Source organism: Coturnix japonica, chromosome 16, assembly GCF_054131305.1.
Source record: "Coturnix japonica strain WE chromosome 16, WE-NBRP24, whole genome shotgun sequence".
NCBI lineage: Eukaryota > Metazoa > Chordata > Aves > Galliformes > Phasianidae > Coturnix > Coturnix japonica.
The window spans coordinates 12,127,003-12,271,181 of NC_140678.1; positions in this window are offsets into that span (position 1 = coordinate 12,127,003).

Below are 144,179 nucleotides of genomic sequence, written 5' to 3' on the forward strand. Positions count from 1 at the left end.
GAGTTAGATTCCGAGTTATGATGTAGGCGCAGTAGATTCCGAGTTATGATGTAGGCGCAGTAGATTCCGAGTTAAATTCCGAGTTATGATGTAGGCGCAGTAGATTCCGAGTTATGATGTAGGCGCAGTAGATTCCGAGTTAGATTCCGAGTTATGATGTCGGCGCAGTAGATTCCGAGTTATGATGTAGGCGCAGTAGATTCCGAGTTAGATTCCGAGTTATGATGTAGGCACAGTAGATTCCGAGTTATGATGTAGGCGCAGTAGATTCCGAGTTAGATTCCGAGTTATGATGTAGGCGCAGTAGATTCCGAGTTATGATGTAGGCGCAGTAGATTCCGAGTTAGATTCCGAGTTATGATGTAGGCGCAGGAGATTCCGAGTTATGATGTAGGCGCAGTAGATTCCGAGTTAGATTCCAAGTTATGATGTAGGCGCAGTAGATTCCGAGTTATGATGTAGGCGCTGTAGATTCCGAGTTATGATGTAGGCGCAGTAGATTCCGAGTTAGATTCCGTGTTATGATGTCGGCGCAGTAGATTCCGAGTTATGATGTAGGCGCAGTAGATTCCGAGTTAGATTCCGAGTTATGATGTAGGTGCAGTAGATTCCGAGTTATGATGTAGGCGCAGTAGATTCCGAGTTAGATTCCGAGTTATGATGTAGGCGCAGTAGATTCCGAGTTAGATTCCAAGTTATGATGTAGGCGCAGTAGATTCCGAGTTATGATGTAGGCGCAGTAGATTCCGAGTTAGATTCCGAGTTATGATGTAGGCGCAGTAGATTCCGAGTTATGATGTAGGCGCAGTAGATTCCGAGTTAGATTCCGAGTTATGATGTAGGCGCAGTAGATTCCGAGTTAAATTCCGAGTTATGATGTAGGCGCAGTAGATTCCAAGTTATGATGTAGGCGCAGTAGATTCCGAGTTAGATTCCGAGTTATGATGTAGGCGCAGTAGATTCCGAGTTATGATGTAGGCGCAGTAGATTCCGAGTTAGATTCCGAGTTATGATGTCGGCGCAGTAGATTCCGAGTTATGATGTAGGCGCAGTAGATTCCGAGTTAGATTCCGAGTTATGATGTAGGCGCAGTAGATTCCGAGTTATGATGTAGGCGCAGTAGATTCCGAGTTAGATTCCAAGTTATGATGTAGGCGCAGTAGATTCCGAGTTATGATGTAGGCGCAGTAGATTCCGAGTTAGATACCGAGTTATGATGTAGGCGCAGTAGATTCCGAGTTATGATGTAGGCGCAGTAGATTCCGAGTTAGATTCCGAGTTATGATGTAGGCGCAGTAGATTCCGAGTTATGATGTAGGCGCAGTAGATTCCGAGTTAGATTCCAAGTTATGATGTAGGCGCAGTAGATTCCGAGTTAGATACCGAGTTATGATGTAGGCGCAGTAGATTCCGAGTTATGATGTAGGCGCAGTAGATTCCGAGTTATGATTCAGGCGCAGTATATTCCGAGTTAGATTCCGTGTTATGATGTAGGCGCAGTAGATTCCGAGTTATGATGTAGGCGCAGTAGATTCCGAGTTAGATTCCGAGTTATGATGTAGGCGCAGTAGATTCCGAGTTATGATGTAGGCGCAGTAGATTCCGAGTTAGATTCCGAGTTATGATGTAGGCGCAGTAGATTCCGAGTTATGATGTAGGCGCAGTAGATTCCGAGTTAGATTCCAAGTTATGATGTAGGCGCAGTAGATTCCGAGTTATGATGTAGGCGCAGGAGATTCCGAGTTATGATGTAGGCGCAGTAGATTCCGGGTTATGACGTAGGCGCAGTAGATTCCGAGTTAGATTCCGAGTTATGATGTAGGCGCAGTAGATTCCGAGTTATGATGTAGGCGCAGTAGATTCCAAGTTAAATTCCGAGTTATGATGTAGGCGCAGTAGATTCCGAGTTAGATTCCGAGTTATGATGTAGGCGCAGTAGATTCCGAGTTAGATTCCGAGATATGATGTAGGCGCAGTATATTCCGAGTTATGATGTAGGCGCAGTAGATTCCGAGTTAGATTCCGAGTTATGATGTAGGCGCAGTAGATTCCGAGTTATGATGTAGGCGCAGTAGATTCCGAGTTAGATTCCGAGTTATGATGTAGGCGCAGTAGATTCCGAGTTATGATGTAGGCGCAGTAGATTCCGAGTTATATTCCGAGTTATGATGTAGGCGCAGTAGATTCCGAGTTATGATGTAGGCGCACTAGATTCCGAGTTAGATTCCGAGTTATGATGTAGGCGCAGTAGATTCCGAGTTAGATTTCGAGTTATGATGTAGGCGCAGTAGATTCCGAGTTATGATGTAGGCGCAGTAGATTCCAAGTTAGATTTCGAGTTATGATGTAGGCGCAGTAGATTCCGAGTTATGATGTAGGCGCAGTAGATTCCGAGTTAGATTCCGAGTTATGATGTCGGCGCAGTAGATTCCGAGTTATGATGTAGGCGCAGTAGATTCCGAGTTAGATTCCGAGTTACGATGTAGGCGCAGTAGATTCCGAGTTATGATGTAGGCGCAGTAGATTCCGAGTTAGATTCCGAGTTATGATGTAGGCACAGTAGATTCCGAGTTATGATGTAGGCGCAGTAGATTCCGAGTTAGATTCCAAGTTATGATGTAGGCACAGTAGATTCCGAGTTATGATGTAGGCGCAGTAGATTCCGAGTTAGATTCCGAGTTATGATGTAGGCGCAGTAGATTCCGAGTTATGATGTAGGCGCAGTAGATTCCGAGTTAGATTCCGAGTTATGATGTAGGCGCAGTAGATTCCGAGTTATGATGTAGGCGCAGTAGATTCCGAGTTTGATTCCGAGTTATGATGTCGGCGCAGTAGATTCCGAGTTATGATGTAGGCGCAGTAGATTCCGAGTTATGATGTAGGCGCAGTAGATTCCGAGTTATGATGTAGGCGCAGTAGATTCCGAGTTAGATTCCGAGTTATGATGTAGGCGCAGTAGATTCTGAGTTACGATGTAGGCGCAGTAGATTCCGAGTTAGATTCCAAGTTATGATGTAGGCGCAGTAGATTCTGAGTTATGATGTAGGCGCAGGAGATTCCGAGTTATGATGTAGGCGCAGTAGATTCCGAGTTATGACGTAGGCGCAGTAGATTCCGAGTTAGATTCCGAGTTATTATGTAGGCGCAGTAGATTCCGAGTTATGATGTAGGCGCAGTAGATTCCTAGTTAAATTCCGAGTTATGATGTAGGCGCAGTAGATTCCGAGTTAGATTCCGAGTTATGATGTAGGCGCAGTAGATTCCGAGTTAGATTCCGAGATATGATGTAGGCGCAGTATATTCCGAGTTATGATGTAGGCGCAGTAGATTCCGAGTTAGATTCCGAGTTATGATGTAGGCGCAGTAGATTCCGAGTTATGATGTAGGCGCAGTAGATTCCGAGTTAGATTCCGAGTTATGATGTAGGCGCAGTAGATTCCGAGTTATGATGTAGGCGCAGTAGATTCCGAGTTAGATTCCGAGTTATGATGTAGGCGCAGTAGATTCCGAGTTATGATGTAGGCGCAGTAGATTCCGAGTTAGATTCCGAGTTATGATGTAGGCGCAGTAGATTCCGAGTTAGATTCCGAGTTATGATGTAGGCGCAGTAGATTCCGAGTTATGATGTAGGCGCAGTAGATTCCAAGTTAGATTCCGAGTTATGATGTAGGCGCAGTAGATTCCGAGTTATGATGTAGGCGCAGTAGATTCCGAGTTAGATTCCGAGTTATGATGTAGGCGCAGTAGATTCCGAGTTATGATGTAGGCGCAGTAGATTCCGAGTTAGATTCCGAGTTACGATGTAGGCGCAGTAGATTCCGAGTTATGATGTAGGCGCAGTAGATTGCGAGTTAGATTCCAAGTTATGATGTAGGCGCAGTAGTTTCCGAGTTATGATGTAGTCGCAGTAGATTCCGAGTTAGATACCGAGTTATGATGTAGGCGCAGTAGATTCCGAGTTATGATGTAGGCGTAGTAGATTCCGAGTTATGATGTAGGCGCAGTAGATTCCGAGTTAGATTCCGTGTTATGATGTAGGCGCAGTAGATTCCGAGTTATGATGTAGGCGCAGTAGATTCCGAGTTAGATTCCGAGTTATGATGTAGGCGCAGTAGATTCCGAGTTATGATGTAGGCGCAGTAGATTCCGAGTTAGATTCCGAGTTATGATGTAGGCACAGTAGATTCCGAGTTAGATTCCGAGTTATGATGTAGGCGCAGTAGATTCCGAGTTATGATGTAGGCGCAGTAGATTCCGAGTTATGATGTAGGCGCAGTAGATTCCGAGTTAGATTCCGAGTTATGATGTAGGCGCAGTAGATTCCGAGTTAGATTCCGAGTTATGATGTAGGCGCAGTAGATTCCGAGTTATGATGTAGGCGCAGTAGATTCCGAGTTAGATTCCGAGTTATGATGTAGGCGCAGTAGATTCCGAGTTATGATGTAGGCGCAGTAGATTCCGAGTTAAATTCCGAGTTATGATGTAGGCGCAGTAGATTCCGAGTTAGATTCCGAGTTATGATGTAGGCGCAGTAGATTCCGAGTTAGATTCCGAGTTATGATGTAGGCGCAGTAGATTCCGAGTTATGATGTAGGTGCAGTAGATTCCGAGTTAGATTCCGAGTTATGATGTAGGCGCAGTAGATTCCGAGTTATGATGTAGGCGCAGTAAATTCCCAGTTAGATTCCGAGTTATGATGTAGGTGCAGTAGATTCCGAGTTAGATTCCGAGTTATGATGTAGGCGCAGTAGATTCCGAGTTATGATGTAGGCGCAGTAGATTCCGAGTTAGATTCCGAGTTATGATGTAGGCGCAGTAGATTCCGAGTTATGATGTAGGCGCAGTAGATTCCGAGTTAGATTCCGAGTTATGATGTAGGCGCAGTAGATTCCGAGTTATGATGTAGGCGCAGTAGATTCCGAGTTAGATTCCAAGTTATGATGTAGGCACAGTAGATTCCGAGTTATGATGTAGGCGCAGTAGATTCCGAGTTAGATTCCGAGTTATGATGTAGGCGCAGTAGATTCCGAGTTATGATGTAGGCGCAGTAGATTCCGAGTTAGATTCCGAGTTATGATGTAGGCGCAGTAGATTCCGAGTTATGATGTAGGCGCAGTAGATTCCGAGTTAGATTCCGAGTTATGATGTAGGCGCAGTAGATTCCGAGTTATGATGTAGGCGCAGTAGATTCCGAGTTAGATTCCGAGTTATGATGTCGGCGCAGTAGATTCCGAGTTATGATGTAGGCGCAGTAGATTCCGAGTTATGATGTAGGCGCAGTAGATTCCGAGTTAGATTCCAAGTTATGATGTAGGCGCAGTAGATTCCGAGTTATGATGTAGGCGCAGTAGATTCCAAGTTAGATTCCAAGTTATGATGTAGGCGCAGTAGATTCCGAGTTATGATGTAGGCGCAGGAGATTCCGAGTTATGATGTAGGCGCAGTAGATTCCGAGTTATGACGTAGGCGCAGTAGATTCCGAGTTAGATTCCGAGTTATGATGTAGGCGCAGTAGATTCCGAGTTATGATGTAGGCGCTGTAGATTCCGAGTTAAATTCCGAGTTATGATGTAGGCGCAGTAGATTCCGAGTTAGATTCCGAGTTATGATGTAGGCGCAGTAGATTCCGAGTTAGATTCCGAGATATGGTGTAGGCGCAGTAGATTCCGAGTTATGATGTAGGCGCAGTAGATTCCGAGTTAGATTCCGAGTTATGATGTAGGCGCAGTAGATTCCGAGTTATGATGTAGGCGCAGTAGATTCCGAGTTAGATTCCGAGTTATGATGTAGGCGCAGTAGATTCCGAGTTATGATGTAGGCGCAGTAGATTCCGAGTTATATTCCGAGTTATGATGTAGGCGCAGTAGATTCCGAGTTATGATGTAGGCGCAGTAGATTCCGAGTTAGATTCCGAGTTATGATGTAGGCGCAGTAGATTCCGAGTTAGATTTCGAGTTATGATGTAGGCGCAGTAGATTCCGAGTTATGATATAGGCGCAGTAGATTCCAAGTTAGATTCCGAGTTATGATGTAGGCGCAGTAGATTCCGAGTTATGATGTAGGCGCAGTAGATTCCGAGTTAGATTCCGAGTTATGATGTCGGCGCAGTAGATTCCGAGTTATGATGTAGGCGCAGTAGATTCCGAGTTAGATTCCTAGTTACGATGTAGGCGCAGTAGATTCCGAGTTATGATGTAGGCGCAGTAGATTCCGAGTTAGATTCCAAGTTATGATGTAGGCGCAGTAGATTCCGAGTTATAATGTAGGCGCAGTAGATTCCGAGTTAGATACCGAGTTATGATGTAGGCGCAGTAGATTCCGAGTTATGATGTAGGCGCAGTAGATTCCGAGTTAGATTCCGTGTTATGATGTAGGCGCAGTAGATTCCGAGTTATGATGTAGGCGCAGTAGATTCCGAGTTAGATTCCGAGTTATGATGTAGGCGCAGTAGATTCCGAGTTATGATGTAGGCGCAGTAGATTCCGAGTTAGATTCCGAGTTATGATGTAGGCACAGTAGATTCCGAGTTAGATTCCGAGTTATGATGTAGGCGCAGTAGATTCCGAGTTATGATGTAGGCGCAGTAGATTCCGAGTTATGATGTAGGCGCAGTAGATTCCGAGTTAGATTCCGAGTTATGATGTAGGCGCAGTAGATTCCGAGTTAGATTCCGAGTTATGATGTAGGCGCAGTAGATTCCGAGTTATGATGTAGGCGCAGTAGATTCCGAGTTAGATTCCGAGTTATGATGTAGGCGCAGTAGATTCCGAGTTATGATGTAGGCGCAGTAGATTCCGAGTTAGATTCCGAGTTATGATGTAGGCGCAGTAGATTCCGAGTTATGATGTAGGCGCTGTAGATTCCGAGTTAGATTCCGAGTTATGATGTAGGCGCACTAGATTCCGAGTTAGATTCCGAGTTATGATGTAGGCGCAGTAGATTCCGAGTTAGATTTCGAGTTATGATGTAGGCGCAGTAGATTCCGAGTTATGATGTAGGCGCAGTAGATTCCAAGTTAGATTTCGAGTTATGATGTAGGCGCAGTAGATTCCGAGTTATGATGTAGGCGCAGTAGATTCCGAGTTAGATTCCGAGTTATGATGTCGGCGCAGTAGATTCCGAGTTATGATGTAGGCGCAGTAGATTCCGAGTTAGATTCCGAGTTACGATGTAGGCGCAGTAGATTCCGAGTTATGATGTAGGCGCAGTAGATTCCGAGTTAGATTCCGAGTTATGATGTAGGCACAGTAGATTCCGAGTTATGATGTAGGCGCAGTAGATTCCGAGTTAGATTCCAAGTTATGATGTAGGCACAGTAGATTCCGAGTTATGATGTAGGCGCAGTAGATTCCGAGTTAGATTCCGAGTTATGATGTAGGCGCAGTAGATTCCGAGTTATGATGTAGGCGCAGTAGATTCCGAGTTAGATTCCGAGTTATGATGTAGGCGCAGTAGATTCCGAGTTATGATGTAGGCGCAGTAGATTCCGAGTTTGATTCCGAGTTATGATGTCGGCGCAGTAGATACCGAGTTATGATGTAGGCGCAGTAGATTCCGAGTTAGATTCCGAGTTATGATGTAGGCGCAGTAGATTCCGAGTTATGATGTAGGCGCAGTAGATTCCGAGTTAGATTCCAAGTTATGATGTAGGCGCAGTAGATTCTGAGTTACGATGTAGGCGCAGTAGATTCCGAGTTAGATTACAAGTTATGATGTAGGCGCAGTAGATTCTGAGTTATGATGTAGGCGCAGGAGATTCCGAGTTATGATGTAGGCGCAGTAGATTCCGAGTTATGACGTAGGCGCAGTAGATTCCGAGTTAGATTCCGAGTTATTATGTAGGCGCAGTAGATTCCGAGTTATGATGTAGGCGCAGTAGATTCCAAGTTAAATTCCGAGTTATGATGTAGGCGCAGTAGAATCCGAGGTAGATTCCGAGTTATGATGTAGGCGCAGTAGATTCCGAGTTAGATTCCGAGATATGATGTAGGCGCAGTATATTCCGAGTTATGATGTAGGCGCAGTAGATTCCGAGTTATATTCCGAGTTATGATGTAGGCGCAGTAGATTCCGAGTTATGATGTAGGCGCAGTAGATTCCGAGTTAGATTCCGAGTTATGATGTAGGCGCAGTAGATTCCGAGTTATGATGTAGGCGCAGTAGATTCCGAGTTAGATTCCGAGTTATGATGTAGGCGCAGTAGATTCCGAGTTATGATGTAGGCGCAGTAGATTCCGAGTTAGATTCCGAGTTATGATGTAGGCGCAGTAGATTCCGAGTTAGATTTCGAGTTATGATGTAGGCGCAGTAGATTCCGAGTTATGATGTAGGCGCAGTAGATTCCAAGTTAGATTCCCGGTTATGATGTAGGCGCAGGAGATTCCGAGTTATGATGTAGGCGCAGTAGATTCCGAGTTAGATTCCGAGTTATGATGTCGGCGCAGTAGATTCCGAGTTATGATGTAGGCGCAGTAGATTCCGAGTTAGATTCCGAGTTACGATGTAGGCGCAGTAGATTCCGAGTTATGATGTAGGCGCAGTAGATTCCGAGTTAGATTCCAAGTTATGATGTAGGCGCAGTAGTTTCCGAGTTATGATGTAGTCGCAGTAGATTCCGAGTTAGATACCGAGTTATGATGTAGGCGCAGTAGATTCCAAGTTATGATGTAGGCGTAGTAGATTCCGAGTTATGATGTAGGCGCAGTAGATTCCGAGTTAGATTCCGTGTTATGATGTAGGCGCAGTAGATTCCGAGTTATGATGTAGGCGCAGTAGATTCCGAGTTAGATTCCGAGTTATGATGTAGGCGCAGTAGATTCCGAGTTATGATGTAGGCGCAGTAGATTCCGAGTTAGATTCCGAGTTATGATGTAGGCACAGTAGATTCCGAGTTAGATTCCGAGTTATGATGTAGGCGCAGTAGATTCCGAGTTATGATGTAGGCGCAGTAGATTCCGAGTTAGATTCCGAGTTATGATGTAGGCGCAGTAGATTCCGAGTTATGATGTAGGTGCAGTAGATTCCGAGTTAGATTCCGAGTTATGATGTAGGCGCAGTAGATTCCGAGTTATGATGTAGGCGCAGTAGATTACGAGTTAGATTCCGTGTTATGATGTAGGCGCAGTAGATTCCGAGTTAGATTCCGAGTTATGATGTAGGCGCAGTAGATTCCGAGTTAGATTCCGAGTTATGATGTAGGCGCAGTAGATTCCGAGTTATGATGTAGGTGCAGTAGATTCCGAGTTAGATTCCGAGTTATGATGTAGGCGCAGTAGATTCCGAGTTATGATGTAGGCGCAGTAAATTCCGAGTTAGATTCCGAGTTATGATGTAGGTGCAGTAGATTCCGAGTTAGATTCCGAGTTATGATGTAGGCGCAGTAGATTCCGAGTTATGATGTAGGCGCAGTAGATTCCGAGTTAGATTCCGAGTTATGATGTAGGCGCAGTAGATTCCGAGTTATGATGTAGGCGCAGTAGATTCCGAGTTAGATTCCGAGTTATGATGTAGGCGCAGTAGATTCCGAGTTATGATGTAGGCGCAGTAGATTCCGAGTTAGATTCCAAGTTATGATGTAGGCACAGTAGATTCCGAGTTATGATGTAGGCGCAGTAGATTCCGAGTTAGATTCCGAGTTATGATGTAGGCGCAGTAGATTCCGAGTTATGATGTAGGCGCAGTAGATTCCGAGTTAGATTCCGAGTTATGATGTAGGCGCAGTAGATTCCGAGTTATGATGTAGGCGCAGTAGATTCCGAGTTAGATTCCGAGTTATGATGTAGGCGCAGTAGATTCCGAGTTATGATGTAGGCGCAGTAGATTCCGAGTTAGATTCCGAGTTATGATGTCGGCGCAGTAGATTCCGAGTTATGATGTAGGCGCAGTAGATTCCGAGTTATGATGTAGGCGCAGTAGATTCCGAGTTAGATTCCAAGTTATGATGTAGGCGCAGTAGATTCCGAGTTATGATGTAGGCGCAGTAGATTCCAAGTTAGATTCCAAGTTATGATGTAGGCGCAGTAGATTCCGAGTTATGATGTAGGCGCAGGAGATTCCGAGTTATGATGTAGGCGCAGTAGATTCCGAGTTATGACGTAGGCGCAGTAGATTCCGAGTTAGATTCCGAGTTATGATGTAGGCGCAGTAGATTCCGAGTTATGATGTAGGCGCTGTAGATTCCGAGTTAAATTCCGAGTTATGATGTAGGCGCAGTAGATTCCGAGTTAGATTCCGAGTTATGATGTAGGCGCAGTAGATTCCGAGTTAGATTCCGAGATATGATGTAGGCGCAGTAGATTCCGAGTTATGATGTAGGCGCAGTAGATTCCGAGTTAGATTCCGAGTTATGATGTAGGCGCAGTAGATTCCGAGTTATGATGTAGGCGCAGTAGATTCCGAGTTAGATTCCGAGTTATGATGTAGGCGCAGTAGATTCCGAGTTATGATGTAGGCGCAGTAGATTCCGAGTTATATTCCGAGTTATGATGTAGGCGCAGTAGATTCCGAGTTATGATGTAGGCGCAGTAGATTCCGAGTTAGATTCCGAGTTATGATGTAGGCGCAGTAGATTCCGAGTTAGATTTCGAGTTATGATGTAGGCGCAGTAGATTCCGAGTTATGATATAGGCGCAGTAGATTCCAAGTTAGATTCCGAGTTATGATGTAGGCGCAGTAGATTCCGAGTTATGATGTAGGCGCAGTAGATTCCGAGTTAGATTCCGAGTTATGATGTCGGCGCAGTAGATTCCGAGTTATGATGTAGGCGCAGTAGATTCCGAGTTAGATTCCTAGTTACGATGTAGGCGCAGTAGATTTCGAGTTATGATGTAGGCGCAGTAGATTCCGAGTTAGATTCCAAGTTATGATGTAGGCGCAGTAGATTCCGAGTTATGATGTAGGCGCAGTAGATTCCGAGTTAGATACCGAGTTATGATGTAGGCGCAGTAGATTCCGAGTTATGATGTAGGCGCAGTAGATTCCGAGTTAGATTCCGAGTTATGATGTCGGCGCAGTAGATTCCGAGTTATGATGTAGGCGCAGTAGATTCCGAGTTAGATTCCGAGTTACGATGTAGGCGCAGTAGATTCCGAGTTATGATGTAGGCGCAGTAGATTCCGAGTTAGATTCCAAGTTATGATGTAGGCGCAGTAGTTTCCGAGTTATGATGTAGTCGCAGTAGATTCCGAGTTAGATACCGAGTTATGATGTAGGCGCAGTAGATTCCAAGTTATGATGTAGGCGTAGTAGATTCCGAGTTATGATGTAGGCGCAGTAGATTCCAAGTTAGATTCCCGGTTATGATGTAGGCGCAGGAGATTCCGAGTTATGATGTAGGCGCAGTAGATTCCGAGTTAGATTCCGAGTTATGATGTCGGCGCAGTAGATTCCGAGTTATGATGTAGGCGCAGTAGATTCCGAGTTAGATTCCGAGTTACGATGTAGGCGCAGTAGATTCCGAGTTATGATGTAGGCGCAGTAGATTCCGAGTTAGATTCCAAGTTATGATGTAGGCGCAGTAGTTTCCGAGTTATGATGTAGTCGCAGTAGATTCCGAGTTAGATACCGAGTTATGATGTAGGCGCAGTAGATTCCAAGTTATGATGTAGGCGTAGTAGATTCCGAGTTATGATGTAGGCGCAGTAGATTCCGAGTTAGATTCCGTGTTATGATGTAGGCGCAGTAGATTCCGAGTTATGATGTAGGCGCAGTAGATTCCGAGTTAGATTCCGAGTTATGATGTAGGCGCAGTAGATTCCGAGTTATGATGTAGGCGCAGTAGATTCCGAGTTAGATTCCGAGTTATGATGTAGGCACAGTAGATTCCGAGTTAGATTCCGAGTTATGATGTAGGCGCAGTAGATTCCGAGTTATGATGTAGGCGCAGTAGATTCCGAGTTAGATTCCGAGTTATGATGTAGGCGCAGTAGATTCCGAGTTATGATGTAGGTGCAGTAGATTCCGAGTTAGATTCCGAGTTATGATGTAGGCGCAGTAGATTCCGAGTTATGATGTAGGCGCAGTAGATTACGAGTTAGATTCCGTGTTATGATGTAGGCGCAGTAGATTCCGAGTTAGATTCCGAGTTATGATGTAGGCGCAGTAGATTCCGAGTTAGATTCCGAGTTATGATGTAGGCGCAGTAGATTCCGAGTTATGATGTAGGTGCAGTAGATTCCGAGTTAGATTCCGAGTTATGATGTAGGCGCAGTAGATTCCGAGTTATGATGTAGGCGCAGTAAATTCCGAGTTAGATTCCGAGTTATGATGTAGGTGCAGTAGATTCCGAGTTAGATTCCGAGTTATGATGTAGGCGCAGTAGATTCCGAGTTATGATGTAGGCGCAGTAGATTCCGAGTTAGATTCCGAGTTATGATGTAGGCGCAGTAGATTCCGAGTTATGATGTAGGCGCAGTAGATTCCGAGTTAGATTCCGAGTTATGATGTAGGCGCAGTAGATTCCGAGTTATGATGTAGGCGCAGTAGATTCCGAGTTAGATTCCAAGTTATGATGTAGGCACAGTAGATTCCGAGTTATGATGTAGGCGCAGTAGATTCCGAGTTAGATTCCGAGTTATGATGTAGGCGCAGTAGATTCCGAGTTATGATGTAGGCGCAGTAGATTCCGAGTTAGATTCCGAGTTATGATGTAGGCGCAGTAGATTCCGAGTTATGATGTAGGCGCAGTAGATTCCGAGTTAGATTCCGAGTTATGATGTAGGCGCAGTAGATTCCGAGTTATGATGTAGGCGCAGTAGATTCCGAGTTAGATTCCGAGTTATGATGTCGGCGCAGTAGATTCCGAGTTATGATGTAGGCGCAGTAGATTCCGAGTTATGATGTAGGCGCAGTAGATTCCGAGTTAGATTCCAAGTTATGATGTAGGCGCAGTAGATTCCGAGTTATGATGTAGGCGCAGTAGATTCCAAGTTAGATTCCAAGTTATGATGTAGGCGCAGTAGATTCCGAGTTATGATGTAGGCGCAGGAGATTCCGAGTTATGATGTAGGCGCAGTAGATTCCGAGTTATGACGTAGGCGCAGTAGATTCCGAGTTAGATTCCGAGTTATGATGTAGGCGCAGTAGATTCCGAGTTATGATGTAGGCGCTGTAGATTCCGAGTTAAATTCCGAGTTATGATGTAGGCGCAGTAGATTCCGAGTTAGATTCCGAGTTATGATGTAGGCGCAGTAGATTCCGAGTTAGATTCCGAGATATGATGTAGGCGCAGTAGATTCCGAGTTATGATGTAGGCGCAGTAGATTCCGAGTTAGATTCCGAGTTATGATGTAGGCGCAGTAGATTCCGAGTTATGATGTAGGCGCAGTAGATTCCGAGTTAGATTCCGAGTTATGATGTAGGCGCAGTAGATTCCGAGTTATGATGTAGGCGCAGTAGATTCCGAGTTATATTCCGAGTTATGATGTAGGCGCAGTAGATTCCGAGTTATGATGTAGGCGCAGTAGATTCCGAGTTAGATTCCGAGTTATGATGTAGGCGCAGTAGATTCCGAGTTAGATTTCGAGTTATGATGTAGGCGCAGTAGATTCCGAGTTATGATATAGGCGCAGTAGATTCCAAGTTAGATTCCGAGTTATGATGTAGGCGCAGTAGATTCCGAGTTATGATGTAGGCGCAGTAGATTCCGAGTTAGATTCCGAGTTATGATGTCGGCGCAGTAGATTCCGAGTTATGATGTAGGCGCAGTAGATTCCGAGTTAGATTCCTAGTTACGATGTAGGCGCAGTAGATTTCGAGTTATGATGTAGGCGCAGTAGATTCCGAGTTAGATTCCAAGTTATGATGTAGGCGCAGTAGATTCCGAGTTATGATGTAGGCGCAGTAGATTCCGAGTTAGATACCGAGTTATGATGTAGGCGCAGTAGATTCCGAGTTATGATGTAGGCGCAGTAGATTCCGAGTTATGATGTAGGCGCAGTAGATTCCAAGTTAGATTCCGTGTTATGATGTAGGCGCAGTAGATTCCGAGTTATGATGTAGGCGCAGTAGATTCCGAGTTAGATTCCGAGTTATGATGTAGGCGCAGTAGATTCCGAGTTATGATGTAGGCGCAGTAGATTCCGAGTTAGATTCCGAGTTATGATGTAGGCACAGTAGATTCCGAGTTAGATTCCGAGTTATGATGTAGGCGCAGTAGATTCCGAGTTATGATGTAGGCGCAGTAGATTCCGAGTTATGATGTAGGCGCAGTAGATTCCGAGTTAGATTCCGAGTTATGATGTAGGCGCAGTAGATTCCGAGTTAGATTCCGAGTTATGATGTAGGCGCAGTAGATTCCGAGTTATGATGTAGGCGCAGTAGATTCCGAGTTAGATTCCGAGTTATGATGTAGGCGCAGTAGATTCCGAGTTATGATGTAGGCGCAGTAGATTCCGAGTTAGATTCCGAGTTATGATGTAGGCGCAGTAGATTCCGAGTTATGATGTAGGCGCAGTAGATTCCGAGTTAGATTCCGAGTTATGATGTAGGCGCAGTAGATTCCGAGTTATGATGTAGGCGCAGTAGATTCCGAGTTAGATTCCGAGTTATGATGTAGGCGCAGTAGATTCCGAGTTATGATGTAGGCGCAGTAGATTCCGAGTTAGATTCCGAGTTATGATGTAGGCGCAGTAGATTCCGAGTTATGATGTAGGCGCAGTAGATTCCGAGTTAGATTCCGAGTTATGATGTAGGCGCAGTAGATTCCGAGTTAGATTCCGAGTTATGATGTAGGCGCAGTAGATTCCGAGTTATGATGTAGGCGCAGTAGATTCCGAGTTAGATTCCGAGTTATGATGTAGGCGCAGTAGATTCCGAGTTATGATGTAGGCGCAGTAGATTCCGAGTTAGATTCCGAGTTATGATGTAGGCGCAGTAGATTCCGAGTTAGATTCCGAGTTATGATGTAGGCGCAGTAGATTCCGAGTTATGATGTAGGCGCAGTAGATTCCGAGTTAAATTCCGAGTTATGATGTAGGCGCAGTAGATTCCGTGTTAGATTCCGAGTTATGATGTAGGCGCAGTAGATTCCGAGTTAGATTTCGAGATATGATGTAGGCGCAGTAGATTCCGAGTTATGATGTAGGCGCAGTAGATTCCGAGTTAGATTCCGAGTTATGATGTAGGCGCAGTAGATTCCGAGTTATGATGTAGGCGCAGTAGATTCCGAGTTAGATTCCGAGTTATGATGTAGGCGCAGTAGATTCCGAGTTATGATGTAGGCGCAGTAGATTCCGAGTTAGATTCCGAGTTATGATGTAGGCGCTGTAGATTCCGAGTTATGATGTAGGCGCAGTAGATTCCGAGTTAGATTCCAAGTTATGATGTAGGCGCAGTAGATTCCGAGTTATGATGTAGGCGCAGTAGATTCCGAGTTAGATTCCGAGTTATGATGTAGGCGCAGTAGATTCCGAGTTATGATGTAGGCGCAGTAGATTCCGAGTTAAATTCCGAGTTATGATGTAGGCGCAGTAGATTCCGAGTCAGATTCCGAGTTATGATGTAGGCGCAGTAGATTCCGAGTTAGATTCCGAGATATGGTGTAGGCGCAGTAGATTCCGAGTTATGATGTAGGCGCAGTAGATTCCGAGTTAGATTCCGAGTTATGATGTAGGCGCAGTACATTCCGAGTTATGATGTAGGCGCAGTAGATTCCGAGTTAGATTCCGAGTTATGATGTAGGCGCAGTAGATTCCGAGTTATGATGTAGGCGCAGTAGATTCCGAGTTATATTCCGAGTTATGATGTAGGCGCAGTAGATTCCGAGTTATGATGTAGGCGCAGTAGATTCCGAGTTAGATTCCGAGTTATGATGTAGGCGCAGTAGATTCCGAGTTAGATTCCGAGTTATGATGTAGGCGCAGTAGATTCCGAGTTATGATGTAGGCGCAGTAGATTCCGAGTTATGATGTAGGCGCAGTAGATTCCGAGTTAGATTCCGAGTTATGATGTAGGCGCAGTAGATTCCGAGTTAGATTCCGAGTTATGATGTAGGTGCAGTAGATTCCGAGTTATGATGTAGGCGCAGTAGATTCCGAGTTAGATTCCGAGTTATGATGTAGGCGCAGTAGATTCCGAGTTATGATGTAGGCGCAGTAGATTCCGAGTTAGATTCCGAGTTATGATGTAGGCGCAGTAGATTCCGAGTTATGATGTAGGCGCAGTAGATTCCGAGTTAGATTCCGAGTTATGATGTAGGCGCAGTAGATTCCGAGTTATGATGTAGGCGCAGTAGATTCCGAGTTAGATTCCAAGTTATGATGTAGGCGCAGTAGATTCCGAGTTATGATGTAGGCGCAGTAGATTCCGAGTTAGATTCCGAGTTATGATGTAGGCGCAGTAGATTCCGAGTTATGATGTAGGCGCAGTAGATTCCGAGTTAGATTCCGAGTTATGATGTAGGCGCAGTAGATTCCGAGTTAGATTCCGAGTTATGATGTAGGCGCAGTAGATTCCGAGTTATGATGTAGGCGCAGTAGATTCCGAGTTAGATTCCGAGTTATGATGTAGGCGCAGTAGATTCCGAGTTATGATGTAGGCGCAATAGATTCCGAGTTAGATTCCAAGTTATGATGTAGGCACAGTAGATTCCGAGTTATGATGTAGGCGCAGTAGATTCCGAGTTAGATTCCGAGTTTTGATGTAGGCGCAGTAGATTCCGAGTTAGATTCCGAGTTATGATGTAGGCGCAGTAGATTCCGAGTTAGATTCCGAGTTATGATGTAGGCGCAGTAGATTCCGAGTTATGATGTAGGCGCAGTAGATTCCGAGTTAGATTCCGAGTTATGATGTAGGCGCAGTAGATTCCGAGTTATGATGTAGGCGCAGTAGATTCCGAGTTAGATTCCGAGTTATGATGTAGGCGCAGTAGATTCCGAGTTATGATGTAGGCGCAGGAGATTCCGAGTTATGATGTAGGCTCAGTAGATTCCGAGTTATGATGTAGGCGCAGTAGATTCCGAGTTAGATTCCGAGTTATGATGTAGGCGCAGTAGATTCCGAGTTAGATTCCGAGTTATGATGTAGGCGCAGTAGATTCCGAGTTAGATTCCGAGTTATGATGTAGGCGCAGTAGATTCCGAGTTATGATGTAGGCGCAGTAGATTCCGAGTTATGATGTAGGCGCAGTAGATTCCGAGTTAGATTCCGAGTTATGATGTAGGCGCAGTAGATTCCGAGTTAGATTCCGAGTTATGATGTAGGCGCAGTAGATTCCGAGTTATGATGTAGGCGCAGAAGATTCCGAGTTAGATTCCGAGTTATGATGTAGGCGCAGTAGATTCCGAGTTATGATGTAGGCGCAGTAGATTCCGAGTTAGATTCCGAGTTATGATGTAGGCGCAGTAGATTCCGAGTTATGATGTAGGCGCAGTAGATTCCGAGTTAGATTCCGAGTTATGATGTAGGCGCAGTAGATTCCGAGTTATGATGTAGGCGCAGTAGATTCCGAGTTAGATTCCAAGTTATGATGTAGGCGCAGTAGATTCCGAGTTATGATGTAGGCGCAGTAGATTCCGAGTTAGATTCCGAGTTATGATGTAGGCGCAGTAGATTCCGAGTTATGATGTAGGCGCAGTAGATTCCGAGTTAGATTCCGAGTTATGATGTAGGCGCAGTAGATTCCGAGTTAGATTCCGAGTTATGATGTAGGCGCAGTAGATTCCGAGTTATGATGTAGGCGCAGTAGATTCCGAGTTAGATTCCGAGTTATGATGTAGGCGCAGTAGATTCCGAGTTATGATGTAGGCGCAATAGATTCCGAGTTAGATTCCAAGTTATGATGTAGGCACAGTAGATTCCGAGTTATGATGTAGGCGCAGTAGATTCCGAGTTAGATTCCGAGTTTTGATGTAGGCGCAGTAGATTCCGAGTTAGATTCCGAGTTATGATGTAGGCGCAGTAGATTCCGAGTTAGATTCCGAGTTATGATGTAGGCGCAGTAGATTCCGAGTTATGATGTAGGCGCAGTAGATTCCGAGTTAGATTCCGAGTTATGATGTAGGCGCAGTAGATTCCGAGTTATGATGTAGGCGCAGTAGATTCCGAGTTAGATTCCGAGTTATGATGACGGCGCAGTAGATTCCGAGTTATGATGTAGGCGCAGTAGATTCCGAGTTAGATTTCGAGTTATGATGTCGGCGCAGTAGATTCCGAGTTATGATGTAGGCGCAGTAGATTCCGATTTAGATTCCGAGTTATGATGTAGGCGCAGTAGATTCCGAGTTATGATGTAGGCGCAGTAGATTCCGAGTTAGATTCCAAGTTATGATGTAGGCGCAGTAGATTCCGAGTTATGATGTAGGCGCAGGAGATTCCGAGTTATGATGTAGGCTCAGTAGATTCCGAGTTATGATGTAGGCGCAGTAGATTCCGAGTTAGATTCCGAGTTATGATGTAGGCGCAGTAGATTCCGAGTTATGATGTAGGCGCAGTAGATTCCGAGTTAAATTCCGAGTTATGATGTAGGCGCAGTAGATTCCGTGTTAGATTCCGAGTTATGATGTAGGCGCAGTAGATTCCGAGTTAGATTTCGAGATATGATGTAGGCGCAGTAGATTCCGAGTTATGATGTAGGCGCAGTAGATTCCGAGTTAGATTCCGAGTTATGATGTAGGCGCAGTAGATTCCGAGTTATGATGTAGGCGCAGTAGATTCCGAGTTAGATTCCGAGTTATGATGTAGGCGCAGTAGATTCCGAGTTATGATGTAGGCGCAGTAGATTCCGAGTTAGATTCCGAGTTATGATGTAGGCGCTGTAGATTCCGAGTTATGATGTAGGCGCAGTAGATTCCGAGTTAGATTCCAAGTTATGATGTAGGCGCAGTAGATTCCGAGTTATGATGTAGGCGCAGTAGATTCCGAGTTAGATTCCGAGTTATGATGTAGGCGCAGTAGATTCCGAGTTATGATGTAGGCGCAGTAGATTCCGAGTTAAATTCCGAGTTATGATGTAGGCGCAGTAGATTCCGAGTTAGATTCCGAGTTATGATGTAGGCGCAGTAGATTCCGAGTTAGATTCCGAGATATGGTGTAGGCGCAGTAGATTCCGAGTTATGATGTAGGCGCAGTAGATTCCGAGTTAGATTCCGAGTTATGATGTAGGCGCAGTAGATTCCGAGTTATGATGTAGGCGCAGTAGATTCCGAGTTAGATTCCGAGTTATGATGTAGGCGCAGTAGATTCCGAGTTATGATGTAGGCGCAGTAGATTCCGAGTTATATTCCGAGTTATGATGTAGGCGCAGTAGATTCCGAGTTATGATGTAGGCGCAGTAGATTCCGAGTTAGATTCCGAGTTATGATGTAGGCGCAGTAGATTCCGAGTTAGATTTCGAGTTATGATGTAGGCGCAGTAGATTCCGAGTTATGATATAGGCGCAGTAGATTCCAAGTTAGATTCCGAGTTATGATGTAGGCGCAGTAGATTCCGAGTTATGATGTAGGCGCAGTAGATTCCGAGTTAGATTCCGAGTTATGATGTAGGCGCAGTAGATTCCGAGTTATGATGTAGGCGCAGTAGATTCCGAGTTAGATTCCAAGTTATGATGTAGGCGCAGTAGATTCCAAGTTAGATTCCGAGTTATGATGTAGGCGCAGTAGATTCCGAGTTATGATATAGGCGCAGTAGATTCCAAGTTAGATTCCGAGTTATGATGTAGGCGCAGTAGATTCCGAGTTATTATGTAGGCGCAGTAGATTCCGAGTTAGATTCCGAGTTATGATGTAGGCGCAGTAGATTCCGAGTTATGATGTAGGCGCAGTAGATTCCGAGTTAGATTCCTAGTTACGATGTAGGCGCAGTAGATTCCGAGTTATGATGTAGGCGCAGTAGATTCCGAGTTAGATTCCAAGTTATGATGTAGGCGCAGTAGATTCCGAGTTATGATGTAGGCGCAGTAGATTCCGAGTTAGATACCGAGTTATGATGTAGGCGCAGTAGATTCCGAGTTATGATGTAGGCGCAGTAGATTCCGAGTTAGATTCCGTGTTATGATGCAGGCGCAGTAGATTCCGAGTTATGATGTAGGCGCAGTAGATTCCGAGTTAGATTCCGAGTTATGATGTAGGCGCAGTAGATTCCGAGTTATTATGTAGGCGCAGTAGATTCCGAGTTAGATTCCGAGTTATGATGTAGGCACAGTAGATTCCGAGTTAGATTCCGAGTTATGATGTAGGCGCAGTAGATTCCGAGTTATGATGTAGGCGCAGTAGATTCCGAGTTATGATGTAGGCGCAGTAGATTCCGAGTTAGATTCCGAGTTATGATGTAGGCGCAGTAGATTCCGCGTTAGATTCCGAGTTATGATGTAGGCGCAGTAGATTCCGAGTTATGATGTAGGCGCAGTAGATTCCGAGTTAGATTCCGAGTTATGATGTAGGCGCAGTAGATTCCGAGTTATGATGTAGGCGCAGTAGATTCCGAGTTAGATTCCGACTTATGATGTAGGCGCAGTAGATTCCGAGTTAGATTCCGAGTTATGATGTAGGCGCAGTAGATTCCGAGTTAGATTCCGAGTTATGATGTAGGCGCAGTAGATTCCGAGTTATGATGTAGGCGCAGTAGATTCCGAGTTAGATTCCGAGTTATGATGTAGGCACAGTAGATTCCGAGTTATGATGTAGGCGCAGTAGATTCCGAGTTAGATTCCGAGTTATGATGTCGGCGCAGTAGATTCCGAGTTATGATGTAGGCGCAGTAGATTCCGAGTTAGATTCCGAGTTATGATGTAGGCGCAGTAGATTCCGAGTTATGATGTAGGCGCAGTAGATTCCGAGTTAGATTTCGAGTTATGATGTAGGCGCAGTAGATTCCGAGTTATGATGTAGGCGCAGTAGATTCCGAGTTAGATTCCGAGTTATGATGTAGGCGCAGTAGATTCCGAGTTATGATGTAGGCGCAGTAGATTCCGAGTTAGATTCCAAGTTATGATGTAGGCACAGTAGATTCCGAGTTATGATGTAGGCGCAGTAGATTCCGAGTTAGATTCCGAGTTTTGATGTAGGCGCAGTAGATTCCGAGTTATGATGTAGGCGCAGTAGTTTCCGAGTTAGATTCCGAGTTATGATGTAGGCGCAGTAGATTCCGAGTTAGATTCCGAGTTATGATGTAGGCGCAGTAGATTCCGAGTTATGATGTAGGCGCAGTAGATTCCGAGTTAGATTCCGAGTTATGATGTAGGCGCAGTAGATTCCGAGTTATGATGTAGGCGCAGTAGATTCCGAGTTAGATTCCGAGTTATGATGTAGGCGCAGTAGATTCCGAGTTATGATGTAGGCGCAGTAGATTCCGAGTTAGATTTCGAGTTATGATGTCGGCGCAGTAGATTCCGAGTTATGATGTAGGCGCAGGAGATTCCGAGTTAGATTCCGAGTTATGATGTAGGCGCAGTAGATTCCGAGTTAGATTCCGAGTTATGATGTAGGCGCAGTAGATTCCGAGTTATGATGTAGGCGCAGGAGATTCCGAGTTATGATGTAGGCGCAGTAGATTCCGAGTTAGATTCCGAGTTATAATGTAGGCGCAGAAGATTCCGAGTTATGATGTAGGCGCAGTAGATTCCGAGTTAAATTCCGAGTTATGATGTAGGCGCAGTAGATTCCGAGTTAGATTCCGAGTTATGATGTAGGCGCAGTAGATTCCGAGTTAGATTCCGAGTTATGATGTAGGCGCAGTAGATTCCGAGTTAGATTCCGAGTTATGATGTAGGCGCAGTAGATTCCGAGTTAGATTCCGAGTTATGATGTCGGCGCAGTAGATTCCGAGTTATGATGTAGGCGCAGTAGATTCCGAGTTAGATTCCGAGTTATGATGTAGGCGCAGTAGATTCCGAGTTATGATGTAGGCGCAGTAGATTCCGAGTTAGATTCCGAGTTATGATGTAGGCGCAGTAGATTCCGAGTTATGATGTAGGCGCAGTAGATTCCGAGTTAGATTCCGAGTTATGATGTAGGCGCAGTAGATTCCGAGTTATGATGTAGGCGCAGTAGATTCCGAGTTAGATTCCAAGTTATGATGTAGGCACAGTAGATTCCGAGTTATGATGTAGGCGCAGTAGATTCCGAGTTAGATTCTGAGTTTTGATGTAGGCGCAGTAGAGTCCGAGTTATGATGTAGGCGCAGTAGTTTCCGAGTTAGATTCCGAGTTATGATGTAGGCGCAGTAGATTCCGAGTTAGATTCCGAGTTATGATGTAGGCACAGTAGATTCCGAGTTATGATGTAGGCGCAGTAGATTCCGAGTTAGATTCCGAGTTATGATGTAGGCGCAGTAGATTCCGAGTTATGATGTAGGCGCAGTAGATTCCGAGTTAGATTCCGAGTTATGATGTAGGCGCAGTAGATTCCGAGTTATGATGTAGGCGCAGTAGATTCCGAGTTAGATTTCGAGTTATGATGTCGGCGCAGTAGATTCCGAGTTATGATGTAGGCGCAGTAGATTCCGAGTTAGATTCCGAGTTATGATGTAGGCGCAGTAGATTCCGAGTTAGATTCCGAGTTATGATGTAGGCGCAGTAGATTCCGAGTTATGATGTAGGCGCAGTAGATTCCGAGTTAGATTCCGAGTTATAATGTAGGCGCAGAAGATTCCGAGTTATGATGTAGGCGCAGTAGATTCCGAGTTAAATTCCGAGTTATGATGTAGGCGCAGTAGATTCCGAGTTAGATTCCGAGTTATAATGTAGGCGCAGAAGATTCCGAGTTATGATGTAGGCGCAGTAGATTCCGAGTTAAATTTTGAGTTATGATGTAGGCGCAGTAGATTCCGAGTTAGATTCCGAGTTATGATGTAGGCGCAGTAGATTCCGAGTTAGATTCCGAGTTATGATGTAGGCGCAGTAGATTCCGAGTTAGATTCCGAGTTATGATGTAGGCGCAGTAGATTCCGAGTTAGATTCCGAGTTATGATGTCGGCGCAGTAGATTCCGAGTTATGATGTAGGCGCAGTAGATTCCGAGTTAGATTCCGAGTTATGGTGTCGGCGCAGTAGATTCCGAGTTATGATGTAGGCGCAGTAGATTCCGAGTTAGATTCCGAGTTATGATGTAGGCGCAGTAGATTCCGAGTTATGATGTAGGCGCAGTAGATTCCGAGTTAGATTCCGAGTTATGATGTAGGCGCAGTAGATTCCGAGTTATGATGTAGGCGCAGTAGATTCCGAGTTAGATTCCGAGTTATGATGTAGGCGCAGTAGATTCCGAGTTATGATGTAGGCGCAGTAGATTCCGAGTTAGATTCCGAGTTATGATGTAGGTGCACTAGATTCCGAGTTAGATTTCGAGTTATGATGTAGGCGCAGTAGATTCCGAGTTATGATGTAGGCGCAGTAGATTCCGAGTTAGATTCCGAGTTATGATGTAGGCGCAGTAGATTCCGAGTTATGATGTAGGCGCAGTAGATTCCGAGTTAGATTTCGAGTTATGATGTCGGCGCAGTAGATTCCGAGTTATGATGTAGGCGCAGGAGATTCCGAGTTAGATTCCGAGTTATGATGTAGGCGCAGTAGATTCCGAGTTAGATTCCGAGTTATGATGTAGGCGCAGTAGATTCCGAGTTATGATGTAGGCGCAGGAGATTCCGAGTTATGATGTAGGCGCAGTAGATTCCGAGTTAGATTCCGAGTTATAATGTAGGCGCAGAAGATTCCGAGTTATGATGTAGGCGCAGTAGATTCCGAGTTAAATTCCGAGTTATGATGTAGGCGCAGTAGATTCCGAGTTAGATTCCGAGTTATGATGTAGGCGCAGTAGATTCCGAGTTAGATTCCGAGTTATGATGTAGGCGCAGTAGATTCCGAGTTAGATTCCGAGTTATGATGTAGGCGCAGTAGATTCCGAGTTAGATTCCGAGTTATGATGTCGGCGCAGTAGATTCCGAGTTATGATGTAGGCGCAGTAGATTCCGAGTTAGATTCCGAGTTATGATGTAGGCGCAGTAGATTCCGAGTTATGATGTAGGCGCAGTAGATTCCGAGTTAGATTCCGAGTTATGATGTAGGCGCAGTAGATTCCGAGTTATGATGTAGGCGCAGTAGATTCCGAGTTAGATTCCGAGTTATGATGTAGGCGCAGTAGATTCCGAGTTATGATGTAGGCGCAGTAGATTCCGAGTTAGATTCCAAGTTATGATGTAGGCACAGTAGATTCCGAGTTATGATGTAGGCGCAGTAGATTCCGAGTTAGATTCCGAGTTTTGATGTAGGCGCAGTAGAGTCCGAGTTATGATGTAGGCGCAGTAGTTTCCGAGTTAGATTCCGAGTTATGATGTAGGCGCAGTAGATTCCGAGTTAGATTCCGAGTTATGATGTAGGCACAGTAGATTCCGAGTTATGATGTAGGCGCAGTAGATTCCGAGTTAGATTCCGAGTTATGATGTAGGCGCAGTAGATTCCGAGTTATGATGTAGGCGCAGTAGATTCCGAGTTAGATTCCGAGTTATGATGTAGGCGCAGTAGATTCCGAGTTATGATGTAGGCGCAGTAGATTCCGAGTTAGATTTCGAGTTATGATGTCGGCGCAGTAGATTCCGAGTTATGATGTAGGCGCAGTAGATTCCGAGTTAGATTCCGAGTTATGATGTAGGCGCAGTAGATTCCGAGTTAGATTCCGAGTTATGATGTAGGCGCAGTAGATTCCGAGTTATGATGTAGGCGCAGTAGATTCCGAGTTAGATTCCGAGTTATAATGTAGGCGCAGAAGATTCCGAGTTATGATGTAGGCGCAGTAGATTCCGAGTTAAATTCCGAGTTATGATGTAGGCGCAGTAGATTCCGAGTTAGATTCCGAGTTATAATGTAGGCGCAGAAGATTCCGAGTTATGATGTAGGCGCAGTAGATTCCGAGTTAAATTCCGAGTTATGATGTAGGCGCAGTAGATTCCGAGTTAGATTCCGAGTTATGATGTAGGCGCAGTAGATTCCGAGTTAGATTCCGAGTTATGATGTAGGCGCAGTAGATTCCGAGTTAGATTCCGAGTTATGATGTAGGCGCAGTAGATTCCGAGTTAGATTCCGAGTTATGATGTCGGCGCAGTAGATTCCGAGTTATGATGTAGGCGCAGTAGATTCCGAGTTAGATTCCGAGTTATGATGTAGGCGCAGTAGATTCCGAGTTATGATGTAGGCGCAGTAGATTCCGAGTTAGATTCCGAGTTATGATGTAGGCGCAGTAGATTCCGAGTTATGATGTAGGCGCAGTAGATTCCGAGTTAGATTCCGAGTTATGATGTAGGCGCAGTAGATTCCGAGTTATGATGTAGGCGCAGTAGATTCCGAGTTAGATTTCGAGTTATGATGTCGGCGCAGTAGATTCCGAGTTATGATGTAGGCGCAGGAGATTCCGAGTTAGATTCCGAGTTATGATGTAGGCGCAGTAGATTCCGAGTTAGATTCCGAGTTATGATGTAGGCGCAGTAGATTCCGAGTTATGATGTAGGCGCAGGAGATTCCGAGTTATGATGTAGGCGCAGTAGATTCCGAGTTAGATTCCGAGTTATAATGTAGGCGCAGAAGATTCCGAGTTATGATGTAGGCGCAGTAGATTCCGAGTTAAATTCCGAGTTATGATGTAGGCGCAGTAGATTCCGAGTTAGATTCCGAGTTATGATGTAGGCGCAGTAGATTCCGAGTTAGATTCCGAGTTATGATGTAGGCGCAGTAGATTCCGAGTTAGATTCCGAGTTATGATGTAGGCGCAGTAGATTCCGAGTTAGATTCCGAGTTATGATGTCGGCGCAGTAGATTCCGAGTTATGATGTAGGCGCAGTAGATTCCGAGTTAGATTCCGAGTTATGATGTAGGCGCAGTAGATTCCGAGTTATGATGTAGGCGCAGTAGATTCCGAGTTAGATTCCGAGTTATGATGTAGGCGCAGTAGATTCCGAGTTATGATGTAGGCGCAGTAGATTCCGAGTTAGATTCCGAGTTATGATGTAGGCGCAGTAGATTCCGAGTTATGATGTAGGCGCAGTAGATTCCGAGTTAGATTCCAAGTTATGATGTAGGCACAGTAGATTCCGAGTTATGATGTAGGCGCAGTAGATTCCGAGTTAGATTCCGAGTTTTGATGTAGGCGCAGTAGAGTCCGAGTTATGATGTAGGCGCAGTAGTTTCCGAGTTAGATTCCGAGTTATGATGTAGGCGCAGTAGATTCCGAGTTAGATTCCGAGTTATGATGTAGGCACAGTAGATTCCGAGTTATGATGTAGGCGCAGTAGATTCCGAGTTAGATTCCGAGTTATGATGTAGGCGCAGTAGATTCCGAGTTATGATGTAGGCGCAGTAGATTCCGAGTTAGATTCCGAGTTATGATGTAGGCGCAGTAGATTCCGAGTTATGATGTAGGCGCAGTAGATTCCGAGTTAGATTTCGAGTTATGATGTCGGCGCAGTAGATTCCGAGTTATGATGTAGGCGCAGTAGATTCCGAGTTAGATTCCGAGTTATGATGTAGGCGCAGTAGATTCCGAGTTAGATTCCGAGTTATGATGTAGGCGCAGTAGATTCCGAGTTATGATGTAGGCGCAGTAGATTCCGAGTTAGATTCCGAGTTATAATGTAGGCGCAGAAGATTCCGAGTTATGATGTAGGCGCAGTAGATTCCGAGTTAAATTCCGAGTTATGATGTAGGCGCAGTAGATTCCGAGTTAGATTCCGAGTTATAATGTAGGCGCAGAAGATTCCGAGTTATGATGTAGGCGCAGTAGATTCCGAGTTAAATTCCGAGTTATGATGTAGGCGCAGTAGATTCCGAGTTAGATTCCGAGTTATGATGTAGGCGCAGTAGATTCCGAGTTAGATTCCGAGTTATGATGTAGGCGCAGTAGATTCCGAGTTAGATTCCGAGTTATGATGTAGGCGCAGTAGATTCCGAGTTAGATTCCGAGTTATGATGTCGGCGCAGTAGATTCCGAGTTATGATGTAGGCGCAGTAGATTCCGAGTTAGATTCCGAGTTATGATGTAGGCGCAGTAGATTCCGAGTTATGATGTAGGCGCAGTAGATTCCGAGTTAGATTCCGAGTTATGATGTAGGCGCAGTAGATTCCGAGTTATGATGTAGGCGCAGTAGATTCCGAGTTAGATTCCGAGTTATGATGTAGGCGCAGTAGATTCCGAGTTATGATGTAGGCACAGTAGATTCCGAGTTAGATTCCGAGTTATGATGTAGGCGCAGTAGATTCCGAGTTATGATGTAGGCGCAGTAGATTCCGAGTTAGATTCCAAGTTATGATGTAGGTGCAGTAGATTCCGAGTTAGATTTCGAGTTATGATGTAGGCGCAGTAGATTCCGAGTTATGATGTAGGCGCAGTAGATTCCGAGTTAGATTCCGAGTTATGATGTAGGCGCAGTAGATTCCGAGTTATGATGTAGGCGCTGTAGATTCCGAGTTATGATGTAGGCGCAGTAGATTCCGAGTTAGATTCCGAGTTATGATGTAGGCGCAGTAGATTCCGAGTTAGATTCCGAGTTGTGATCTAGGCGCAGTAGATTCCGAGTTAGATTCCGAGTTATGATGTAGGCGCAGGAGATTCCGAGTTATGATGTAGGCGCAGTAGATTCCGAGTTAGATTCCGAGTTATGATGTAGGCGCAGTAGATTCCGAGTTAGATTCCGAGTTATGATGTAGGCGCAGTAGATTCCGAGTTAGATTCCGAGTTATGATGTAGGCGCAGTAGATTCCGAGTTATGATGTAGGCGCAGTAGATTCCGAGTTAGATTCCGAGTTATGTTGTCGGCGCAGTAGATTCCGAGTTATGATGTAGGCGCAGTAGATTCCGAGTTAGATTCCGAGTTATTATGTAGGCGCAGTAGATTCCGAGTTATGATGTAGGCGCAGTAGATTCCGAGTTAGATTCCAAGTTATGATGTAGGCGCAGTAGATTCCGAGTTATGATGTAGGCGCAGTAGATTCCGAGTTAGATACCGAGTTATGATGTAGGCACAGTAGATTCCGAGTTATGATGTAGGCGCAGTAGATTCCGAGTTATGATTCAGGCGCAGTAGATTCCGAGTTAGATTCCGTGTTATGATGTAGGCGCAGTAGATTCCGAGTTATGATGTAGGCGCAGTAGATTCCGAGTTAGATTCCGAGTTATGATGTAGGCGCAGTAGATTCCGAGTTATGATGTAGGCGCAGTAGATTCCGAGTTAGTTTCCGAGTTATGATGTAGGCGCAGTAGATTCCGAGTTAGATTCCGAGTTATGATGTAGGCGCAGTAGATTCCGAGTTATGATGTAGGCGCAGTAGATTCCGAGTTAGATTCCGAGTTATGATGTAGGCGCAGTAGATTCCGAGTTATGATGTAGGCGCAGTAAATTCCGAGTTAGATTCCGAGTTATGATGTAGGCGCAGTAGATTCCGAGTTAGATTCCGAGTTATGATGTAGGCGCAGTAGATTCCGAGTTATGATGTAGGCGCAGTAGATTCCGAGTTAGATACCGAGTTATGATGTAGGCGCAGTAGATTCCGAGTTATGATGTAGGCGCAGTAGATTCCGAGTTAGATTCCAAGTTATGATGTAGGCGCAGTAGATTCCGAGTTATGATGTAGGCGCAGTAGATTCCGAGTTAGATTCCAAGTTATGATGTAGGCACAGTAGATTCAGAGTTATGATGTAGGCGCAGTAGATTCCGAGTTAGATTCCGAGTTATGATGTAGGCGCAGTAGATTCCGATTTATGATGTAGGCGCAGTAGATTCCGAGTTAGATTCCGAGTTATGATGTAGGAGCAGTAAATTCCGAGTTATGATGTAGGCGCAGTAGATTCCGAGTTAGATTTCGAGTTATGATGTAGGCGCAGTAGATTCCGAGTTATGATGTAGGCGCAGTAGATTCCGAGTTAGATTCCGAGTTATGATGTCGGCGCAGTAGATTCCGAGTTATGATGTAGGCGCAGTAGATTCCGAGTTAGATTCCGAGTTATGATGTAGGCGCAGTAGATTCCGAGTTATGATGTAGGCGCAGTAGATTCCGAGTTAGATTCCAAGTTATGATGTAGGCGCAGTAGATTCCGAGTTATGATGTAGGCGCAATAGATTCCGAGTTAGATTCCAAGTTATGATGTAGGCGCAGTAGATTCCGAGTTATGATGTAGGCGCAGGAGATTCCGAATTATGATGTAGGCGCAGTAGATTCCGAGTTATGATGTAGGCGCTGTAGATTCCGAGTTATGATGTAGGCGCAGTAGATTCCGAGTTAGATTCCGAGTTATGATGTAGGCGCAGTAGATTCCGAGTTAGATTCCGAGTTGTGATCTAGGCGCAGTAGATTCCGAGTTAGATTCCGAGTTATGATGTAGGCGCAGGAGATTCCGAGTTATGATGTAGGCGCAGTAGATTCCGAGTTAGATTCCGAGTTATGATGTAGGCGCAGTAGATTCCGAGTTAGATTCCGAGTTATGATGTAGGCGCAGTAGATTCCGAGTTATGATGTAGGCGCAGTAGATTCCGAGTTAGATTCCGAGTTATGATGTAGGCGCAGTAGATTCCGAGTTATGATGTAGGCGCAGTAGATTCCGAGTTAGATTCCGAGTTATGATGTAGGCGCAGTAGATTCCGAGTTAGATTCCGAGTTATGATGTAGGCGCAGTAGATTCCGAGTTATGATGTAGGCGCAGTAGATTCCGAGTTAGATTCCGAGTTATGATGTCGGCGCAGTAGATTCCGAGTTATGATGTAGGCGCAGTAGATTCCGAGTTAGATTCCGAGTTATGATGTAGGCGCAGTAGATTCCGAGTTATGATGTAGGCGCAGTAGATTCCGAGTTAGATTCCGAGTTATGATGTAGGCGCAGTAGATTCCGAGTTATGATGTAGGCGCAGTAGATTCCGAGTTAGATACCGAGTTATGATGTAGGCGCAGTAGATTCCGAGTTATGATGTAGGCGCAGTAGATTCCGAGTTATGATTCAGGCGCAGTAGATTCTGAGTTAGATTCCGAGTTGTGATCTAGGCGCAGTAGATTCCGAGTTAGATTCCGAGTTATGATGTAGGCACAGGAGATTCCGAGTTATGATGTAGGCGCAGTAGATTCCGAGTTAGATTCCGAGTTATGATGTAGGCGCAGTAGATTCCGAGTTAGATTCCGAGTTATGATGTAGGCGCAGTAGATTCCGAGTTATGATGTAGGCGCAGTAGATTCCGAGTTAGATTCCGAGTTATGATGTAGGCGCAGTAGATTCCGAGTTAGATTCCGAGTTATGATGTAGGCGCAGTAGATTCCGAGTTATGATGTAGGCGCAGTAGATTCCGAGTTAGATTCCGAGTTATGATGTCGGCGCAGTAGATTCCGAGTTATGATGTAGGCGCAGTAGATTCCGAGTTAGATTCCGAGTTATGATGTAGGCGCAGTAGATTCCGAGTTATGATGTAGGCGCAGTAGATTCCGAGTTAGATTCCAAGTTATGATGTAGGCGCAGTAGATTCCGAGTTATGATGTAGGCGCAGTAGATTCCGAGTTAGATACCGAGTTATGATGTAGGCGCAGTAGATTCCGAGTTATGATGTAGGCGCAGTAGATTCCGAGTTAGATTCCGAGTTATGATGTAGGCGCAGTAGATTCCGAGTTAGATTCCGAGTTATGATGTAGGCGCAGTAGATTCCGAGTTATGATGTAGGCGCAGTAGATTCCGAGTTAGATTCCGAGTTATGATGTAGGCGCAGTAGATTCCGAGTTATGATGTAGGCGCAGTAAATTCCGAGTTAGATTCCGAGTTATGATGTAGGCGCAGTAGATTCCGAGTTAGATTCCGAGTTATGATGTAGGCGCAGTAGATTCCGAGTTATGATGTAGGCGCAGTAGATTCCGAGTTAGATTCCGAGTTATGATGTAGGCGCAGTAGATTCCGAGTTATGATGTAGGCGCAGTAGATTCCGAGTTAGATTCCGAGTTATGATGTAGGCGCAGTAGATTCCGAGTTATGATGTAGGCGCAGTAGATTCCGAGTTAGATTTCGAGTTATGATGTCGGCGCAGTAGATTCCGAGTTATGATGTAGGCGCAGTAGATTCCGAGTTAGATTCCGAGTTATGATGTAGGCGCAGTAGATTCCGAGTTAGATTCCGAGTTATGATGTAGGCGCAGTAGATTCCGAGTTATGATGTAGGCGCAGTAGATTCCGAGTTAGATTCCGAGTTATAATGTAGGCGCAGAAGATTCCGAGTTATGATGTAGGCGCAGTAGATTCCGAGTTAAATTCCGAGTTATGATGTAGGCACAGTAGATTCCGAGTTAGATTCCGAGTTATAATGTAGGCGCAGAAGATTCCGAGTTATGATGTAGGCGCAGTAGATTCCGAGTTAAATTCCGAGTTATGATGTAGGCGCAGTAGATTCCGAGTTAGATTCCGAGTTATGATGTAGGCGCAGTAGATTCCGAGTTAGATTCCGAGTTATGATGTAGGCGCAGTAGATTCCGAGTTAGATTCCGAGTTATGATGTAGGCGCAGTAGATTCCGAGTTAGATTCCGAGTTATGATGTCGGCGCAGTAGATTCCGAGTTATGATGTAGGCGCAGTAGATTCCGAGTTAGATTCCGAGTTATGATGTAGGCGCAGTAGATTCCGAGTTATGATGTAGGCGCAGTAGATTCCGAGTTATGATGTAGGCGCAGTAGATTCCGAGTTAGATTCCGAGTTATGATGTAGGCGCAGTAGATTCCGAGTTATGATGTAGGCGCAGTAGATTCCGAGTTAGATTCCGAGTTATGATGTAGGCGCAGTAGATTCCGAGTTATGATGTAGGCACAGTAGATTCCGAGTTAGATTCCGAGTTATGATGTAGGCGCAGTAGATTCCGAGTAATGATGTAGGCGCAGTAGATTCCGAGTTAGATTCCGAGTTATGATGTAGGTGCAGTAGATTCCGAGTTAGATTTCGAGTTATGATGTAGGCGCAGTAGATTCCGAGTTATGATGTAGGCGCAGTAGATTCCGAGTTAGATTCCGAGTTATGATGTAGGCGCAGTAGATTCCGAGTTATGATGTAGGCGCTGTAGATTCCGAGTTATGATGTAGGCGCAGTAGATTCCGAGTTAGATTCCGAGTTATGATGTAGGCGCAGTAGATTCCGAGTTAGATTCCGAGTTGTGATCTAGGCGCAGTAGATTCCGAGTTAGATTCCGAGTTATGATGTAGGCGCAGGAGATTCCGAGTTATGATGTAGGCGCAGTAGATTCCGAGTTAGATTCCGAGTTATGATGTAGGCGCAGTAGATTCCGAGTTAGATTCCGAGGTATGATGTAGGCGCAGTAGATTCCGAGTTAGATTCCGAGTTATGATGTAGGCGCAGTAGATTCCGAGTTATGATGTAGGCGCAGTAGATTCCGAGTTAGATTCCGAGTTATGTTGTCGGCGCAGTAGATTCCGAGTTATGATGTAGGCGCAGTAGATTCCGAGTTAGATTCCGAGTTATGATGTAGGCGCAGTAGATTCCGAGTTATGATGTAGGCGCAGTAGATTCCGAGTTAGATTCCAAGTTATGATGTAGGCGCAGTAGATTCCGAGTTATGATGTAGGCGCAGTAGATTCCGAGTTAGATACCGAGTTATGATGTAGGCACAGTAGATTCCGAGTTATGATGTAGGCGCAGTAGATTCCGAGTTATGATTCAGGCGCAGTAGATTCCGAGTTAGATTCCGTGTTATGATGTAGGCGCAGTAGATTCCGAGTTATGATGTAGGCGCAGTAGATTCCGAGTTAGATTCCGAGTTATGATGTAGGCGCAGTAGATTCCGAGTTATGATGTAGGCGCAGTAGATTCCGAGTTAGATTCCGAGTTATGATGTAGGCGCAGTAGATTCCGAGTTAGATTCCGAGTTATGATGTAGGCGCAGTAGATTCCGAGTTATGATGTAGGCGCAGTAGATTCCGAGTTAGATTCCGAGTTATGATGTAGGCGCAGTAGATTCCGAGTTATGATGTAGGCGCAGTAAATTCCGAGTTAGATTCCGAGTTATGATGTAGGCGCAGTAGATTCCGAGTTAGATTCCGAGTTATGATGTAGGCGCAGTAGATTCCGAGTTATGATGTAGGCGCAGTAGATTCCGAGTTAGATTCCGAGTTATGATGTAGGCGCAGTAGATTCCGAGTTATGATGTAGGCGCAGTAGATTCCGAGTTAGATTCCGAGTTATGATGTAGGCGCAGTAGATTCCGAGTTATGATGTAGGCGCAGTAGATTCCGAGTTAGATTCCAAGTTATGATGTAGGCACAGTAGATTCAGAGTTATGATGTAGGCGCAGTAAATTCCGAGTTAGATTCCGAGTTATGATGTAGGCGCAGTAGATTCCGATTTATGATGTAGGCGCAGTAGATTCCGAGTTAGATTCCGAGTTATGATGTAGGAGCAGTAGATTCCGAGTTATGATGTAGGCGCAGTAGATTCCGAGTTAGATTTCGAGTTATGATGTAGGCGCAGTAGATTCCGAGTTATGATGTAGGCGCAGTAGATTCCGAGTTAGATTCCGAGTTATGATGTCGGCGCAGTAGATTCCGAGTTATGATGTAGGCGCAGTAGATTCCGAGTTAGATTCCGAGTTATGATGTAGGCGCAGTAGATTCCGAGTTATGATGTAGGCGCAGTAGATTCCGAGTTAGATTCCAAGTTATGATGTAGGCGCAGTAGATTCCGAGTTATGATGTAGGCGCAATAGATTCCGAGTTAGATTCCAAGTTATGATGTAGGCGCAGTAGATTCCGAGTTATGATGTAGGCGCAGGAGATTCCGAATTATGATGTAGGCGCAGTAGATTCCGAGTTATGATGTAGGCGCTGTAGATTCCGAGTTATGATGTAGGCGCAGTAGATTCCGAGTTAGATTCCGAGTTATGATGTAGGCGCAGTAGATTCCGAGTTAGATTCCGAGTTGTGATCTAGGCGCAGTAGATTCCGAGTTAGATTCCGAGTTATGATGTAGGCGCAGGAGATTCCGAGTTATGATGTAGGCGCAGTAGATTCCGAGTTAGATTACGAGTTATGATGTAGGCGCAGTAGATTCCGAGTTAGATTCCGAGTTATGATGTAGGCGCAGTAGATTCCGAGTTATGATGTAGGCGCAGTAGATTCCGAGTTAGATTCCGAGTTATGATGTAGGCGCAGTAGATTCCGAGTTATGATGTAGGCGCAGTAGATTCCGAGTTAGATTCCGAGTTATGATGTAGGCGCAGTAGATTCCGAGTTAGATTCCGAGTTATGATGTAGGCGCAGTAGATTCCGAGTTATGATGTAGGCGCAGTAGATTCCGAGTTAGATTCCGAGTTATGATGTCGGCGCAGTAGATTCCGAGTTATGATGTAGGCGCAGTAGATTCCGAGTTAGATTCCGAGTTATGATGTAGGCGCAGTAGATTCCGAGTTATGATGTAGGCGCAGTAGATTCCGAGTTAGATTCCGAGTTATGATGTAGGCGCAGTAGATTCCGAGTTATGATGTAGGCGCAGTAGATTCCGAGTTAGATACCGAGTTATGATGTAGGCGCAGTAGATTCCGAGTTATGATGTAGGCGCAGTAGATTCCGAGTTATGATTCAGGCGCAGTAGATTCTGAGTTAGATTCCGAGTTGTGATCTAGGCGCAGTAGATTCCGAGTTAGATTCCGAGTTATGATGTAGGCACAGGAGATTCCGAGTTATGATGTAGGCGCAGTAGATTCCGAGTTAGATTCCGAGTTATGATGTAGGCGCAGTAGATTCCGAGTTAGATTCCGAGTTATGATGTAGGCGCAGTAGATTCCGAGTTATGATGTAGGCGCAGTAGATTCCGAGTTAGATTCCGAGTTATGATGTAGGCGCAGTAGATTCCGAGTTAGATTCCGAGTTATGATGTAGGCGCAGTAGATTCCGAGTTATGATGTAGGCGCAGTAGATTCCGAGTTAGATTCCGAGTTATGATGTCGGCGCAGTAGATTCCGAGTTATGATGTAGGCGCAGTAGATTCCGAGTTAGATTCCGAGTTATGATGTAGGCGCAGTAGATTCCGAGTTATGATGTAGGCGCAGTAGATTCCGAGTTAGATTCCAAGTTATGATGTAGGCGCAGTAGATTCCGAGTTATGATTTAGGCACAGTAGATTCCGAGTTAGATACCGAGTTATGATGTAGGCGCAGTAAATTCCGAGTTATGATGTAGGCGCAGTAGATTCCGAGTTAGATTCCGAGTTATGATGTAGGCGCAGTAGATTCCGAGTTAGATTCCGAGTTATGATGTAGGCGCAGTAGATTCCGAGTTATGATGTAGGCGCAGTAGATTCCGAGTTAGATTCCGAGTTATGATGTAGGCGCAGTAGATTCCGAGTTATGATGTAGGCGCAGTAAATTCCGAGTTAGATTCCGAGTTATGATGTAGGCGCAGTAGATTCCGAGTTAGATTCCGAGTTATGATGTAGGCGCAGTAGATTCCGAGTTATGATGTAGGCGCAGTAGATTCCGAGTTAGATTCCGAGTTATGATGTAGGCGCAGTAGATTCCGAGTTATGATGTAGGCGCAGTAGATTCCGAGTTAGATTCCGAGTTATGATGTAGGCGCAGTAGATTCCGAGTTATGATGTAGGCGCAGTAGATTCCGAGTTAGATTACGAGTTATGATGTAGGCGCAGTAGATTCCGAGTTATGATGTAGGCACAGTAGATTCCGAGTTAGATTCCGAGTTATGATGTAGGCGCAGTAGATTCCGAGTTATGATGTAGGCGCAGTAGATTCCGAGTTAGATTCCGAGTTATGATGTCGGCGCAGTAGATTCCGAGTTATGATGTAGGAGCAGTAGATTCCGAGTTATGATGTAGGCGCAGTAGATTCCGAGTTAGATTCCGAGTTATGATGTAGGCGCAGTAGATTCCGAGTTATGATGTAGGCGCAGTAGATTCCGAGTTAGATTCCAAGTTATGATGTAGGCGCAGTAGATTCCGAGTTATGATGTAGGCGCAATAGATTCCGAGTTAGATTCCAAGTTATGATGTAGGCGCAGTAGATTCCGAGTTATGATGTAGGCACAGGAGATTCCGAGTTATGATGTAGGCGCAGTAGATTCCGAGTTATGATGTAGGCGCAGTAGATTCCGAGTTAGATTCCGAGTTATGATGTAGGCGCAGTAGATTCCGAGTTATGATGTAGGCGCAGTAGATTCCGAGTTAGATTCCGAGTTATGATGTAGGCGCAGTAGATTCCGAGTTATGATGTAGGCGCAGTAGATTCCGAGTTAGATTCCGAGTTATGATGTAGGCGCAGTAGATTCCGAGTTATGATGTAGGCGCAGTAGATTCCGAGTTAGATTCCGAGTTATGATGTAGGCGCAGTAGATTCCGAGTTAGATTCCGAGTTATGATGTAGGCGCAGTAGATTCCGAGTTAGATTCCGAGTTATGATGTAGGCGCAGTAGATTCCGAGTTATGATGTAGGCGCTGTAGATTCCGAGTTATGATGTAGGCACAGTAGATTCCGAGTTAGATTCCGAGTTGTGATCTAGGCGCAGTAGATTCCGAGTTAGATTCCGAGTTATGATGTAGGCGCAGGAGATTCCGAGTTATGATGTAGGCGCAGTAGATTCCGAGTTAGATTCCGAGTTATGATGTAGGCGCAGTAGATTCCGAGTTATGATGTAGGCGCAGTAGATTCCGAGTTAGATTCCAAGTTATGATGTAGGCGCAGTAGATTCCGAGTTATGATGTAGGCGCAGTAGATTCCGAGTTAGATACCGAGTTATGATGTAGGCGCAGTAGATTCCGAGTTATGATGTCGGCGCAGTAGATTCCGAGTTATGATGTAGGCGCAGTAGATTCCGAGTTAGATTCCGAGTTATGATGTAGGCGCAGTATATTCCGAGTTATGATGTAGGCGCAGTAGATTCCGAGTTAGATTCCGAGTTATGATGTAGGCGCAGTAGATTCCGAGTTATGATGTAGGCGCAGTAGATTCCGAGTTAGATTCCGAGTTATGATGTAGGCGCAGTAGATTCCGAGTTAGATTCCGAGTTATGATGTAGGCGCAGTAGATTCCGAGTTATGATGTAGGCGCAGTAGATTCCGAGTTAGATTCCGAGTTATGATGTAGGCGCAGTAGATTCCGAGTTATGATGTAGGCGCAGTAAATTCCGAGTTAGATTCCGAGTTATGATGTAGGTGCAGTAGATTCCGAGTTAGATTCCGAGTTATGATGTAGGCGCAGTAGATTCCGAGTTATGATGTAGGCGCAGTAGATTCCGAGTTAGATTCCGAGTTATGATGTCGGCGCAGTAGATTCCGAGTTATGATGTAGGCGCAGTAGATTCCGAGTTAGATTCCGAGTTATGATGTAGGCGCAGTAGATTCCGAGTTATGATGTAGGCGCAGTAGATTCCGAGTTAGATTCCAAGTTATGATGTAGGCACAGTAGATTCCGAGTTATGATGTAGGCGCAGTAGATTCCGAGTTAGATTCCGAGTTATGATGTAGGCGCAGTAGATTCCGAGTTATGATGTAGGCGCAGTAGATTCCGAGTTAGATTCCGAGTTATGATGTAGGCGCAGTAGATTCCGAGTTATGATGTAGGCGCAGTAGATTCCGAGTTAGATTCCGAGTTATGATGTAGGCGCAGTAGATTCCGAGTTATGATGTAGGCGCAGTAGATTCCGAGTTAGATTCCGAGTTATGATGTCGGCGCAGTAGATTCCGAGTTATGATGTAGGCGCAGTAGATTCCGAGTTAGATTCCGAGTTATGATGTAGGCGCAGTAGATTCCGAGTTATGATGTAGGCGCAGTAGATTCCGAGTTAGATTCCAAGTTATGATGTAGGCGCAGTAGATTCCGAGTTATGATGTAGGCGCAGTAGATTCCGAGTTAGATTCCAAGTTATGATGTAGGCGCTGTAGATTCCGAGTTATGATGTAGGCGCAGGAGATTCCGAGTTATGATGTAGGCGCAGTAGATTCCGAGTTATGACGTAGGCGCAGTAGATTCCGAGTTAGATTCCGAGTTATGATGTAGGCGCAGTAGATTCCGAGCTATGATGTAGGCGCAGTAGATTCCGAGTTAAATTCCGAGTTATGATGTAGGCGCAGTAGATTCCGAGTTAGATTCCGAGTTATGATGTAGGCGCAGTAGATTCCGAGTTAGATTCCGAGATATGATGTAGGCGCAGTAGATTCCGAGTTATGATGTAGGCGCAGTAGATTCCGAGTTAGATTCCGAGTTATGATGTAGGCGCAGTAGATTCCGAGTTATGATGTAGGCGCAGTAGATTCCGAGTTAGATTCCGAGTTATGATGTAGGCGCAGTAGATTCCGAGTTATGATGTAGGCGCAGTAGATTCCGAGTTATATTCCGAGTTATGATGTAGGCGCAGTAGATTCCGAGTTATGATGTAGGCGCAGTAGATTCCGAGTTAGATTCCGAGTTATGATGTAGGCGCAGTAGATTCCGAGTTAGATTTCGAGTTATGATGTAGGCGCAGTAGATTCCGAGTTATGATGTAGGCGCAGTAGATTCCAAGTTAGATTCCGAGTTATGATGTAGGCGCAGTAGATTCCGAGTTATGATGTAGGCGCAGTAGATTCCGAGTTAGATTCCGAGTTATGATGTCGGCGCAGTAGATTCCGAGTTATGATGTAGGCGCAGTAGATTCCGAGTTAGATTCCGAGTTACGATGTAGGCGCAGTAGATTCCGAGTTATGATGTAGGCGCAGTAGATTCCGAGTTAGATTCCAAGTTATGATGTAGGCGCAGTAGATTCCGAGTTATGATGTAGGCGCAGTAGATTCCGAGTTAGATACCGAGTTATGATGTAGGCGCAGTAGATTCCGAGTTATGATGTAGGCGCAGTAGATTCCGAGTTAGATTCCATGTTATGATGTAGGCGCAGTAGATTCCGAGTTATGATGTAGGCGCAGTAGATTCCGAGTTAGATTCCGAGTTATGATGTAGGCACAGTAGATTCCGAGTTATGATGTAGGCGCAGTAGATTCCGAGTTAGATTCCGAGTTATGATGTAGGCACAGTAGTTTCCGAGTTAGATTCCGAGTTATGATGTAGGCGCAGTAGATTCCGAGTTATGATGTAGGCGCAGTAGATTCCGAGTTAGATTCCAAGTTATGATGTAGGCGCAGTTGATTCCGAGTTAGATTCCGAGTTATGATGTAGGCGCAGTAGATTCCGAGTTATGATGTAGGCGCAGTAGATTCCGAGTTAGATTCTGAGTTATGATGTAGGCGCAGTAGATTCCGAGTTATGATGTAGGCGCAGTAGATTCCGAGTTAGATTCCGAGTTATGATGTAGGCGCAGTAGATTCCGAGTTAGATTCCGAGTTATGATGTAGGCGCAGTAGATTCCGAGTTAGATTCCGAGTTATGATGTAGGCGCAGTAGATTCCGAGTTATGATGTAGGCGCAGTAGATTCCGAGTTAGATTCCGAGTTATGATGTAGGCGCAGTAGATTCCGAGTTATGATGTAGGCGCAGTAGATTCCGAGTTAGATTCCGAGTTATGATGTAGGCGCAGTAGATTCCGAGTTATGATGTAGGCGCAGTAGATTCCGAGTTAGATTCCGAGTTATGATGTAGGCGCAGTAGATTCCGAGTTATGATGTAGGCGCAGTAGATTCCGAGTTAGATTCCGAGTTATGATGTAGGCGCAGTAGATTCCGAGTTATGATGTAGGCGCAGTAGATTCCGAGTTAGATTCCGAGTTATGATGTAGGCGCAGTAGATTCCGAGTTATGATGTAGGCGCAGTAGATTCCGAGTTAGATTCCAAGTTATGATGTAGGCACAGTAGATTCCGAGTTATGATGTAGGCGCAGTAGATTCCGAGTTAGATTCCGAGTTTTGATGTAGGCGCAGTAGATTCCGAGTTATGATGTAGGCGCAGTAGATTCCGAGTTAGATTCCGAGTTATGATGTAGGCGCAGTAGATTCCGAGTTAGATTCCGAGTTATGATGTAGGCGCAGTAGATTCCGAGTTATGATGTAGGCGCAGTAGATTCCGAGTTAGATTCCGAGTTATGATGTAGGCGCAGTAGATTCCGAGTTATGATGTAGGCGCAGTAGATTCCGAGTTAGATTCCGAGTTATGATGTAGGCGCAGTAGATTCCGAGTTATGATGTAGGCGCAGTAGATTCCGAGTTAGATTCCGAGTTATGATGTCGGCGCAGTAGATTCCGAGTTATGATGTAGGCGCAGTAGATTCCGAGTTAGATTCCGAGTTATGATGTAGGCGCAGTAGATTCCGAGTTATGATGTAGGCGCAGTAGATTCCGAGTTAGATTCCAAGTTATGATGTAGGCGCAGTAGATTCCGAGTTATGATGTAGGCGCAGTAGATTCCGAGTTAGAGTCCCAGTTATGATGTAGGCGCAGTAGATTCCGAGTTAGATTCCGAGTTATGATGTAGGCGCAGTAGATTCCGAGTTATGATGTAGGCGCAGGAGATTCCGAGTTATGATGTAGGCGCAGTAGATTCCGAGTTAGATTCCGAGTTATAATGTAGGCGCAGAAGATTCCGAGTTATGATGTAGGCGCAGTAGATTCCGAGTTAAATTCCGAGTTATGATGTAGGCGCAGTAGATTCCGAGTTAGATTCCGAGTTATGATGTAGGCGCAGTAGATTCCGAGTTAGATTCCGAGTTATGATGTAGGCGCAGGAGATTCCGAGTTATGATGTAGGCTCAGTAGATTCCGAGTTATGATGTAGGCGCAGTAGATTCCGAGTTAGATTCCGAGTTATGATGTAGGCACAGTAGATTCCGAGTTATGATGTAGGCGCAGTAGATTCCGAGTTAAATTCCGAGTTATGATGTAGGCGCAGTAGATTCCGAGTTAGATTCCGAGTTATGATGTAGGCGCAGTAGATTCCGAGTTAGATTTCGAGATATGATGTAGGCGCAGTAGATTCCGAGTTATGATGTAGGCGCAGTAGATTCCGAGTTAGATTCCGAGTTATGATGTAGGCGCAGTAGATTCCGAGTTATGATGTAGGCGCAGTAGATTCCGAGTTAGATTCCGAGTTATGATGTAGGCGCAGTAGATTCCGAGTTATGATGTAGGCGCAGTAGATTCCGAGTTAGATTCCGAGTTATGATGTAGGCGCAGTAGATTCCGAGTTATGATGTAGGCGCAGTAGATTCCGAGTTAGATTCCGTGTTATGATGTAGGCGCAGTAGATTCCGAGTTATGATGTAGGCGCAGTAGATTCCGAGTTAGATTCCGAGTTATGATGTAGGCGCAGCAGATTCCGAGTTATGATGTAGGCGCAGTAGATTCCGAGTTAGATTCCGAGTTATGATGTAGGCGCAGTAGATTCCGAGTTAGATTCCGAGTTATGATGTAGGCGCAGTAGATTACGAGTTAGATTTCGAGTTATGATGTAGGCGCAGTAGATTCCGAGTTATGATCTAGGCGCAGTAGATTCCAAGTTAGATTCCGAGTTATAATGTAGGCGCAGAAGATTCCGAGTTATGATGTAGGCGCAGTAGATTCTGAGTTAAATTCCGAGTTATGATGTAGGCGCAGTAGATTCCGAGTTAGATTCCGAGTTATGATGTAGGCGGAGTAGATTCCAAGTTAGATTCCGAGTTATGATGTAGGCGCAGTAGATACCGAGTTATGATGTAGGCGCAGTAGATTCCGAGTTAGATTCCGAGTTATGATGTAGGCGCAGTAGATTCCGAGTTATGATGTAGGCGCAGTAGATTCCGAGTTAGATTCCGAGTTATGATGTAGGCGCAGTAGATTCCGAGTTATGATGTAGGCGCAGTAGATTCCGAGTTAGATTCCGAGTTATGGTGTAGGCGCAGTAGATTCCGAGTTATGATGTAGGCGCAGTAGATTCCGAGTTAGATTCCGACTTATGATGTAGGCGCAGTAGATTCCGAGTTATGATGTAGGCACAGTAGATTCCGAGTTAGATTCCGAGTTATGATGTAGGCGCAGTAGATTCCGAGTTATGATGTAGGCGCAGTAGATTCCGAGTTAGATTCCGAGTTATGATGTAGGCGCAGTAGATTCCGAGTTAGATACCGAGTTATGATGTAGGCGCAGTAGATTCCGAGTTATGATGTAGGCGCAGTAGATTCCGAGTTATGATGTAGGCGCAGTAGATTCCGAGTTAGATTCCGTGTTATGATGTAGGCGCAGTAGATTCCGAGTTATGATGTAGGCGCAGTAGATTCCGAGTTAGATTCCGAGTTATGATGTAGGCGCAGTAGATTCCGAGTTATGATGTAGGCGCAGTAGATTCCGAGTTAGATTCCGAGTTATGATGTAGGCGCAGTAGATTCCGAGTTAGATTCCGAGTTATGATGTAGGCGCAGTAGATTCCGAGTTATGATGTAGGCGCAGTAGATTCCGAGTTAGATTCCGAGTTATGATGTAGGCACAGTAGATTCCGAGTTATGATGTAGGCGCAGTAAATTCCGAGTTAGATTCCGAGTTATGATGTAGGTGCAGTAGATTCCGAGTTAGATTCCGAGTTATTATGTAGGCGCAGTAGATTCCGAGTTATGATGTAGGCGCAGTAGATTCCGAGTTAGATTCCGAGTTATGATGTAGGCGCAGTAGATTCCGAGTTATGATGTAGGCGCAGTAGATTCCGAGTTAGATTCCGAGTTATGATGTAGGCGCAGTAGATTCCGAGTTATGATGTTGGCGCAGTAGATTCCGAGTTAGATTCCAAGTTATGATGTAGGCACAGTAGATTCCGAGTTATGATGTAGGCACAGTAGATTCCGAGTTAGATTCCGAGTTATGATGTAGGCGCAGTAGATTCCGAGTTATGATGTAGGCGCAGTAGATTCCGAGTTAGATTCCGAGTTATGATGTAGGCGCAGTAGATTCCGAGTTATGATGTAGGCGCAGTAGATTCCGAGTTAGATTCCGAGTTATGATGTAGGCGCAGTAGATTCCGAGTTATGATGTAGGCGCAGTAGATTCCGAGTTAAATTCCGAGTTATGATGTCGGCGCAGTAGATTCCGAGTTATGATGTAGGCGCAGTAGATTCCGAGTTAGATTCCGAGTTATGATGTAGGCGCAGTAGATTCCGAGTTATGATGTAGGCGCAGTAAATTCCGAGTTAGATTCCGAGTTATGATGTAGGCGCAGTAGATTCCGAGTTAGATTGCGAGTTATGATGTAGGCGCAGTAGATTCCGAGTTATGATGTAGGCGCAGTAGATTCCGAGTTAGATTCCGAGTTATGATGTAGGCGCAGTAGATTCCGAGTTATGATGTAGGCGCAGTAGATTCCGAGTTAGATTCCGAGTTATGATGTAGGCGCAGTAGATTCCGAGTTATGATGTAGGCGCAGTAGATTCCGAGTTAGATTCCAAGTTATGATGTAGGCACAGTAGATTCAGAGTTATGATGTAGGCGCAGTAGATTCCGAGTTAGATTCCGAGTTATGATGTAGGCGCAGTAGATTCCGATTTATGATGTAGGCGTAGTAGATTCCGAGTTAGATTCCGAGTTATGATGTAGGAGCAGTAGATTCCGAGTTATGATGTAGGCGCAGTAGATTCCGAGTTAGATTTCGAGTTATGATGTAGGCGCAGTAGATTCCGAGTTATGATGTAGGCGCAGTAGATTCCGAGTTAGATTCCGAGTTATGATGTCGGCGCAGTAGATTCCGAGTTATGATGTAGGCGCAGTAGATTCCGAGTTAGATTCCGAGTTATGATGTAGGCGCAGTAGATTCCGAGTTATGATGTAGGCGCAGTAGATTCCGAGTTAGATTCCAAGTTATGATGTAGGCGCAGTAGATTCCGAGTTATGATGTAGGCGCAATAGATTCCGAGTTAGATTCCAAGTTATGATGTAGGCGCAGTAGATTCCGAGTTATGATGTAGGCGCAGGAGATTCCGAATTATGATGTAGGCGCAGTAGATTCCGAGTTATGATGTAGGCGCTGTAGATTCCGAGTTATGATGTAGGCGCAGTAGATTCCGAGTTAGATTCCGAGTTATGATGTAGGCGCAGTAGATTCCGAGTTAGATTCCGAGTTGTGATCTAGGCGCAGTAGATTCCGAGTTAGATTCCGAGTTATGATGTAGGCGCAGGAGATTCCGAGTTATGATGTAGGCGCAGTAGATTCCGAGTTAGATTACGAGTTATGATGTAGGCGCAGTAGATTCCGAGTTAGATTCCGAGTTATGATGTAGGCGCAGTAGATTCCGAGTTATGATGTAGGCGCAGTAGATTCCGAGTTAGATTCCGAGTTATGATGTAGGCGCAGTAGATTCCGAGTTATGATGTAGGCGCAGTAGATTCCGAGTTAGATTCCGAGTTATGATGTAGGCGCAGTAGATTCCGAGTTAGATTCCGAGTTATGATGTAGGCGCAGTAGATTCCGAGTTATGATGTAGGCGCAGTAGATTCCGAGTTAGATTCCGAGTTATGATGTCGGCGCAGTAGATTCCGAGTTATGATGTAGGCGCAGTAGATTCCGAGTTAGATTCCGAGTTATGATGTAGGCGCAGTAGATTCCGAGTTATGATGTAGGCGCAGTAGATTCCGAGTTAGATTCCGAGTTATGATGTAGGCGCAGTAGATTCCGAGTTATGATGTAGGCGCAGTAGATTCCGAGTTAGATACCGAGTTATGATGTAGGCGCAGTAGATTCCGAGTTATGATGTAGGCGCAGTAGATTCCGAGTTATGATTCAGGCGCAGTAGATTCTGAGTTAGATTCCGAGTTGTGATCTAGGCGCAGTAGATTCCGAGTTAGATTCCGAGTTATGATGTAGGCACAGGAGATTCCGAGTTATGATGTAGGCGCAGTAGATTCCGAGTTAGATTCCGAGTTATGATGTAGGCGCAGTAGATTCCGAGTTAGATTCCGAGTTATGATGTAGGCGCAGTAGATTCCGAGTTATGATGTAGGCGCAGTAGATTCCGAGTTAGATTCCGAGTTATGATGTAGGCGCAGTAGATTCCGAGTTAGATTCCGAGTTATGATGTAGGCGCAGTAGATTCCGAGTTATGATGTAGGCGCAGTAGATTCCGAGTTAGATTCCGAGTTATGATGTCGGCGCAGTAGATTCCGAGTTATGATGTAGGCGCAGTAGATTCCGAGTTAGATTCCGAGTTATGATGTAGGCGCAGTAGATTCCGAGTTATGATGTAGGCGCAGTAGATTCCGAGTTAGATTCCAAGTTATGATGTAGGCGCAGTAGATTCCGAGTTATGATGTAGGCACAGTAGATTCCGAGTTAGATACCGAGTTATGATGTAGGCGCAGTAAATTCCGAGTTATGATGTAGGCGCAGTAGATTCCGAGTTAGATTCCGAGTTATGATGTAGGCGCAGTAGATTCCGAGTTAGATTCCGAGTTATGATGCAGGCGCAGTAGATTCCGAGTTATGATGTAGGCGCAGTAGATTCCGAGTTAGATTCCGAGTTATGATGTAGGCGCAGTAGATTCCGAGTTATGATGTAGGCGCAGTAAATTCCGAGTTAGATTCCGAGTTATGATGTAGGCGCAGTAGATTCCGAGTTAGATTCCGAGTTATGATGTAGGCGCAGTAGATTCCGAGTTATGATGTAGGCGCAGTAGATTCCGAGTTAGATTCCGAGTTATGATGTAGGCGCAGTAGATTCCGAGTTATGATGTAGGCGCAGTAGATTCCGAGTTAGATTCCGAGTTATGATGTAGGCGCAGTAGATTCCGAGTTATGATGTAGGCGCAGTAGATTCCGAGTTAGATTACGAGTTATGATGTAGGCGCAGTAGATTCCGAGTTATGATGTAGGCACAGTAGATTCCGAGTTAGATTCCGAGTTATGATGTAGGCGCAGTAGATTCCGAGTTATGATGTAGGCGCAGTAGATTCCGAGTTAGATTCCGAGTTATGATGTCGGCGCAGTAGATTCCGAGTTATGATGTAGGAGCAGTAGATTCCGAGTTATGATGTAGGCGCAGTAGATTCCGAGTTAGATTCCGAGTTATGATGTAGGCGCAGTAGATTCCGAGTTATGATGTAGGCGCAGTAGATTCCGAGTTAGATTCCAAGTTATGATGTAGGCGCAGTAGATTCCGAGTTATGATGTAGGCGCAATAGATTCCGAGTTAGATTCCAAGTTATGATGTAGGCGCAGTAGATTCCGAGTTATGATGTAGGCACAGGAGATTCCGAGTTATGATGTAGGCGCAGTAGATTCCGAGTTATGATGTAGGCGCAGTAGATTCCGAGTTAGATTCCGAGTTATGATGTAGGCGCAGTAGATTCCGAGTTATGATGTAGGCGCAGTAGATTCCGAGTTAGATTCCGAGTTATGATGTAGGCGCAGTAGATTCCGAGTTATGATGTAGGCGCAGTAGATTCCGAGTTAGATTCCGAGTTATGATGTAGGCGCAGTAGATTCCGAGTTATGATGTAGGCGCAGTAGATTCCGAGTTAGATTCCGAGTTATGATGTAGGCGCAGTAGATTCCGAGTTAGATTCCGAGTTATGATGTAGGCGCAGTAGATTCCGAGTTATGATGTAGGCGCAGTAGATTCCGAGTTAGATTCCGAGTTATGATGTAGGCGCAGTAGATTCCGAGTTATGATGTAGGCGCTGTAGATTCCGAGTTATGATGTAGGCGCAGTAGATTCCGAGTTAGATTCCGAGTTGTGATCTAGGCGCAGTAGATTCCGAGTTAGATTCCGAGTTATGATGTAGGCGCAGGAGATTCCGAGTTATGATGTAGGCGCAGTAGATTCCGAGTTAGATTCCGAGTTATGATGTAGGCGCAGTAGATTCCGAGTTATGATGTAGGCGCAGTAGATTCCGAGTTAGATTCCAAGTTATGATGTAGGCGCAGTAGATTCCGAGTTATGATGTAGGCGCAGTAGATTCCGAGTTAGATACCGAGTTATGATGTAGGCGCAGTAGATTCCGAGTTATGATGTCGGCGCAGTAGATTCCGAGTTATGATGTAGGCGCAGTAGATTCCGAGTTAGATTCCGAGTTATGATGTAGGCGCAGTATATTCCGAGTTATGATGTAGGCGCAGTAGATTCCGAGTTAGATTCCGAGTTATGATGTAGGCGCAGTAGATTCCGAGTTATGATGTAGGCGCAGTAGATTCCGAGTTAGATTCCGAGTTATGATGTAGGCGCAGTAGATTCCGAGTTAGATTCCGAGTTATGATGTAGGCGCAGTAGATTCCGAGTTATGATGTAGGCGCAGTAGATTCCGAGTTAGATTCCGAGTTATGATGTAGGCGCAGTAGATTCCGAGTTATGATGTAGGCGCAGTAAATTCCGAGTTAGATTCCGAGTTATGATGTAGGTGCAGTAGATTCCGAGTTAGATTCCGAGTTATGATGTAGGCGCAGTAGATTCCGAGTTATGATGTAGGCGCAGTAGATTCCGAGTTAGATTCCGAGTTATGATGTCGGCGCAGTAGATTCCGAGTTATGATGTAGGCGCAGTAGATTCCGAGTTAGATTCCGAGTTATGATGTAGGCGCAGTAGATTCCGAGTTATGATGTAGGCGCAGTAGATTCCGAGTTAGATTCCAAGTTATGATGTAGGCACAGTAGATTCCGAGTTATGATGTAGGCGCAGTAGATTCCGAGTTAGATTCCGAGTTATGATGTAGGCGCAGTAGATTCCGAGTTATGATGTAGGCGCAGTAGATTCCGAGTTAGATTCCGAGTTATGATGTAGGCGCAGTAGATTCCGAGTTATGATGTAGGCGCAGTAGATTCCGAGTTAGATTCCGAGTTATGATGTAGGCGCAGTAGATTCCGAGTTATGATGTAGGCGCAGTAGATTCCGAGTTAGATTCCGAGTTATGATGTCGGCGCAGTAGATTCCGAGTTATGATGTAGGCGCAGTAGATTCCGAGTTAGATTCCGAGTTATGATGTAGGCGCAGTAGATTCCGAGTTATGATGTAGGCGCAGTAGATTCCGAGTTAGATTCCAAGTTATGATGTAGGCGCAGTAGATTCCGAGTTATGATGTAGGCGCAGTAGATTCCGAGTTAGATTCCAAGTTATGATGTAGGCGCTGTAGATTCCGAGTTATGATGTAGGCGCAGGAGATTCCGAGTTATGATGTAGGCGCAGTAGATTCCGAGTTATGACGTAGGCGCAGTAGATTCCGAGTTAGATTCCGAGTTATGATGTAGGCGCAGTAGATTCCGAGCTATGATGTAGGCGCAGTAGATTCCGAGTTAAATTCCGAGTTATGATGTAGGCGCAGTAGATTCCGAGTTAGATTCCGAGTTATGATGTAGGCGCAGTAGATTCCGAGTTAGATTCCGAGATATGATGTAGGCGCAGTAGATTCCGAGTTATGATGTAGGCGCAGTAGATTCCGAGTTAGATTCCGAGTTATGATGTAGGCGCAGTAGATTCCGAGTTATGATGTAGGCGCAGTAGATTCCGAGTTAGATTCCGAGTTATGATGTAGGCGCAGTAGATTCCGAGTTATGATGTAGGCGCAGTAGATTCCGAGTTATATTCCGAGTTATGATGTAGGCGCAGTAGATTCCGAGTTATGATGTAGGCGCAGTAGATTCCGAGTTAGATTCCGAGTTATGATGTAGGCGCAGTAGATTCCGAGTTAGATTTCGAGTTATGATGTAGGCGCAGTAGATTCCGAGTTATGATGTAGGCGCAGTAGATTCCAAGTTAGATTCCGAGTTATGATGTAGGCGCAGTAGATTCCGAGTTATGATGTAGGCGCAGTAGATTCCGAGTTAGATTCCGAGTTATGATGTCGGCGCAGTAGATTCCGAGTTATGATGTAGGCGCAGTAGATTCCGAGTTAGATTCCGAGTTACGATGTAGGCGCAGTAGATTCCGAGTTATGATGTAGGCGCAGTAGATTCCGAGTTAGATTCCAAGTTATGATGTAGGCGCAGTAGATTCCGAGTTATGATGTAGGCGCAGTAGATTCCGAGTTAGATACCGAGTTATGATGTAGGCGCAGTAGATTCCGAGTTATGATGTAGGCGCAGTAGATTCCGAGTTATGATGTAGGCGCAGTAGATTCCGAGTTAGATTCCATGTTATGATGTAGGCGCAGTAGATTCCGAGTTATGATGTAGGCGCAGTAGATTCCGAGTTAGATTCCGAGTTATGATGTAGGCACAGTAGATTCCGAGTTATGATGTAGGCGCAGTAGATTCCGAGTTAGATTCCGAGTTATGATGTAGGCACGGTAGTTTCCGAGTTAGATTCCGAGTTATGATGTAGGCGCAGTAGATTCCGAGTTATGATGTAGGCGCAGTAGATTCCGAGTTAGATTCCAAGTTATGATGTAGGCGCAGTTGATTCCGAGTTAGATTCCGAGTTATGATGTAGGCGCAGTAGATTCCGAGTTATGATGTAGGCGCAGTAGATTCCGAGTTAGATTCTGAGTTATGATGTATGCGCAGTAGATTCCGAGTTATGATGTAGGCGCAGTAGATTCCGAGTTAGATTCCGAGTTATGATGTAGGCGCAGTAGATTCCGAGTTAGATTCCGAGTTATGATGTAGGCGCAGTAGATTCCGAGTTAGATTCCGAGTTATGATGTAGGCGCAGTAGATTCCGAGTTATGATGTAGGCGCAGTAGATTCCGAGTTAGATTCCGAGTTATGATGTAGGCGCAGTAGATTCCGAGTTATGATGTAGGCGCAGTAGATTCCGAGTTAGATTCCGAGTTATGATGTAGGCGCAGTAGATTCCGAGTTATGATGTAGGCGCAGTAGATTCCGAGTTAGATTCCGAGTTATGATGTAGGCGCAGTAGATTCCGAGTTATGATGTAGGCGCAGTAGATTCCGAGTTAGATTCCGAGTTATGATGTAGGCGCAGTAGATTCCGAGTTATGATGTAGGCGCAGTAGATTCCGAGTTAGATTCCGAGTTATGATGTAGGCGCAGTAGATTCCGAGTTATGATGTAGGCGCAGTAGATTCCGAGTTAGATTCCAAGTTATGATGTAGGCACAGTAGATTCCGAGTTATGATGTAGGCGCAGTAGATTCCGAGTTAGATTCCGAGTTTTGATGTAGGCGCAGTAGATTCCGAGTTATGATGTAGGCGCAGTAGATTCCGAGTTAGATTCCGAGTTATGATGTAGGCGCAGTAGATTCCGAGTTAGATTCCGAGTTATGATGTAGGCGCAGTAGATTCCGAGTTATGATGTAGGCGCAGTAGATTCCGAGTTAGATTCCGAGTTATGATGTAGGCGCAGTAGATTCCGAGTTATGATGTAGGCGCAGTAGATTCCGAGTTAGATTCCGAGTTATGATGTAGGCGCAGTAGATTCCGAGTTATGATGTAGGCGCAGTAGATTCCGAGTTAGATTCCGAGTTATGATGTCGGCGCAGTAGATTCCGAGTTATGATGTAGGCGCAGTAGATTCCGAGTTAGATTCCGAGTTATGATGTAGGCGCAGTAGATTCCGAGTTATGATGTAGGCGCAGTAGATTCCGAGTTAGATTCCAAGTTATGATGTAGGCGCAGTAGATTCCGAGTTATGATGTAGGCGCAGTAGATTCCGAGTTAGAGTCCCAGTTATGATGTAGGCGCAGTAGATTCCGAGTTAGATTCCGAGTTATGATGTAGGCGCAGTAGATTCCGAGTTATGATGTAGGCGCAGGAGATTCCGAGTTATGATGTAGGCGCAGTAGATTCCGAGTTAGATTCCGAGTTATAATGTAGGCGCAGAAGATTCCGAGTTATGATGTAGGCGCAGTAGATTCCGAGTTAAATTCCGAGTTATGATGTAGGCGCAGTAGATTCCGAGTTAGATTCCGAGTTATGATGTAGGCGCAGTAGATTCCGAGTTAGATTCCGAGTTATGATGTAGGCGCAGGAGATTCCGAGTTATGATGTAGGCTCAGTAGATTCCGAGTTATGATGTAGGCGCAGTAGATTCCGAGTTAGATTCCGAGTTATGATGTAGGCACAGTAGATTCCGAGTTATGATGTAGGCGCAGTAGATTCCGAGTTAAATTCCGAGTTATGATGTAGGCGCAGTAGATTCCGAGTTAGATTCCGAGTTATGATGTAGGCGCAGTAGATTCCGAGTTAGATTTCGAGATATGATGTAGGCGCAGTAGATTCCGAGTTATGATGTAGGCGCAGTAGATTCCGAGTTAGATTCCGAGTTATGATGTAGGCGCAGTAGATTCCGAGTTATGATGTAGGCGCAGTAGATTCCGAGTTAGATTCCGAGTTATGATGTAGGCGCAGTAGATTCCGAGTTATGATGTAGGCGCAGTAGATTCCGAGTTAGATTCCGAGTTATGATGTAGGCGCAGTAGATTCCGAGTTATGATGTAGGCGCAGTAGATTCCGAGTTAGATTCCGTGTTATGATGTAGGCGCAGTAGATTCCGAGTTATGATGTAGGCGCAGTAGATTCCGAGTTAGATTCCGAGTTATGATGTAGGCGCAGCAGATTCCGAGTTATGATGTAGGCGCAGTAGATTCCGAGTTAGATTCCGAGTTATGATGTAGGCGCAGTAGATTCCGAGTTAGATTCCGAGTTATGATGTAGGCGCAGTAGATTACGAGTTAGATTTCGAGTTATGATGTAGGCGCAGTAGATTCCGAGTTATGATCTAGGCGCAGTAGATTCCAAGTTAGATTCCGAGTTATAATGTAGGCGCAGAAGATTCCGAGTTATGATGTAGGCGCAGTAGATTCTGAGTTAAATTCCGAGTTATGATGTAGGCGCAGTAGATTCCGAGTTAGATTCCGAGTTATGATGTAGGCGCAGTAGATTCCGAGTTAGATTCCGAGTTATGATGTAGGCGCAGTAGATACCGAGTTATGATGTAGGCGCAGTAGATTCCGAGTTAGATTCCGAGTTATGATGTAGGCGCAGTAGATTCCGAGTTATGATGTAGGCGCAGTAGATTCCGAGTTAGATTCCGAGTTATGATGTAGGCGCAGTAGATTCCGAGTTATGATGTAGGCGCAGTAGATTCCGAGTTAGATTCCGAGTTATGGTGTAGGCGCAGTAGATTCCGAGTTATGATGTAGGCGCAGTAGATTCCGAGTTAGATTCCGACTTATGATGTAGGCGCAGTAGATTCCGAGTTATGATGTAGGCACAGTAGATTCCGAGTTAGATTCCGAGTTATGATGTAGGCGCAGTAGATTCCGAGTTATGATGTAGGCGCAGTAGATTCCGAGTTAGATTCCGAGTTATGATGTAGGCGCAGTTGATTCCGAGTTAGATACCGAGTTATGATGTAGGCGCAGTAGATTCCGAGTTATGATGTAGGCGCAGTAGATTCCGAGTTATGATGTAGGCGCAGTAGATTCCGAGTTAGATTCCGTGTTATGATGTAGGCGCAGTAGATTCCGAGTTATGATGTAGGCGCAGTAGATTCCGAGTTAGATTCCGAGTTATGATGTAGGCGCAGTAGATTCCGAGTTATGATGTAGGCGCAGTAGATTCCGAGTTAGATTCCGAGTTATGATGTAGGCGCAGTAGATTCCGAGTTAGATTCCGAGTTATGATGTAGGCGCAGTAGATTCCGAGTTATGATGTAGGCGCAGTAGATTCCGAGTTAGATTCCGAGTTATGATGTAGGCACAGTAGATTCCGAGTTATGATGTAGGCGCAGTAAATTCCGAGTTAGATTCCGAGTTATGATGTAGGTGCAGTAGATTCCGAGTTAGATTCCGAGTTATTATGTAGGCGCAGTAGATTCCGAGTTATGATGTAGGCGCAGTAGATTCCGAGTTAGATTCCGAGTTATGATGTAGGCGCAGTAGATTCCGAGTTATGATGTAGGCGCAGTAGATTCCGAGTTAGATTCCGAGTTATGATGTAGGCGCAGTAGATTCCGAGTTATGATGTAGGCGCAGTAGATTCCGAGTTAGATTCCAAGTTATGATGTAGGCACAGTAGATTCCGAGTTATGATGTAGGCACAGTAGATTCCGAGTTAGATTCCGAGTTATGATGTAGGCGCAGTAGATTCCGAGTTATGATGTAGGCGCAGTAGATTCCGAGTTAGATTCCGAGTTATGATGTAGGCGCAGTAGATTCCGAGTTATGATGTAGGCGCAGTAGATTCCGAGTTAGATTCCGAGTTATGATGTAGGCGCAGTAGATTCCGAGTTATGATGTAGGCGCAGTAGATTCCGAGTTAAATTCCGAGTTATGATGTCGGCGCAGTAGATTCCGAGTTATGATGTAGGCGCAGTAGATTCCGAGTTAGATTCCGAGTTATGATGTAGGCGCAGTAGATTCCGAGTTATGATGTAGGCGCAGTAGATTCCGAGTTAGATTCCGAGTTATGATGTAGGCGCAGTAGATTCCGAGTTATGATGTAGGCACAGTAGATTCCGAGTTAGATTCCGAGTTATGATGTCGGCGCAGTAGATTCCGAGTTATGATGTAGGCGCAGTAGATTCCGAGTTAGATTCCGAGTTATGATGTAGGCGCAGTAGATTCCGAGTTATGATGTAGGCGCAGTAGATTCCGAGTTAGATTCCGAGTTATGATGTAGGCGCAGTAGATTCCGAGTTATGATGTAGGCGCAGTAGATTCCGAGTTAGATTCCGAGTTATGATGTAGGCGCAGTAGATTCCGAGTTATGATGTAGGCGCAGTAGATTGCGAGTTAGATTCCAAGTTATGATGTAGGCACAGTAGATTCCGAGTTATGATGTAGGCGCAGTAGATTCCGAGTTAGATTCCGAGTTTTGATGTAGGCGCAGTAGATTCCGAGTTATGATGTAGGCGCAGTAGATTCCGAGTTAGATTCCGAGTTATGATGTAGGCGCAGTAGATTCCGAGTTAGATTCCGAGTTATGATGTAGGCGCAGTAGATTCCGAGTTATGATGTAGGCGCAGTAGATTCCGAGTTAGATTCCGAGTTATGATGTAGGCGCAGTAGATTCCGAGTTATGATGTAGGCGCAGTAGATTCCGAGTTAGATTCCGAGTTATGATGTAGGCGCAGTAGATTCCGAGTTATGATGTAGGCGCAGTAGATTCCGAGTTAGATTCCGAGTTATGATGTCGGCGCAGTAGATTCCGAGTTATGATGTAGGCGCAGTAGATTCCGAGTTAGATTCCGAGTTATGATGTAGGCGCAGTAGATTCCGAGTTATGATGTAGGCGCAGTAGATTCCGAGTTAGATTCCGAGTTATGATGTAGGCGCAGTAGATTCCGAGTTATGATGTAGGCGCAGTAGATTCCGAGTTAGAGTCCCAGTTATGATGTAGGCGCAGTAGATTCCGAGTTATGATGTAGGCGCAGGAGATTCCGAGTTATGATGTAGGCTCAGTAGATTCCGAGTTATGATGTAGGCGCAGTAGATTCCGAGTTAGATTCCGAGTTATGATGTAGGCGCAGTAGATTCCGAGTTATGATGTAGGCGCAGTAGATTCCGAGTTAAATTCCGAGTTATGATGTAGGCGCAGTAGATTCCGAGTTAGATTCCGAGTTATGATGTAGGCGCAGTAGATTCCGAGTTAGATTTCGAGATATGATGTAGGCGCAGTAGATTCCGAGTTATGATGTAGGCGCAGTAGATTCCGAGTTAGATTCCGAGTTATGATGTAGGCGCAGTAGATTCCGAGTTATGATGTAGGCGCAGTAGATTCCGAGTTAGATTCCGAGTTATGATGTAGGCGCAGTAGATTCCGAGTTATGATGTAGGCGCAGTAGATTCCGAGTTAGATTCCGAGTTATGATGTAGGCGCAGTAGATTCCGAGTTATGATGTAGGCGCAGTAGATTCCGAGTTAGATTCCGAGTTATGATGTAGGCGCAGTAGATTCCGAGTTATGATGTAGGCGCAGTAGATTCCGAGTTAGATTCCGAGTTATGATGTAGGCGCAGTAGATTCCGAGTTATGATGTAGGCGCAGTAGATTCCGAGTTAGATTCCGAGTTATGATGTAGGCGCAGTAGATTCCGAGTTAGATTCCGAGTTATGATGTAGGCGCAGTAGATTCCGAGTTATGATGTAGGTGCAGTAGATTCCGAGTTATGATCTAGGCGCAGTAGATTCCGAGTTAGATTCCGAGTTATAATGTAGGCGCAGAAGATTCCTAGTTATGATGTATGCGCAGTAAATTCTGAGTTAAATTCCGAGTTATGATGTAGGCGCAGTAGATTCCGAGTTAGATTCCGAGTTATAATGTAGGCGCAGTCGATTCCGAGTTAGATTCCGAGTTATGATGTAGGCGCAGTAGATACCGAGTTATGATGTAGGCGCAGTAGATTCTGAGTTAGATTCCGAGTTATGATGTAGGCGCAGTAGATTCCGAGTTATGATATAGGCGCAGTAGATTCCGAGTTAGATTCCGAGTTATGATGTAGGCGCAGTAGATTCCGAGTTATGATGTAGGCGCAGTAGATTCCGAGTTAGATTCCGAGTTATGATGTAGGCGCAGTAGATTCCGAGTTATGATGTAGGCGCAGTAGATTCCGAGTTAGATTCCGAGTTATGATGTAGGCGCAGTAGATTCCGAGTTATGATGTAGGCACAGTAGATTCCGAGTTAGATTCCGAGTTATGATGTAGGCGCAGTAGATTCCGAGTTATGATGTAGGCGCAGTAGATTCCGAGTTAGATTCCGAGTTATGATGTAGGCGCAGTAGATTCCGAGTTAGATTTCGATTTATGATGTAGGCGCAGTAGATTCCGAGTTATGATGTAGGCGCAGTAGATTCCGAGTTAGATTCCGAGTTATGATGTAGGCGCAGTAGATTCCGAGTTATGATGTAGGCGCTGTAGATTCCGAGTTATGATGTAGGCGCAGTAGATTCCGAGTTAGATTCCGAGTTATGATGTAGGCGCAGTAGATTCCGAGTTAGATTCCGAGTTATGATGTAGGCGCAGGAGATTCCGAGTTATGATGTAGGCGCAGTAGATTCCGAGTTAGATTCCGAGTTATGATGTAGGCGCAGTAGATTCCGAGTTAGATTCCGAGTTATGATGTAGGCGCAGTAGATTCCGAGTTATATTCCGAGTTATGATGTAGGCGCAGTAGATTCCGAGTTATGATGTAGGCGCAGTAGATTCCGAGTTAGATTCCGAGTTATGATGTAGGCGCAGTAGATTCCGAGTTATGATGTAGGCGCAGTAGATTCCGAGTTAGATTCCGAGTTATGATGTAGGCGCAGTAGATTCCGAGTTATGATGTAGGCGCAGTAGATTCCGAGTTATGATGTAGGCGCAGTAGATTCCGAGTTAGATTCCGAGTTATGATGTCGGCGCAGTAGATTCCGAGTTATGATGTAGGCGCAGTAGATTCCGAGTTAGATTCCGAGTTATGATGTAGGCGCAGTAGATTCCGAGTTAGATTCCGAGTTATGATGTAGGCGCAGTAGATTCCGAGTTATGATGTAGGCGCAGTAGATTCCGAGTTAGATTCCAAGTTATGATGTAGGCACAGTAGATTCAGAGTTATGATGTAGGCGCAGTAGATTCCGAGTTAGATTCCGAGTTATGATGTAGGCGCAGTAGATTCCGAGTTAGATTCCGAGTTATGATGTAGGCGCAGTAGATTCCGAGTTATGATGTAGGCGCAGTAGATTCCGAGTTAGATTCCGAGTTATGATGTAGGCGCAGTAGATTCCGAGTTATGATGTAGGCGCAGTAGATTCCGAGTTAGATTTCGAGTTATGATGTAGGCGCAGTAGATTCCGAGTTATGATGTAGGCACAGTAGATTCCGAGTTAGATTCCGAGTTATGATGTAGGCGCAGTAGATTCCGAGTTAGATTCCGAGTTATGATGTAGGCGCAGTAGATTCCGAGTTAGATTCCGAGTTATGATGTAGGCGCAGTAGATTCCGAGTTATGATGTAGGCGCAGTAGATTCCGAGTTAGATTCCGAGTTATGATGTAGGCGCAGTAGATTCCGAGTTATGATGTAGGCGCAGTAGATTCCGAGTTAGATTTCGAGTTATGATGTAGGCGCAGTAGATTCCGAGTTATGATGTAGGCGCAGTAGATTCCGAGTTAGATTCCGAGTTATGATGTAGGCGCAGTAGATTCCGAGTTAGATTCCGAGTTATGATGTAGGCGCAGTAGATTCCGAGTTAGATTCCGAGTTATGATGTAGGCGCAGTAGATTCCGAGTTATGATGTAGGCGCAGTAGATTCCGAGTTATGATGTAGGCGCAGTAGATTCCGAGTTAGATTCCGAGTTATGATGTCGGCACAGTAGATTCCGAGTTATGATGTAGGCGCAGTAGATTCCGAGTTAGATTCCGAGTTATGATGTAGGCGCTGTAGATTCCGAGTTATGATGTAGGCGCAGTAGATTCTGAGTTAGATTCCAAGTTATGATGTAGGCGCAGTAGATTCCGAGTTATGATGTAGGCGCAGTAGATTCCGAGTTAGATACCGAGTTATGATGTAGGCGCAGTAGATTCCGAGTTATGATGTAGGCGCAGTAGATTCCGAGTTATGATTCAGGCGCAGTAGATTCCGAGTTAGATTCCGTGTTATGATGTAGGCGCAGTAGATTCCGAGTTATGATGTAGGCGCAGTAGATTCCGAGTTAGATTCCGAGTTATGATGTAGGCGCAGTAGATTCCGAGTTATGATGTAGGCGCAGTAGATTCCGAGTTAGATTCCGAGTTATGATGTAGGCGCAGTAGATTCCGAGTTATGATGTAGGCGCAGTAAATTCCGAGTTAGATTCCGAGTTATGATGTAGGTGCAGTAGATTCCGAGTTAGATTCCGAGTTATTATGTAGGCGCAGTAGATTCCGAGTTATGATGTAGGCGCAGTAGATTCCGAGTTAGATTCCGAGTTATGATGTAGGCGCAGTAGATTCCGAGTTATGATGTAGGCGCAGTAGATTCCGAGTTAGATTCCGAGTTATGATGTAGGCGCAGTAGATTCCGAGTTATGATGTAGGCGCAGTAGATTCCGAGTTAGATTCCGAGTTATGATGTAGGCACAGTAGATTCCGAGTTATGATGTAGGCGCAGTAGATTCCGAGTTAGATTCCGAGTTATGATGTAGGCGCAGTAGATTCCGAGTTATGATGTAGGCGCAGTAGATTCCGAGTTAGATTCCGAGTTATGATGTAGGCGCAGTAGATTCCGAGTTATGATGTAGGCGCAGTAGATTCCGAGTTAGATTCCGAGTTATGATGTAGGCGCAGTAGATTCCGAGTTATGATGTAGGCGCAGTAGATTCCGAGTTAAATTCCGAGTTATGATGTCGGCGCAGTAGATTCCGAGTTATGATGTAGGCGCAGTAGATTCCGAGTTAGATTCCGAGTTATGATGTAGGCGCAGTAGATTCCGAGTTATGATGTAGGCGCAGTAGATTCCGAGTTAGATTCCGAGTTATGATGTAGGCGCAGTAGATTCCGAGTTATGATGTAGGCACAGTAGATTCCGAGTTAGATTCCGAGTTATGATGTCGGCGCAGTAGATTCCGAGTTATGATGTAGGCGCAGTAGATTCCGAGTTAGATTCCGAGTTATGATGTAGGCGCAGTAGATTCCGAGTTATGATGTAGGCGCAGTAGATTCCGAGTTAGATTCCGAGTTATGATGTCGGCGCAGTAGATTCCGAGTTATGATGTAGGCGCAGTAGATTCCGAGTTAGATTCCGAGTTATGATGTAGGCGCAGTAGATTCCGAGTTATGATGTAGGCGCAGTAGATTCCGAGTTAGATTCCAAGTTATGATGTAGGCACAGTAGATTCCGAGTTATGATGTAGGCGCAGTAGATTCCGAGTTAGATTCCGAGTTTTGATGTAGGCGCAGTAGATTCCGAGTTATGATGTAGGCGCAGTAGATTCCGAGTTAGATTCCGAGTTATGATGTAGGCGCAGTAGATTCCTAGTTAGATTCCGAGTTATGATGTAGGCGCAGTAGATTCCGAGTTATGATGTAGGCGCAGTAGATTCCGAGTTAGATTCCGAGTTATGATGTAGGCGCAGTAGATTCCGAGTTATGATGTAGGCGCAGTAGATTCCGAGTTAGATTCCGAGTTATGATGTAGGCGCAGTAGATTCCGAGTTATGATGTAGGCGCAGTAGATTCCGAGTTAGATTCCGAGTTATGATGTCGGCGCAGTAGATTCCGAGTTATGATGTAGGCGCAGTAGATTCCGAGTTAGATTCCGAGTTATGATGTAGGCGCAGTAGATTCCGAGTTATGATGTAGGCGCAGTAGATTCCGAGTTAGATTCCGAGTTATGATGTAGGCGCAGTAGATTCCGAGTTATGATGTAGGCGCAGTAGATTCCGAGTTAGATTCCAAGTTATGATGTAGGCACAGTAGATTCCGAGTTATGATGTAGGCACAGTAGATTCCGAGTTAGATTCCGAGTTATGATGTAGGCGCAGTAGATTCCGAGTTATGATGTAGGCGCAGTAGATTCCGAGTTAGATTCCGAGTTATGATGTAGGCGCAGTAGATTCCGAGTTATGATGTAGGCGCAGTAGATTCCGAGTTAGATTCCGAGTTATGATGTAGGCGCAGTAGATTCCGAGTTATGATGTAGGCGCAGTAGATTCCGAGTTAAATTCCGAGTTATGATGTCGGCGCAGTAGATTCCGAGTTATGATGTAGGCGCAGTAGATTCCGAGTTAGATTCCGAGTTATGATGTAGGCGCAGTAGATTCCGAGTTATGATGTAGGCGCAGTAGATTCCGAGTTAGATTCCGAGTTATGATGTAGGCGCAGTAGATTCCGAGTTATGATGTAGGCACAGTAGATTCCGAGTTAGATTCCGAGTTATGATGTCGGCGCAGTAGATTCCGAGTTATGATGTAGGCGCAGTAGATTCCGAGTTAGATTCCGAGTTATGATGTAGGCGCAGTAGATTCCGAGTTATGATGTAGGCGCAGTAGATTCCGAGTTAGATTCCGAGTTATGATGTAGGCGCAGTAGATTCCGAGTTATGATGTAGGCGCAGTAGATTCCGAGTTAGATTCCGAGTTATGATGTAGGCGCAGTAGATTCCGAGTTATGATGTAGGCGCAGTAGATTGCGAGTTAGATTCCAAGTTATGATGTAGGCACAGTAGATTCCGAGTTATGATGTAGGCGCAGTAGATTCCGAGTTAGATTCCGAGTTTTGATGTAGGCGCAGTAGATTCCGAGTTATGATGTAGGCGCAGTAGATTCCGAGTTAGATTCCGAGTTATGATGTAGGCGCAGTAGATTCCGAGTTAGATTCCGAGTTATGATGTAGGCGCAGTAGATTCCGAGTTATGATGTAGGCGCAGTAGATTCCGAGTTAGATTCCGAGTTATGATGTAGGCGCAGTAGATTCCGAGTTATGATGTAGGCGCAGTAGATTCCGAGTTAGATTCCGAGTTATGATGTAGGCGCAGTAGATTCCGAGTTATGATGTAGGCGCAGTAGATTCCGAGTTAGATTCCGAGTTATGATGTCGGCGCAGTAGATTCCGAGTTATGATGTAGGCGCAGTAGATTCCGAGTTAGATTCCGAGTTATGATGTAGGCGCAGTAGATTCCGAGTTATGATGTAGGCGCAGTAGATTCCGAGTTAGATTCCGAGTTATGATGTAGGCGCAGTAGATTCCGAGTTATGATGTAGGCGCAGGAGATTCCGAGTTAGAGTCCCAGTTATGATGTAGGCGCAGTAGATTCCGAGTTATGATGTAGGCGCAGGAGATTCCGAGTTATGATGTAGGCTCAGTAGATTCCGAGTTATGATGTAGGCGCAGTAGATTCCGAGTTAGATTCCGAGTTATGATGTAGGCGCAGTAGATTCCGAGTTAGATTCCGAGTTATGATGTAGGCGCAGTAGATTCCGAGTTATGATGTAGGCGCAGTAGATTCCGAGTTAAATTCCGAGTTATGATGTAGGCGCAGTAGATTCCGAGTTAGATTCCGAGTTATGATGTAGGCGCAGTAGATTCCGAGTTAGATTTCGAGATATGATGTAGGCGCAGTAGATTCCGAGTTATGATGTAGGCGCAGTAGATTCCGAGTTAGATTCCGAGTTATGATGTAGGCGCAGTAGATTCCGAGTTATGATGTAGGCGCAGTAGATTCCGAGTTAGATTCCGAGTTATGATGTAGGCGCAGTAGATTCCGAGTTATGATGTAGGCGCAGTAGATTCCGAGTTAGATTCCGAGTTATGATGTAGGCGCAGTAGATTCCGAGTTATGATGTAGGCGCAGTAGATTCCGAGTTAGATTCCGAGTTATGATGTAGGCGCAGTAGATTCCGAGTTATGATGTAGGCGCAGTAGATTCCGAGTTAGATTCCGAGTTATGATGTAGGCGCAGTAGATTCCGAGTTATGATGTAGGCGCAGTAGATTCCGAGTTAGATTCCGAGTTATGATGTAGGCGCAGTAGATTCCGAGTTATGATGTAGGTGCAGTAGATTCCGAGTTATGATCTAGGCGCAGTAGATTCCGAGTTAGATTCCGAGTTATAATGTAGGCGCAGAAGATTCCGAGTTATGATGTAGGCGCAGTAGATTCTGAGTTAAATTCCGAGTTATGATGTAGGCGCAGTAGATTCCGAGTTAGATTCCGAGTTATAATGTAGGCGCAGTAGATTCCGAGTTAGATTCCGAGTTATGATGTAGGCGCAGTAGATACCGAGTTATGATGTAGGCGCAGTAGATTCTGAGTTAGATTCCGAGTTATGATGTAGGCGCAGTAGATTCCGAGTTATGATGTAGGCGCAGTAGATTCCGAGTTAGATTCCGAGTTATGATGTAGGCGCAGTAGATTCCGAGTTATGATGTAGGCGCAGTAGATTCCGAGTTAGATTCCGAGTTATGATGTAGGCGCAGTAGATTCCGAGTTATGATGTAGGCGCAGTAGATTCCGAGTTAGATTCCGAGTTATGATGTAGGCGCAGTAGATTCCGAGTTATGATGTAGGCACAGTAGATTCCGAGTTAGATTCCGAGTTATGATGTAGGCGCAGTAGATTCCGAGTTATGATGTAGGCGCAGTAGATTCCGAGTTACATTCCGAGTTATGATGTAGGCGCAGTAGATTCCGAGTTAGATTTCGATTTATGATGTAGGCGCAGTAGATTCCGAGTTATGATGTAGGCGCAGTAGATTCCGAGTTAGATTCCGAGTTATGATGTAGGCGCAGTAGATTCCGAGTTATGATGTAGGCGCTGTAGATTCCGAGTTATGATGTAGGCGCAGTAGATTCCGAGTTAGATTCCGAGTTATGATGTAGGCGCAGTAGATTCCGAGTTAGATTCCGAGTTGTGATCTAGGCGCAGTAGATTCCGAGTTAGATTCCGAGTTATGATGTAGGCGCAGGAGATTCCGAGTTATGATGTAGGCGCAGTAGATTCCGAGTTAGATTCCGAGTTATGATGTAGGCGCAGTAGATTCCGAGTTAGATTCCGAGTTATGATGTAGGCGCAGTAGATTCCGAGTTAGATTCCGAGTTATGATGTAGGCGCAGTAGATTCCGAGTTATGATGTAGGCGCAGTAGATTCCGAGTTAGATTCCGAGTTATGATGTAGGCGCAGTAGATTCCGAGTTATGATGTAGGCGCAGTAGATTCCGAGTTAGATTCCGAGTTATGATGTAGGCGCAGTAGATTCCGAGTTATGATGTAGGCGCAGTAGATTCCGAGTTATGATGTAGGCGCAGTAGATTCCGAGTTAGATTCCGAGTTATGATGTCGGCGCAGTAGATTCCGAGTTATGATGTAGGCGCAGTAGATTCCGAGTTAGATTCCGAGTTATGATGTAGGCGCAGTAGATTCCGAGTTAGATTCCGAGTTATGATGTAGGCGCAGTAGATTCCGAGTTATGATGTAGGCGCAGTAGATTCCGAGTTAGATTCCAAGTTATGATGTAGGCACAGTAGATTCAGAGTTATGATGTAGGCGCAGTAGATTCCGAGTTAGATTCCGAGTTATGATGTAGGCGCAGTAGATTCCGAGTTATGATGTAGGCGCAGTAGATTCCGAGTTAGATTCCGAGTTATGATGTAGGCGCAGTAGATTCCGAGTTATGATGTAGGCGCAGTAGATTCCGAGTTAGATTTCGAGTTATGATGTAGGCGCAGTAGATTCCGAGTTATGATGTAGGCACAGTAGATTCCGAGTTAGATTCCGAGTTATGATGTAGGCGCAGTAGATTCCGAGTTAGATTCCGAGTTATGATGTAGGCGCAGTAGATTCCGAGTTAGATTCCGAGTTATGATGTAGGCGCAGTAGATTCCGAGTTATGATGTAGGCGCAGTAGATTCCGAGTTAGATTCCGAGTTATGATGTAGGCGCAGTAGATTCCGAGTTATGATGTAGGCGCAGTAGATTCCGAGTTAGATTTCGAGTTATGATGTAGGCGCAGTAGATTCCGAGTTATGATGTAGGCGCAGTAGATTCCGAGTTAGATTCCGAGTTATGATGTAGGCGCAGTAGATTCCGAGTTAGATTCCGAGTTATGATGTAGGCGCAGTAGATTCCGAGTTAGATTCCGAGTTATGATGTAGGCGCAGTAGATTCCGAGTTATGATGTAGGCGCAGTAGATTCCGAGTTATGATGTAGGCGCAGTAGATTCCGAGTTAGATTCCGAGTTATGATGTCGGCACAGTAGATTCCGAGTTATGATGTAGGCGCAGTAGATTCCGAGTTAGATTCCAAGTTATGATGTAGGCGCTGTAGATTCCGAGTTATGATGTAGGCGCAGTAGATTCCGAGTTAGATTCCAAGTTATGATGTAGGCGCAGTAGATTCCGAGTTATGATGTAGGCGCAGTAGATTCCGAGTTAGATACCGAGTTATGATGTAGGCGCAGTAGATTCCGAGTTATGATGTAGGCGCAGTAGATTCCGAGTTATGATTCAGGCGCAGTAGATTCCGAGTTAGATTCCGTGTTATGATGTAGGCGCAGTAGATTCCGAGTTATGATGTAGGCGCAGTAGATTCCGAGTTAGATTCCGAGTTATGATGTAGGCGCAGTAGATTCCGAGTTATGATGTAGGCGCAGTAGATTCCGAGTTAGATTCCGAGTTATGATGTAGGCGCAGTAGATTCCGAGTTATGATGTAGGCGCAGTAAATTCCGAGTTAGATTCCGAGTTATGATGTAGGTGCAGTAGATTCCGAGTTAGATTCCGAGTTATTATGTAGGCGCAGTAGATTCCGAGTTATGATGTAGGCGCAGTAGATTCCGAGTTAGATTCCGAGTTATGATGTAGGCGCAGTAGATTCCGAGTTATGATGTAGGCGCAGTAGATTCCGAGTTAGATTCCGAGTTATGATGTAGGCGCAGTAGATTCCGAGTTATCATGTAGGCGCAGTAGATTCCGAGTTAGATTCCGAGTTATGATGTAGGCGCAGTAGATTCCGAGTTATGATGTAGGCGCAGTAGATTCCGAGTTAGATTCCGAGTTATGATGTAGGCGCAGTAGATTCCGAGTTATGATGTAGGCGCAGTAGATTCCGAGTTAGATTCCGAGTTATGATGTAGGCGCAGTAGATTCCGAGTTATGATGTAGGCGCAGTAGATTCCGAGTTAGATTCCGAGTTATGATGTAGGCGCAGTAGATTCCGAGTTATGATGTAGGCGCAGTAGATTCCGAGTTAAATTCCGAGTTATGATGTCGGCGCAGTAGATTCCGAGTTATGATGTAGGCGCAGTAGATTCCGAGTTAGATTCCGAGTTATGATGTAGGCGCAGTAGATTCCGAGTTATGATGTAGGCGCAGTAGATTCCGAGTTAGATTCCGAGTTATGATGTAGGCGCAGTAGATTCCGAGTTATGATGTAGGCACAGTAGATTCCGAGTTAGATTCCGAGTTATGATGTCGGCGCAGTAGATTCCGAGTTATGATGTAGGCGCAGTAGATTCCGAGTTAGATTCCGAGTTATGATGTAGGCGCAGTAGATTCCGAGTTATGATGTAGGCGCAGTAGATTCCGAGTTAGATTCCGAGTTATGATGTCGGCGCAGTAGATTCCGAGTTATGATGTAGGCGCAGTAGATTCCGAGTTAGATTCCGAGTTATGATGTAGGCGCAGTAGATTCCGAGTTATGATGTAGGCGCAGTAGATTCCGAGTTAGATTCCAAGTTATGATGTAGGCACAGTAGATTCCGAGTTATGATGTAGGCGCAGTAGATTCCGAGTTAGATTCCGAGTTTTGATGTAGGCGCAGTAGATTCCGAGTTATGATGTAGGCGCAGTAGATTCCGAGTTAGATTCCGAGTTATGATGTAGGCGCAGTAGATTCCTAGTTAGATTCCGAGTTATGATGTAGGCGCAGTAGATTCCGAGTTATGATGTAGGCGCAGTAGATTCCGAGTTAGATTCCGAGTTATGATGTAGGCGCAGTAGATTCCGAGTTATGATGTAGGCGCAGTAGATTCCGAGTTAGATTCCGAGTTATGATGTAGGCGCAGTAGATTCCGAGTTATGATGTAGGCGCAGTAGATTCCGAGTTAGATTCCGAGTTATGATGTCGGCGCAGTAGATTCCGAGTTATGATGTAGGCGCAGTAGATTCCGAGTTAGATTCCGAGTTATGATGTAGGCGCAGTAGATTCCGAGTTATGATGTAGGCGCAGTAGATTCCGAGTTAGATTCCGAGTTATGATGTAGGCGCAGTAGATTCCGAGTTATGATGTAGGCGCAGTAGATTCCGAGTTAGAGTCCCAGTTATGATGTAGGCGCAGTAGATTCCGAGTTATGATGTAGCCGCAGGAGATTCCGAGTTATGATGTAGGCTCAGTAGATTCCGAGTTATGATGTAGGCGCAGTAGATTCCGAGTTAGATTCCGAGTTATGATGTAGGCGCAGTAGATTCCGAGTTATGATGTAGGCGCAGTAGATTCCGAGTTAAATTCCGAGTTATGATGTAGGCGCAGTAGATTCCGAGTTAGATTCCAAGTTATGATGTAGGCGCAGTAGATTCCGAGTTAGATTTCGAGATATGATGTAGGCGCAGTAGATTCCGAGTTATGATGTAGGCGCAGTAGATTCCGAGTTAGATTCCGAGTTATGATGTAGGCGCAGTAGATTCCGAGTTATGATGTAGGCGCAGTAGATTCCGAGTTAGATTCCGAGTTATGATGTAGGCGCAGTAGATTCCGAGTTATGATGTAGGCGCAGTAGATTCCGAGTTAGATTCCGAGTTATGATGTAGGCGCAGTAGATTCCGAGTTATGATGTAGGCGCAGTAGATTCCGAGTTAGATTCCGAGTTATGATGTAGGCGCAGTAGATTCCGAGTTATGATGTAGGCGCAGTAGATTCCGAGTTAGATTCCGAGTTATGATGTAGGCGCAGTAGATTCCGAGTTATGATGTAGGCGCAGTAGATTCCGAGTTAGATTCCGAGTTATGATGTAGGCGCAGTAGATTCCGAGTTAGATTCCGAGTTATGATGTAGGCGCAGTAGATTCCGAGTTATGATGTAGGTGCAGTAGATTCCGAGTTATGATCTAGGCGCAGTAGATTCCGAGTTAGATTCCGAGTTATAATGTAGGCGCAGAAGATTCCGAGTTATGATGTAGGCGCAGTAGATTCTGAGTTAAATTCCGAGTTATGATGTAGGCGCAGTAGATTCCGAGTTAGATTCCGAGTTATGATGTAGGCGCAGTAGATTCCGAGTTAGATTCCGAGTTATGATGTAGGCGCAGTAGATACCGAGTTATGATGTAGGCGCAGTAGATTCCGAGTTAGATTCCGAGTTATGATGTAGGCGCAGTAGATTCCGAGTTATGATGTAGGCGCAGTAGATTCCGAGTTAGATTCCGAGTTATGATGTAGGCGCAGTAGATTCCGAGTTATGATGTAGGCGCAGTAGATTCCGAGTTAGATTCCGAGTTATGATGTAGGCGCAGTAGATTCCGAGTTATGATGTAGGCGCAGTAGATTCCGAGTTAGATTCCGAGTTATGATGTAGGCGCAGTAGATTCCGAGTTATGATGTAGGCACAGTAGATTCCGAGTTAGATTCCGAGTTATGATGTAGGCGCAGTAGATTCCGAGTTATGATGTAGGCACAGTAGATTCCGAGTTAGATTCCGAGTTATGATGTAGGCGCAGTAGATTCCGAGTTAGATTTCGAGTTATGATGTAGGCGCAGTAGATTCCGAGTTATGATGTAGGTGCAGTAGATTCCGAGTTAGATTCCGAGTTATGATGTAGGCGCAGTAGATTCCGAGTTATGATGTAGGCGCTGTAGATTCCGAGTTATGATGTAGGCGCAGTAGATTCCGAGTTAGATTCCGAGTTATGATGTAGGCGCAGTAGATTCCGAGTTAGATTCCGAGTTGTGATCTAGGCGCAGTAGATTCCGAGTTAGATTCCGAGTTATGATGTAGGCGCCGGAGATTCCGAGTTATGATGTAGGCGCAGTAGATTCCGAGTTAGATTCCGAGTTATGATGTAGGCGCAGTAGATTCCGAGTTAGATTCCGAGTTATGATGTAGGCGCAGTAGATTCCGAGTTAGATTCCGAGTTATGATGTAGGCGCAGTAGATTCCGAGTTATGATGTAGGCGCAGTAGATTCCGAGTTAGATTCCGAGTTATGATGTAGGCGCAGTAGATTCCGAGTTATGATGTAGGCGCAGTAGATTCCGAGTTAGATTCCGAGTTATGATGTAGGCGCAGTAGATTCCGAGTTATGATGTAGGCGCAGTAGATTCCGAGTTATGATGTAGGCGCAGTAGATTCCGAGTTAGATTCCGAGTTATGATGTCGGCGCAGTAGATTCCGAGTTATGATGTAGGCGCAGTAGATTCCGAGTTAGATTCCGAGTTATGATGTAGGCGCAGTAGATTCCGAGTTATGATGTAGGCGCAGTAGATTCCGAGTTAGATTCCGAGTTATGATGTAGGCGCAGTAGATTCCGAGTTATGATGTAGGCGCAGTAGATTCCGAGTTAGATTCCAAGTTATGATGTAGGCACAGTAGATTCAGAGTTATGATGGAGGCGCAGTAGATTCCGAGTTAGATTCCGAGTTATGATGTAGGCGCAGTAGATTCCGAGTTATGATGTAGGCGCAGTAGATTCCGAGTTAGATTCCGAGTTATGATGTAGGCGCAGTAGATTCCGAGTTATGATGTAGGCGCAGTAGATTCCGAGTTAGATTTCGAGTTATGATGTAGGCGCAGTAGATTCCGAGTTATGATGTAGGCGCAGTAGATTCCGAGTTAGATTCCGAGTTATGATGTAGGCGCAGTAGATTCCGAGTTGGATTCCGAGTTATGATGTAGGCGCAGTAGATTCCGAGTTAGATTCCGAGTTATGATGTAGGCGCAGTAGATTCCGAGTTATGATGTAGGCGCAGTAGATTCCGAGTTAGATTCCGAGTTATGATGTAGGCGCAGTAGATTCCGAGTTATGATGTAGGCGCAGTAGATTCCGAGTTAGATTTCGAGTTATGATGTAGGCGCAGTAGATTCCGAGTTATGATGTAGGCGCAGTAGATTCCGAGTTAGATTCCGTGTTATGATGTAGGCGCAGTAGATTCCGAGTTAGATTCCGAGTTATGATGTAGGCGCAGTAGATTCCGAGTTAGATTCCGAGTTATGATGTAGGCGCAGTAGATTCCGAGTTATGATGTAGGCGCAGTAGATTCCGAGTTATGATGTAGGCGCAGTAGATTCCGAGTTAGATTCCGAGTTATGATGTCGGCGCAGTAGATTCCGAGTTATGATGTAGGCGCAGTAGATTCCGAGTTAGATTCCGAGTTATGATGTAGGCGCTGTAGATTCCGAGTTATGATGTAGGCGCAGTAGATTCCGAGTTAGATTCCAAGTTATGATGTAGGCGCAGTAGATTTCGAGTTATGATGTAGGCGCAGTAGATTCCGAGTTAGATACCGAGTTATGATGTAGGCGCAGTAGATTCCGAGTTATGATGTAGGCGCAGTAGATTCCGAGTTATGATTCAGGCGCAGTAGATTCCGAGTTAGATTCCGTGTTATGATGTAGGCGCAGTAGATTCCGAGTTATGATGTAGGCGCAGTAGATTCCGAGTTAGATTCCGAGTTATGATGTAGGCGCAGTAGATTCCGAGTTATGATGTAGGCGCAGTAGATTCCGAGTTAGATTCCGAGTTATGATGTAGGCACAGTATATTCCGAGTTAGATTTCGAGTTATGATGTAGGCGCAGTAGATTCCGAGTTATGATGTAGGCGCAGTAGATTCCGAGTTAGATTCCGAGTTATGATGTACGCGCAGTAGATTCCGAGTTATGATGTAGGCGCAGTAAATTCCGAGTTAGATTCCGAGTTATGATGTAGGTGCAGTAGATTCCGAGTTAGATTCCGAGTTATGATGTAGGCGCAGTAGATTCCGAGTTATGATGTAGGCGCAGTAGATTCCGAGTTAGATTCCGAGTTATGATGTAGGCGCAGTAGATTCCGAGTTATGATGTAGGCGCAGTAGATTCCGAGTTAGATTCCGAGTTATGATGTAGGTGCAGTAGATTCCGAGTTATGATGTAGGCGCAGTAGATTCCGAGTTAGATTCCGAGTTATGATGTAGGCACAGTAGATTCAGAGTTATGATGTAGGCGCAGTAGATTCCGAGTTATGATGTAGGCGCAATAGATTCCGAGTTAGATTCCGAGTTATGATGTAGGCGCAGTAGATTCCGAGTTATGATGTAGGCGCAGGAGATTCCGAGTTATGATGTAGGCACAGTAGATTCCGAGTTATGATGTAGGCGCAGTAGATTCCGAGTTAGATTCCGAGTTATGATGTAGGCGCAGTAGATTCCGAGTTATGATGTAGGCGCAGTAGATTCCGAGTTAGATTTCGAGTTATGATGTAGGCGCAGTAGATTCCGAGTTATGATGTAGGCGCAGTAGATTCCGAGTTAGATTCCGAGTTATGATGTAGGCGCAGTAGATTCCGAGTTATGATGTAGGCGCTGTAGATTCCGAGTTATGATGTAGGCGCAGTAGATTCCGAGTTAGATTCTGAGTTATGATGTAGGCGCAGTAGATTCCGAGTTAGATTCCGAGTTGTGATCTAGGCGCAGTAAATTCCGAGTTAGATTCCGAGTTATGATGTAGGCGCAGGAGATTCCGAGTTATGATGTAGGCGCAATAGATTCCGAGTTAGATTCCGAGTTATGATGTAGGCGCAGTAGATTCCGAGTTAGATTCCGAGTTATGATGTAGGCGCAGTAGATTCCGAGTTATGATGTACGCGCAGTAGATTCCGAGTTAGATTCCGAGTTATGATGTAGGTGCAGTAGATTCCGAGTTATGATGTAGGCGCAGTAAATTCCGAGTTAGATTCCGAGTTATGATGTAGGTGCAGTAGATTCCGAGTTAGATTCCGAGTTATGATGTAGGCGCAGTAGATTCCGAGTTATGATGTAGGCGCAGTAGATTCCGAGTTAGATTCCGAGTTATGATGTAGGCGCAGTAGATTCCGAGTTATGATGTAGGCGCAGTAGATTCCGAGTTAGATTCCGAGTTATGATGTAGGCGCAGTAGATTCCGAGTTATGATGTAGGCGCAGTAGATTCCGAGTTAGATTCCAAGTTATGATGTAGGCGCAGTAGATTCCGAGTTAGATTCCAAGTTATGATGTAGGCGCAGTAGATTCCGAGTTAGATTCCGAGTTATGATGTAGGCGCAGTAGATTCCGAGTTATGATGTAGGCGCAGTAGATTCTGAGTTAGATTCCGAGTTATGATGTAGGCGCAGTAGATTCCGAGTTATGATGTAGGCGCAGTAGATTCCGAGTTAGATTCCGAGTTATGATGTAGGCGCAGTAGAATCCGAGTTAGATTCCGAGTTATGATGTAGGCGCAGTAGATTCCGAGTTAGATTCCGAGTTATGATGTAGGCACAGTAGATTCCGAGTTATGATGTAGGCGCAGTAGATTCCGAGTTAGATTCCGAGTTATGATGTAGGCGCAGTAGATTCCGAGTTATGATGTAGGCGCAGTAGATTCCGAGTTAGATTCCGAGTTATGATGTAGGCGCAGTAGATTCCGAGTTATGATGTAGGCGCAGTAGATTCCGAGTTAGATTCCAAGTTATGATGTAGGCACAGTAGATTCAGAATTATGATGTAGGCGCAGTAGATTCCGAGTTAGATTCCGAGTTATGATGTAAGCGCAGTAGATTCCGAGTTATGATGTAGGCGCAGTAGATTCCGAGTTAGATTCCGAGTTATGATGTAGGCGCAGTAGATTCCGAGTTATGATGTAGGCGCAGTAGATTCCGAGTTAGATTTCGAGTTATGATGTAGGTGCAGTAGATTCCGAGTTATGATGTAGGCGCAGTAGATTCCGAGTTAGATTCCGAGTTATGATGTCGGCGCAGTAGATTCCGAGTTATGATGTAGGCGCAGTAGATTCCGAGTTAGATTCCGAGTTATGATGTAGGCGCAGTAGATTCCGAGTTATGATGTAGGCGCAGTAGATTCCGAGTTAGATTCCAAGTTATGATGTAGGCGCAGTAGATTCCGAGTTATGATGTAGGCGCAATAGATTCCGAGTTAGATTCCGAGTTATGATGTAGGCGCAGTAGATTCCGAGTTATGATGTAGGCGCAGGAGATTCCGAGTTATGATGTAGGCACAGTAGATTCCGAGTTATGATGTAGGCGCAGTAGATTCCGAGTTAGATTCCGAGTTATGATGTAGGCGCAGTAGATTCCGAGTTATGATGTAGGTGCAGTAGATTCCGAGTTAGATTTCGAGTTATGATGTAGGCGCAGTAGATTCCGAGTTATGATGCAGGCGCAGTAGATTCCGAGTTAGATTCCGAGTTATGATGTAGGCGCAGTAGATTCCGAGTTATGATGTAGGCGCTGTAGATTCCGAGTTATGATGTAGGCGCAGTAGATTCCGAGTTAGATTCTGAGTTATGATGTAGGCGCAGTAGATTCCGAGTTAGATTCCGAGTTGTGATCTAGGCGCAGTAGATTCCGAGTTAGATTCCGAGTTATGATGTAGGCGCAGGAGATTCCGAGTTATGATGTAGGCGCAGTAGATTCCGAGTTAGATTCCGAGTTATGATGTAGGCGCAGTAGATTCCGAGTTAGATTCCGAGTTATGATGTAGGCGCAGTAGATTCCGAGTTATGATGTAGGCGCAGTAGATTCCGAGTTAGATTCCGAGTTATGATGTAGGCGCAGTAGATTCCGAGTTATGATGTAGGCGCAGTAAATTCCGAGTTAGATTCCGAGTTATGATGTAGGTGCAGTAGATTCCGAGTTAGATTCCGAGTTATGATGTAGGCGCAGTAGATTCCGAGTTATGATGTAGGCGCAGTAGATTCCGAGTTAGATTCTGAGTTATGATGTAGGCGCAGTAGATTCCGAGTTAGATTCCGAGTTGTGATCTAGGCGCAGTAGATTCCGAGTTAGATTCCGAGTTATGATGTAGGCGCAGGAGATTCCGAGTTATGATGTAGGCGCAGTAGATTCCGAGTTAGATTCCGAGTTATGATGTAGGCGCAGTAGATTCCGAGTTAGATTCCGAGTTATGATGTAGGCGCAGAAGATTCCGAGTTATGATGTAGGCGCAGTAGATTCCGAGTTAGATTCCGAGTTATGATGTAGGCGCAGTAGATTCCGAGTTATGATGTAGGCGCAGTAAATTCCGAGTTAGATTCCGAGTTATGATGTAGGTGCAGTAGATTCCGAGTTAGATTCCGAGTTATGATGTAGGCGCAGTAGATTCCGAGTTATGATGTAGGCGCAGTAGATTCCGAGTTAGATTCCGAGTTATGATGTCGGCGCAGTAGATTCCGAGTTATGATGTAGGCGCAGTAGATTCCGAGTTAGATTCCGAGTTATGATGTAGGCGCAGTAGATTCCGAGTTATGATGTAGGCGCAGTAGATTCCGAGTTAGATTCCGAGTTATGATGTAGGCGCAGTAGATTCCGAGTTATGATGTAGGCGCAGTAGATTCCGAGTTAGAGTCCCAGTTATGATGTAGGCGCAGTAGATTCCGAGTTATGATGTAGGCGCAGGAGATTCCGAGTTATGATGTAGGCTCAGTAGATTCCGAGTTATGATGTAGGCGCAGTAGATTCCGAGTTAGATTCCGAGTTATGATGTAGGCGCAGTAGATTCCGAGTTATGATGTAGGCGCAGTAGATTCCGAGTTAAATTCCGAGTTATGATGTAGGCGCAGTAGATTCCGAGTTAGATTCCGAGTTATGATGTAGGCGCAGTAGATTCCGAGTTAGATTTCGAGATATGATGTAGGCGCAGTAGATTCCGAGTTATGATGTAGGCGCAGTAGATTCCGAGTTAGATTCCGAGTTATGATGTAGGCGCAGTAGATTCCGAGTTATGATGTAGGCGCAGTAGATTCCGAGTTAGATTCCGAGTTATGATGTAGGCGCAGTAGATTCCGAGTTATGATGTAGGCGCAGTAGATTCCGAGTTAGATTCCGAGTTATGATGTAGGCGCAGTAGATTCCGAGTTATGATGTAGGCGCAGTAGATTCCGAGTTAGATTCCGAGTTATGATGTAGGCGCAGTAGATTCCGAGTTATGATGTAGGCGCAGTAGATTCCGAGTTAGATTCCGAGTTATGATGTAGGCGCAGTAGATTCCGAGTTATGATGTAGGCGCAGTAGATTCCGAGTTAGATTCCGAGTTATGATGTAGGCGCAGTAGATTCCGAGTTAGATTCCGAGTTATTATGTAGGCGCAGTAGATTCCGAGTTATGATGTAGGTGCAGTAGATTCCGAGTTATGATCTAGGCGCAGTAGATTCCGAGTTAGATTCCGAGTTATAATGTAGGCGCAGAAGATTCCGAGTTATGATGTAGGCGCAGTAGATTCTGAGTTAAATTCCGAGTTATGATGTAGGCGCAGTAGATTCCGAGTTAGATTCCGAGTTATGATGTAGGCGCAGTAGATTCCGAGTTAGATTCCGAGTTATGATGTAGGCGCAGTAGATACCGAGTTATGATGTAGGCGCAGTAGATTCCGAGTTAGATTCCGAGTTATGATGTAGGCGCAGTAGATTCCGAGTTATGATGTAGGCGCAGTAGATTCCGAGTTAGATTCCGAGTTATGATGTAGGCGCAGTAGATTCCGAGTTATGATGTAGGCGCAGTAGATTCCGAGTTAGATTCCGAGTTATGATGTAGGCGCAGTAGATTCCGAGTTATGATGTAGGCGCAGTAGATTCCGAGTTAGATTCCGAGTTATGATGTAGGCGCAGTAGATTCCGAGTTATGATGTAGGCACAGTAGATTCCGAGTTAGATTCCGAGTTATGATGTAGGCGCAGTAGATTCCGAGTTATGATGTAGGCGCAGTAGATTCCGAGTTAGATTCCGAGTTATGATGTAGGCGCAGTAGATTCCGAGTTAGATTTCGAGTTATGATGTAGGCGCAGTAGATTCCGAGTTATGATGTAGGCGCAGTAGATTCCGAGTTAGATTCCGAGTTATGATGTAGGCGCAGTAGATTCCGAGTTATGATGTAGGCGCTGTAGATTCCGAGTTATGATGTAGGCGCAGTAGATTCCGAGTTAGATTCCGAGTTATGATGTAGGCGCAGTAGATTCCGAGTTAGATTCCGAGTTGTGATCTAGGCGCAGTAGATTCCGAGTTAGATTCCGAGTTATGATGTAGGCGCAGGTGATTCCGAGTTATGATGTAGGCGCAGTAGATTCCGAGTTAGATTCCGAGTTATGATGTAGGCGCAGTAGATTCCGAGTTAGATTCCGAGTTATGATGTAGGCGCAGTAGATTCCGAGTTAGATTCCGAGTTATGATGTAGGCGCAGTAGATTCCGAGTTATGATGTAGGCGCAGTAGATTCCGAGTTAGATTCCGAGTTATGATGTCGGCGCAGTAGATTCCGAGTTATGATGTAGGCGCAGTAGATTCCGAGTTAGATTCCGAGTTATGATGTAGGCGCAGTAGATTCCGAGTTATGATGTAGGCGCAGTAGATTCCGAGTTAGATTCCGAGTTATGATGTAGGCGCAGTAGATTCCGAGTTATGATGTAGGCGCAGTAGATTCCGAGTTAGAGTCCCAGTTATGATGTAGGCGCAGTAGATTCCGAGTTATGATGTAGGCGCAGGAGATTCCGAGTTATGATGTAGGCTCAGTAGATTCCGAGTTATGATGTAGGCGCAGTAGATTCCGAGTTAGATTCCGAGTTATGATGTAGGCGCAGTAGATTCCGAGTTATGATGTAGGCGCAGTAGATTCCGAGTTAAATTCCGAGTTATGATGTAGGCGCAGTAGATTCCGAGTTAGATTCCGAGTTATGATGTAGGCGCAGTAGATTCCGAGTTAGATTTCGAGATATGATGTAGGCGCAGTAGATTCCGAGTTATGATGTAGGCGCAGTAGATTCCGAGTTAGATTCCGAGTTATGATGTAGGCGCAGTAGATTCCGAGTTATGATGTAGGCGCAGTAGATTCCGAGTTAGATTCCGAGTTATGATGTAGGCGCAGTAGATTCCGAGTTATGATGTAGGCGCAGTAGATTCCGAGTTAGATTCCGAGTTATGATGTAGGCGCAGTAGATTCCGAGTTATGATGTAGGCGCAGTAATTCCGAGTTAGATTCCGAGTTATGATGTAGGCGCAGTAGATTCCGAGTTATGATGTAGGCGCAGTAGATTCCGAGTTAGATTCCGAGTTATGATGTAGGCGCAGTAGATTCCGAGTTATGATGTAGGCGCAGTAGATTCCGAGTTAGATTCCGAGTTATGATGTAGGCGCAGTAGATTCCGAGTTAGATTCCGAGTTATGATGTAGGCGCAGTAGATTCCGAGTTATGATGTAGGTGCAGTAGATTCCGAGTTATGATCTAGGCGCAGTAGATTCCGAGTTAGATTCCGAGTTATAATGTAGGCGCAGAAGATTCCGAGTTATGATGTAGGCGCAGTAGATTCTGAGTTAAATTCCGAGTTATGATGTAGGCGCAGTAGATTCCGAGTTAGATTCCGAGTTATGATGTAGGCGCAGTAGATTCCGAGTTAGATTCCGAGTTATGATGTAGGCGCAGTAGATACCGAGTTATGATGTAGGCGCAGTAGATTCCGAGTTAGATTCCGAGTTATGATGTAGGCGCAGTAGATTCCGAGTTATGATGTAGGCGCAGTAGATTCCGAGTTAGATTCCGAGTTATGATGTAGGCGCAGTAGATTCCGAGTTATGATGTAGGCGCAGTAGATTCCGAGTTAGATTCCGAGTTATGATGTAGGCGCAGTAGATTCCGAGTTATGATGTAGGCGCAGTAGATTCCGAGTTAGATTCCGAGTTATGATGTAGGCGCAGTAGATTCCGAGTTATGATGTAGGCACAGTAGATTCCGAGTTAGATTCCGAGTTATGATGTAGGCGCAGTAGATTCCGAGTTATGATGTAGGCGCAGTAGATTCCGAGTTAGATTCCGAGTTATGATGTAGGCGCAGTAGATTCCGAGTTAGATTTCGAGTTATGATGTAGGCGCAGTAGATTCCGAGTTATGATGTAGGCGCAGTAGATTCCGAGTTAGATTCCGAGTTATGATGTAGGCGCAGTAGATTCCGAGTTATGATGTAGGCGCTGTAGATTCCGAGTTATGATGTAGGCGCAGTAGATTCCGAGTTAGATTCCGAGTTATGATGTAGGCGCAGTAGATTCCGAGTTAGATTTTGAGTTGTGATCTAGGCGCAGTAGATTCCGAGTTAGATTCCGAGTTATGATGTAGGCGCAGGAGATTCCGAGTTATGATGTAGGCGCAGTAGATTCCGAGTTAGATTCCGAGTTATGATGTAGGCGCAGTAGATTCCGAGTTAGATTCCGAGTTATGATGTAGGCGCAGTAGATTCCGAGTTAGATTCCGAGTTATGATGTAGGCGCAGTAGATTCCGAGTTATGATGTAGGCGCAGTAGATTCCGAGTTAAATTCCGAGTTATGATGTAGGCGCAGTAGATTCCGAGTTATGATGTAGGCGCAGTAGATTCCGAGTTAGATTCCGAGTTATGATGTAGGCGCAGTAGATTCCGAGTTATGATGTAGGCGCAGTAGATTCCGAGTTATGATGTAGGCGCAGTAGATTCCGAGTTAGATTCCGAGTTATGATGTCGGCGCAGTAGATTCCGAGTTATGATGTAGGCGCAGTAGATTCCGAGTTAGATTCCGAGTTATGATGTAGGCGCAGTAGATTCCGAGTTATGATGTAGGCGCAGTAGATTCCGAGTTAGATTCCGAGTTATGATGTAGGCGCAGTAGATTCCGAGTTATGATGTAGGCGCAGTAGATTCCGAGTTAGATTCCAAGTTATGATGTAGGCACAGTAGATTCAGAGTTATGATGTAGGCGCAGTAGATTCCGAGTTAGATTCCGAGTTATGATGTAGGCGCAGTAGATTCCGAGTTATGATGTAGGCGCAGTAGATTCCGAGTTAGATTCCGAGTTATGATGTAGGCGCAGTAGATTCCGAGTTATGATGTAGGCGCAGTAGATTCCGAGTTAGATTTCGAGTTATGATGTAGGCGCAGTAGATTCCGAGTTATGATGTAGGCGCAGTAGATTCCGAGTTAGATTCCGAGTTATGATGTAGGCGCAGTAGATTCCGAGTTAGATTCCGAGTTATGATGTAGGCGCAGTAGATTCCGAGTTATGATGTAGGCGCAGTAGATTCCGAGTTAGATTCCGAGTTATGATGTAGGCGCAGTAGATTCCGAGTTATGATGTAGGCGCAGTAGATTCCGAGTTAGATTTCGAGTTATGATGTAGGCGCAGTAGATTCCGAGTTATGATGTAGGCGCAGTAGATTCCGAGTTAGATTCCGAGTTATGATGTAGGCGCAGTAGATTCCGAGTTAGATTCCGAGTTATGATGTAGGCGCAGTAGATTCCGAGTTAGATTCCGAGTTATGATGTAGGCGCAGTAGATTCCGAGTTATGATGTAGACGCAGTAGATTCCGAGTTATGATGTAGGCGCAGTAGATTCCGAGTTAGATTCCGAGTTATGATGTCGGCGCAGTAGATTCCGAGTTATGATGTAGGCGCAGAAGATTCCGAGTTAGATTCCGAGTTATGATGTAGGCGCTGTAGATTCCGAGTTATGATGTAGGCGCAGTAGATTCCGAGTTAGATTCCAAGTTATGATGTAGGCGCAGTAGATTCCGAGTTATGATGTAGGCGCAGTAGATTCCGAGTTAGATACCGAGTTATGATGTAGGCGCAGTAGATTCCGAGTTATGATGTAGGCGCAGTAGATTCCGAGTTATGATTCAGGCGCAGTAGATTCCGAGTTAGATTCCGTGTTATGATGTAGGCGCAGTAGATTCCGAGTTATGATGTAGGCGCAGTAGATTCCGAGTTAGATTCCGAGTTATGATGTAGGCGCAGTAGATTCCGAGTTATGATGTAGGCGCAGTAGATTCCGAGTTAGATTCCGAGTTATGATGTAGGCACAGTATATTCCGAGTTAGATTTCGAGTTATGATGTAGGCGCAGTAGATTCCGAGTTATGATGTAGGCGCAGTAGATTCCGAGTTAGATTCCGAGTTATGATGTACGCGCAGTAGATTCCGAGTTATGATGTAGGCGCAGTAAATTCCGAGTTAGATTCCGAGTTATGATGTAGGTGCAGTAGATTCCGAGTTAGATTCCGAGTTATGATGTAGGCGCAGTAGATTCCGAGTTATGATGTAGGCGCAGTAGATTCCGAGTTAGATTCCGAGTTATGATGTAGGCGCAGTAGATTCCGAGTTATGATGTAGGCGCAGTAGATTCCGAGTTAGATTCCGAGTTATGATGTAGGCGCAGTAGATTCCGAGTTATGATGTAGGCGCAGTAGATTCCGAGTTAGATTCCGAGTTATGATGTAGGCACAGTAGATTCAGAGTTATGATGTAGGCGCAGTAGATTCCGAGTTATGATGTAGGCGCAATAGATTCCGAGTTAGATTCCGAGTTATGATGTAGGCGCAGTAGATTCCGAGTTATGATGTAGGCGCAGGAGATTCCGAGTTATGATGTAGGCACAGTAGATTCCGAGTTATGATGTAGGCGCAGTAGATTCCGAGTTAGATTCCGAGTTATGATGTAGGCGCAGTAGATTCCGAGTTATGATGTAGGCGCAGTAGATTCCGAGTTAGATTTCGAGTTATGATGTAGGCGCAGTAGATTCCGAGTTATGATGTAGGCGCAGTAGATTCCGAGTTAGATTCCGAGTTATGATGTAGGCGCAGTAGATTCCGAGTTATGATGTAGGCGCTGTAGATTCCGAGTTATGATGTAGGCGTAGTAGATTCCGAGTTAGATTCTGAGTTATGATGTAGGCGCAGTAGATTCCGAGTTAGATTCCGAGTTGTGATCTAGGCGCAGTAAATTCCGAGTTAGATTCCGAGTTATGATGTAGGCGCAGGAGATTCCGAGTTATGATGTAGGCGCAGTAGATTCCGAGTTAGATTCCGAGTTATGATGTAGGCGCAGTAGATTCCGAGTTAGATTCCGAGTTATGATGTAGGCGCAGTAGATTCCGAGTTATGATGTACGCGCAGTAGATTCCGAGTTAGATTCCGAGTTATGATGTAGGCGCAGTAGATTCCGAGTTATGATGTAGGCGCAGTAAATTCCGAGTTAGATTCCGAGTTATGATGTAGGTGCAGTAGATTCCGAGTTAGATTCCGAGTTATGATGTAGGCGCAGTAGATTCCGAGTTATGATGTAGGCGCAGTAGATTCCGAGTTAGATTCCGAGTTATGATGTAGGCGCAGTAGATTCCGAGTTATGATGTAGGCGCAGTAGATTCCGAGTTAGATTCCGAGTTATGATGTAGGCGCAGTAGATTCCGAGTTATGATGTAGGCGCAGTAGATTCCGAGTTAGATTCCAAGTTATGATGTAGGCGCAGTAGATTCCGAGTTAGATTCCGAGTTATGATGTAGGCGCAGTAGATTCCGAGTTAGATTCCGAGTTATGATGTAGGCGCAGTAGATTCCGAGTTATGATGTAGGCGCAGTAGATTCTGAGTTAGATTCCGAGTTATGATGTAGGCGCAGTAGATTCCGAGTTATGATGTAGGCGCAGTAGATTCCGAGTTAGATTCCGAGTTATGATGTAGGCGCAGTAGAATCCGAGTTAGATTCCGAGTTATGATGTAGGCGCAGTAGATTCCGAGTTAGATTCCGAGTTATGATGTAGGCACAGTAGATTCCGAGTTATGATGTAGGCGCAGTAGATTCCGAGTTAGATTCCGAGTTATGATGTAGGCGCAGTAGATTCCGAGTTATGATGTAGGCGCAGTAGATTCCGAGTTAGATTCCGAGTTATGATGTTGGCGCAGTAGATTCCGAGTTATGATGTAGGCGCAGTAGATTCCGAGTTAGATTCCAAGTTATGATGTAGGCACAGTAGATTCAGAATTATGATGTAGGCGCAGTAGATTCCGAGTTAGATTCCGAGTTATGATGTAGGCGCAGTAGATTCCGAGTTATGATGTAGGCGCAGTAGATTCCGAGTTAGATTCCGAGTTATGATGTAGGCGCAGTAGATTCCGAGTTATGATGTAGGCGCAGTAGATTCCGAGTTAGATTTCGAGTTATGATGTAGGTGCAGTAGATTCCGAGTTATGATGTAGGCGCAGTAGATTCCGAGTTAGATTCCGAGTTATGATGTCGGCGCAGTAGATTCCGAGTTATGATGTAGGCGCAGTAGATTCCGAGTTAGATTCCGAGTTATGATGTAGGCGCAGTAGATTCCGAGTTATGATGTAGGCGCAGTAGATTCCGAGTTAGATTCCAAGTTATGATGTAGGCGCAGTAGATTCCGAGTTATGATGTAGGCGCAATAGATTCCGAGTTAGATTCCGAGTTATGATGTAGGCGCAGTAGATTCCGAGTTATGATGTAGGCGCAGGAGATTCCGAGTTATGATGTAGGCACAGTAGATTCCGAGTTATGATGTAGGCGCAGTAGATTCCGAGTTAGATTCCGAGTTATGATGTAGGCGCAGTAGATTCCGAGTTATGATGTAGGCGCAGTAGATTCCGAGTTAGATTTCGAGTTATGATGTAGGCGCAGTAGATTCCGAGTTATGATGCAGGCGCAGTAGATTCCGAGTTAGATTCCGAGTTATGATGTAGGCGCAGTAGATTCCGAGTTATGATGTAGGCGCTGTAGATTCCGAGTTATGATGTAGGCGCAGTAGATTCCGAGTTAGATTCTGAGTTATGATGTAGGCGCAGTAGATTCCGAGTTAGATTCCGAGTTGTGATCTAGGCGCAGTAGATTCCGAGTTAGATTCCGAGTTATGATGTAGGCGCAGGAGATTCCGAGTTATGATGTAGGCGCAGTAGATTCCGAGTTAGATTCCGAGTTATGATGTAGGCGCAGTAGATTCCGAGTTAGATTCCGAGTTATGATGTAGGCGCAGTAGATTCCGAGTTATGATGTAGGCGCAGTAGATTCCGAGTTAGATTCCGAGTTATGATGTAGGCGCAGTAGATTCCGAGTTATGATGTAGGCGCAGTAAATTCCGAGTTAGATTCCGAGTTATGATGTAGGTGCAGTAGATTCCGAGTTAGATTCCGAGTTATGATGTAGGCGCAGTAGATTCCGAGTTATGATGTAGGCGCAGTAGATTCCGAGTTAGATTCTGAGTTATGATGTAGGCGCAGTAGATTCCGAGTTAGATTCCGAGTTGTGATCTAGGCGCAGTAGATTCCGAGTTAGATTCCGAGTTATGATGTAGGCGCAGGAGATTCCGAGTTATGATGTAGGCGCAGTAGATTCCGAGTTAGATTCCGAGTTATGATGTAGGCGCAGTAGATTCCGAGTTAGATTCCGAGTTATGATGTAGGCGCAGAAGATTCCGAGTTATGATGTAGGCGCAGTAGATTTCGAGTTAGATTCCGAGTTATGATGTAGGCGCAGTAGATTCCGAGTTATGATGTAGGCGCAGTAAATTCCGAGTTAGATTCCGAGTTATGATGTAGGTGCAGTAGATTCCGAGTTAGATTCCGAGTTATGATGTAGGCGCAGTAGATTCCGAGTTAATATGTAGGCGCAATAGATTCCGAGTTAGATTCCGAGTTATGATGTAGGCGCAGTAGATTCCGAGTTATGATGTAGGCGCAGTAGATTCCGAGTTAGATTCCGAGTTATGATGTAGGCGCAGTAGATTCCGAGTTATGATGTAGGCGCAGTAGATTCCGAGTTAGATTCCAAGTTATGATGTAGGCACAGTAGATTCCGAGTTATGATGTAGGCGCAGTAGATTCCGAGTTAGATTCCGAGTTATGATGTAGGCGCAGTAGATTCCGAGTTATGATGTAGGCGCAGTAGATTCCGAGTTAGATTCCGAGTTATGATGTAGGCGCAGTAGATTCCGAGTTATGATGTAGGCGCAGTAGATTCCGAGTTAGATTCCGAGTTATGATGTAGGCACAGTAGATTCCGAGTTATGATGTAGGCGCAGTAGATTCCGAGTTAGATTCCGAGTTATGATGTCGGCGCAGTAGATTCCGAGTTATGATGTAGGCGCAGTAGATTCCGAGTTAGATTCCGAGTTATGATGTAGGCGCAGTAGATTCCGAGTTATGATGTAGGCACAGTAGATTCCGAGTTAGATTCCAAGTTATGATGTAGGCGCAGTAGATTCCGAGTTATGATGTAGGCGCAGTAGATTCCGAGTTAGATTCTAAGTTATGATGTAGGCGCAGTAGATTCCGAGTTATGATGTAGGCGCAGGAGATTCCGAGTTATGATGTAGGCGCATTAGATTCCGAGTTATGATGTAGGCGCAGTAGATTCCGAGTTAGATTCCGAGTTATGATGTAGGCGCAGTAGATTCCGAGTTATGATGTAGGCGCAGTAGATTCCAAGTTAAATTCCGAGTTATGATGTAGGCGCAGTAGATTCCGAGTTAGATTCCGAGATATGATGTAGGCGCAGTATATTCCGAGTTATGATGTAGGCGCAGTAGATTCCGAGTTAGATTCCGAGTTATGATGTAGGCGCAGTAGATTCCGAGTTATGATGTAGGCGCAGTAGATTCCGAGTTAGATTCCGAGTTATGATGTAGGCGCAGTAGATTCCGAGTTATGATGTAGGCGCAGTAGATTCCGAGTTAGATTCCGAGTTATGATGTAGGCGCAGTAGATTCCGAGTTAGATTCCGAGTTGTGATCTAGGCGCAGTAGATTCCGAGTTAGATTCCGAGTTATGATGTAGGCGCAGGAGATTCCGAGTTATGATGTAGGCGCAGTAGATTCCGAGTTAGATTCCGAGTTATGATGTAGGCGCAGTAGATTCCGAGTTAGATTCCGAGTTATGATGTAGGCGCAGTAGATTCCGAGTTAGATTCCGAGTTATGATGTAGGCGCAGTAGATTCCGAGTTATGATGTAGGCGCAGTAGATTCCGAGTTAGATTCCGAGTTATGATGTAGGCGCAGTAGATTCCGAGTTATGATGTAGGCGCAGTAGATTCCGAGTTAGATTCCGAGTTATGATGTAGGCGCAGTAGATTCCGAGTTATGATGTAGGCGCAGTAGATTCCGAGTTAGATTCCGAGTTATGATGTCGGCGCAGTAGATTCCGAGTTATGATGTAGGCGCAGTAGATTCCGAGTTAGATTCCGAGTTATGATGTAGGCGCAGTAGATTCCGAGTTATGATGTAGGCGCAGTAGATTCCGAGTTAGATTCCGAGTTATGATGTAGGCACAGTAGATTCCGAGTTATGATGTAGGCGCAGTAGATTCCGAGTTAGATTCCAAGTTATGATGTAGGCACAGTAGATTCAGAGTTATGATGTAGGCGCAGTAGATTCCGAGTTAGATTCCGAGTTGTGATCTAGGCGCAGTAGATTCCGAGTTAGATTCCGAGTTATGATGTAGGCGCAGGAGATTCCGAGTTATGATGTAGGCGCAGTAGATTCCGAGTTAGATTCCGAGTTATGATGTAGGCGCAGTAGATTCCGAGTTAGATTCCGAGTTATGATGTAGGCGCAGAAGATTCCGAGTTATGATGTAGGCGCAGTAGATTTCGAGTTAGATTCCGAGTTATGATGTAGGCGCAGTAGATTCCGAGTTATGATGTAGGCGCAGTAAATTCCGAGTTAGATTCCGAGTTATGATGTAGGTGCAGTAGATTCCGAGTTAGATTCCGAGTTATGATGTAGGCGCAGTAGATTCCGAGTTAATATGTAGGCGCAATAGATTCCGAGTTAGATTCCGAGTTATGATGTAGGCGCAGTAGATTCCGAGTTATGATGTAGGCGCAGTAGATTCCGAGTTAGATTCCGAGTTATGATGTAGGCGCAGTAGATTCCGAGTTATGATGTAGGCGCAGTAGATTCCGAGTTAGATTCCAAGTTATGATGTAGGCACAGTAGATTCCGAGTTATGATGTAGGCGCAGTAGATTCCGAGTTAGATTCCGAGTTATGATGTAGGCGCAGTAGATTCCGAGTTATGATGTAGGCGCAGTAGATTCCGAGTTAGATTCCGAGTTATGATGTAGGCACAGTAGATTCCGAGTTATGATGTAGGCGCAGTAGATTCCGAGTTAGATTCCAAGTTATGATGTAGGCACAGTAGATTCAGAGTTATGATGTAGGCGCAGTAGATTCCGAGTTAGATTCCGAGTTGTGATCTAGGCGCAGTAGATTCCGAGTTAGATTCCGAGTTATGATGTAGGCGCAGGAGATTCCGAGTTATGATGTAGGCGCAGTAGATTCCGAGTTAGATTCCGAGTTATGATGTAGGCGCAGTAGATTCCGAGTTAGATTCCGAGTTATGATGTAGGCGCAGAAGATTCCGAGTTATGATGTAGGCGCAGTAGATTTCGAGTTAGATTCCGAGTTATGATGTAGGCGCAGTAGATTCCGAGTTATGATGTAGGCGCAGTAAATTCCGAGTTAGATTCCGAGTTATGATGTAGGTGCAGTAGATTCCGAGTTAGATTCCGAGTTATGATGTAGGCGCAGTAGATTCCGAGTTAATATGTAGGCGCAATAGATTCCGAGTTAGATTCCGAGTTATGATGTAGGCGCAGTAGATTCCGAGTTATGATGTAGGCGCAGTAGATTCCGAGTTAGATTCCGAGTTATGATGTAGGCGCAGTAGATTCCGAGTTATGATGTAGGCGCAGTAGATTCCGAGTTAGATTCCAAGTTATGATGTAGGCACAGTAGATTCCGAGTTATGATGTAGGCGCAGTAGATTCCGAGTTAGATTCCGAGTTATGATGTAGGCGCAGTAGATTCCGAGTTATGATGTAGGCGCAGTAGATTCCGAGTTAGATTCCGAGTTATGATGTAGGCGCAGTAGATTCCGAGTTATGATGTAGGCGCAGTAGATTCCGAGTTAGATTCCGAGTTATGATGTAGGCACAGTAGATTCCGAGTTATGATGTAGGCGCAGTAGATTCCGAGTTAGATTCCGAGTTATGATGTCGGCGCAGTAGATTCCGAGTTATGATGTAGGCGCAGTAGATTCCGAGTTAGATTCCGAGTTATGATGTAGGCGCAGTAGATTCCGAGTTATGATGTAGGCACAGTAGATTCCGAGTTAGATTCCAAGTTATGATGTAGGCGCAGTAGATTCCGAGTTATGATGTAGGCGCAGTAGATTCCGAGTTAGATTCTAAGTTATGATGTAGGCGCAGTAGATTCCGAGTTATGATGTAGGCGCAGGAGATTCCGAGTTATGATGTAGGCGCATTAGATTCCGAGTTATGATGTAGGCGCAGTAGATTCCGAGTTAGATTCCGAGTTATGATGTAGGCGCAGTAGATTCCGAGTTATGATGTAGGCGCAGTAGATTCCAAGTTAAATTCCGAGTTATGATGTAGGCGCAGTAGATTCCGAGTTAGATTCCGAGATATGATGTAGGCGCAGTATATTCCGAGTTATGATGTAGGCGCAGTAGATTCCGAGTTAGATTCCGAGTTATGATGTAGGCGCAGTAGATTCCGAGTTATGATGTAGGCGCAGTAGATTCCGAGTTAGATTCCGAGTTATGATGTAGGCGCAGTAGATTCCGAGTTATGATGTAGGCGCAGTAGATTCCGAGTTAGATTCCGAGTTATGATGTAGGCGCAGTAGATTCCGAGTTAGATTCCGAGTTGTGATCTAGGCGCAGTAGATTCCGAGTTAGATTCCGAGTTATGATGTAGGCGCAGGAGATTCCGAGTTATGATGTAGGCGCAGTAGATTCCGAGTTAGATTCCGAGTTATGATGTAGGCGCAGTAGATTCCGAGTTAGATTCCGAGTTATGATGTAGGCGCAGTAGATTCCGAGTTAGATTCCGAGTTATGATGTAGGCGCAGTAGATTCCGAGTTATGATGTAGGCGCAGTAGATTCCGAGTTAGATTCCGAGTTATGATGTAGGCGCAGTAGATTCCGAGTTATGATGTAGGCGCAGTAGATTCCGAGTTAGATTCCGAGTTATGATGTAGGCGCAGTAGATTCCGAGTTATGATGTAGGCGCAGTAGATTCCGAGTTATGATGTAGGCGCAGTAGATTCCGAGTTAGATTCCGAGTTATGATGTCGGCGCAGTAGATTCCGAGTTATGATGTAGGTGCAGTAGATTCCGAGTTAGATTCCGAGTTATGATGTAGGCGCAGTAGATTCCGAGTTATGATGTAGGCGCAGTAGATTCCGAGTTAGATTCCGAGTTATGATGTAGGCGCAGTAGATTCCGAGTTATGATGTAGGCGCAGTAGATTCCGAGTTAGATTCCAAGTTATGATGTAGGCACAGTAGATTCAGAGTTATGATGTAGGCGCAGTAGATTCCGAGTTAGATTCCGAGTTATGATGTAGGCGCAGTAGATTCCGAGTTATGATGTAGGCGCAGTAGATTCCGAGTTAGATTCCGAGTTATGATGTAGGCGCAGTAGATTCGGAGTTATGATGTAGGCGCAGTAGATTCCGAGTTAGATTTCGAGTTATGATGTAGGCGCAGTAGTTTCCGAGTTATGATGTAGGCGCAGTAGATTCCGAGTTAGATTCCGAGTTATGATGTAGGCGCAGTAGATTCCGAGTTAGATTCCGAGTTATGATGTAGGCGCAGTAGATTCCGAGTTAGATTCCGAGTTATGATGTAGGCGCAGTAGATTCCGAGTTATGATGTAGGCGCAGTAGATTCCGAGTTAGATTCCGAGTTATGATGTAGGCGCAGTAGATTCCGAGTTATGATGTAGGCGCAGTAGATTCCGAGTTAGATTTCGAGTTATGATGTAGGCGCAGTAGATTCCGAGTTATGATGTAGGCGCAGTAGATTCCGAGTTAGATTCCGAGTTATGATGTAGGCGCAGTAGATTCCGAGTTAGATTCCGAGTTATGATGTAGGCGCAGTAGATTCCGAGTTAGATTCCGAGTTATGATGTAGGCGCAGTAGATTCCGAGTTATGATGTAGGCGCAGTAGATTCCGAGTTATGATGTAGGCGCAGTAGATTCCGAGTTAGATTCCGAGTTATGATGTCGGCGCAGTAGATTCCGAGTTATGATGTAGGCGCAGTAGATTCCGAGTTAGATTCCGAGTTATGATGTAGGCGCTGTAGATTCCGAGTTATGATGTAGGCGCAGTAGATTCCGAGTTAGATTCCAAGTTATGATGTAGGCGCAGTAGATTCCGAGTTATGATGTAGGCGCAGTAGATTCCGAGTTAGATACCGAGTTATGATGTAGGCGCAGTAGATTCCGAGTTATGATGTAGGCGCAGTAGATTCCGAGTTATGATTCAGGCGCAGTAGATTCCGAGTTAGATTCCGTGTTATGATGTAGGCGCAGTAGATTCCGAGTTATGATGTAGGCGCAGTAGATTCCGAGTTAGATTCCGAGTTATGATGTAGGCGCAGTAGATTCCGAGTTATGATGTAGGCGCAGTAGATTCCGAGTTAGATTCCGAGTTATGATGTAGGCACAGTATATTCCGAGTTAGATTTCGAGTTATGATGTAGGCGCAGTAGATTCCAAGTTATGATGTAGGCGCAGTAGATTCCGAGTTAGATTCCGAGTTATGATGTACGCGCAGTAGATTCCGAGTTATGATGAAGGCGCAGTAAATTCCGAGTTAGATTCCGAGTTATGATGTAGGTGCAGTAGATTCCGAGTTAGATTCCGAGTTATGATGTAGGCGCAGTAGATTCCGAGTTATGATGTAGGCGCAGTAGATTCCGAGTTAGATTCCGAGTTATGATGTAGGCGCAGTAGATTCCGAGTTATGATGTAGGCGCAGTAGATTCCGAGTTAGATTCCGAGTTATGATGTAGGCACAGTAGATTCAGAGTTATGATGTAGGCGCAGTAGATTCCGAGTTATGATGTAGGCGCAATAGATTCCGAGTTAGATTCCGAGTTATGATGTAGGCGCAGTAGATTCCGAGTTATGATGTAGGCGCAGGAGATTCCGAGTTATGATGTAGGCACAGTAGATTCCGAGTTATGATGTAGGCGCAGTAGATTCCGAGTTAGATTCCGAGTTATGATGTAGGCGCAGTAGATTCCGAGTTATGATGTAGGCGCAGTAGATTCCGAGTTAGATTTCGAGTTATGATGTAGGCGCAGTAGATTCCGAGTTATGATGTAGGCGCAGTAGATTCCGAGTTAGATTCCGAGTTATGATGTAGGCGCAGTAGATTCCGAGTTATGATGTAGGCGCTGTAGATTCCGAGTTATGATGTAGGCGCAGTAGATTCCGAGTTAGATTCTGAGTTATGATGTAGGCGCAGTAGATTCCGAGTTAGATTCCGAGTTGTGATCTAGGCGCAGTAAATTCCGAGTTAGATTCCGAGTTATGATGTAGGCGCAGGAGATTCCGAGTTATGATGTAGGCGCAGTAGATTCCGAGTTAGATTCCGAGTTATGATGTAGGCGCAGTAGATTCCGAGTTAGATTCCGAGTTATGATGTAGGCGCAGTAGATTCCGAGTTATGATGTACGCGCAGTAGATTCCGAGTTAGATTCCGAGTTATGATGTAGGCGCAGTAGATTCCGAGTTATGATGTAGGCGCAGTAAATTCCGAGTTAGATTCCGAGTTATGATGTCGGCGCAGTAGATTCCGAGTTATGATGTAGGCGCAGTAGATTCCGAGTTAGATTCCGAGTTATGATGTAGGCGCTGTAGATTCCGAGTTATGATGTAGGCGCAGTAGATTCCGAGTTAGATTCCAAGTTATGATGTAGGCGCAGTAGATTCCGAGTTATGATGTAGGCGCAGTAGATTCCGAGTTAGATACCGAGTTATGATGTAGGCGCAGTAGATTCCGAGTTATGATGTAGGCGCAGTAGATTCCGAGTTATGATTCAGGCGCAGTAGATTCCGAGTTAGATTCCGTGTTATGATGTAGGCGCAGTAGATTCCGAGTTATGATGTAGGCGCAGTAGATTCCGAGTTAGATTCCGAGTTATGATGTAGGCGCAGTAGATTCCGAGTTATGATGTAGGTGCAGTAGATTCCGAGTTAGATTCCGAGTTATGATGTAGGCGCAGTAGATTCCGAGTTATGATGTAGGCGCAGTAGATTCCGAGTTAGATTCCGAGTTATGATGTAGGCGCAGTAGATTCCGAGTTATGATGTAGGCGCAGTAGATTCCGAGTTAGATTCCGAGTTATGATGTAGGCGCAGTAGATTCCGAGTTATGATGTAGGCGCAGTAGATTCCGAGTTAGATTCCGAGTTATGATGTAGGCACAGTAGATTCAGAGTTATGATGTAGGCGCAGTAGATTCCGAGTTATGATGTAGGCGCAATAGATTCCGAGTTAGATTCCGAGTTATGATGTAGGCGCAGTAGATTCCGAGTTATGATGTAGGCGCAGGAGATTCCGAGTTATGATGTAGGCACAGTAGATTCCGAGTTATGATGTAGGCGCAGTAGATTCCGAGTTAGATTCCGAGTTATGATGTAGGCGCAGTAGATTCCGAGTTATGATGTAGGCGCAGTAGATTCCGAGTTAGATTTCGAGTTATGATGTAGGCGCAGTAGATTCCGAGTTATGATGTAGGCGCAGTAGATTCCGAGTTAGATTCCGAGTTATGATGTAGGCGCAGTAGATTCCGAGTTATGATGTAGGCTCTGTAGATTCCGAGTTATGATGTAGGCGTAGTAGATTCCGAGTTAGATTCTGAGTTATGATGTAGGCGCAGTAGATTCCGAGTTAGATTCCGAGTTGTGATCTAGGCGCAGTAAATTCCGAGTTAGATTCCGAGTTATGATGTAGGCGCAGGAGATTCCGAGTTATGATGTAGGCGCAGTAGATTCCGAGTTAGATTCCGAGTTATGATGTAGGCGCAGTAGATTCCGAGTTAGATTCCGAGTTATGATGTAGGCGCAGTAGATTCCGAGTTATGATGTACGCGCAGTAGATTCCGAGTTAGATTCCGAGTTATGATGTAGGCGCAGTAGATTCCGAGTTATGATGTAGGCGCAGTAAATTCCGAGTTAGATTCCGAGTTATGATGTAGGTGCAGTAGATTCCGAGTTAGATTCCGAGTTATGATGTACGCGCAGTAGATTCCGAGTTATGATGTAGGCGCAGTAAATTCCGAGTTAGATTCCGAGTTATGATGTAGGTGCAGTAGATTCCGAGTTAGATTCCGAGTTATGATGTAGGCGCAGTAGATTCCGAGTTATGATGTAGGCGCAGTAGATTCCGAGTTAGATTCCGAGTTATGATGTAGGCGCAGTAGATTCCGAGTTATGATGTAGGCGCAGTAGATTCCGAGTTAGATTCCGAGTTATGATGTAGGCGCAGTAGATTCCGAGTTATGATGTAGGCGCAGTAGATTCCGAGTTAGATTCCGAGTTATGATGTAGGCACAGTAGATTCAGAGTTATGATGTAGGCGCAGTAGATTCCGAGTTATGATGTAGGCGCAATAGATTCCGAGTTAGATTCCGAGTTATGATGTAGGCGCAGTAGATTCCGAGTTATGATGTAGGCGCAGGAGATTCCGAGTTATGATGTAGGCACAGTAGATTCCGAGTTATGATGTAGGCGCAGTAGATTCCGAGTTAGATTCCGAGTTATGATGTAGGCGCAGTAGATTCCGAGTTATGATGTAGGCGCAGTAGATTCCGAGTTAGATTTCGAGTTATGATGTAGGCGCAGTAGATTCCGAGTTATGATGTAGGCGCAGTAGATTCCGAGTTAGATTCCGAGTTATGATGTAGGCGCAGTAGATTCCGAGTTATGATGTAGGCGCTGTAGATTCCGAGTTATGATGTAGGCGTAGTAGATTCCGAGTTAGATTCTGAGTTATGATGTAGGCGCAGTAGATTCCGAGTTAGATTCCGAGTTGTGATCTAGGCGCAGTAAATTCCGAGTTAGATTCCGAGTTATGATGTAGGCGCAGGAGATTCCGAGTTATGATGTAGGCGCAGTAGATTCCGAGTTAGATTCCGAGTTATGATGTAGGCGCAGTAGATTCCGAGTTAGATTCCGAGTTATGATGTAGGCGCAGTAGATTCCGAGTTATGATGTACGCGCAGTAGATTCCGAGTTAGATTCCGAGTTATGATGTAGGCGCAGTAGATTCCGAGTTATGATGTAGGCGCAGTAAATTCCGAGTTAGATTCCGAGTTATGATGTAGGTGCAGTAGATTCCGAGTTAGATTCCGAGTTATGATGTAGGCGCAGTAGATTCCGAGTTATGATGTAGGCGCAGTAGATTCCGAGTTAGATTCCGAGTTATGATGTAGGCGCAGTAGATTCCGAGTTATGATGTAGGCGCAGTAGATTCCGAGTTAGATTCCGAGTTATGATGTAGGCGCAGTAGATTCCGAGTTATGATGTAGGCGCAGTAGATTCCGAGTTAGATTCCAAGTTATGATGTAGGCGCAGTAGATTCCGAGTTAGATTCCGAGTTATGATGTAGGCGCAGTAGATTCCGAGTTAGATTCCGAGTTATGATGTAGGCGCAGTAGATTCCGAGTTATGATGTAGGCGCAGTAGATTCTGAGTTAGATTCCGAGTTATGATGTAGGCGCAGTAGATTCCGAGTTATGATGTAGGCGCAGTAGATTCCGAGTTAGATTCCGAGTTATGATGTAGGCGCAGTAGAATCCGAGTTAGATTCCGAGTTATGATGTAGGCGCAGTAGATTCCGAGTTAGATTCCGAGTTATGATGTAGGCACAGTAGATTCCGAGTTATGATGTAGGCGCAGTAGATTCCGAGTTAGATTCCGAGTTATGATGTAGGCGCAGTAGATTCCGAGTTATGATGTAGGCGCAGTAGATTCCGAGTTAGATTCCGAGTTATGATGTAGGCGCAGTAGATTCCGAGTTATGATGTAGGCGCAGTAGATTCCGAGTTAGATTCCAAGTTATGATGTAGGCACAGTAGATTCAGAATTATGAAGTAGGCGCAGTAGATTCCGAGTTAGATTCCGAGTTATGATGTAGGCGCAGTAGATTCCGAGTTATGATGTAGGCGCAGTAGATTCCGAGTTAGATTCCGAGTTATGATGTAGGCGCAGTAGATTCCGAGTTATGATGTAGGCGCAGTAGATTCCGAGTTAGATTCCGAGTTATGATGTAGGCGCAGTAGATTCCGAGTTATGATGTAGGCGCAGTAGATTCCGAGTTAGATTCCAAGTTATGATGTAGGCACAGTAGATTCAGAATTATGAAGTAGGCGCAGTAGATTCCGAGTTAGATTCCGAGTTATGATGTAGGCGCAGTAGATTCCGAGTTATGATGTAGGCGCAGTAGATTCCGAGTTAGATTCCGAGTTATGATGTAGGCGCAGTAGATTCCGAGTTATGATGTAGGCGCAGTAGATTCCGAGTTAGATTTCGAGTTATGATGTAGGTGCAGTAGATTCCGAGTTATGATGTAGGCGCAGTAGATTCCGAGTTAGATTCCGAGTTATGATGTCGGCGCAGTAGATTCCGAGTTATGATGTAGGCGCAGTAGATTCCGAGTTAGATTCCGAGTTATGATGTAGGCGCAGTAGATTCCGAGTTATGATGTAGGCGCAGTAGATTCCGAGTTAGATTCCAAGTTATGATGTAGGCGCAGTAGATTCCGAGTTATGATGTAGGCGCAATAGATTCCGAGTTAGATTCCGAGTTATGATGTAGGCGCAGTAGATTCCGAGTTATGATGTAGGCGCAGGAGATTCCGAGTTATGATGTAGGCACAGTAGATTCCGAGTTATGATGTAGGCGCAGTAGATTCCGAGTTAGATTCCGAGTTATGATGTAGGCGCAGTAGATTCCGAGTTATGATGTAGGCGCAGTAGATTCCGAGTTAGATTTCGAGTTATGATGTAGGCGCAGTAGATTCCGAGTTATGATGCAGGCGCAGTAGATTCCGAGTTAGATTCCGAGTTATGATGTAGGCGCAGTAGATTCCGAGTTATGATGTAGGCGCTGTAGATTCCGAGTTATGATGTAGGCGCAGTAGATTCCGAGTTAGATTCTGAGTTATGATGTAGGCGCAGTAGATTCCGAGTTAGATTCCGAGTTGTGATCTAGGCGCAGTAGATTCCGAGTTAGATTCCGAGTTATGATGTAGGCGCAGGAGATTCCGAGTTATGATGTAGGCGCAGTAGATTCCGAGTTAGATTCCGAGTTATGATGTAGGCGCAGTAGATTCCGAGTTAGATTCCGAGTTATGATGTAGGCGCAGTAGATTCCGAGTTATGATGTAGGCGCAGTAGATTCCGAGTTAGATTCCGAGTTATGATGTAGGCGCAGTAGATTCCGAGTTATGATGTAGGCGCAGTAGATTCCGAGTTAGATTCCGAGTTATGATGTAGGCACAGTAGATTCAGAGTTATGATGTAGGCGCAGTAGATTCCGAGTTATGATGTAGGCGCAATAGATTCCGAGTTAGATTCCGAGTTATGATGTAGGCGCAGTAGATTCCGAGTTATGATGTAGGCGCAGGAGATTCCGAGTTATGATGTAGGCACAGTAGATTCCGAGTTATGATGTAGGCGCAGTAGATTCCGAGTTAGATTCCGAGTTATGATGTAGGCGCAGTAGATTCCGAGTTATGATGTAGGCGCAGTAGATTCCGAGTTAGATTTCGAGTTATGATGTAGGCGCAGTAGATTCCGAGTTATGATGTAGGCGCAGTAGATTCCGAGTTAGATTCCGAGTTATGATGTAGGCGCAGTAGATTCCGAGTTATGATGTAGGCGCTGTAGATTCCGAGTTATGATGTAGGCGCAGTAGATTCCGAGTTAGATTCTGAGTTATGATGTAGGCGCAGTAGATTCCGAGTTAGATTCCGAGTTGTGATCTAGGCGCAGTAAATTCCGAGTTAGATTCCGAGTTATGATGTAGGCGCAGGAGATTCCGAGTTATGATGTAGGCGCAGTAGATTCCGAGTTAGATTCCGAGTTATGATGTAGGCGCAGTAGATTCCGAGTTAGATTCCGAGTTATGATGTAGGCGCAGTAGATTCCGAGTTATGATGTACGCGCAGTAGATTCCGAGTTAGATTCCGAGTTATGATGTAGGCGCAGTAGATTCCGAGTTATGATGTAGGCGCAGTAAATTCCGAGTTAGATTCCGAGTTATGATGTCGGCGCAGTAGATTCCGAGTTATGATGTAGGCGCAGTAGATTCCGAGTTAGATTCCGAGTTATGATGTAGGCGCTGTAGATTCCGAGTTATGATGTAGGCGCAGTAGATTCCGAGTTAGATTCCAAGTTATGATGTAGGCGCAGTAGATTCCGAGTTATGATGTAGGCGCAGTAGATTCCGAGTTAGATACCGAGTTATGATGTAGGCGCAGTAGATTCCGAGTTATGATGTAGGCGCAGTAGATTCCGAGTTATGATTCAGGCGCAGTAGATTCCGAGTTAGATTCCGTGTTATGATGTAGGCGCAGTAGATTCCGAGTTATGATGTAGGCGCAGTAGATTCCGAGTTAGATTCCGAGTTATGATGTAGGCGCAGTAGATTCCGAGTTATGATGTAGGCGCAGTAGATTCCGAGTTAGATTCCGAGTTATGATGTAGGCACAGTATATTCCGAGTTAGATTTCGAGTTATGATGTAGGCGCAGTAGATTCCGAGTTATGATGTAGGCGCAGTAGATTCCGAGTTAGATTCCGAGTTATGATGTACGCGCAGTAGATTCCGAGTTATGATGTAGGCGCAGTAAATTCCGAGTTAGATTCCGAGTTATGATGTAGGTGCAGTAGATTCCGAGTTAGATTCCGAGTTATGATGTAGGCGCAGTAGATTCCGAGTTATGATGTAGGCGCAGTAGATTCCGAGTTAGATTCCGAGTTATGATGTAGGCGCAGTAGATTCCGAGTTATGATGTAGGCGCAGTAGATTCCGAGTTAGATTCCGAGTTATGATGTAGGCGCAGTAGATTCCGAGTTATGATGTAGGCGCAGTAGATTCCGAGTTAGATTCCGAGTTATGATGTAGGCACAGTAGATTCAGAGTTATGATGTAGGCGCAGTAGATTCCGAGTTATGATGTAGGCGCAATAGATTCCGAGTTAGATTCCGAGTTATGATGTAGGCGCAGTAGATTCCGAGTTATGATGTAGGCGCAGGAGATTCCGAGTTATGATGTAGGCACAGTAGATTCCGAGTTATGATGTAGGCGCAGTAGATTCCGAGTTAGATTCCGAGTTATGATGTAGGCGCAGTAGATTCCGAGTTATGATGTAGGCGCAGTAGATTCCGAGTTAGATTTCGAGTTATGATGTAGGCGCAGTAGATTCCGAGTTATGATGTAGGCGCAGTAGATTCCGAGTTAGATTCCGAGTTATGATGTAGGCGCAGTAGATTCCGAGTTATGATGTAGGCGCTGTAGATTCCGAGTTATGATGTAGGCGTAGTAGATTCCGAGTTAGATTCTGAGTTATGATGTAGGCGCAGTAGATTCCGAGTTAGATTCCGAGTTGTGATCTAGGCGCAGTAAATTCCGAGTTAGATTCCGAGTTATGATGTAGGCGCAGGAGATTCCGAGTTATGATGTAGGCGCAGTAGATTCCGAGTTAGATTCCGAGTTATGATGTAGGCGCAGTAGATTCCGAGTTAGATTCCGAGTTATGATGTAGGCGCAGTAGATTCCGAGTTATGATGTACGCGCAGTAGATTCCGAGTTAGATTCCGAGTTATGATGTAGGCGCAGTAGATTCCGAGTTATGATGTAGGCGCAGTAAATTCCGAGTTAGATTCCGAGTTATGATGTAGGTGCAGTAGATTCCGAGTTAGATTCCGAGTTATGATGTACGCGCAGTAGATTCCGAGTTATGATGTAGGCGCAGTAAATTCCGAGTTAGATTCCGAGTTATGATGTAGGTGCAGTAGATTCCGAGTTAGATTCCGAGTTATGATGTAGGCGCAGTAGATTCCGAGTTATGATGTAGGCGCAGTAGATTCCGAGTTAGATTCCGAGTTATGATGTAGGCGCAGTAGATTCCGAGTTATGATGTAGGCGCAGTAGATTCCGAGTTAGATTCCGAGTTATGATGTAGGCGCAGTAGATTCCGAGTTATGATGTAGGCGCAGTAGATTCCGAGTTAGATTCCGAGTTATGATGTAGGCACAGTAGATTCAGAGTTATGATGTAGGCGCAGTAGATTCCGAGTTATGATGTAGGCGCAATAGATTCCGAGTTAGATTCCGAGTTATGATGTAGGCGCAGTAGATTCCGAGTTATGATGTAGGCGCAGGAGATTCCGAGTTATGATGTAGGCACAGTAGATTCCGAGTTATGATGTAGGCGCAGTAGATTCCGAGTTAGATTCCGAGTTATGATGTAGGCGCAGTAGATTCCGAGTTATGATGTAGGCGCAGTAGATTCCGAGTTAGATTTCGAGTTATGATGTAGGCGCAGTAGATTCCGAGTTATGATGTAGGCGCAGTAGATTCCGAGTTAGATTCCGAGTTATGATGTAGGCGCAGTAGATTCCGAGTTATGATGTAGGCGCTGTAGATTCCGAGTTATGATGTAGGCGTAGTAGATTCCGAGTTAGATTCTGAGTTATGATGTAGGCGCAGTAGATTCCGAGTTAGATTCCGAGTTGTGATCTAGGCGCAGTAAATTCCGAGTTAGATTCCGAGTTATGATGTAGGCGCAGGAGATTCCGAGTTATGATGTAGGCGCAGTAGATTCCGAGTTAGATTCCGAGTTATGATGTAGGCGCAGTAGATTCCGAGTTAGATTCCGAGTTATGATGTAGGCGCAGTAGATTCCGAGTTATGATGTACGCGCAGTAGATTCCGAGTTAGATTCCGAGTTATGATGTAGGCGCAGTAGATTCCGAGTTATGATGTAGGCGCAGTAAATTCCGAGTTAGATTCCGAGTTATGATGTAGGTGCAGTAGATTCCGAGTTAGATTCCGAGTTATGATGTAGGCGCAGTAGATTCCGAGTTATGATGTAGGCGCAGTAGATTCCGAGTTAGATTCCGAGTTATGATGTAGGCGCAGTAGATTCCGAGTTATGATGTAGGCGCAGTAGATTCCGAGTTAGATTCCGAGTTATGATGTAGGCGCAGTAGATTCCGAGTTATGATGTAGGCGCAGTAGATTCCGAGTTAGATTCCAAGTTATGATGTAGGCGCAGTAGATTCCGAGTTAGATTCCGAGTTATGATGTAGGCGCAGTAGATTCCGAGTTAGATTCCGAGTTATGATGTAGGCGCAGTAGATTCCGAGTTATGATGTAGGCGCAGTAGATTCTGAGTTAGATTCCGAGTTATGATGTAGGCGCAGTAGATTCCGAGTTATGATGTAGGCGCAGTAGATTCCGAGTTAGATTCCGAGTTATGATGTAGGCGCAGTAGAATCCGAGTTAGATTCCGAGTTATGATGTAGGCGCAGTAGATTCCGAGTTAGATTCCGAGTTATGATGTAGGCACAGTAGATTCCGAGTTATGATGTAGGCGCAGTAGATTCCGAGTTAGATTCCGAGTTATGATGTAGGCGCAGTAGATTCCGAGTTATGATGTAGGCGCAGTAGATTCCGAGTTAGATTCCGAGTTATGATGTAGGCGCAGTAGATTCCGAGTTATGATGTAGGCGCAGTAGATTCCGAGTTAGATTCCAAGTTATGATGTAGGCACAGTAGATTCAGAATTATGAAGTAGGCGCAGTAGATTCCGAGTTAGATTCCGAGTTATGATGTAGGCGCAGTAGATTCCGAGTTATGATGTAGGCGCAGTAGATTCCGAGTTAGATTCCGAGTTATGATGTAGGCGCAGTAGATTCCGAGTTATGATGTAGGCGCAGTAGATTCCGAGTTAGATTTCGAGTTATGATGTAGGTGCAGTAGATTCCGAGTTATGATGTAGGCGCAGTAGATTCCGAGTTAGATTCCGAGTTATGATGTCGGCGCAGTAGATTCCGAGTTATGATGTAGGCGCAGTAGATTCCGAGTTAGATTCCGAGTTATGATGTAGGCGCAGTAGATTCCGAGTTATGATGTAGGCGCAGTAGATTCCGAGTTAGATTCCAAGTTATGATGTAGGCGCAGTAGATTCCGAGTTATGATGTAGGCGCAATAGATTCCGAGTTAGATTCCGAGTTATGATGTAGGCGCAGTAGATTCCGAGTTATGATGTAGGCGCAGGAGATTCCGAGTTATGATGTAGGCACAGTAGATTCCGAGTTATGATGTAGGCGCAGTAGATTCCGAGTTAGATTCCGAGTTATGATGTAGGCGCAGTAGATTCCGAGTTATGATGTAGGCGCAGTAGATTCCGAGTTAGATTTCGAGTTATGATGTAGGCGCAGTAGATTCCGAGTTATGATGCAGGCGCAGTAGATTCCGAGTTAGATTCCGAGTTATGATGTAGGCGCAGTAGATTCCGAGTTATGATGTAGGCGCTGTAGATTCCGAGTTATGATGTAGGCGCAGTAGATTCCGAGTTAGATTCTGAGTTATGATGTAGGCGCAGTAGATTCCGAGTTAGATTCCGAGTTGTGATCTAGGCGCAGTAGATTCCGAGTTAGATTCCGAGTTATGATGTAGGCGCAGGAGATTCCGAGTTATGATGTAGGCGCAGTAGATTCCGAGTTAGATTCCGAGTTATGATGTAGGCGCAGTAGATTCCGAGTTAGATTCCGAGTTATGATGTAGGCGCAGTAGATTCCGAGTTATGATGTAGGCGCAGTAGATTCCGAGTTAGATTCCGAGTTATGATGTAGGCGCAGTAGATTCCGAGTTATGATGTAGGCGCAGTAAATTCCGAGTTAGATTCCGAGTTATGATGTAGGTGCAGTAGATTCCGAGTTAGATTCCGAGTTATGATGTAGGCGCAGTAGATTCCGAGTTATGATGTAGGCGCAGTAGATTCCGAGTTAGATTCTGAGTTATGATGTAGGCGCAGTAGATTCCGAGTTAGATTCCGAGTTGTGATCTAGGCGCAGTAGATTCCGAGTTAGATTCCGAGTTATGATGTAGGCGCAGGAGATTCCGAGTTATGATGTAGGCGCAGTAGATTCCGAGTTAGATTCCGAGTTATGATGTAGGCGCAGTAGATTCCGAGTTAGATTCCGAGTTATGATGTAGGCGCAGAAGATTCCGAGTTATGATGTAGGCGCAGTAGATTCCGAGTTAGATTCCGAGTTATGATGTAGGCGCAGTAGATTCCGAGTTATGATGTAGGCGCAGTAAATTCCGAGTTAGATTCCGAGTTATGATGTAGGTGCAGTAGATTCCGAGTTAGATTCCGAGTTATGATGTAGGCGCAGTAGATTCCGAGTTAATATGTAGGCGCAATAGATTCCGAGTTAGATTCCGAGTTATGATGTAGGCGCAGTAGATTCCGAGTTATGATGTAGGCGCAGTAGATTCCGAGTTAGATTCCGAGTTATGATGTAGGCGCAGTAGATTCCGAGTTATGATGTAGGCGCAGTAGATTCCGAGTTAGATTCCAAGTTATGATGTAGGCACAGTAGATTCCGAGTTATGATGTAGGCGCAGTAGATTCCGAGTTAGATTCCGAGTTATGATGTAGGCGCAGTAGATTCCGAGTTATGATGTAGGCGCAGTAGATTCCGAGTTAGATTCCGAGTTATGATGTAGGCGCAGTAGATTCCGAGTTATGATGTAGGCGCAGTAGATTCCGAGTTAGATTCCGAGTTATGATGTAGGCACAGTAGATTCCGAGTTATGATGTAGGCGCAGTAGATTCCGAGTTAGATTCCGAGTTATGATGTCGGCGCAGTAGATTCCGAGTTATGATGTAGGCGCAGTAGATTCCGAGTTAGATTCCGAGTTATGATGTAGGCGCAGTAGATTCCGAGTTATGATGTAGGCACAGTAGATTCCGAGTTAGATTCCAAGTTATGATGTAGGCGCAGTAGATTCCGAGTTATGATGTAGGCGCAGTAGATTCCGAGTTAGATTCTAAGTTATGATGTAGGCGCAGTAGATTCCGAGTTATGATGTAGGCGCAGGAGATTCCGAGTTATGATGTAGGCGCATTAGATTCCGAGTTATGATGTAGGCGCAGTAGATTCCGAGTTAGATTCCGAGTTATGATGTAGGCGCAGTAGATTCCGAGTTATGATGTAGGCGCAGTAGATTCCAAGATAAATTCCGAGTTATGATGTTGGCGCAGTAGATTCCGAGTTAGATTCCGAGATATGATGTAGGCGCAGTATATTCCGAGTTATGATGTAGGCGCAGTAGATTCCGAGTTAGATTCCGAGTTATGATGTAGGCGCAGTAGATTCCGAGTTATGATGTAGGCGCAGTAGATTCCGAGTTAGATTCCGAGTTATGATGTAGGCGCAGTAGATTCCGAGTTATGATGTAGGCGCAGTAGATTCCGAGTTAGATTCCGAGTTATGATGTAGGCGCAGTAGATTCCGAGTTAGATTCCGAGTTGTGATCTAGGCGCAGTAGATTCCGAGTTAGATTCCGAGTTATGATGTAGGCGCAGGAGATTCCGAGTTATGATGTAGGCGCAGTAGATTCCGAGTTAGATTCCGAGTTATGATGTAGGCGCAGTAGATTCCGAGTTAGATTCCGAGTTATGATGTAGGCGCAGTAGATTCCGAGTTAGATTCCGAGTTATGATGTAGGCGCAGTAGATTCCGAGTTATGATGTAGGCGCAGTAGATTCCGAGTTAGATTCCGAGTTATGATGTAGGCGCAGTAGATTCCGAGTTATGATGTAGGCGCAGTAGATTCCGAGTTAGATTCCGAGTTATGATGTAGGCGCAGTAGATTCCGAGTTATGATGTAGGCGCAGTAGATTCCGAGTTATGATGTAGGCGCAGTAGATTCCGAGTTAGATTCCGAGTTATGATGTCGGCGCAGTAGATTCCGAGTTATGATGTAGGCGCAGTAGATTCCGAGTTAGATTCCGAGTTATGATGTAGGCGCAGTAGATTCCGAGTTATGATGAAGGCGCAGTAGATTCCGAGTTAGATTCCGAGTTATGATGTAGGCGCAGTAGATTCCGAGTTATGATGTAGGCGCAGTAGATTCCGAGTTAGATTCCAAGTTATGATGTAGGCACAGTAGATTCAGAGTTATGATGTAGGCGCAGTAGATTCCGAGTTAGATTCCGAGTTATGATGTAGGCGCAGTAGATTCCGAGTTATGATGTAGGCGCAGTAGATTCCGAGTTAGATTCCGAGTTATGATGTAGGCGCAGTAGATTCGGAGTTATGATGTAGGCGCAGTAGATTCCGAGTTAGATTTCGAGTTATGATGTAGGCGCAGTAGTTTCCGAGTTATGATGTAGGCGCAGTAGATTCCGAGTTAGATTCCGAGTTATGATGTAGGCGCAGTAGATTCCGAGTTAGATTCCGAGTTATGATGTAGGCGCAGTAGATTCCGAGTTAGATTCCGAGTTATGATGTAGGCGCAGTAGATTCCGAGTTATGATGTAGGCGCAGTAGATTCCGAGTTAGATTCCGAGTTATGATGTAGGCGCAGTAGATTCCGAGTTATGATGTAGGCGCAGTAGATTCCGAGTTAGATTTCGAGTTATGATGTAGGCGCAGTAGATTCCGAGTTATGATGTAGGCGCAGTAGATTCCGAGTTAGATTCCGAGTTATGATGTAGGCGCAGTAGATTCCGAGTTAGATTCCGAGTTATGATGTAGGCGCAGTAGATTCCGAGTTATGATGTAGGCGCAGTAGATTCCGAGTTATGATGTAGGCGCAGTAGATTCCGAGTTAGATTCCGAGTTATGATGTCGGCGCAGTAGATTCCGAGTTATGATGTAGGCGCAGTAGATTCCGAGTTAGATTCCGAGTTATGATGTAGGCGCTGTAGATTCCGAGTTATGATTTAGGCGCAGTAGATTCCGAGTTAGATTCCGAGTTATGATGTAGGCGCAGTAGATTCCGAGTTATGATGTAGGCGCAGTAGATTCCGAGTTAGATACCGAGTTATGATGTAGGCGCAGTAGATTCCGAGTTATGATGTAGGCGCAGTAGATTCCGAGTTATGATTCAGGCGCAGTAGATTCCGAGTTAGATTCCGTGTTATGATGTAGGCGCAGTAGATTCCGAGTTATGATGTAGGCGCAGTAGATTCCGAGTTAGATTCCGAGTTATGATGTAGGCGCAGTAGATTCCGAGTTATGATGTAGGCGCAGTAGATTCCGAGTTAGATTCCGAGTTATGATGTAGGCACAGTATATTCCGAGTTAGATTTCGAGTTATGATGTAGGCGCAGTAGATTCCAAGTTATGATGTAGGCGCAGTAGATTCCGAGTTAGATTCCGAGTTATGATGTACGCGCAGTAGATTCCGAGTTATGATGAAGGCGCAGTAAATTCCGAGTTAGATTCCGAGTTATGATGTAGGTGCAGTAGATTCCGAGTTAGATTCCGAGTTATGATGTAGGCGCAGTAGATTCCGAGTTATGATGTAGGCGCAGTAGATTCCGAGTTAGATTCCGAGTTATGATGTAGGCGCAGTAGATTCCGAGTTATGATGTAGGCGCAGTAGATTCCGAGTTAGATTCCGAGTTATGATGTAGGCGCAGTAGATTCCGAGTTATGATGTAGGCGCAGTAGATTCCGAGTTAGATTTCGAGTTATGATGTAGGCGCAGTAGATTCCGAGTTATGATGTAGGCGCAGTAGATTCCGAGTTAGATTCCGAGTTATGATGTAGGCGCAGTAGATTCCGAGTTAGATTCCGAGTTATGATGTAGGCGCAGTAGATTCCGAGTTAGATTCCGAGTTATGATGTAGGCGCAGTAGATTCCGAGTTATGATGTAGGCGCAGTAGATTCCGAGTTATGATGTAGGCGCAGTAGATTCCGAGTTAGATTCCGAGTTATGATGTCGGCGCAGTAGATTCCGAGTTATGATGTAGGCGCAGTAGATTCCGAGTTAGATTCCGAGTTATGATGTAGGCGCTGTAGATTCCGAGTTATGATTTAGGCGCAGTAGATTCCGAGTTAGATTCCGAGTTATGATGTAGGCGCAGTAGATTCCGAGTTATGATGTAGGCGCAGTAGATTCCGAGTTAGATACCGAGTTATGATGTAGGCGCAGTAGATTCCGAGTTATGATGTAGGCGCAGTAGATTCCGAGTTATGATTCAGGCGCAGTAGATTCCGAGTTAGATTCCGTGTTATGATGTAGGCGCAGTAGATTCCGAGTTATGATGTAGGCGCAGTAGATTCCGAGTTAGATTCCGAGTTATGATGTAGGCGCAGTAGATTCCGAGTTATGATGTAGGCGCAGTAGATTCCGAGTTAGATTCCGAGTTATGATGTAGGCACAGTATATTCCGAGTTAGATTTCGAGTTATGATGTAGGCGCAGTAGATTCCAAGTTATGATGTAGGCGCAGTAGATTCCGAGTTAGATTCCGAGTTATGATGTACGCGCAGTAGATTCCGAGTTATGATGAAGGCGCAGTAAATTCCGAGTTAGATTCCGAGTTATGATGTAGGTGCAGTAGATTCCGAGTTAGATTCCGAGTTATGATGTAGGCGCAGTAGATTCCGAGTTATGATGTAGGCGCAGTAGATTCCGAGTTAGATTCCGAGTTATGATGTCGGCGCAGTAGATTCCGAGTTATGATGTAGGCGCAGTAGATTCCGAGTTAGATTCCGAGTTATGATGTAGGCACAGTATATTCCGAGTTAGATTTCGAGTTATGATGTAGGCGCAGTAGTTCCAAGTTATGATGTAGGCGCAGTAGATTCCGAGTTAGATTCCGAGTTATGATGTACGCGCAGTAGATTCCGAGTTATGATGAAGGCGCAGTAAATTCCGAGTTAGATTCCGAGTTATGATGTAGGTGCAGTAGATTCCGAGTTAGATTCCGAGTTATGATGTAGGCGCAGTAGATTCCGAGTTATGATGTAGGCGCAGTAGATTCCGAGTTAGATTCCGAGTTATGATGTAGGCGCAGTAGATTCCGAGTTATGATGTAGGCGCAGTAGATTCCGAGTTAGATTCCGAGTTATGATGTAGGCGCAGTAGATTCCGAGTTATGATGTAGGCGCAGTAGATTCCGAGTTAGATTTCGAGTTATGATGTAGGCGCAGTAGATTCCGAGTTATGATGTAGGCGCAGTAGATTCCGAGTTAGATTCCGAGTTATGATGTAGGCGCAGTAGATTCCGAGTTAGATTCCGAGTTATGATGTAGGCGCAGTAGATTCCGAGTTAGATTCCGAGTTATGATGTAGGCGCAGTAGATTCCGAGTTATGATGTAGGCGCAGTAGATTCCGAGTTATGATGTAGGCGCAGTAGATTCCGAGTTAGATTCCGAGTTATGATGTCGGCGCAGTAGATTCCGAGTTATGATGTAGGCGCAGTAGATTCCGAGTTAGATTCCGAGTTATGATGTAGGCGCTGTAGATTCCGAGTTATGATTTAGGCGCAGTAGATTCCGAGTTAGATTCCGAGTTATGATGTAGGCGCAGTAGATTCCGAGTTATGATGTAGGCGCAGTAGATTCCGAGTTAGATACCGAGTTATGATGTAGGCGCAGTAGATTCCGAGTTATGATGTAGGCGCAGTAGATTCCGAGTTATGATTCAGGCGCAGTAGATTCCGAGTTAGATTCCGTGTTATGATGTAGGCGCAGTAGATTCCGAGTTATGATGTAGGCGCAGTAGATTCCGAGTTAGATTCCGAGTTATGATGTAGGCGCAGTAGATTCCGAGTTATGATGTAGGCGCAGTAGATTCCGAGTTAGATTCCGAGTTATGATGTAGGCACAGTATATTCCGAGTTAGATTTCGAGTTATGATGTAGGCGCAGTAGATTCCAAGTTATGATGTAGGCGCAGTAGATTCCGAGTTAGATTCCGAGTTATGATGTACGCGCAGTAGATTCCGAGTTATGATGAAGGCGCAGTAAATTCCGAGTTAGATTCCGAGTTATGATGTAGGTGCAGTAGATTCCGAGTTAGATTCCGAGTTATGATGTAGGCGCAGTAGATTCCGAGTTATGATGTAGGCGCAGTAGATTCCGAGTTAGATTCCGAGTTATGATGTAGGCGCAGTAGATTCCGAGTTATGATGTAGGCGCAGTAGATTCCGAGTTAGATTCCGAGTTATGATGTAGGCGCAGTAGATTCCGAGTTATGATGTAGGCGCAGTAGATTCCGAGTTAGATTCCGAGTTATGATGTAGGCACAGTAGATTCAGAGTTATGATGTAGGCGCAGTAGATTCCGAGTTATGATGTAGGCGCAATAGATTCCGAGTTAGATTCCGAGTTATGATGTAGGCGCAGTAGATTCCGAGTTATGATGTAGGCGCAGGAGATTCCGAGTTATGATGTAGGCACAGTAGATTCCGAGTTATGATGTAGGCGCAGTAGATTCCGAGTTAGATTCCGAGTTATGATGTAGGCGCAGTAGATTCCGAGTTATGATGTAGGCGCAGTAGATTCCGAGTTAGATTTCGAGTTATGATGTAGGCGCAGTAGATTCCGAGTTATGATGTAGGCGCAGTAGATTCCGAGTTAGATTCCGAGTTATGATGTAGGCGCAGTAGATTCCGAGTTATGATGTAGGCGCTGTAGATTCCGAGTTATGATGTAGGCGCAGTAGATTCCGAGTTAGATTCTGAGTTATGATGTAGGCGCAGTAGATTCCGAGTTAGATTCCGAGTTGTGATCTAGGCGCAGTAAATTCCGAGTTAGATTCCGAGTTATGATGTAGGCGCAGGAGATTCCGAGTTATGATGTAGGCGCAGTAGATTCCGAGTTAGATTCCGAGTTATGATGTAGGCGCAGTAGATTCCGAGTTAGATTCCGAGTTATGATGTAGGCGCAGTAGATTCCGAGTTATGATGTACGCGCAGTAGATTCCGAGTTAGATTCCGAGTTATGATGTAGGCGCAGTAGATTCCGAGTTATGATGTAGGCGCAGTAAATTCCGAGTTAGATTCCGAGTTATGATGTAGGTGCAGTAGATTCCGAGTTAGATTCCGAGTTATGATGTAGGCGCAGTAGATTCCGAGTTATGATGTAGGCGCAGTAGATTCCGAGTTAGATTCCGAGTTATGATGTAGGCGCAGTAGATTCCGAGTTATGATGTAGGCGCAGTAGATTCCGAGTTAGATTCCAAGTTATGATGTAGGCGCAGTAGATTCCGAGTTAGATTCCGAGTTATGATGTAGGCGCAGTAGATTCCGAGTTAGATTCCGAGTTATGATGTAGGCGCAGTAGATTCCGAGTTATGATGTAGGCGCAGTAGATTCTGAGTTAGATTCCGAGTTATGATGTAGGCGCAGTAGATTCCGAGTTATGATGTAGGCGCAGTAGATTCCGAGTTAGATTCCGAGTTATGATGTAGGCGCAGTAGAATCCGAGTTAGATTCCGAGTTATGATGTAGGCGCAGTAGATTCCGAGTTAGATTCCGAGTTATGATGTAGGCGCAGTAGATTCCGAGTTATGATGTAGGCGCAGTAGATTCCGAGTTAGATTCCGAGTTATGATGTAGGCGCAGTAGATTCCGAGTTATGATGTAGGCGCAGTAGATTCCGAGTTAGATTCCGAGTTATGATGTAGGCGCAGTAGATTCCGAGTTATGATGTAGGCGCAGTAGATTCCGAGTTAGATTTCGAGTTATGATGTAGGCACAGTAGATTCAGAATTATGATGTAGGCGCAGTAGATTCCGAGTTAGATTCCGAGTTATGATGTAGGCGCAGTAGATTCCGAGTTATGATGTAGGCGCAGTAGATTCCGAGTTAGATTCCGAGTTATGATGTAGGCGCAGTAGATTCCGAGTTATGATGTAGGCGCAGTAGATTCCGAGTTAGATTTCGAGTTATGATGTAGGTGCAGTAGATTCCGAGTTATGATGTAGGCGCAGTAGATTCCGAGTTAGATTCCGAGTTATGATGTCGGCGCAGTAGATTCCGAGTTATGATGTAGGCGCAGTAGATTCCGAGTTAGATTCCGAGTTATGATGTAGGCGCAGTAGATTCCGAGTTATGATGTAGGCGCAGTAGATTCCGAGTTAGATTCCAAGTTATGATGTAGGCGCAGTAGATTCCGAGTTATGATGTAGGCGCAATAGATTCCGAGTTAGATTCCGAGTTATGATGTAGGCGCAGTAGATTCCGAGTTATGATGTAGGCGCAGGAGATTCCGAGTTATGATGTAGGCACAGTTGATTCCGAGTTATGATGTAGGCGCAGTAGATTCTGAGTTAGATTCCGAGTTATGATGTAGGCGCAGTAGATTCCGAGTTATGATGTAGGCGCAGTAGATTCCGAGTTAGATTTCGAGTTATGATGTAGGCGCAGTAGATTCCGAGTTATGATGTAGGCGCAGTAGATTCCGAGTTAGATTCCGAGTTATGATGTAGGCGCAGTAGATTCCGAGTTATGATGTAGGCGCTGTAGATTCCGAGTTATGATGTAGGCGCAGTAGATTCCGAGTTAGATTCTGAGTTATGATGTAGGCGCAGTAGATTCCGAGTTAGATTCCGAGTTGTGATCTAGGCGCAGTAGATTCCGAGTTAGATTCCGAGTTATGATGTAGGCGCAGGAGATTCCGAGTTATGATGTAGGCGCAGTAGATTCCGAGTTAGATTCCGAGTTATGATGTAGGCGCAGTAGATTCCGAGTTAGATTCCGAGTTATGATGTAGGCGCAGTAGATTCCGAGTTATGATGTAGGCGCAGTAGATTCCGAGTTAGATTCCGAGTTATGATGTAGGCGCAGTAGATTCCGAGTTATGATGTAGGCGCAGTAAATTCCGAGTTAGATTCCGAGTTATGATGTAGGTGCAGTAGATTCCGAGTTAGATTCCGAGTTATGATGTAGGCGCAGTAGATTCCGAGTTATGATGTAGGCGCAGTAGATTCCGAGTTAGATTCTGAGTTATGATGTAGGCGCAGTAGATTCCGAGTTAGATTCCGAGTTGTGATCTAGGCGCAGTAGATTCCGAGTTAGATTCCGAGTTATGATGTAGGCGCAGGAGATTCCGAGTTATGATGTAGGCGCAGTAGATTCCGAGTTAGATTCCGAGTTATGATGTAGGCGCAGTAGATTCCGAGTTAGATTCCGAGTTATGATGTAGGCGCAGTAGATTCCGAGTTAGATTCCGAGTTATGATGTAGGCGCAGTAGATTCCGAGTTATGATGTAGGCGCAGTAGATTCTGAGTTAGATTCCGAGTTATGATGTAGGCGCAGTAGATTCCGAGTTATGATGTAGGCGCAGTAGATTCCGAGTTAGATTCCGAGTTATGATGTAGGCGCAGTAGAATCCGAGTTAGATTCCGAGTTATGATGTAGGCGCAGTAGATTCCGAGTTAGATTCCGAGTTATGATGTAGGCACAGTAGATTCCGAGTTATGATGTAGGCGCAGTAGATTCCGAGTTAGATTCCGAGTTATGATGTAGGCGCAGTAGATTCCGAGTTATGATGTAGGCGCAGTAGATTCCGAGTTAGATTCCGAGTTATGATGTAGGCGCAGTAGATTCCGAGTTATGATGTAGGCGCAGTAGATTCCGAGTTAGATTCCAAGTTATGATGTAGGCACAGTAGATTCAGAATTATGATGTAGGCGCAGTAGATTCCGAGTTAGATTCCGAGTTATGATGTAGGCGCAGTAGATTCCGAGTTATGATGTAGGCGCAGTAGATTCCGAGTTAGATTCCGAGTTATGATGTAGGCGCAGTAGATTCCGAGTTATGATGTAGGCGCAGTAGATTCCGAGTTAGATTTCGAGTTATGATGTAGGTGCAGTAGATTCCGAGTTATGATGTAGGCGCAGTAGATTCCGAGTTAGATTCCGAGTTATGATGTCGGCGCAGTAGATTCCGAGTTATGATGTAGGCGCAGTAGATTCCGAGTTAGATTCCGAGTTATGATGTAGGCGCAGTAGATTCCGAGTTATGATGTAGGCGCAGTAGTTTCCGAGTTAGATTCCAAGTTATGATGTAGGCGCAGTAGATTCCGAGTTATGATGTAGGCGCAATAGATTCCGAGTTAGATTCCGAGTTATGATGTAGGCGCAGTAGATTCCGAGTTATGATGTAGGCGCAGGAGATTCCGAGTTATGATGTAGGCACAGTAGATTCCGAGTTATGATGTAGGCGCAGTAGATTCCGAGTTAGATTCCGAGTTATGATGTAGGCGCAGTAGATTCCGAGTTATGATGTAGGCGCAGTAGATTCCGAGTTAGATTTCGAGTTATGATGTAGGCGCAGTAGATTCCGAGTTATGATGTAGGCGCAGTAGATTCCGAGTTAGATTCCGAGTTATGATGTAGGCGCAGTAGATTCCGAGTTATGATTTAGGCGCTGTAGATTCCGAGTTATGATGTAGGCGCAGTAGATTCCGAGTTAGATTCTGAGTTATGATGTAGGCGCAGTAGATTCCGAGTTAGATTCCGAGTTGTGATCTAGGCGCAGTAGATTCCGAGTTAGATTCCGAGTTATGATGTAGGCGCAGGAGATTCCGAGTTATGATGTAGGCGCAGTAGATTCCGAGTTAGATTCCGAGTTATGATGTAGGCGCAGTAGATTCCGAGTTAGATTCCGAGTTATGATGTAGGCGCAGTAGATTCCGAGTTATGATGTAGGCGCAGTAGATTCCGAGTTAGATTCCGAGTTATGATGTAGGCGCAGTAGATTCCGAGTTATGATGTAGGCGCAGTAAATTCCGAGTTAGATTCCGAGTTATGATGTAGGTGCAGTAGATTCCGAGTTAGATTCCGAGTTATGATGTAGGCGCAGTAGATTCCGAGTTATGATGTAGGCGCAGTAGATTCCGAGTTAGATTCTGAGTTATGATGTAGGCGCAGTAGATTCCGAGTTAGATTCCGAGTTGTGATCTAGGCGCAGTAGATTCCGAGTTAGATTCCGAGTTATGATGTAGGCGCAGGAGATTCCGAGTTATGATGTAGGCGCAGTAGATTCCGAGTTAGATTCCGAGTTATGATGTAGGCGCAGTAGATTCCGAGTTAGATTCCGAGTTATGATGTAGGCGCAGTAGATTCCGAGTTATGATGTAGGCGCAGTAGATTCCGAGTTAGATTCCGAGTTATGATGTAGGCGCAGTAGATTCCGAGTTATGATGTAGGCGCAGTAAATTCCGAGTTAGATTCCGAGTTATGATGTAGGTGCAGTAGATTCCGAGTTAGATTCCGAGTTATGATGTAGGCGCAGTAGATTCCGAGTTATGATGTAGGCGCAATAGATTCCGAGTTAGATTCCGAGTTATGATGTAGGCGCAGTAGATTCCGAGTTATGATGTAGGCGCAGTAGATTCCGAGTTAGATTCCGAGTTATGATGTAGGTGCAGTAGATTCCGAGTTATGATGTAGGCGCAGTAGATTCCGAGTTATGATGTAGGCGCAGTAAATTCCGAGTTAGATTCCGAGTTATGATGTAGGTGCAGTAGATTCCGAGTTAGATTCCGAGTTATGATGTAGGCGCAGTAGATTCCGAGTTATGATGTAGGCGCAGTAGATTCCGAGTTAGATTCTGAGTTATGATGTAGGCGCAGTAGATTCCGAGTTAGATTCCGAGTTGTGATCTAGGCGCAGTAGATTCCGAGTTAGATTCCGAGTTATGATGTAGGCGCAGGAGATTCCGAGTTATGATGTAGGCGCAGTAGATTCCGAGTTAGATTCCGAGTTATGATGTAGGCGCAGTAGATTCCGAGTTAGATTCCGAGTTATGATGTAGGCGCAGTAGATTCCGAGTTATGATGTAGGCGCAGTAGATTCCGAGTTAGATTCCGAGTTATGATGTAGGCGCAGTAGATTCCGAGTTATGATGTAGGCGCAGTAAATTCCGAGTTAGATTCCGAGTTATGATGTAGGTGCAGTAGATTCCGAGTTAGATTCCGAGTTATGATGTAGGCGCAGTAGATTCCGAGTTATGATGTAGGCGCTGTAGATTCCGAGTTATGATGTAGGCGCAGTAGATTCCGAGTTAGATTCTGAGTTATGATGTAGGCGCAGTAGATTCCGAGTTAGATTCCGAGTTGTGATCTAGGCGCAGTAGATTCCGAGTTAGATTCCGAGTTATGATGTAGGCGCAGGAGATTCCGAGTTATGATGTAGGCGCAGTAGATTCCGAGTTAGATTCCGAGTTATGATGTAGGCGCAGTAGATTCCGAGTTAGATTCCGAGTTATGATGTAGGCGCAGTAGATTCCGAGTTATGATGTAGGCGCAGTAGATTCCGAGTTAGATTCCGAGTTATGATGTAGGCGCAGTAGATTCCGAGTTATGATGTAGGCGCAGTAAATTCCGAGTTAGATTCCGAGTTATGATGTAGGTGCAGTAGATTCCGAGTTAGATTCCGAGTTATGATGTAGGCGCAGTAGATTCCGAGTTATGATGTAGGCGCAGTAGATTCCGAGTTAGATTCTGAGTTATGATGTAGGCGCAGTAGATTCCGAGTTAGATTCCGAGTTGTGATCTAGGCGCAGTAGATTCCGAGTTAGATTCCGAGTTATGATGTAGGCGCAGGAGATTCCGAGTTATGATGTAGGCGCAGTAGATTCCGAGTTAGATTCCGAGTTATGATGTAGGCGCAGTAGATTCCGAGTTAGATTCCGAGTTATGATGTAGGCGCAGTAGATTCCGAGTTAGATTCCGAGTTATGATGTAGGCGCAGTAGATTCCGAGTTATGATGTAGGCGCAGTAGATTCTGAGTTAGATTCCGAGTTATGATGTAGGCGCAGTAGATTCCGAGTTATGATGTAGGCGCAGTAGATTCCGAGTTAGATTCCGAGTTATGTTGTAGGCGCAGTAGAATCCGAGTTAGATTCCGAGTTATGATGTAGGCGCAGTAGATTCCGAGTTAGATTCCGAGTTATGATGTAGGCACAGTAGATTCCGAGTTATGATGTAGGCGCAGTAGATTCCGAGTTAGATTCCGAGTTATGATGTAGGCGCAGTAGATTCCGAGTTATGATGTAGGCGCAGTAGATTCCGAGTTAGATTCCGAGTTATGATGTAGGCGCAGTAGATTCCGAGTTATGATGTAGGCGCAGTAGATTCCGAGTTAGATTCCAAGTTATGATGTAGGCACAGTAGATTCAGAATTATGATGTAGGCGCAGTAGATTCCGAGTTAGATTCCGAGTTATGATGTAGGCGCAGTAGATTCCGAGTTATGATGTAGGCGCAGTAGATTCCGAGTTAGATTCCGAGTTATGATGTAGGCGCAGTAGATTCCGAGTTATGATGTAGGCGCAGTAGATTCCGAGTTAGATTTCGAGTTATGATGTAGGTGCAGTAGATTCCGAGTTATGATGTAGGCGCAGTAGATTCCGAGTTAGATTCCGAGTTATGATGTCGGCGCAGTAGATTCCGAGTTATGATGTAGGCGCAGTAGATTCCGAGTTAGATTCCGAGTTATGATGTAGGCGCAGTAGATTCCGAGTTATGATGTAGGCGCAGTAGATTCCGAGTTAGATTCCAAGTTATGATGTAGGCGCAGTAGATTCCGAGTTATGATGTAGGCGCAATAGATTCCGAGTTAGATTCCGAGTTATGATGTAGGCGCAGTAGATTCCGAGTTATGATGTAGGCGCAGGAGATTCCGAGTTATGATGTAGGCACAGTAGATTCCGAGTTATGATGTAGGCGCAGTAGATTCCGAGTTAGATTCCGAGTTATGATGTAGGCGCAGTAGATTCCGAGTTATGATGTAGGCGCAGTAGATTCCGAGTTAGATTTCGAGTTATGATGTAGGCGCAGTAGATTCCGAGTTATGATGTAGGCGCAGTAGATTCCGAGTTAGATTCCGAGTTATGATGTAGGCGCAGTAGATTCCGAGTTATGATGTAGGCGCTGTAGATTCCGAGTTATGATGTAGGCGCAGTAGATTCCGAGTTAGATTCTGAGTTATGATGTAGGCGCAGTAGATTCCGAGTTAGATTCCGAGTTGTGATCTAGGCGCAGTAGATTCCGAGTTAGATTCCGAGTTATGATGTAGGCGCAGGAGATTCCGAGTTATGATGTAGGCGCAGTAGATTCCGAGTTAGATTCCGAGTTATGATGTAGGCGCAGTAGATTCCGAGTTAGATTCCGAGTTATGATGTAGGCGCAGTAGATTCCGAGTTATGATGTAGGCGCAGTAGATTCCGAGTTAGATTCCGAGTTATGATGTAGGCGCAGTAGATTCCGAGTTATGATGTAGGCGCAGTAAATTCCGAGTTAGATTCCGAGTTATGATGTAGGTGCAGTAGATTCCGAGTTAGATTCCGAGTTATGATGTAGGCGCAGTAGATTCCGAGTTATGATGTAGGCGCAGTAGATTCCGAGTTAGATTCTGAGTTATGATGTAGGCGCAGTAGATTCCGAGTTAGATTCCGAGTTGTGATCTAGGCGCAGTAGATTCCGAGTTAGATTCCGAGTTATGATGTAGGCGCAGGAGATTCCGAGTTATGATGTAGGCGCAGTAGATTCCGAGTTAGATTCCGAGTTATGATGTAGGCGCAGTAGATTCCGAGTTAGATTCCGAGTTATGATGTAGGCGCAGTAGATTCCGAGTTATGATGTAGGCGCAGTAGATTCCGAGTTAGATTCCGAGTTATGATGTAGGCGCAGTAGATTCCGAGTTATGATGTAGGCGCAGTAAATTCCGAGTTAGATTCCGAGTTATGATGTAGGTGCAGTAGATTCCGAGTTAGATTCCGAGTTATGATGTAGGCGCAGTAGATTCCGAGTTATGATGTAGGCGCAATAGATTCCGAGTTAGATTCCGAGTTATGATGTAGGCGCAGTAGATTCCGAGTTATGATGTAGGCGCAGTAGATTCCGAGTTAGATTCCGAGTTATGATGTAGGCGCAGTAGATTCCGAGTTATGATGTAGGCGCAGTAGATTCCGAGTTAGATTCCAAGTTATGATGTAGGCACAGTAGATTCCGAGTTATGATGTAGGCGCAGTAGATTCCGAGTTAGATTCCGAGTTATGATGTAGGCGCAGTAGATTCCGAGTTATGATGTAGGCGCAGTAGATTCCGAGTTAGATTCCGAGTTATGATGTAGGCGCAGTAGATTCCGAGTTATGATGTAGGCGCAGTAGATTCCGAGTTAGATTCCGAGTTATGATGTAGGCACAGTAGATTCCGAGTTATGATGTAGGCGCAGTAGATTCCGAGTTAGATTCCGAGTTATGATGTAGGCGCTGTAGATTCCGGGTTATGATGTAGGCGCAGTAGATTCCGAGTTAGATTCCGAGTTATGGTGTAGGCGCAGTAGATTCCGAGTTATGATGTAGGCACAGTAGATTCCGAGTTAGATTCCAAGTTATGATGTAGGCGCAGTAGATTCCGAGTTATGATGTAGGCGCAGTAGATTCCGAGTTAGATTCCAAGTTATGATGTAGGCGCAGTAGATTCCGAGTTATGATGTAGGCGCAGGAGATTCCGAGTTATGATGTAGGCGCAGTAGATTCCGAGTTATGATGTAGGCGCAGTAGATTCCGAGTTAGATTTCGAGTTATGATGTAGGCGCAGTAGATTCCGAGTTATGATGTAGGCGCAGTAGATTCCGAGTTATGATGTAGGCGCAGTAGATTCCGAGTTAGATTCCGAGTTATGATGTAGGCGCAGTAGATTCCGAGTTATGATGTAGGCGCAGTAGATTCCAAGTTAAATTCCGAGTTATGATGTAGGCGCAGTAGATTCCGAGTTAGATTCCGTGTTATGATGTAGGCGCAGTATATTCCGAGTTATGATGTAGGCGCAGTAGATTCCGAGTTAGATTCCGAGTTATGATGTAGGCGCAGTAGATTCCGAGTTATGATGTAGGCGCAGTAGATTCCGAGTTAGATTCCGAGTTATGATGTAGGCGCAGTAGATTCCGAGTTATGATGTAGGCGCAGTAGATTCCGAGTTAGATTCCGAGTTATGATGTAGGCGCAGTAGATTCCGAGTTATGATGTAGGCGCAGTAGATTCCGAGTTAGATTCCGAGTTATGATGTAGGCGCAGTAGATTCCGAGTTAGATTTCGAGTTATGATGTAGGCGCAGTAGATTCCGAGTTATGATGTAGGCGCAGTAGTTTCCGAGTTATGATGTAGGCGCAGTAGATTCCGAGTTAGATTCCGAGTTATGATGTCGGCGCAGTAGATTCCGAGTTATGATGTAGGCGCAGTAGATTCCGAGTTAGATTCCGAGTTATGATGTAGGCGCAGTAGATTCCGAGTTATGATGTAGGCGCAGTAGATTCCGAGTTAGATTCCAAGTTATGATGTAGGCGCAGTAGATTCCGAGTTATGATGTAGGCGCAATAGATTCCGAGTTAGATTCCGAGTTATGATGTAGGCGCAGTAGATTCCGAGTTATGATGTAGGCGCAGGAGATTCCGAGTTATGATGTAGGCACAGTAGATTCCGAGTTATGATGTAGGCGCAGTAGATTCCGAGTTAGATTCCGAGTTATGATGTAGGCGCAGTAGATTCCGAGTTATGATGTAGGCGCAGTAGATTCCGAGTTAGATTTCGAGTTATGATGTAGGCGCAGTAGATTCCGAGTTATGATGTAGGCGCAGTAGATTCCGAGTTAGATTCTGAGTTATGATGTAGGCGCAGTAGATTCCGAGTTATGATGTAGGCGCTGTAGATTCCGAGTTATGATGTAGGCGCAGTAGATTCCGAGTTAGATTCTGAGTTATGATGTAGGCGCAGTAGATTCCGAGTTAGATTCCGAGTTGTGATCTAGGCGCAGTAGATTCCGAGTTAGATTCCGAGTTATGATGTAGGCGCAGGAGATTCCGAGTTATGATGTAGGCGCAGTAGATTCCGAGTTAGATTCCGAGTTATGATGTAGGCGCAGTAGATTCCGAGTTAGATTCCGAGTTATGATGTAGGCGCAGTAGATTCCGAGTTATGATGTAGGCGCAGTAGATTCCGAGTTAGATTCCGAGTTATGATGTAGGCGCAGTAGATTCCGAGTTATGATGTAGGCGTAGTAAATTCCGAGTTAGATTCCGAGTTATGATGTAGGTGCAGTAGATTCCGAGTTAGATTCCGAGTTATGATGTAGGCGCAGTAGATTCCGAGTTATGATGTAGGCGCAGTAGATTCCGAGTTAGATTCTGAGTTATGATGTAGGCGCAGTAGATTCCGAGTTAGATTCCGAGTTGTGATCTAGGCGCAGTAGATTCCGAGTTAGATTCCGAGTTATGATGTAGGCGCAGGAGATTCCGAGTTATGATGTAGGCGCAGTAGATTCCGAGTTAGATTCCGAGTTATGATGTAGGCGCAGTAGATTCCGAGTTAGATTCCGAGTTATGATGTAGGCGCAGTAGATTCCGAGTTAGATTCCGAGTTATGATGTAGGCGCAGTAGATTCCGAGTTATGATGTAGGCGCAGTAGATTATGAGTTAGATTCCGAGTTATGATGTAGGCGCAGTAGATTCCGAGTTATGATGTAGGCGCAGTAGATTCCGAGTTAGATTCCGAGTTATGATGTAGGCGCAGTAGAATCCGAGTTAGATTCCGAGTTATGATGTAGGCGCAGTAGATTCCGAGTTAGATTCCGAGTTATGATGTAGGCACAGTAGATTCCGAGTTATGATGTAGGCGCAGTAGATTCCGAGTTAGATTCCGAGTTATGATGTAGGCGCAGTAGATTCCGAGTTATGATGTAGGCGCAGTAGATTCCGAGTTAGATTCCGAGTTATGATGTAGGCGCAGTAGATTCCGAGTTATGATGTAGGCGCAGTAGATTCCGAGTTAGATTTCGAGTTATGATGTAGGTGCAGTAGATTCCGAGTTATGATGTAGGCGCAGTAGATTCCGAGTTAGATTCCGAGTTATGATGTCGGCGCAGTAGATTCCGAGTTATGATGTAGGCGCAGTAGATTCCGAGTTAGATTCCGAGTTATGATGTAGGCGCAGTAGATTCCGAGTTATGATGTAGGCGCAGTAGATTCCGAGTTAGATTCCAAGTTATGATGTAGGCGCAGTAGATTCCGAGTTATGATGTAGGCGCAATAGATTCCGAGTTAGATTCCGAGTTATGATGTAGGCGCAGTAGATTCCGAGTTATGATGTAGGCGCAGGAGATTCCGAGTTATGATGTAGGCACAGTAGATTCCGAGTTATGATGTAGGCGCAGTAGATTCCGAGTTAGATTCCGAGTTATGATGTAGGCGCAGTAGATTCCGAGTTATGATGTAGGCGCAGTAGATTCCGAGTTAGATTTCGAGTTATGATGTAGGCGCAGTAGATTCCGAGTTATGATGTAGGCGCAGTAGATTCCGAGTTAGATTCCGAGTTATGATGTAGGCGCAGTAGATTCCGAGTTATGATGTAGGCGCAGTAGATTCCGAGTTAGATTCTGAGTTATGATGTAGGCGCAGTAGATTCCGAGTTAGATTCCGAGTTGTGATCTAGGCGCAGTAGATTCCGAGTTAGATTCCGAGTTATGATGTAGGCGCTGTAGATTCCGAGTTATGATGTAGGCGCAGTAGATTCCGAGTTAGATTCTGAGTTATGATGTAGGCGCAGTAGATTCCGAGTTAGATTCCGAGTTGTGATCTAGGCGCAGTAGATTCCGAGTTAGATTCCGAGTTATGATGTAGGCGCAGGAGATTCCGAGTTATGATGTAGGCGCAGTAGATTCCGAGTTAGATTCCGAGTTATGATGTAGGCGCAGTAGATTCCGAGTTAGATTCCGAGTTATGATGTAGGCGCAGTAGATTCCGAGTTATGATGTAGGCGCAGTAGATTCCGAGTTAGATTCCGAGTTATGATGTAGGCGCAGTAGATTCCGAGTTATGATGTAGGCGTAGTAAATTCCGAGTTAGATTCCGAGTTATGATGTAGGTGCAGTAGATTCCGAGTTAGATTCCGAGTTATGATGTAGGCGCAGTAGATTCCGAGTTATGATGTAGGCGCAGTAGATTCCGAGTTAGATTCTGAGTTATGATGTAGGCGCAGTAGATTCCGAGTTAGATTCCGAGTTGTGATCTAGGCGCAGTAGATTCCGAGTTAGATTCCGAGTTATGATGTAGGCGCAGGAGATTCCGAGTTATGATGTAGGCGCAGTAGATTCCGAGTTAGATTCCGAGTTATGATGTAGGCGCAGTAGATTCCGAGTTAGATTCCGAGTTATGATGTAGGCGCAGTAGATTCCGAGTTAGATTCCGAGTTATGATGTAGGCGCAGTAGATTCCGAGTTATGATGTAGGCGCAGTAGATTATGAGTTAGATTCCGAGTTATGATGTAGGCGCAGTAGATTCCGAGTTATGATGTAGGCGCAGTAGATTCCGAGTTAGATTCCGAGTTATGATGTAGGCGCAGTAGAATCCGAGTTAGATTCCGAGTTATGATGTAGGCGCAGTAGATTCCGAGTTAGATTCCGAGTTATGATGTAGGCACAGTAGATTCCGAGTTATGATGTAGGCGCAGTAGATTCCGAGTTAGATTCCGAGTTATGATGTAGGCGCAGTAGATTCCGAGTTATGATGTAGGCGCAGTAGATTCCGAGTTAGATTCCGAGTTATGATGTAGGCGCAGTAGATTCCGAGTTATGATGTAGGCGCAGTAGATTCCGAGTTAGATTTCGAGTTATGATGTAGGTGCAGTAGATTCCGAGTTATGATGTAGGCGCAGTAGATTCCGAGTTAGATTCCGAGTTATGATGTCGGCGCAGTAGATTCCGAGTTATGATGTAGGCGCAGTAGATTCCGAGTTAGATTCCGAGTTATGATGTAGGCGCAGTAGATTCCGAGTTATGATGTAGGCGCAGTAGATTCCGAGTTAGATTCCAAGTTATGATGTAGGCGCAGTAGATTCCGAGTTATGATGTAGGCGCAATAGATTCCGAGTTAGATTCCGAGTTATGATGTAGGCGCAGTAGATTCCGAGTTATGATGTAGGCGCAGGAGATTCCGAGTTATGATGTAGGCACAGTAGATTCCGAGTTATGATGTAGGCGCAGTAGATTCCGAGTTAGATTCCGAGTTATGATGTAGGCGCAGTAGATTCCGAGTTATGATGTAGGCGCAGTAGATTCCGAGTTAGATTTCGAGTTATGATGTAGGCGCAGTAGATTCCGAGTTATGATGTAGGCGCAGTAGATTCCGAGTTAGATTCCGAGTTATGATGTAGGCGCAGTAGATTCCGAGTTATGATGTAGGCGCAGTAGATTCCGAGTTAGATTCTGAGTTATGATGTAGGCGCAGTAGATTCCGAGTTAGATTCCGAGTTGTGATCTAGGCGCAGTAGATTCCGAGTTAGATTCCGAGTTATGATGTAGGCGCAGGAGATTCCGAGTTATGATGTAGGCGCAGTAGATTCCGAGTTAGATTCCGAGTTATGATGTAGGCGCAGTAGATTCCGAGTTAGATTCCGAGTTATGATGTAGGCGCAGTAGATTCCGAGTTATGATGTAGGCGCAGTAGATTCCGAGTTAGATTCCGAGTTATGATGTAGGCGCAGTAGATTCCGAGTTATGATGTAGGCGCAGTAAATTCCGAGTTAGATTCCGAGTTATGATGTAGGTGCAGTAGATTCCGAGTTAGATTCCGAGTTATGATGTAGGCGCAGTAGATTCCGAGTTATGATGTAGGCGCAGTAGATTCCGAGTTAGATTCTGAGTTATGATGTAGGCGCAGTAGATTCCGAGTTAGATTCCGAGTTATGATGTAGGCGCAGGAGATTCCGAGTTATGATGTAGGCGCAGTAGATTCCGAGTTAGATTCCGAGTTATGATGTAGGCGCAGTAGATTCCGAGTTAGATTCCGAGTTATGATGTAGGCGCAGTAGATTCCGAGTTATGATGTAGGCGCAGTAGATTCCGAGTTAGATTCCGAGTTATGATGTAGGCGCAGTAGATTCCGAGTTATGATGTAGGCGCAGTAAATTCCGAGTTAGATTCCGAGTTATGATGTAGGTGCAGTAGATTCCGAGTTAGATTCCGAGTGATGATGTAGGCGCAGTAGATTCCGAGTTATGATGTAGGCGCAATAGATTCCGAGTTAGATTCCGAGTTATGATGTAGGCGCAGTAGATTCCGAGTTATGATGTAGGCGCAGTAGATTCCGAGTTAGATTCCGAGTTATGATGTAGGCGCAGTAGATTCCGAGTTATGATGTAGGCGCAGTAGATTCCGAGTTAGAATCCAAGTTATGATGTAGGCACAGTAGATTCCGAGTTATGATGTAGGCGCAGTAGATTCCGAGTTAGATTCCGAGTTATGATGTAGGCGCAGTAGATTCCGAGTTATGATGTAGGCGCAGTAGATTCCGAGTTAGATTCCGAGTTATGATGTAGGCGCAGTAGATTCCGAGTTATGATGTAGGCGCAGTAGATTCCGAGTTAGATTCCGAGTTATGATGTAGGCACAGTAGATTCCGAGTTATGATGTAGGCGCAGTAGATTCCGAGTTAGATTCCGAGTTATGATGTCGGCGCAGTAGATTCCGAGTTATGATGTAGGCGCAGTAGATTCCGAGTTAGATTCCGAGTTATGGTGTAGGCGCAGTAGATTCCGAGTTATGATGTAGGCACAGTAGATTCCGAGTTAGATTCCAAGTTATGATGTAGGCGCAGTAGATTCCGAGTTATGATGTAGGCGCAGTAGATTCCGAGTTAGATTCCAAGTTATGATGTAGGCGCAGTAGATTCCGAGTTATGATGTAGGCGCAGGAGATTCCGAGTTATGATGTAGGCGCAGTAGATTCCGAGTTATGATGTAGGCGCAGTAGATTCCGAGTTAGATTCCGAGTTATGATGTAGGCGCAGTAGATTCCGAGTTATGATTTAGGCGCAGTAGATTCCGAGTTATGATGTAGGCGCAGTAGATTCCGAGTTAGATTCCGAGTTATGATGTAGGCGCAGTAGATTCTGAGTTATGATGTAGGCGCAGTAGATTCCAAGTTAAATTCCGAGTTATGATGTAGGCGCAGTAGATTCCGAGTTAGATTCCGAGATATGATGTAGGCGCAGTAGATTCCGAGTTATGATGTAGGCGCAGTAGATTCCGAGTTAGATTCCGAGTTATGATGTAGGCGCAGTAGATTCCGAGTTATGATGTAGGCGCAGTAGATTCCGAGTTAGATTCCGAGTTATGATGTAGGCGCAGTAGATTCCGAGTTATGATGTAGGCGCAGTAGATTCCGAGTTAGATTCCGAGTTATGATGTAGGCGCAGTAGATTCCGAGTTATGATGTAGGCGCAGTAGATTCCGAGTTAGATTCCGAGTTATGATGTAGGCGCAGTAGATTCCGAGTTAGATTTCGAGTTATGATGTAGGCGCAGTAGATTCCGAGTTATGATGTAGGCGCAGTAGATTCCGAGTTAGATTCCGAGTTATGATGTAGGCGCAGTAGATTCCGAGTTATGATGTAGGCGCAGTAGATTCCGAGTTAGATTCCGAGTTACGATGTAGGCGCAGTAGATTCCGAGTTATGATGTAGGCGCAGTAGATTCCGAGTTAGATTCCAAGTTATGATGTAGGCGCAGTAGATTCCGAGTTATGATGTAGGCGCAGTAGATTCCGAGTTAGATACCGAGTTATGATGTAGGCGCAGTAGATTCCGAGTTATGATGTAGGCGCAGTAGATTCCGAGTTATGATGTAGGCGCAGTAGATTCCGAGTTAGATTCCGTGTTATGATGTAGGCGCAGTAGATTCCAAGTTATGATGTAGGCGCAGTAGATTCCGAGTTAGATTCCGAGTTATGATGTAGGCGCAGTAGATTCCGAGTTATGATGTAGGCGCAGTAGATTCCGAGTTAGATTCCGAGTTATGATGTAGGCGCAGTAGATTCCGAGTTAGATTCCGAGTTATGATGTAGGCGCAGTAGATTCCGAGTTATGATGTAGGCGCAGTAGATTCCGAGTTAGATTCCGAGTTATTATGTAGGCGCAGTAGATTCCGAGTTATGATGTAGGCGCAGTAGATTCCGAGTTAGATTCCGAGTTATGATGTAGGCGCAGTAGATTCCGAGTTAGATTCCGAGTTATGATGTAGGCGCAGTAGATTCCGAGTTAGATTCCGAGTTATGATGTAGGCGCAGTAGATTCCGAGTTATGATGTAGGCGCAGTAGATTCCGAGTTAGATTCCGAGTTATGATGTAGGCGCAGTAGATTCCGAGTTATGATGTAGGCGCAGTAGATTCCGAGTTATGATTTAGGCGCAGTAGATTCCGAGTTAGATTCCGAGTTATGATGTAGGCGCAGTAGATTCCGAGTTATGATGTAGGGGCAGTAGATTCCGAGTTAGATTCCGAGTTATGGTGTAGGCACAGTAGATTTTGAGTTATGATGTAGGCGCAGTAGATTCCGAGTTAGATTCCGAGTTATGATGTAGGCGCAGTAGATTCCGAGTTATGATGTAGGCGCAGTAGATTCCGAGTTAGATTCCGAGTTATGATGTAGGCGCAGTAGATTCCGAGTTAGATTCCGAGTTATGATGTAGGCGCAGTAGATTCCGAGTTAGATTCCGAGTTATGATGTAGGCGCAGTAGATTCCGAGTTAGATTCCGAGTTATGATGTAGGCGCAGTAGATTCCGAGTTATGATGTAGGCGCAGTAGATTCCGAGGTAGATTCCGAGTTATGATATAGGCGCAGTAGATTCCGAGTTATGATGTAGGCGCAGTAGATTCCGAGTTAGATTCCGAGTTATGATGTCAGCGCAGTAGATTCCGAGTTATGATGTAGGCGCAGAAGATTCCGAGTTAGATTCCGAGTTATGATGTAGGCGCTGTAGATTCCGAGTTATGATGTAGGCGCAGTAGATTCCGAGTTAGATTCCAAGTTATGATGTAGGCGCAGTAGATTCCGAGTTATGATGTAGGCGCAGTAGATTCCGAGTTAGATTTCGAGTTATGATGTAGGTGCAGTAGATTCCGAGTTATGATGTCGGCGCAGTAGATTCCGAGTTAGATTCCGAGTTATGATGTAGGCGCAGTAGATTCCGAGTTAGATTCCGAGTTATGATGTAGGCGCAGTAGATTCCGAGTTATGATGTAGGCGCAGTAGATTCCGAGTTAGATTCCGAGTTATGATGTAGGAGCAGTAGATTCCGAGTTATGATGTAGGCGCAGTAGATTCCAAGTTAGATTCCGAGTTATGATGTAGGCGCAGTAGATTCCGAGTTAGATTCCGAGTTATGATGTAGGCGCAGTAGATTCCGAGTTAGATTCCGAGTTATGATGTAGGCGCAGTAGATTCCGAGTTATGATGTAGGCGCAGTAGATTCCGAGTTAGATTCCGAGTTATGATGTAGGCACAGTAGATTCCGAGTTATGATGTAGGCGCAGTAGATTCCGAGTTAGATTCCGAGTTATGATGTAGGCGCAGTAGATTCCGAGTTATGATGTAGGCGCAGTAGATTCCGAGTTAGATTCCGAGTTATGATGTAGGCGCAGTAGATTCCGAGTTAGATTCCGAGTTATGATGTAGGCGCAGTAGATTCCGAGTTATGATGTAGGCGCAGTAGATTCCGAGTTAGATTCCGAGTTATGATGTAGGCGCAGTAGATTCCGAGTTAGATTTCGAGTTATGATGTAGGCGCAGTAGATTCCGAGTTATGATGTAGGCGCAGTAGTTTCCAAGTTAGATCCCGAGTTATGATGTAGGCGCATTAGATTCCGAGTTATGATGTAGGCGCAGTAGATTCCGAGTTAGATTCCGAGTTATGATGTCGGCGCAGTAGATTCCGAGTTATGATGTAGGCGCAGTAGATTCCGAGTTAGATTCCGAGTTACGATGTAGGCGCAGTAGATTCCGAGTTATGATGTAGGCGCAGTAGATTCCGAGTTAGATTCCAAGTTATGATATAGGCGCAGTAGATTCCGAGTTATGATGTAGGCGCAGTAGATTCCGAGTTAGATACCGAGTTATGATGTAGGCGCAGTAGATTCCGAGTTATGATGTAGGCGCAGTAGATTCCGAGTTAGATTCCGTGTTATGATGTAGGCACAGTAGATTCCGAGTTATGATGTAGGCGCAGTAGATTCCGAGTTAGATTCCGAGTTATGATGTAGGCGCAGTAGATTCCGAGTTATGATGTAGGCGCAGTAGATTCCGAGTTAGATTCCGAGTTATGATGTAGGCGCAGTAGATTCCGAGTTAGATTCCGAGTTATGATGTAGGCGCAGTAGATTCCGAGTTATGATGTAGGCGCAGTAGTTTCCGAGTTATGATGTAGGCGCAGTAGATTCCGAGTTAGATTCCGAGTTATGATGTAGGCGCAGTAGATTCCGAGTTAGATTCCGAGTTATGATGTAGGCGCAGTAGATTCCGAGTTATGATGTAGGCGCAGTAGATTCCGAGTTAGATTCCGAGTTATGATGTAGGCGCAGTAGATTCCGAGTTATGATGTAGGCGCAGTAGATTCCGAGTTAGATTCCGAGTTATGATGTAGGCGCAGTAGATTCCGAGTTATGATGTAGGCGCAGTAGATTCCGAGTTATGATGTAGGCGCAGTAGATTCCGAGTTAGATTCCGAGTTATGATGTAGGCGCAGTAGATTCCGAGTTATGATGTAGGCGCAGTAGATTCCGAGGTAGATTCCGAGTTATGATGTAGGCGCAGTAGATTCCGAGTTATGATGTAGGCGCAGTAGATTCCGAGTTAGATTCCGAGTTATGATGTCGGCGCAGTAGATTCCGAGTTATGATGTAGGCGCAGAAGATTCCGAGTTAGATTCCGAGTTATGATGTAGGCGCAGGAGATTCCGAGTTATGATGTAGGCGCAGTAGATTCCGGGTTAGATTCCAAGTTATGATGTAGGCGGAGTAGATTCCGAGTTATGATGTAGGCGCTGTAGATTCCGAGTTATGATGTAGGCGCAGTAGATTCCGAGTTAGATTCCGTGTTATGATGTAGGCGCAGTAGATTCCGAGTTAGATTCCGAGTTATGATGTAGGCGCAGTAGCTTCCGAGTTATGATGTAGGCGCAGTAGATTCCGAGTTAGATTCCGAGTTATGATGTAGGCGCAGTAGATTCCGAGTTATGATGTAGGCACAGTAGATTCCGAGTTAGATTCCGAGTTATGATGTAGGCGCAGTAGATTCCGAGTTATGATGTAGGCGCAGTAGATTCCAAGTTAGATTCCGAGTTATGATGTAGGCGCAGTAGATTCCGAGTTAGATTCCGAGTTATGATGTAGGCGCAGTAGATTCCGAGTTAGATTCCGAGTTATGATGTAGGCGCAGTAGATTCCGAGTTATGATGTAGGCGCAGTAGATTCCGAGTTAGATTCCGAGTTATGATGTAGGCACAGTAGATTCCGAGTTATGATGTAGGCGCAGTAGATTCCGAGTTAGATTCCGAGTTATGATGTAGGCGCAGTAGATTCCGAGTTATGATGTAGGCGCAGTAGATTCCGAGTTAGATTCCGAGTTATGATGTAGGCGCAGTAGATTCCGAGTTAGATTCCGAGTTATGATGTAGGCGCAGTAGATTCCGAGTTATGATGTAGGCGCAGTAGATTCCGAGTTACATTCCGAGTTATGATGTAGGCGCAGTAGATTCCGAGTTATGATGTAGGCGCAGTAGATTCCGAGTTAGATTCCGAGTTATGATGTAGGCGCAGTAGATTCCGAGTTATGATGTAGGCGCAGTAGATTCCGAGTTAGATTCCGAGTTATGATGTAGGCGCAGTAGATTCCGAGTTAGATTCCGAGTTATGATGTAGGCGCAGTAGATTCCGAGTTAGATTCCGAGTTATGATGTAGGCGCAGTAGATTCCGAGTTATGATGTAGGCGCAGTAGATTCCGAGTTAGATTCCGAGTTATGATGTAGGCGCAGTAGATTCCGAGTTATGATGTAGGCGCTGTAGATTCCGAGTTATGATGTAGGCGCAGTAGATTCCGAGTTAGATTCCGTGTTATGATGTAGGCGCAGTAGATTCCGAGTTATGATGTAGGCGCAGTAGATTCCGAGTTAGATTTCGAGTTATGATGTAGGTGCAGTAGATTCCGAGTTATGATGTAGGCGCAGTAGATTCCGAGTTAGATTCCGAGTTATGATGTAGGCGCAGTAGATTCCGAGTTAGATTCCGAGTTATGATGTAGGCGCAGTAGATTCCGAGTTATGATGTAGGCGCAGTAGATTCCGAGTTAGATTCCGAGTTATGATGTAGGCGCAGTAGATTCCGAGTTATGATGTAGGCGCAGTAGATTCCGAGTTAGATTCCGAGTTATGATGTAGGCGCAGTAGATTCCGAGTTATGATGTAGGCGCAGTAGATTCCAAGTTAGATTCCGAGTTATGATGTAGGCGCAGTAGATTCCGAGTTAGATTCCGAGTTATGATGTAGGCGCAGTAGATTCCGAGTTAGATTCCGAGTTATGATGTAGGCGCAGTAGATTCCGAGTTATGATGTAGGCGCAGTAGATTCCGAGTTAGATTCCGAGTTATGATGTAGGCACAGTAGATTCCGAGTTATGATGTAGGCGCAGTAGATTCCGAGTTAGATTCCGAGTTATGATGTAGGCGCAGTAGATTCCGAGTTATGATGTAGGCGCAGTAGATTCCGAGTTAGATTCCGAGTTATGATGTAGGCGCAGTAGATTCCGAGTTAGATTCCGAGTTATGATGTAGGCGCAGTAGATTCCGAGTTATGATGTAGGCGCAGTAGATTCCGAGTTAGATTCCGAGTTATGATGTAGGCGCAGTAGATTCCGAGTTATGATGTAGGCGCAGTAGATTCCGAGTTAGATTCCGAGTTATGATGTAGGCGCAGTAGATTCCGAGTTATGATGTAGGCGCAGTAGATTCCGAGTTAGATTCCGAGTTATGATATAGGCGCAGTAGATTCCGAGTTAGATTCCGAGTTATGATGTAGGCGCAGTAGATTCCGAGTTAGATTCCGAGTTATGATGTAGGCGCAGTAGATTCCGAGTTATGATGTAGGCGCAGTAGATTCCGAGTTAGATTCCGAGTTATGATGTAGGCGCAGTAGATTCCGAGTTATGATGTAGGCGCAGTAGATTCCGAGTTAGATTCCGAGTTATGATGTAGGCACAGTAGATTCCGAGTTATGATGTAGGCGCAGTAGATTCCGAGTTAGATTCCGAGTTATGATGTAGGCGCAGTAGATTCCGAGTTATGATGTAGGCGCAGTAGATTCCGAGTTAGATTCCGAGTTATGATGTAGGCGCAGGAGATTCCGAGTTATGATGTAGGCGCAGTAGATTCCGAGTTAGATTCCAAGTTATGATGTAGGCGCAGTAGATTCCGAGTTATGATGTAGGCGCTGTAGATTCCGAGTTATGATGTAGGCGCAGTAGATTCCGAGTTAGATTCCGTGTTATGATGTAGGCGCAGTAGATTCCGAGTTATGATATAGGCGCAGTAGATTCCGAGTTAGATTCCGAGTTATGATGTAGGTGCAGTAGATTCCGAGTTATGATGTAGGCGCAGTAGATTCCGAGTTAGATTCCGAGTTATGATGTAGGCGCAGTAGATTCCGAGTTAGATTCCAAGTTATGATGTAGGCGCAGTAGATTCCGAGTTATGATGTAGGCGCAGTAGATTCCGAGTTAGATTCCGAGTTATGATGTAGGCGCAGTAGATTCCGAGTTAGATTCCGAGTTATGAAGTAGGCGCAGTAGATTCCGAGTTATGATGTAGGCGCAGTAGATTCCGAGTTAGATTCCGAGTTATGATGTAGGCACAGTAGATTCCGAGTTATGATGTAGGCGCAGTAGATTCCGAGTTAGATTCCGAGTTATGATGTAGGCGCAGTAGATTCCGAGTTATGATGTAGGCGCAGTAGATTCCGAGTTAGATTCCGAGTTATGATGTAGGCGCAGTAGATTCTGAGTTAGATTCCGAGTTATGATGTAGGCGCAGTAGATTCCGAGTTATGATGTAGGCGCAGTAGATTCCGAGTTAGATTCCGAGTTATGATGTAGGCGCAGTAGATTCCGAGTTATGATGTAGGCGCAGTAGATTCCGAGTTAGATTCCGAGTTATGATGTAGGCGCAGTAGATTCTGAGTTAGATTCCGAGTTATGATGTAGGCGCAGTAGATTCCGAGTTATGATGTAGGCGCAGTAGATTCCGAGTTAGATTCCGAGTTATGATGTAGGCGCAGTAGATTCCGAGTTATGATGTAGGCGCAGTAGATTCCGAGTTAGATTCCGAGTTATGATGTAGGCGCAGTAGATTCCGAGTTATGATGTAGGCGCAGTAGATTCCGAGTTAGATTCCGAGTTATGATGTAGGCGCAGTAGATTCCGAGTTAGATTCCGAGTTATGATGTAGGCGCAGTAGATTCCGAGTTAGATTCCGAGTTATGATGTAGGCGCAGTAGATTCCGAGTTATGATGTAGGCGCAGTAGATTCCGAGTTAGATTCCGAGTTATGATGTAGGCGCAGTAGATTCCGAGTTATGATGTAGGCGCAGTAGATTCCGAGTTAGATTCCGAGTTATGATGTAGGCGCAGTAGATTCCGAGTTATGATGTAGGCGCAGTAGATTCCGAGTTAGATTCCGAGTTATGATGTAGGCGCAGTAGATTCCGAGTTATGATGTAGGCGCAGTAGATTCCGAGTTAGATTCCGAGTTATGATGTAGGCACAGTAGATTCCGAGTTATGATGTAGGCGCAGTAGATTCCGAGTTAGATTCCAAGTTATGATGTAGGCGCAGTAGATTCCGAGTTATGATGTAGGCGCTGTAGATTCCGAGTTATGATGTAGGCGCAGTAGATTCCGAGTTAGATTCCGTGTTATGATGTAGGCGCAGTAGATTCCGAGTTATGATATAGGCGCAGTAGATTCCGAGTTAGATTCCGAGTTATGATGTAGGCGCAGTAGATTCCGAGTTAGATTCCGAGTTATGATGTAGGCGCAGTAGATTCCGAGTTATGATGTAGGCGCAGTAGATTCCGAGTTAGATTCCGAGTTATGATGTAGGCGCAGTAGATTCCGAGTTATGATGTAGGCGCAGTAGATTCCGAGTTAGATTCCGAGTTATGATGTAGGCGCAGTAGATTCCGAGTTATGATGTAGGCGCAGTAGATTCCGAGTTAGATTCCGAGTTATGATGTAGGCGCAGGAGATTCCGAGTTATGATGTAGGCGCAGTAGATTCCGAGTTAGATTCCATGTTATGATGTAGGCGCAGTAGATTCCGAGTTATGATGTAGGCGCAGTAGATTCCAAGTTAGATTCCGAGTTATGATGTAGGCGCAGTAGATTCCGAGTTAGATTCCGAGTTATGATGTAGGCGCAGTAGATTCCGAGTTAGATTCCGAGTTATGATGTAGGCGCAGTAGATTCCGAGTTATGATGTAGGCGCAGTAGATTCCGAGTTAGATTCCGAGTTATGATGTAGGCACAGTAGATTCCGAGTTATGATGTAGGCGCAGTAGATTCCGAGTTAGATTCCGAGTTATGATGTAGGCGCAGTAGATTCCGAGTTATGATGTAGGCGCAGTAGATTCCGAGTTAGATTCCGAGTTATGATGTAGGCGCAGTAGATTCCGAGTTAGATTCCGAGTTATGATGTAGGCGCAGTAGATTCCGAGTTATGATGTAGGCGCAGTAGATTCCGAGTTAGATTCCGAGTTATGATGTAGGCGCAGTAGATTCCGAGTTATGATGTAGGCGCAGTAGATTCCGAGTTAGATTCCGAGTTATGATGTAGGCGCAGTAGATTCCGAGTTATGATGTAGGCGCAGTAGATTCCGAGTTAGATTCCGAGTTATGATATAGGCGCAGTAGATTCCGAGTTAGATTCCGAGTTATGATGTAGGCGCAGTAGATTCCGAGTTAGATTCCGAGTTATGATGTAGGCGCAGTAGATTCCGAGTTATGATGTAGGCGCAGTAGATTCCGAGTTAGATTCCGAGTTATGATGTAGGCGCAGTAGATTCCGAGTTATGATGTAGGCGCAGTAGATTCCGAGTTAGATTCCGAGTTATGATGTAGGCACAGTAGATTCCGAGTTATGATGTAGGCGCAGTAGATTCCGAGTTAGATTCCGAGTTATGATGTAGGCGCAGTAGATTCCGAGTTATGATGTAGGCGCAGTAGATTCCGAGTTAGATTCCGAGTTATGATGTAGGCGCAGGAGATTCCGAGTTATGATGTAGGCGCAGTAGATTCCGAGTTAGATTCCAAGTTATGATGTAGGCGCAGTAGATTCCGAGTTATGATGTAGGCGCTGTAGATTCCGAGTTATGATGTAGGCGCAGTAGATTCCGAGTTAGATTCCGTGTTATGATGTAGGCGCAGTAGATTCCGAGTTATGATATAGGCGCAGTAGATTCCGAGTTAGATTCCGAGTTATGATGTAGGCGCAGTAGATTCCGAGTTATGATGTAGGCGCAGTAGATTCCGAGTTAGATTCCGAGTTATGATGTAGGCGCAGTAGATTCCGAGTTAGATTCCAAGTTATGATGTAGGCGCAGTAGATTCCGAGTTATGATGTAGGCGCAGTAGATTCCGAGTTAGATTCCGAGTTATGATGTAGGCGCAGTAGATTCCGAGTTAGATTCCGAGTTATGAAGTAGGCGCAGTAGATTCCGAGTTATGATGTAGGCGCAGTAGATTCCGAGTTAGATTCCGAGTTATGATGTAGGCACAGTAGATTCCGAGTTATGATGTAGGCGCAGTAGATTCCGAGTTAGATTCCGAGTTATGATGTAGGCGCAGTAGATTCCGAGTTATGATGTAGGCGCAGTAGATTCCGAGTTAGATTCCGAGTTATGATGTAGGCGCAGTAGATTCTGAGTTAGATTCCGAGTTATGATGTAGGCGCAGTAGATTCCGAGTTATGATATAGGCGCAGTAGATTCCGAGTTAGATTCCGAGTTATGATGTAGGCGCAGTAGATTCCGAGTTATGATGTAGGCGCAGTAGATTCCGAGTTAGATTCCGAGTTATGATGTAGGCGCAGTAGATTCTGAGTTAGATTCCGAGTTATGATGTAGGCGCAGTAGATTCCGAGTTATGATGTAGGCGCAGTAGATTCCGAGTTAGATTCCGAGTTATGATGTAGGCGCAGTAGATTCCGAGTTATGATGTAGGCGCAGTAGATTCCGAGTTAGATTCCGAGTTATGATGTAGGCGCAGTAGATTCCGAGTTATGATGTAGGCGCAGTAGATTCCGAGTTAGATTCCGAGTTATGATGTAGGCGCAGTAGATTCCGAGTTAGATTCCGAGTTATGATGTAGGCGCAGTAGATTCCGAGTTAGATTCCGAGTTATGATGTAGGCGCAGTAGATTCCGAGTTATGATGTAGGCGCAGTAGATTCCGAGTTAGATTCCGAGTTATGATGTAGGCGCAGTAGATTCCGAGTTATGATGTAGGCGCAGTAGATTCCGAGTTAGATTCCGAGTTATGATGTAGGCGCAGTAGATTCCGAGTTATGATGTAGGCGCAGTAGATTCCGAGTTAGATTCCGAGTTATGATGTAGGCGCAGTAGATTCCGAGTTATGATGTAGGCGCAGTAGATTCCGAGTTAGATTCCGAGTTATGATGTAGGCACAGTAGATTCCGAGTTATGATGTAGGCGCAGTAGATTCCGAGTTAGATTCCAAGTTATTATGTAGGCGCAGTAGATTCCGAGTTATGATGTAGGCGCTGTAGATTCCGAGTTATGATGTAGGCGCAGTAGATTCCGAGTTAGATTCCGTGTTATGATGTAGGCGCAGTAGATTCCGAGTTATGATATAGGCGCAGTAGATTCCGAGTTAGATTCCGAGTTATGATGTAGGCGCAGTAGATTCCGAGTTAGATTCCGAGTTATGATGTAGGCGCAGTAGATTCCGAGTTATGATGTAGGCGCAGTAGATTCCGAGTTAGATTCCGAGTTATGATGTAGGCGCAGTAGATTCCGAGTTATGATGTAGGCGCAGTAGATTCCGAGTTAGATTCCGAGTTATGATGTAGGCGCAGTAGATTCCGAGTTATGATGTAGGCGCAGTAGATTCCGAGTTAGATTCCGAGTTATGATGTAGGCGCAGGAGATTCCGAGTTATGATGTAGGCGCAGTAGATTCCGAGTTAGATTCCATGTTATGATGTAGGCGCAGTAGATTCCGAGTTATGATGTAGGCGCTGTAGATTCCGAGTTATGATGTAGGCGCAGTAGATTCCGAGTTAGATTCCGTGTTATGATGTAGGCGCAGTAGATTCCGAGTTATGATATAGGCGCAGTAGATTCCGAGTTAGATTCCGAGTTATGATGTAGGCGCAGTAGATTCCGAGTTAGATTCCGAGTTATGATGTAGGCGCAGTAGATTCCGAGTTATGATGTAGGCGCAGTAGATTCCGAGTTAGATTCCGAGTTATGATGTAGGCGCAGTAGATTCCGAGTTATGATGTAGGCGCAGTAGATTCCGAGTTAGATTCCGAGTTATGATGTAGGCGCAGTATATTCCGAGTTATGATGTAGGCGCAGTAGATTCCAAGTTAGATTCCGAGTTATGATGTAGGCGCAGTAGATTCCGAGTTAGATTCCGAGTTATGATGTAGGCGCAGTAGATTCCGAGTTAGATTCCGAGTTATGAAGTAGGCGCAGTAGATTCCGAGTTATGATGTAGGCGCAGTAGATTCCGAGTTAGATTCCGAGTTATGATGTAGGCACAGTAGATTCCGAGTTATGATGTAGGCGCAGTAGATTCCGAGTTAGATTCCGAGTTATGATGTAGGCGCAGTAGATTCCGAGTTATGATGTAGGCGCAGTAGATTCCGAGTTAGATTCCGAGTTATGATGTAGGCGCAGTAGATTCTGAGTTAGATTCCGAGTTATGATGTAGGCGCAGTAGATTCCGAGTTATGATGTAGGCGCAGTAGATTCCGAGTTAGATTCCGAGTTATGATGTAGGCGCAGTAGATTCCGAGTTATGATGTAGGCGCAGTAGATTCCGAGTTAGATTCCGAGTTATGATGTAGGCGCAGTAGATTCCGAGTTATGATGTAGGCGCAGTAGATTCCGAGTTAGATTCCGAGTTATGATGTAGGCGCAGTAGATTCCGAGTTAGATTCCGAGTTATGATGTAGGCGCAGTAGATTCCGAGTTAGATTCCGAGTTATGATGTCGGCGCAGTAGATTCCGAGTTATGATGTAGGCGCAGTAGATTCCGAGTTAGATTCCGAGTTATGATGTAGGCGCAGGAGATTCCGAGTTATGATGTAGGCGCAGTAGATTCCGAGTTAGATTCCGAGTTATGATGTAGGCACAGTAGATTCCGAGTTATGATGTAGGCGCAGTAGATTCCGAGTTAGATTCCGAGTTATGATGTAGGCGCAGTAGATTCCGAGTTATGATGTAGGCGCAGTAGATTCCGAGTTAGATTCCGAGTTATGATGTAGGCGCAGGAGATTCCGAGTTATGATGTAGGCGCAGTAGATTCCGAGTTAGATTCCAAGTTATGATGTAGGCGCAGTAGATTCCGAGTTATGATGTAGGCGCTGTAGATTCCGAGTTATGATGTAGGCGCAGTAGATTCCGAGTTAGATTCCGTGTTATGATGTAGGCGCAGTAGATTCCGAGTTATGATATAGGCGCAGTAGATTCCGAGTTAGATTCCGAGTTATGATGTAGGTGCAGTAGATTCCGAGTTATGATGTAGGCGCAGTAGATTCCGAGTTAGATTCCGAGTTATGATGTAGGCGCAGTAGATTCCGAGTTAGATTCCAAGTTATGATGTAGGCGCAGTAGATTCCGAGTTATGATGTAGGCGCAGTAGATTCCGAGTTAGATTCCGAGTTATGATGTAGGCGCAGTAGATTCCGAGTTATGATGTAGGCGCAGAAGATTCCGAGTTAGATTCCGAGTTATGATGTAGGCGCAGGAGATTCCGAGTTATGATGTAGGCGCAGTAGATTCCGAGTTAGATTCCGTGTTATGATGTAGGCGCAGTAGATTCCGAGTTATGATGTAGGCGCAGTAGATTCCGAGTTAGATTTCGAGTTATGATGTAGGTGCAGTAGATTTCGAGTTATGATGTAGGCGCAGTAGATTCCGAGTTAGATTCCGAGTTATGATGTAGGCGCAGTAGATTCCGAGTTAGATTCCGAGTTATGATGTAGGCGCAGTAGATTCCGAGTTATGATGTAGGCGCAGTAGATTCCGAGTTATATTCCGAGTTATGATGTAGGCGCAGTAGATTCCGAGTTATGATGTAGGCGCAGTAGATTCCGAGTTAGATTCCGAGTTATGATGTAGGCGCAGTAGATTCCGAGTTATGATGTAGGCGCAGTAGATTCCAAGTTAGATTCCGAGTTATGATGTAGGCGCAGTAGATTCCGAGTTAGATTCCGAGTTATGATGTAGGCGCAGTAGATTCCGAGTTAGATTCCGAGTTATGAAGTAGGCGCAGTAGATTCCGAGTTATGATGTAGGCGCAGTAGATTCCGAGTTAGATTCCGAGTTATGATGTAGGCACAGTAGATTCCGAGTTATGATGTAGGCGCAGTAGATTCCGAGTTAGATTCCGAGTTATGATGTAGGCGCAGTAGATTCCGAGTTATGATGTAGGCGCAGTAGATTCCGAGTTAGATTCCGAGTTATGATGTAGGCGCAGTAGATTCTGAGTTAGATTCCGAGTTATGATGTAGGCGCAGTAGATTCCGAGTTATGATGTAGGCGCAGTAGATTCCGAGTTAGATTCCGAGTTATGATGTAGGCGCAGTAGATTCCGAGTTATGATGTAGGCGCAGTAGATTCCGAGTTAGATTCCGAGTTATGATGTAGGCGCAGTAGATTCTGAGTTAGATTCCGAGTTATGATGTAGGCGCAGTAGATTCCGAGTTATGATGTAGGCGCAGTAGATTCCGAGTTAGATTCCGAGTTATGATGTAGGCGCAGTAGATTCCGAGTTATGATGTAGGCGCAGTAGATTCCGAGTTAGATTCCGAGTTATGATGTAGGCGCAGTAGATTCCGAGTTATGATGTAGGCGCAGTAGATTCCGAGTTAGATTCCGAGTTATGATGTAGGCGCAGTAGATTCCGAGTTAGATTCCGAGTTATGATGTAGGCGCAGTAGATTCCGAGTTAGATTCCGAGTTATGATGTAGGCGCAGTAGATTCCGAGTTATGATGTAGGCGCAGTAGATTCCGAGTTAGATTCCGAGTTATGATATAGGCGCAGTAGATTCCGAGTTATGATGTAGGCGCAGTAGATTCCGAGTTAGATTCCGAGTTATGATGTAGGCACAGTAGATTCCGAGTTATGATGTAGGCGCAGTAGATTCCGAGTTAGATTCCGAGTTATGATGTAGGCGCAGTAGATTCCGAGTTATGATGTAGGCGCAGTAGATTCCGAGTTAGATTCCGAGTTATGATGTAGGCGCAGGAGATTCCGAGTTATGATGTAGGCGCAGTAGATTCCGAGTTAGATTCCAAGTTATGATGTAGGCGCAGTAGATTCCGAGTTATGATGTAGGCGCTGTAGATTCCGAGTTATGATGTAGGCGCAGTAGATTCCGAGTTAGATTCCGTGTTATGATGTAGGCGCAGTAGATTCCGAGTTATGATATAGGCGCAGTAGATTCCGAGTCAGATTCCGAGTTATGATGTAGGTGCAGTAGATTCCGAGTTATGATGTAGGCGCAGTAGATTCCGAGTTAGATTCCGAGTTATGATGTAGGCGCAGTAGATTCCGAGTTAGATTCCAAGTTATGATGTAGGCGCAGTAGATTCCGAGTTATGATGTAGGCGCAGTAGATTCCGAGTTAGATTCCGAGTTATGATGTCGGCGCAGTAGATTCCGAGTTATGATGTAGGCGCAGAAGATTCCGAGTTAGATTCCGAGTTATGATGTAGGCGCAGGAGATTCCGAGTTATGATGTAGGCGCAGTAGATTCCGAGTTAGATTCCGTGTTATGATGTAGGCGCAGTAGATTCCGAGTTATGATGTAGGCGCAATAGATTCCGAATTAGATTTCGAGTTATGATGTAGGTGCAGTAGATTTCGAGTTATGATGTAGGCGCAGTAGATTCCGAGTTAGATTCCGAGTTATGATGTAGGCGCAGTAGATTCCGAGTTAGATTCCGAGTTATGATGTAGGCGCAGTAGATTCCGAGTTATGATGTAGGCGCAGTAGATTCCGAGTTAGATTCCGAGTTATGATGTAGGCGCAGTAGATTCCGAGTTATGATGTAGGCGCAGTAGATTCCGAGTTAGATTCCGAGTTATGATGTAGGCGCAGTAGATTCCGAGTTATGATGTAGGCGCAGTAGATTCCAAGTTAGATTCCGAGTTATGATGTAGGCGCAGTAGATTCCGAGTTAGATTCCGAGTTATGATGTAGGCGCAGTAGATTCCGAGTTAGATTCCGAGTTATGAAGTAGGCGCAGTAGATTCCGAGTTATGATGTAGGCGCAGTAGATTCCGAGTTAGATTCCGAGTTATGATGTAGGCACAGTAGATTCCGAGTTATGATGTAGGCGCAGTAGATTCCGAGTTAGATTCCGAGTTATGATGTAGGCGCAGTAGATTCCGAGTTATGATGTAGGCGCAGTAGATTCCGAGTTAGATTCCGAGTTATGATGTAGGCGCAGTAGATTCTGAGTTAGATTCCGAGTTATGATGTAGGCGCAGTAGATTCCGAGTTATGATGTAGGCGCAGTAGATTCCGAGTTAGATTCCGAGTTATGATGTAGGCGCAGTAGATTCCGAGTTATGATGTAGGCGCAGTAGATTCCGAGTTAGATTCCGAGTTATGATGTAGGCGCAGTAGATTCCGAGTTATGATGTAGGCGCAGTAGATTCCGAGTTAGATTCCGAGTTATGATGTAGGCGCAGTAGATTCCGAGTTAGATTCCGAGTTATGATGTAGGCGCAGTAGATTCCGAGTTAGATTCCGAGTTATGATGTAGGCGCAGTAGATTCCGAGTTATGATGTAGGCGCAGTAGATTCCGAGTTAGATTCCGAGTTATGATGTAGGCGCAGTAGATTCCGAGTTATGATGTAGGCGCAGTAGATTCCGAGTTAGATTCCGAGTTATGATGTAGGCGCAGTAGATTCCGAGTTATGATGTAGGCGCAGTAGATTCCGAGTTAGATTCCGAGTTATGATGTAGGCGCAGGAGATTCCGAGTTATGATGTAGGCGCAGTAGATTCCGAGTTAGATTCCAAGTTATGATGTAGGCGCAGTAGATTCCGAGTTATGATGTAGGCGCTGTAGATTCCGAGTTATGATGTAGGCGCAGTAGATTCCGAGTTAGATTCCGTGTTATGATGTAGGCGCAGTAGATTCCGAGTTATGATATAGGCGCAGTAGATTCCGAGTTAGATTCCGAGTTATGATGTAGGTGCAGTAGATTCCGAGTTATGATGTAGGCGCAGTAGATTCCGAGTTAGATTCCGAGTTATGATGTAGGCGCAGTAGATTCCGAGTTAGATTCCAAGTTATGATGTAGGCGCAGTAGATTCCGAGTTATGATGTAGGCGCAGTAGATTCCGAGTTAGATTCCGAGTTATGATGTAGGCGCAGTAGATTCCGAGTTATGATGTAGGCGCAGAAGATTCCGAGTTAGATTCCGAGTTATGATGTAGGCGCAGGAGATTCCGAGTTATGATGTAGGCGCAGTAGATTCCGAGTTAGATTCCGTGTCATGATGTAGGCGCAGTAGATTCCGAGTTATGATGTAGGCGCAGTAGATTCCGAGTTAGATTTCGAGTTATGATGTAGGTGCAGTAGATTTCGAGTTATGATGTAGGCGCAGTAGATTCCGAGTTAGATTCCGAGTTATGATGTAGGCGCAGTAGATTCCGAGTTAGATTCCGAGTTATGATGTAGGCGCAGTAGATTCCGAGTTATGATGTAGGCGCAGTAGATTCCGAGTTAGATTCCGAGTTATGATGTAGGCGCAGTAGATTCCGAGTTATGATGTAGGCGCAGTAGATTCCGAGTTAGATTCCGAGTTATGATGTAGGCGCAGTAGATTCCGAGTTATGATGTAGGCGCAGTAGATTCCAAGTTAGATTCCGAGTTATGATGTAGGCGCAGTAGATTCCGAGTTAGATTCCGAGTTATGATGTAGGCGCAGTAGATTCCGAGTTAGATTCCGAGTTATGAAGTAGGCGCAGTAGATTCCGAGTTATGATGTAGGCGCAGTAGATTCCGAGTTAGATTCCGAGTTATGATGTAGGCACAGTAGATTCCGAGTTATGATGTAGGCGCAGTAGATTCCGAGTTAGATTCCGAGTTATGATGTAGGCGCAGTAGATTCCGAGTTATGATGTAGGCGCAGTAGATTCCGAGTTAGATTCCGAGTTATGATGTAGGCGCAGTAGATTCTGAGTTAGATTCCGAGTTATGATGTAGGCGCAGTAGATTCCGAGTTATGATGTAGGCGCAGTAGATTCCGAGTTAGATTCCGAGTTATGATGTAGGCGCAGTAGATTCCGAGTTATGATGTAGGCGCAGTAGATTCCGAGTTAGATTCCGAGTTATGATGTAGGCGCAGTAGATTCCGAGTTATGATGTAGGCGCAGTAGATTCCGAGTTAGATTCCGAGTTATGATGTAGGCGCAGTAGATTCCGAGTTAGATTCCGAGTTATGATGTAGGCGCAGTAGATTCCGAGTTAGATTCCGAGTTATGATGTAGGCGCAGTAGATTCCGAGTTATGATGTAGGCGCAGTAGATTCCGAGTTAGATTCCGAGTTATGATGTAGGCGCAGTAGATTCCGAGTTATGATGTAGGCGCAGTAGATTCCGAGTTAGATTCCGAGTTATGATGTCGGCGCAGTAGATTCCGAGTTATGATGTAGGCGCAGTAGATTCCGAGTTAGATTCCGAGTTATGATGTAGGCACAGTAGATTCCGAGTTATGATGTAGGCGCAGTAGATTCCGAGTTAGATTCCGAGTTATGATGTAGGCGCAGTAGATTCCGAGTTATGATGTAGGCGCAGTAGATTCCGAGTTAGATTCCGAGTTATGATGTAGGCGCAGGAGATTCCGAGTTATGATGTAGGCGCAGTAGATTCCGAGTTAGATTCCAAGTTATGATGTAGGCGCAGTAGATTCCGAGTTATGATGTAGGCGCTGTAGATTCCGAGTTATGATGTAGGCGCAGTAGATTCCGAGTTAGATTCCGTGTTATGATGTAGGCGCAGTAGATTCCGAGTTATGATGTAGGCGCAGTAGATTCCGAGTTAGATTCCGAGTTATGATGTAGGTGCAGTAGATTCCGAGTTATGATGTAGGCGCAGTAGATTCTGAGTTAGATTCCGAGTTATGATGTAGGCGCAGTAGATTCCGAGTTAGATTCCAAGTTATGATGTAGGCGCAGTAGATTCCGAGTTATGATGTAGGCGCAGTAGATTCCGAGTTAGATTCCGAGTTATGATGTAGGCGCAGTAGATTCCGAGATATGATGTAGGCGCAGTAGATTCCGAGTTAGATTCCGAGTTATGATGTAGGCGCAGTAGATTCCGAGTTATGATGTAGGCGCAGTAGATTCCGAGTTATGATGTAGGCGCAGTAGATTCCGAGTTAGATTCCGAGTTATGATGTCGGCGCAGTAGATTCCGAGTTATGATGTAGGCGCAGTAGATTCCGAGTTAGATTCCGAGTTATGATGTAGGTGCAGTAGATTCCGAGTTATGATGTAGGCGCAGTAGATTCCGAGTTAGATTCCGAGTTATGATGTAGGCGCAGTAGATTCCGAGTTATGATGTAGGCGCAGTAAATTCCGAGTTAGATTCCGAGTTATGACATAGGTGCAGTAGATTCCAAGTTAGATTCCGAGTTATGATGTAGGCGCAGTAGATTCCGAGTTATGATGTAGGCGCAGTAGATTCCGAGTTATATTCCGAGTTATGATGTAGGCGCAGTAGATTCCGAGTTATGATGTAGGCGCAGTAGATTCCAAGTTAAATTCCGAGTTATGATGTAGGCGCAGTAGATTCCGAGTTAGATTCCGAGTTATGATGTAGGCGCAGTAGATTCCGAGTTAGATTCCGAGATATGATGTAGGCGCAGTATATTCCGAGTTATGATGTAGGCGCAGTAGATTCCGAGTTATATTCCGAGTTATGATGTAGGCGCAGTAGATTCCGAGTTATGATGTAGGCGCAGTAGATTCCGAGTTAGATTCCGAGTTATGATGTAGGCGCAGTAGATTCCGAGTTAGATTTCGAGTTATGATGTAGGCGCAGTAGATTCCGAGTTATGATGTAGGCGCAGTAGATTCCAAGTTAGATTCCGAGTTATGATGTAGGCGCAGTAGATTCCGAGTTATGATGTAGGCGCAGTAGATTCCGAGTTAGATTCCGAGTTATGATGTCGGCGCAGTAGATTCCGAGTTATGATGTAGGCGCAGTAGATTCCGAGTTAGATTCCGAGTTACGATGTAGGCGCAGTTGATTCCGAGTTATGATGTAGGCGCAGTAGATTCCGAGTTAGATTCCGAGTTATGATGTAGGCACAGTAGATTCCGAGTTATGATGTAGGCGCAGTAGATTCTGAGTTAGATTCCAAGTTATGATGTAGGCACAGTAGATTCCGAGTTATGATGTAGGCGCAGTAGATTCCGAGTTAGATTCCGAGTTATGATGTAGGCGCAGTAGATTCCGAGTTATGATGTAGGCGCAGTAGATTCCGAGTTAGATTCCGAGTTATGATGTAGGCGCAGTAGATTCCGAGTTATGATGTAGGCGCAGTAGATTCCGAGTTAGATTCCAAGTTATGATGTAGGCGCAGTAGATTCCGAGTTACGATGTAGGCGCAGTAGATTCCGAGTTAGATTCCAAGTTATGATGTAGGCGCAGTAGATTCCGAGTTATGATGTAGGCGCAGGAGATTCCGAGTTATGATGTAGGCGCAGTAGATTCCGAGTTATGACGTAGGCGCAGTAGATTCCGAGTTAGATTCCGAGTTATTATGTAGGCGCAGTAGATTCCGAGTTATGATGTAGGCGCAGTAGATTCCAAGTTAAATTCCGAGTTATGATGTAGGCGCAGTAGATTCCGAGTTAGATTCCGAGTTATGATGTAGGCGCAGTAGATTCCGAGTTAGATTCCGAGATATGATGTAGGCGCAGTATATTCCGAGTTATGATGTAGGCGCAGTAGATTCCGAGTTAGATTCCGAGTTATGATGTAGGCGCAGTAGATTCCGAGTTATGATGTAGGCGCAGTAGATTCCGAGTTAGATTCCGAGTTATGATGTAGGCGCAGTAGATTCCGAGTTATGATGTAGGCGCAGTAGATTCCAAGTTAGATTCCGAGTTATGATGTAGGCGCAGTAGATTCCGAGTTATGATGTAGGCTCAGTAGATTCCGAGTTAGATTCCGAGTTATGATGTAGGCGCAGTAGATTCCGAGTTAGATTCCGAGATATGATGTAGGCGCAGTATATTCCGAGTTATGATGTAGGCGCAGTAGATTCCGAGTTAGATTCCGAGTTATGATGTAGGCGCAGTAGATTCCGAGTTATGATGTAGGCGCAGTAGATTCCGAGTTAGATTCCGAGTTATGATGTAGGCGCAGTAGATTCCGAGTTATGATGTAGGCGCAGTAGATTCCGAGTTAGATTCCGAGTTATGATGTAGGCGCAGTAGATTCCGAGTTATGATGTAGGCGCAGTAGATTCCGAGTTAGATTCCGAGTTATGATGTAGGCGCAGGAGATTCCGAGTTATGATGTAGGCGCAGTAGATTCCGAGTTAGATTCCAAGTTATGATGTAGGCGCAGTAGATTCCGAGTTATGATGTAGGCGCTGTAGATTCCGAGTTATGATGTAGGCGCAGTAGATTCCGAGTTAGATTCCGTGTTATGATGTAGGCGCAGTAGATTCCGAGTTATGATGTAGGCGCAGTAGATTCCGAGTTAGATTCCGAGTTATGATGTAGGTGCAGTAGATTCCGAGTTATGATGTAGGCGCAGTAGATTCCGAGTTAGATTCCGAGTTATGATGTAGGCGCAGTAGATTCCGAGTTAGATTCCAAGTTATGATGTAGGCGCAGTAGATTCCGAGTTATGATGTAGGCGCAGTAGATTCCGAGTTAGATTCCGAGTTATGATGTAGGCGCAGTAGATTCCGAGTTAGATTCCGAGTTATGATGTAGGCGCAGTAGATTCCGAGTTATGATGTAGGCGCAGTAGATTCCGAGTTAGATTCCGAGTTATGATGTAGGCGCAGTAGATTCCGAGTTATGATGTAGGCGCAGTAGATTCCGAGTTAGATTCCGAGTTATGATGTCGGCGCAGTAGATTCCGAGTTATGATGTAGGCGCAGTAGATTCCGAGTTAGATTCCGAGTTATGATGTAGGCACAGTAGATTCCGAGTTATGATGTAGGCGCAGTAGATTCCGAGTTAGATTCCGAGTTATGATGTAGGCACAGTAGATTCCGAGTTATGATGTAGGCGCAATAGATTCCGAGTTAGATTCCGAGTTATGATGTAGGCGCAGGAGATTCCGAGTTATGATGTAGGCGCAGTAGATTCCGAGTTAGATTCCAAGTTATGATGTAGGCGCAGTAGATTCCGAGTTATGATGTAGGCGCTGTAGATTCCGAGTTATGATGTAGGCGCAGTAGATTCCGAGTTAGATTCCGTGTTATGATGTAGGCGCAGTAGATTCCGAGTTATGATGTAGGCGCAGTAGATTCCGAGTTAGATTCCGAGTTATGATGTAGGTGCAGTAGATTCCGAGTTATGATGTAGGTGCAGTAGATTCTGAGTTAGATTCCGAGTTATGATGTAGGCGCAGTAGATTCCGAGTTAGATTCCAAGTTATGATGTAGGCGCAGTAGATTCCGAGTTATGATGTAGGCGCAGTAGATTCCGAGTTAGATTCCGAGTTATGATGTAGGCGCAGTAGATTCCGAGATATGATGTAGGCGCAGTAGATTCCGAGTTAGATTCCGAGTTATGATGTAGGCGCAGTAGATTCCGAGTTATGATGTAGGCGCAGTAGATTCCGAGTTATGATGTAGGCGCAGTAGATTCCGAGTTAGATTCCGAGTTATGATGTCGGCGCAGTAGATTCCGAGTTATGATGTAGGCGCAGTAGATTCCGAGTTAGATTCCGAGTTATGATGTAGGTGCAGTAGATTCCGAGTTATGATGTAGGCGCAGTAGATTCCGAGTTAGATTCCGAGTTATGATGTAGGCGCAGTAGATTCCGAGTTATGATGTAGGCGCAGTAAATTCCGAGTTAGATTCCGAGTTATGACATAGGTGCAGTAGATTCCAAGTTAGATTCCGAGTTATGATGTAGGCGCAGTAGATTCCGAGTTATGATGTAGGCGCAGTAGATTCCGAGTTCGATTCCGAATTATGATGTAGGCGCAGTAGATTCCGAGTTATGATGTAGGCGCAGTAGATTCCGAGTTAGATTCCGAGTTATGATGTAGGCGCAGTAGATTCCGAGTTATGATGTAGGCGCAGTAGATTCCGAGTTAGATTCCAAGTTATGATGTAGGCGCAGTAGATTCCGAGTTATGACGTAGGCGCAGTAGATTCCGAGTTAGATTCCGAGTTATGATGTAGGCGCAGTAGATTCCGAGTTATGATGTAGGCGCAGTAGATTCCGAGTTAGATTCCGAGTTATGATGTAGGCGCAGTAGATTCCAAGTTATGATGTAGGCGCAGTAGATTCCGAGTTAGATTCCGAGTTATGATGTAGGCGCAGTAGATTCCGAGTTATGATGTAGGCGCAGTAGATTCCGAGTTAGATTCCAAGTTATGATGTAGGCGCAGTAGATTCCGAGTTATGATGTAGGCGCAGGAGATTCCGAGTTATAATGTAGGCGCAGTAGATTCCGAGTTATGACGTAGGCGCAGTAGATTCCGAGTTATATTCCGAGTTATGATGTAGGCGCAGTAGATTCCGAGTTATGATGTAGGCGCAGTAGATTCCAAGTTAAATTCCGAGTTATGATGTAGGCGCAGTAGATTCCGAGTTAGATTCCGAGTTATGATGTAGGCGCAGTAGATTCCGAGTTAGATTCCGAGATATGATGTAGGCGCAGTATATTCCGAGTTATGATGTAGGCGCAGTAGATTCCGAGTTATATTCCGAGTTATGATGTAGGCGCAGTAGATTCCGAGTTATGATGTAGGCGCAGTAGATTCCGAGTTAGATTCCGAGTTATGATGTAGGCGCAGTAGATTCCGAGTTAGATTTCGAGTTATGATGTAGGCGCAGTAGATTCCGAGTTATGATGTA